The sequence below is a fragment of the Spea bombifrons genome, chromosome 5 (assembly GCF_027358695.1).
Source record: "Spea bombifrons isolate aSpeBom1 chromosome 5, aSpeBom1.2.pri, whole genome shotgun sequence".
In the NCBI taxonomy this organism is placed as follows: Eukaryota; Metazoa; Chordata; class Amphibia; order Anura; family Pelobatidae; genus Spea; species Spea bombifrons.
The window spans coordinates 63246062-63390240 of NC_071091.1; the positions used below are offsets into that span (position 1 = coordinate 63246062).

Here is a 144179-nt window from a genome sequence, read left to right on the forward strand (position 1 = left end):
ATCACACGAGCGAAAAATAAACATATTAAAAATCTTGTTCATTTTTTACAAGAGACCGCCATGAATGAGACAGAAAGCTCTATGATTTTCCCATCTGAATGAGGGCATCCACCGTCAATTCCAGCAGCAGCACATGTCTATGCTAGCGGCCACCTGGTAACGTAAGTGTGGCCAATGCCTGGATATTGCGCTCTACGCTTTTATGCTCATGTAGCGTGAAGTCAGACATCTAACTGCTGGATGCACATTGCTGCCGGAGAGGCAGATCTGGTGAGTAGGGGGAGCTGTAGGTCACCGGCCCACTGGGTGTCTGCCCGTTTTGCCAGATGACCAGTTCTGGCCTGGTGAAGGAGGTTATTTCCAAGGGGCTGAAAGACATTATTTGTTTTCTTCTTAGATGCTGAGTTCCAGACAAGAGCTGGGCCAAAAAATTCACATAGCTGCAGGTTTAGTATTACCAACCAGCAAACATCAGAGAACAACAAGAAAACAGATGCATCTCATTGTTACAGGTTCTATGGATCACTATGGATCACTTTATGGATCACTATACTCAAAAATACATACAACAAATATTTATTGAAAAACTTATATAATATTAATCTACTATTGCCTCATCAACACTTTGTATTTTTATTGTTTTATATGGTGTAAAAATGCCTTGCATTCTTTATCTAATAACAAATAAATTGATGAGCAGGCTATGGCAGGTTATTAATAGCTGATTTTATATAACCTATATTACATAGATTATGCTTTAAACAACTTATAAAGATCTGTGGTGTTTTTTTTTATTGACATAAAAATAATAATTATACATTTTAGAAATACTATAAAATAGGCATCTATCCCACCAGGCAAAAGTGATTTTTAAACAACTTTTCAATAAAGATATTAATTATTTTTGTTTTAGAATTTGCTTGATTATCAAGTGTTTTTGTACCTTTAGCACATCTTTTACAATATATTTCACTGTTACATAAACATAGCAATGATCCACTTGACGCAAATGCCTTTACAAGTAAGGTTCATTATGCATTTCAAACCACTGAAATAAAGTAAAACCTAAGCCGGAACCTTTGACATTGAAATTAATACAGTGGATATGCTCTGGTGGGTTTCCCCATTTGGTAAATCTTCCGACGTGTGCAATTTTAGAGATCTATTTAATTAGTAATTTTACAACCTTACCTACTCCCATTAAATTAATTAATAATTAAGTTCAAATATAGGCTTCTTTAATGCCATAATTATATTTCAGTTTTATGGTCACCAGAGTTAAGCTCATTAGCGTAGGTGCTCATAAAATAGTACTTTTTCATTTAGGGGATCATTCAGCATTCCAAAGGCAAAAGGCAGACACTTCCTGCTTCATGATTTTTATAACATTAGCAAAGATTTTGGGGGGGAATTTTAGTATTGCGTGTGATGTTAATCTTGTGTTGAGTTTTGTTTTCCACAGCAAATATTACAATTCAAAATGGACAAAGAAGAACACAGACTCAACTCGATGTATTATCAATGTATTGTGTACAATTTGAAGGAGACTGTTGCTCATAGTATAAACAGCAGTAAACATATCAATTCCCCAAAAACATTCCATAAATGATTACCTAAAGGCACCTAGTATGAAAATAATTCAAATAGTACATACATCAATGCAAATCATTATTAGCATAAGAAATATTGACATAAATCAGACATGTCAGGTTAGTAAACCTACATCATATCTGTCAATGTAATTTTTTCCAAGCAAAACAACAGAAATATAAATCCGAAACAATGTATCTATTCTTATTATTTCCTGAAACCTAATTATATGCGTACAGTTGATGTTTTAAGCATATAGTAAAATCTATTCTCTGGGCCCAAGGTGGTCTGAAAATATCTTAAACATTATTATTTTTTGGTTATGGATTTAAGCTAACTTGAACCTACTTGTGGGGGACCTTGCAGTCCCATATGAGACCAGCTCGGAGTTCCTTTTTCCCAATTTACAATATCAATTAAGTTTGTAAAAAAAATAGGAGCACTGGGTCTCTTACTGTAACCTTGCACATGCAATGCACAGCACATGAATGAACAAGAGGAGGAGACCTCGCTATGTCCCATTTATTTCGGAAAGACCTGTGAGTAACATCGTTTTCCCTTACCAGAATAGTAATTAGCAGTATGGAACAGTCTGTAAAAACAGTTTCCTTTGACATGAGTTCTGCTATACTCATTACACAGAATATCCATTGGAATAAATAAAAGGAAGAAAAAGGAAAAGAGGGATTTAAAAAAGTAATCTGATTTTAAAAAAAGGCAAAACATTGTTGATACTCTGATCAATCGGCCTAAAACAGAATTAAGTATAAAATAAATCATAAAAATAAAGAAACCCCTGTGTTAGCCTCGCAAATCTGTACACCCCTATGCTGACGACTTGACAACTGATGAGCTGTTTGAGTGCATTCTCAATAATTGATTTGTCATTTAATTGAATAGCATGACTGGCATAGCTCATTATTCTGCTCATTAGTTAACTATTGAAGAAAGTAAGACAAGTCAATAAAATGGAAGGCCGTAAATTCCTTTACTAATTAGCACCATTTCCTTAGAGAAACAGATATTAGGCGATTGGTTACTGGAACATCTTTTTCTTACATTATAATACTTAGTTTAAACCTTTGGTGTCTTACAATTTGTATTTAACGTAATAACCAAATAGCAGGCAGTAAAACAAAGTGCGAACATGAAACCTACTGGAAAGACTGACATTTAGTGAAGTATATATGAATTATCAGGAAAAGCATAGAAACATAATAGGCATTACCTTATATAACATATGAGTTTCTTTCTATGCCTAGAAAATTATTTTTGTACATTTTAAGTAGATCTTTTATACCTTTTTAAGTATATGTGATGGAAAACCACCTGTTGATAACCACTATTACGTATTAATACTATTTTGTTGATTACAAGGTTTAGACGGTTAACTTCAGTATTTTTTTTAAAAAAATAAAGACAATTAAAAGACCATTTTAAGATGATCTGTGGTCTACCAAATTTCACAAGTAGAGACTTCAAAATACTATTTTCTATAGCTTTGAAATATCTATAACTAATGAAGTTAATTATTATTCTACAGAAGACATACCTTACATAGAGGATACAAACTGAAAGACAAGTCTCACATTGTTTGTAGCAAGGATGGTTTAAATAAAATGCTCCTTTACCCCATGATAGTTATCATACATTGCTTGTTTCGGGAATTACTTGTGTGATAAAAATATAAAATGATTATAAATGTTATATAAACTGTCTAATCTAAAAATAGTTGCCGTATTAATAAACTGAAGGACAGTATAGGTTCTTCTTGTCCATGCAATTTTATGTTTCAATAGAAAAAAAATTAATTTACTGATTATGAGTATCGACAGCCTCAAATTCTGTCTTCTTCAAAAAACATACCCACTATGAAAGTGAAAGTACGAATTATAGGTGAAAGATGTTTCGCTTCAACAATAACAATAAATATTATTGTATATTGTACTTAACCGTGGGACTTGTCAATCTGAATAAATATACATTCACAGACATTAGATTACCATCTAGAGTAAAATCATCATTCTGTGTAGGAAAGAACAAACGGTGTGGTAATTAACCCCAAAATAATTCAAATGCTATGTAAGTGCTTTTATCATAAATAAATACTGATATGTATTAAAAAGACAAATATCTGGTCCTCAAAATGAACTTTTATTGACAGGCAACTATTAATTAAAAAAGGATAATTTGAAGGCAATATCTTTGAGGGTTTTTTGTACTTATGTATGAGCCTGTCTATATGTTTTACCTAGTCACCTAATTTTTGTGTCCACAAAAAGTGTATTACAATAAATGGTCAAGTACATGTTTTAGTTATTTATTAATTGCTGAATATGCAATTTATGTGTCCATAAATCAATGGTGTAGAATTTGACATAGACACATAAAGAACACATATTGTTCAGTATTTTAGTGCAAATCATTTAAATGCTACATAAATCATTTTAAAATATTTTTTTCACAAAAAAACTGATACAGAATAAACATTATAAAGTTCTACAAATTATACACTTACAATCATTTTATTTGTACTGTATGTTTTTTTAAAAACTTATTATAAATATATTTTATATAATTCCTTAATGAGTCATAATAGTTTTGTAAGCTTGCGAGCAGGGCCTAATGTAAAGTTTTGTCTTAGTCTGTCAATTTTAGTTTTAACCTATGCTTAGAACCTAAAGTTAGAAATATGGCTTTTTTTTATTCCTGTGAATGCCAGCCAGTAAGTTCTTGGAGTTAATATATGCAACAGAAAGGCAGGCAGAAACACTTGCATTTAAATTGTTGGCAAGGATAACAGGCTGTCAGCTTTAGGAGAACAAAGTATTAGTGTCATGCTTCTAATGGGTGTGACTCCATGGACCTTCCTTAATTCATGTAAGCCTTTTTACCTCTCAACAAAGAGTATGCAATGTCCTTTTAGGGAAACAGATTTACAGCTCCGTGGTAAGAGGAAACAATGAGGAGGCCAGTTGACCAGAAAGATGTTTTCACACTGCTCCTGACAGACAACCCCAAGAGACTCCGTCCTTGTATATTTGTAAGCTTTGCATCCATTGCCTTTGTTGCTAACTTCATTATTTTGGTGCAAGCTCTTAAGCACCTCCTCGGAAAGCCTTAGGGAGGATGTGACAGAAGGCCTGCTTTATTTACCTTAGTGGCCTCCCCATGTCATCTGGTTAATCATGTGGCTAATCGACAACATTGACGATCCCCCTCCCACACTGTGCTTAACAATGACGGCTCATTCATATTTAATACAATGAAGCGTTTAAGTCATTCCATGCTCTCCCTGAGATGATTGGTTCTCTTTGTTTTGGTACTCTAGAGATTTTTATTCGAAACAGGCATATGTTCAGGCTCCTGCGACAAAACAGGCTGCTTCAGCTGGACAATAGACTGGATCTTTATTACTAGTAGGAAAGTCAATGAATCGATTTGTGTGGTGTGAAATGTGGCCTGAAAAACCCCTTCCTCACAAAAATGATCACATTAACCGTTTGCTAGTCTTATGAATAGCATTTGAAAAACATTTCCCTGACAATTCTTTGTTTAACTGATCAAAGCTAAAATATTAACAAGACACTCATAATTACTTCTTAGGGCTACATAAATGAAATATATACTGATTTATCATAACAAAGTACAAAACAAACTATAAAAAAACACAAGTTTATTCTACGAAAAAAGCATATTTTTCCCCAAAAAAAATCACCACATTTTTATTACAAGGTCTTTCTAGTAAAGCTCTGAGTTTTTCAGTTATTTTCCCAAACCCTGAATTCTGTGAAGTTTAGACTATAGATTAAAACATTGTATTGTAATGATTATAGCATATTAATGTAAAGGTAAAATAAAATATTAGCACAATGTGTAGGCTGCTATTTATAATAAAAGTACAAAGAATATTTGCACGTTTTCAATTTTAATTAGATTTTCAAAAAAATATTTTACAAATAATGCTCCATGCCAAAGAACATTTGTAGAGGTAGAGTTGCATGAGCTCTCTATGGTAAATCTAGTTTTATTTGTATTTATTTTATTGGTCTTTGGTTCTGTATAGTCCAGGATGTCTGTATTGTTGCAAAAATGTTAATAAAAAAAGAAAAAACACTGTAACAGAAGAGTGTTTTATGCTATAGCTTATAAAGCATCTGCTGCAACGTGGAAAAGGTGGAAAAGTAGCTATATAAATGTAGTTTGTCATACAACCAGCGTATTTGTATAAACGACATTCTCTTAGCTTACGTTTAGGAGTTGATGGTAGTTGTATTAACTTATGTCACATACATTAACGTTAATGCATGCCCCATCTTATGTTCACATCTTAACGATCCTTTTTTCCATACCTACAGCAACAACCAGCCTGAAGGTTGCTCTATTTCTAACTTGGCATTAGGGAGCAGCTAGTGATAATATATTCTGCCCAAGAGAAAAAGTCTTATAAGAAATAATACTCAAAACCATGGGTGGCATCAGTAGTGGAAACAAGGAGAGGGATCTTATGATTTCGATTTTTTTAGTGCTCTGGTAGTCTAGAGGGTGAAAACAGATATTTGTTTCTTTGATGATTTTAATGTTTCTTACCTTCTTCCCTTATATTGAAATATGGATAAATAACAAAAATGGTTTATTTGTAGGGACTTCATAAAAAGTGGAAGAGCTTTTCACTTTGAATAAGCCATAACGTGCTGGATGTCACAAATATGATAAACACAAATGGGTCAAGAACATATAAGGTTAACCATCATTATTTAATTTAGAGTAATTTAAAGTGGGACAAGATGGTGAGAAGTAAAAAGAAAAGAAGCGCTATAATTGCTCTATATAATCTGAGAGGTGTGTCTTTCTTACCATTCATTTCTTTATCATTTTCATTTTGGGGAGTCTATTATTGATATATGTTTCTTTATGATATCTTTTACCGATGAACATTATTGATTTACAAAAAAAAAGAAGAACAATATCTAGGGTGGTCTTTCTCAATGGTACCATCACACAAAATAAACTAGAAACATATTAATTACTTAAATTACTGTGTCCTGCTCTGATACTGCAATTCCATCCCACTGACTTCCTAATTAATCTACTTCCTACTCTTACAAAGACTATGAAGTATGCCACTACAAGACCAATCAATCTACACCGACGTTCCTCATTTAGAGATCCAACTGGCTTTCCATCACTCTTAAAATGATTTCTCACCACCTCTTCTAAATCTGATCCAGTCTGGATCTACAGGTCAGTCATAATCAGAAAAGCCACCAGATATGTGTGTTTTACATTTATTATGAGGATGGGTAATGCTCTATCTATCTATCTATCTATCTATCTATCTATCTATCTATCTATCTATCTATCTATCTATCTATCTATCTATCTATCTATCTAACTATCCATCCATCCCTCTCTTTGTAAAGCTAGAGAGAAAATGTTGCAATTGCATATTTGCCAGAATGGGATATTGGGTATTGGATTTATATACCTTAATTATATTCTCTACTTTGCAGCCTATGTTCTTTTGTCTTTCGTTAAAGCTGATTGGAAATACAGTATTTGACACACAGTATCCCGCCTGATCCCCGCTTCATTAACACGTTTGCAGCACGTTATCTTTGTCATTATTCTGTTGCCACTTCAAGGATTAAAGGGTCATTTTATCACTTGATGAGTTGATACCATTGTGATGGAGTTGCGAATTGATCACTAACATGACAACTGGTGACAAGTCTGCTTCATTAGTCTGCTACTTGGCTTTTAATTACAACTTATTAGCCTGCCTGTTAGAAGTGGGAAACGATAGAATTAACAGATTTTGCTCCTGTCATCTCCCAATCTTTCTTAGCCACGAGAAAGTGTTATTTATTTTAAATACAGCACTATTAAAGAAATATAATTTTTTTATTGTATTCTGTGTTTAAGTTAGCATTGCAAGAAAAAAGAAATAATAATCATTATGAATAGTTGTCATTTAATCTCTAATATATCACTGACAGGCCCAAGCTGGCCATCTGGTATATGGGCAAGATCGGGTGCTGCAGTGCGCAGCCAGTGGCTGGATATGCCCAGCCGCATGATACATGAGCATAAAAAGGTATTTCCAGCCTCACAAATTCAGCATTAGGGTTCTTCCTATTCATCTCCAGAGTAGCCTTAACCTACACATAATTTGATGAATTTTAGGATATAGGTTAGAAAGATTGGTTCTGTCCGTTTCATATGCTGGGTGTCTCACAGCAGGAGTTATCCGGGGCAGCAGGAGTGTGAGTTTTAAATTCCTTCATTCCCTCCCTCCCTCCCTACGCAGATATGAGGGAAGATGAGGGTAGAGAAGTCGATTCTGCTTCGCTTGGGAGCCGGGTGCTCGATGGGTCCGGCGAGCATTCAGCTCCCGTGACCAAGCTTCAAAAGGCTGCTCACCGCGCTTCCAGGATCTTTGTCCGTGGGTCCTCTTGAGTCGGCACCGGCCGTGATCGCAGTATGCAACGCGTGCTATGTGCTACGTCATCACACGTCTCACAGCCCATATATCCCATTAAATCTTGGGAATGATTAGTTTACCACGAAACTTGTATGAATGTTAATTAGATCCCTTTATGAAATTAAATATTGTATATGGAAACAGTAAATCATTTAATTTATTTTCTGACTTATCATGATACAAACCTATATACGACCATTGAGATCTATGAATGTATGAATTTTTCTTCTTGATATTGGAAAACTGTTTTTTTTCTTTCTTTAATATTATTAATTTTATATTTAAAAGATCAATAAAAAAAATATATATTTTTTAAAAAAAGGTTAGAAAGGTTGGCCAGTTACTCTGAAATACACAACATAGAAACTGAACCAGATATATGATGCAAAATAAAATAAAGCAATTTAAACATGGAACAGGAACAGGCCCAGACTGGCAATCTAGCAAACTGGATAAATGCCCTTTATGCCAGTGGCAACTTGTGCCATACACTCACCTTTACTGCTGCTCAGGTCCTTCGGTGTGACACTGCTGGGTAGATACACATAGCTACACACTGTGATGCATGCGCATTCAGCCAGTGGTCGCACAAATGTAATTTAGGGGCTACTGGCTGTAAAATGCCAAAGCCCTTTTCCCCAGCTTGAATAAAAACACACTCTGAAATCAATAATGAAATGTATTTTACAGCTAATAATAATAATAATGCTCTTCGTGTTAGGTCGTTAGTGGTATAATTCTTACTTTTGCACATTCTAAAAACTGGAAGCATTAATGCGTATTATACACCTGAAAAATAAAGGCAAATATACTAAAGTACAAATTCAGGTCAAGCGTATTCATGTGTATTGTACATGTTATACAGGAACCATAGTTGTTATTATTTCACCAATATTTTAAAGCTTTACGACTGAGTTTTTAGACAAGTAGGGTAGCTCAATCTACTCAATGTCGAGTTCTAGATTGAGCAGCAGTAGTCAAGTCAGCAGTAGTAGGAGACACCAATTATCTGGATGCTAGTTATTAACACAATCATTGTGTGTTTGTTACACTGCTTGGCCCTGTCTGCTTTTATCATAGGAACACCGTTTTATTATAAGTCAGTATTGTTGACAAGCTGTTAACTTGTGCCAGATCTCACATTATTTCCACTCAATGTTCATTCTACTGATTAGTAATTAAGCATTGACTAAAACCAGACATAACGGAATTGCTGCTACTTTTCATGTTACTTCATGAAAGTTAATCCAAGATAATCTATTTCATAGTTTATTTATAAAAGTGGCCCTAAAAACACTTTTTGGTAACTTTGGGTGCCAATTCTCCTACACATTGAAAAAAATAACTTGAAACATTATTATTATTATTATTATTATTAGTAGTAGTAGTAATAGTTGTTGTATTTATATGTGTATTAATAATTCATGTATATTATTATTGTTATATTATTATTGTGTTTCATATTATGTAAATGATCAATCACGTACAGTATATGAGGATTGAAATATATCAAGTAAACAACATTTTATAATAAATATTTTATGAAGTAAGATACTGTTCGTCTACTTGACTAAAACCAAGGTTTGAAAAATTAAAAGCAAAATTATATTTTTCTTTATATTCTCACTGACAAAGTTTGAAAAATATTGTATATAAAATAATTTTCCTCAATATCAATATTTTTCCTGTACCTGATGTCCTAATGTTTAACAAAAACATATTAGAGATGAACCAAGTTTGTGAAATGAAAATGACACTTAATGTCTGTAGTCATTAATATCTCAGTTGATTTTATTGTTTCCTATGTATTTGAGTATGTAATCCCTGTAATCTATTATAGATCATATAATCTCTTCTGTTCCCCTTTAAACTGGAAAAACATAAAAACCAAAGTTAATCAGTCAAACAATGTCATCAATTAAACAGGCCCTGTTGGTATTTGCATTTGATTCTATAAATGCATACATTACACAGTAAAGTGTTATAAGGTTTCATTTTTCTAGCTATCTATAATGTATGCTACGTAAGTGTGGACATTTTCCAACCACCTACTCAGATATTGTAAATAGTTCTATGTATTTACATTTTTATTCTGAGTATTTATATGTATTTAGGACTAGAGAGTAACATGTGTCTTTACTATGCATGTATTGGAGTAAGTGGATGAAACTATGAATGATGATGTAAAAAAAAATCATCCAAAAAAAGAAATAAGAGCTCAATGCATGACACGCATTTACGTATTTGCTCGATTATAAGACAAGCTTTTTTTCAGAGCAAATGCTCAGAAAAATACCTCTCGTCTTATAATCGGGGTCGATCTTATAATCAGACCTCAAATAGGTCTGACTATGAGACTAAGATCCAGATCCCCCGCAGCGCTGCAGGGGACCTGGATCCTCCTGACCCCCCCCAATTTACAGGTGCTTCTGAGTCCCCGGTGTAGCCGGGGCAGTGTGTAGACGTCTACGCGATTCGCATAGACACTTTCCGCTGCAGCCGGAAGGAGGTGCGGTTAGCAGCAGGGGTTGTCTGTGTCCATCGCACAGACCTTCCCCGGCTGTCAGTGAGGAGAGTTCCGGTGCGGGGAATTCTCACTGACAGCCGGGGAAGGTCTGCGCGATGGACGCAAACAAACCCCCCTGCTAACCGCACCTCCTTCCAGCTGCAGTGGTTTGCGTAGACATCTACACGCTGCCCGGACAACACACCGGGAGTCAAAAGCACCGGTAAGTTTTGGGGGGGTGTTAAATGGGGGGCATAAAGCATTTCTGTAGGCTCCAGAAATGCCTTTTAACCCTCTATACGCCACCCGGACAACACACCGGGGAATCAGAAGCACCGGTAAGTTTGAGGAGGGTGGAGTGTTAAATGGGGGGCATAAGGCATTTCTGTAGGCAGAGTGCTCTATGAAATGCCTTTTAACCCCCTTAATGCCACTCTGCCTCCAGAAATGCCTTTTAACCCTCTATACACCACTCTGCCCCATAAAATGCCTTTTAACCCCCTAAATGCAAGAGGGCCAAAAGGCATATCATGGGGCACAGTGGCATTTAGAGGGTTAAAAAGCATATCATGGGTTATGGTGGCATATAGGGGGTATGAGGCATTTCTGGGGGCAGAGTGGCAAGCCTAGGGGCAGATGTGCATAACTGGGGGGCAGGTTGGAAAATAAAAGGTTTTTCTCAATCATAGCTTTTATTTAAAAAAATAGTTTACATAGTTTACATGAATTAACATTTACTGGTAAAACTTTTTTCCCATAGGGTCGTCTTATATTCAGGCTTTTTCTTTTTTTCCTAAATTAATATTCAGATTTTGGAGTGTTGTCTTATAATCAGGGTCTTCTTATAATCGAGCAAATATGGTATATATATGTATATAAAGGAATTTTACTGCATGCTAATTAGTGCAGGTGTTATTTAGTTATTGAAGTCAGATAATGTTCTAGTCAATGAAAGTAAGAGCTACAACCAATCACATGTATGCTATCAGAATACATTATTTTGCTAGCATACATATAATTGGCTGGTGCTTCAGTGATTTAAGTTGTAGTGCCAGGGGTGAAGTTAAATGAGGCAGAAGACTTTTCTAACTCCAATAACTAAAGAATACCTACATAAAAATAAAATTTTATTATAGTGCTCCTTTAAGAGGCAATACTTATAATTTCTACATATCCTAGCTGTCTTGTTTGCCTTTTAGTTATGCTTAATACCCATGGTTTATTTTGTATGACAATACTTATATTAGCTATACACTGACCTACAATTGATGAAGGCCGTCATTCACCCAACCATAATATGCTGTCTATCCGCTGAAATAGAATGTTGGAGTGGAGTTCCCTTGTTATATTTTGTGTCTACCATCTTAAGAACTGAAATTCAGAATCATGATAAATCTAAACATATATTGTTTCTATGGTAACACATTGAATAACATATTATGAAACGAAAGAAATAGTATAAAGTAGGGTTTTTGTTTTATTCCATCACTCCCTAAGGGATTTTCTTGAAAATATGAGGTTACTTTTATCAGTGGTGGCTGTTTGAAAGGCCTCTTTTGTTTCTGCATAAAAGCCCAGAGGTATGTAACGTAACAGGAGTGTCTATCTTTCATGTGTCAGTCATTTATTCTTTCTTCTGTGCATTAATGACCTGTGTAACTATATCATACGTATAAGTCATAGCACAATATTTGTTGACAATGTATATGTTAAAGTATATCAGATTATGGTAAAATGAAAACAACGACTATTGTCACAGTGTGAACTAGTTATGCATTAGATGTGGGAGTTATTAATAAAGATAATATAAGTGATACTTTCTGTGTAAACATTTTGAAAGGTTGACAAGGCAAAGACTGTAGTACTACTCTCCTGTTTTTACATTGCTGATTGTGGTTGGTTGGTTCAGGCAGCATTATTAAGGGTAGGTGATTAGATAATTCCATGTTTAATGAAAAGTAATCAAATATCTCAAGGACTGTACCTAGAACATTCCTAGGACTTGTCTCCTAGAACACATGCTATCCTAATCCTTACAGGACAGTGGAAGGAATTGAGTGGGGTGAATGGAGACACGGCTAGCTGTAAAAAAGAAATGAGGCACGAGTGGGAGAGCAATGTCTACCCCAGAGTACCAGTAATCAGTTGGGAGTCTAGAGTCTCTAGGTCAAAGTAACAAATTCCCATGTTTGCCCATGACTTGTCATTGTCATTGCACCTCTGTTCTGATAATGTTTATATTTACCTGTAACATAAAAAAAAATCCCACAGCCATGTTTGTAGAGATGGTATGATGTGGTTGTGATTGAAATGAATCATATTAATGTTTGCTTTTTCAGCCTTGACTTTTTAGAGATGATAAACTAAAGCAGTTCCATGGGTGACACAACCATATAACCACTTTTAAGAATCAGCAAAGCTTAATATATAGTAGAATATTGGAAAATAAGCAAATGTTATCAGAAATTACTTTTCTACTTTTATTTGTTGCGAAAAGCCATGTGTTTCTTGATTTGTTTCTTGCATTTCTTAACCAACCACTACCCAGTACGAATTCTTTATTACTGCCTAGAAAATGTACAGTGGATAAGTGGAACTGTTTTCTAGTGTAATTTGTGGAGGTTAATACACACTAACACAAGCTAGAGACCAAGGAAGGCAGGTAGGATGAAATCGGAGTCTAGATAGGCAATATGGTGCTAATGGGGAAAAAAAAGTGATTTAGTTGCTAACATACAGCTATATGCTAACTTTTTGTAGACATTTGATGCAGGGAGTTATATCATTAATGAAGGTTACATTTTATTCAGTAAAACAATAAAGTCAACAATTAGTCATTGTGTGCAATTAGGCAAATGTAAAATATTTCACATAAATATCACAAATTTATAAAAATAATACAAATCATATTCCACTAAATGGGAGACATGAAGGTATTGTCAACCCACCAAAAAAGTGAACTCTGGGGTTCTATAGATTACTGAGCTTGTGGGTAAAATGGCTCGTCTAGGGCCAGCGCTGCATGAAGTAAGGGAAAACTAAAAAATAATGTGCTGTACATTTCTTTAAAATTCATTTAGAACATCTTCTATGTAAAAAATGAAAATAAATAACTAAATGTGTGCGATTAACATTGCAAAACTTTTTTTGCAAACTTGAGTTTGAAAATTGTTTTTTTTTTAAAAGAATAGAAATACCCTGATTATGAGCATGACTTCTTCAAAAATCTTTATATTCAAAAACATACTGCAACTACATTTGCCCAAAGGTTTGTCTATCGTGACATGTAAAAATGCTTTGTACTTTGGGTTTCAACCAATTTTGTTCTAAATTAGCATGGAAAAGCCTTTTATGTACATGCAAAAGTCATGAATGTGAAACATATCGCCAGAAGGCTTTATGTTCCTTGCCTTTTACAAGAAAACATGGCTGCCCAAAGAAAACAAGATCTGAATCCACCTTAATAAGATTCACAATCGTGTCCTAATGCAATTTGTCGAAATGCATCTAGCAGGAACACGATTATTTATGATTTCCAGTGACATGAGACGATATCTACTGTGGAATGAAAATCTTAAGAGAGCTTTAGGTACTATATTCTACGAGTTCATAAAATATAATTGATGTACTATAAGCAAATTATATTATATTTGCTAAGAATAAAATGCGCTGGTCTTTACCAGATGGTATGAAAATGATACTTTGCCTTGTATATATCATGCAGTTCACCACATGATTGAATGTTCTGATTCACGAGCTTAATAACACAGCAGTACTGTCTGTTTAGCTGAATCACAATAATTTACTCCTTAATGTAAAAGGATGATAGTTGCCAAAAAAGGCCCTGGCTCAATGTTTAAATTAAGATGTATTTGCCAAAATAACTGCTGATTCTTATCGCATTACCATTTTCTCGAAGAAGGGACATTGATCTACTCTACAAGAGGCTGTGTTATCAAAGCAGAAATGCAGATTTCTTGTTAGAAGTCTTTAGAAATACAGTAGTAGTGCAAAGACAGTTTTGTCAAATTGTGCTTTAGAATGGTTATGACATATCTTCTCTGTTTGATTGGTGTTTGCACTACTATGCTGTGACCCTGGATGGAATGGAGCGGTTGTGTGCATCAAAACATATATAACCTTGAACAACCCGCCAGCTAACATGCCTTTGGCCAAGAGTCCTAGTCCAGCAGTTGCTGCAATACACCTGATACTGGGACAATGAGACAAACAACACAAAATAATGACAATAAAACATATTCTAGAAACAAAAAAGGAAGGTAATGGACAGGAAAGCAAAAAAGACTTAAGACACCCCCTCTCACCTCCTTTTACCCTACAAAAAGTACTTTCCCTGACAAAAATGAGAGACATCCCTCAAGTGCTAGACAGAGGGGAAACCACAACAACAGAAATTGTTGCAGTTTCAATACATTGACAGGACTGAACATATTTAAGATGCCTTCTAGATTGTAAGCTTGTTTGAGCAGGGCCCTCCTCGTGTGTTGTTTCTGTAAGTTTCATTATTATGCTATATTCGATTTGTTAAATCCTGTCTACCCATTGTACAGCGCTACAGAATATGATGGGGATATATAAAACAATAAGAATAACTCTCTATAGCAAAAAACAAACCGTCTAGAGCGCTTACTAGATATGTTTTGAACAGCCAGCAATCATAAACCAGGAAGTACAATGTGCAAGCTATTACTTTTTCCCTATTCTCCAGAAAACTGAGTGTGAGATTTCAGTGAGGATCCTGTATTTGATAATAGAACAATGGCTATTTGTGTACTAAAACGTATCCCTGTTATGTTTATTAACATTTATAAGTTTTAAAAGGAATATAATACAGCCTTTAATGAAAATCTATATAAATTTATGAAATGAAAATACTAAAACATATCAAATTAATCAATGCAACATGTAATGGAGATAAAAGCAAAACCCAGTATAGTATATTGTGATACCTTATTAATTATTGTTTGTAGAAAAGCCAAAGCATAATCACGTTCCTTTGTATATTTCTTTTTTTCTTATTTACTAAGGATATGCTTTTTTTCTTTTTTTTTTTTTTTTTACTTTTTTTTTCTTATTTAATAAGGATATGTTTTTTTTTTACTTTTCTTTTTTTTTTTTTACTTTTTTTTTTCTTATTTAATAAGGATATGCACAAACAACTGTAGCAACCAAGTGTAAAGACGTGACTAGTTGAGCTAATTTATATGCTGTGGGATACTTCCATTTAAATGCAGTTTTAGAATGAGCAAATGAAAATCACTTGGCAATAAGAGACTCAGTGAACAGAAAGAGCTGCCAAGAAACCAAGATTCAATGCAGATTTTATGAGTTGAGAGAGCATTATAACAATTACGCAATTGGCCTGATTTCTGTCAAACTCCTACAGAATTTGGCAAGAATGCCAAGCGTTCCTCCGTGCATAAACAACACCTAGAATTATTTAGAATGACTCATTGGTGTTTCAGTTCTTTGTCCCAGGATTATCTGTGGAGCATCCTGTTCATCAGTTCAAGGGGAAAAAAAATTGCTCTTCTGCTTTCCTTTGGGTATGGCAAATATTGCATGTCTTGTATTGCAAAATAGCAAGCGTCAAGTAACTAATAAAGAAACTGGAACAATTATTTTTTATCTCCAAGGCTGTATTGGAGCAACCTGACTTGGGTGATAGATCTGACCATGATATGCTTTAGAAACTGAATCACAGTTTACCGAATGTGAGAATTTACTCAATTTGCATACAGATTATACATATCACATTATGGAGCATACAACCAAACTGTGTCAAACGTTGATGGTACGGCATGATTTTTGACATGTGATAATGCGTGGGATGCAAGTTAATGTGAAATTGACTGTTCCTAGAAATGTGGTTATTGCTGTTCAATAAATATGCTCCCCTGAGCTATGTTGGCTGTAATTGTAGGAGCCTATAAGACAGGAGAAAGGATTGTCAGTGTGTCGTGGTAATGGGGTGTACTACAATTTGCATAGAACATGTTTATCTTTTTGGGATCTGTCGGGAGGAAATGAAAATATTTGCTCTGCATTATGGAACAAATTGTCTAATCTTGATTTATGCTATCTTATATAATTTGATGAGCATTGGATTTTTAATAAAGGGTGCATGTGACCACATTTATTTTCATTTGAGTAGAGTTGTGCACTTCGATTAGCAGGTATAGATACTTTTGTATAGAAAAAAACCAGAAAGATAAATAGACTAAAGACTGATACCTCCATGTCTTTCTTTCTTTCTTTCTTTCTTTCTTTCTTTGTTTTTCTATTATTTATCTCATTAGAAAATAATATTTAAAATTATTAATATAACATATCATATTGTGTTCCCATGTTTCTATAGTACCCTGTATATGCAGTGAGGGTGTTTAAATAGGCAACATAGATTATAGTTTATTTTCTTTATTGCAGAAGCAATAATAACCAGTTTATGCTACATGATTACATGACAAGGGTGATTTATCAGGCATGGAGCTATTATTTGACATATTGATGAATCAACCAAATAAAGTAAAATGACATATATTAATATTGTCACTCTTGAGATTTAATATAATTCACCAATACACGAATGCTTATTGTTAGTGCTAAATCCAACGTTCCTAAGAACTACATATTCACATTTCTGATGGTTTGCTGTATAGCATTTTGTATGATTTATGACATCTTTCAGTGTTAGCCTATGGATAAGTAGATACTGTATGTATATAACTAGGAACTCTATGGCTTTTGCCTAGAGAGTCCGGGTGAAGCACCGCTTCTTCGGGTCACCGAGTCACTCTGGAGAATCTCCAGGTCACGGGGAGTAGCGTGGAGGCATGCCTTACTCCCATCTACTTACCTCCTACCACTTTTTCTTTTTTTTTCTTTTGGGGCTGGCCCCAAACGCATCATCAGCTGAACACCCACTGAAATCAGCAGGGCTGTCCACTAACGTCAGCAGGACCACCCACTTACTACCCACCCGCTTCCCCAAGTCTAGATTTTCCCAGGGATGGATATGTGCCAAGAGTTACATAGTAACATAGTAGCATAGTAATTTAGGTTTAAAAAGACCTAAGTCCATAAAGTTGAACCCTTCTATATCTTTCCGGCTTTTGATCCAATAGAAGGCAAAAAGCCCAATTAAACTATTTTTCAGATTTTGCCACTTAGGAGGAAAAATTCCTTTGTGACTCTAAAAGGCAATCAGATTTCTTCTTGGATCAAGAAGCTGTAACATTTAAATGTGTATTCTATCATTTATAGCCCTCTATTTTCTGCTTTTATAAAAAAATATCCAGACCCTTTTTGAAGGCATTCATTGTATTTGATAACACCACCCTTTGCCAGTGAATTCTATATCTTTTTTGCCCTCACTATATGGAATCCTTTCCTTTGTTGTGTATGAAATCTTCAATCTTTCAGTCTCAGAGATTTTAATGCTTTAAGTTGAAGTACAATCTATAGCCATAATGTTCTGTAACATAAAGTGCATCTCTAACAATGGTTGATCTGTTTAAGAACAAATTTGTACCTAAAATTTGGGACAAAGAAGCAAATTGGGATTTGCATAACTAACGGCTAAAAAACTAGGAGTTTAAAACATGTTGAAAATAGCAAACATATATCCAAATGTGAGTTGCCAGAATAAATAAAAATGATTATATTTGTCACATAAAATCTCAAAAGAGGTAGTAGACGCATTAGTGAGTGTACAGCCTGTATAGCAGTGTAAATTTGCTGTCCCCTTAAAATAACTCAACACACAGCCATTAATGTCTAAACATTGGCAACAAAAGTGAAAATGTCCAAATTGGGCCCAAAGTGTCAATATTTTGTGTGGCCACCATTATTTTCCAGCACTGCCTTAACCCTCTTGGGCATGGAGTTCACCAGAGCTTCACAGGTTGCCACTGCAGTCCTCTTCCACTCCTCTATGACGACATCACAGAGCTGGTGGACGTTAGAGACCTTGCAGTCTCCCACCTTCCGTTTGAGGATGCCCCACAGATGCTCAATAGGGTTTAGGTCTGGAGACATGCTTGGCTAGTCCATCACCTTTACCCTCAGCTTCATTAGCAAGGCAGTGGTCGTCTTGGAGGTGTGTTTGGGGTCGTTATCATGTTGGAATACTGCCCTGTGGCACAGTCTCCAAAGGGAGGGGATCATGCTCTGCTTTAGTATGTCACAGTACATGTTGACATTCATGGTTCCGTCAATGAACTGTAGCTCCACAGTGCCGGCAGCACTCATGCAGGCCCAGACCATGAGACTTCCACCACCATGCTTGACTGTAGGCAAGACACGCTTGTCTTTGTACTCCTCACCTGGTTGCCACCACACATGCTTTACACCATCTGACCCAAATAAGTTTATCTTGGTCTCATCGGTTCATAGGACATGGTTCCAGTAATCCATGTCTTTAGTCTGCTTATCTTCAGCAAACTGTTTGTCGGCTTTCTTGTGCATCATCTTTAGAAGAGGCCTCCTTCTGGGATGACAGCCATGCAGACCAATTTGATGCAGTGTGCGGCGCATGGTCTGAGCACTGACAGGCTGACCCCCCACCCCTTCAACCTCTGCAGCAATGCTGGCAGCACTCATACGTCTATTTCCCAAAGACAACTTCTGGATATGACGCTGAACACGTGTACTCAACTTCTTTGGTCGACCATAGCGAAGCCTGTTCTGAGTGGAACCTGTCCTGTGAAACCGCTGGATGGTCTTGCCCGCCGTGCTGCAGCTCAGTTTCAGGGTCTTCTTATAGCCAAGCCCATCTTTATGTACAGCAACAATTCTTTTTTTCAGATCCTCAGAGAGTTCTTTGCCATGAGGTGCCATGTTAAACTTCCAGTGACCAGTATGAGAGAGTGTAAGAGCGATAACACCACATTTAACACACCAGCTCCCCATTCACACCTGACACCTTGTAACACTAACGAGTCACATGACACCAGGGAGGGGAAATGGCTCATTGGGCCCAATTTGGAAATTTTCACTTATGGGTATACTCACTTTTGTTGCCAAGGTGTTAGACATTAATAGCTGTGTGTTGAGTTATTTTGAGGGGACAACAAATTTACACTGTTATACAGGCCGTACACTCACTACTTTACATTGTAGCAGAGTGTCATTTCTTCAGTGTTGTCACATGAAAAGATAAAATATTTACAAAAATGTGTGGAGTGTACTCACTTTTGTGAGATATGGAATATATACATAAAACAAGAACAGTAATCCAAATTCTGCTCTCACTAGAATACTGTACACTTTTAAAGCTGTCAGAAAAACAAAAATGCACTTGGCTGATAATGTATAGCACATTCCAAAACAAGGAAGTATAAATAATGCTTATGTGGTACACTAACACAGTTACAAAATCCATTTCGGTTGACCTAATTTTTTTTTTGTTAAAATGAGATATTTTTGCGCAAATTGTTTTTCTTTTTTGTGTTGTACCATTAACTAGAGTCAGTGGACCAGTTATATTAAATCTTATACAAAGCTGTTAGACCTTAGAAAATTCACCACTTTGTGTTGCTTTACACACATTTTCTCAATTATCATGGGCAGAAGATCCTTTGAACTGTGTACTGTAGCAAAACTGATCATTCAAGTAATTGGTAAAATGAAAGAAGAACAAATTTAAAGGGTTTTTTCTTATGTGGAATTTATCTGCTGTTATTCAAATTGCTACAGAGCTTTGTTATATGCACACAAAATATAGCAAAGAAGCACACCCTAAAAGGCATACACATTCAGATTCCGGGGTGCTCCTGAAATGACTAGCATGTACACAAAAACAGAGCAAGAGTTCAGCACACCCTGGAAATACTGTTAATATTGGGGATATCATAACACTATACAGCCAATTTTGGCAAGCCCTGTACAATCTTTCATGGCTATATTGCTTACCAAGGAGCTGAATCAGTGGGACTGCACTGCATTTTAACCCAGTGAGACTCTCGTGCAATTTCTCTGGACACCATTAATAATGCATCTGTGTGTCAGGTAGGCTGCTCAACCGTAAGATTTGATCAGAACCTGCAAAAATGCACAAAAAAAATACAGAAAGGGAAACACACCCTTAAAAAGCATTCGCTTTAAAATGACCAGCAGAGAAGTCTTTAAATTGCTTGAGAGTCTTAGTGGGTTAACTTAGTGGGTTAACTAAGAGTCCCACATATTCAGCTCCTTGGTAAGCAATATAGCCATGATAGGACTCGCCAGAATTGTGGTTTTTGATAGTGGTGGGCTAAGAAATATATGGCCATGTAATGTGACTGATTCCCCAACATTTCTGCCTCAGATAGGTGCTTTTAAATGGTATTTGCTTTGTGTGCGGTGATGCTTTGTTGCTTTGTAATAAATGCCTGTTATTCTTTAATATATAATGTAAGACTTTCTATGCTATGCATATATAATAAAGCAGTGATTGTTCATGTTGTAGAAATTTTACTATTTTTTATGTTGTATATAAGATTTTGAAATCGATATTCAAATAAAAACAATACTATTCAAGCAATTAGAAAATTAAAAAAAATAGTAATATTTTTCTTAATCCCTGTTTTATTGATTCAGAGAACAAAAAAACTGTGATTGCTTAATGGCATAAAACAGACCTGTAAATGTAGTTTAATAGATTATGCAACATTTGTTATACAATAGGTGGGGCCTGAAGTCACAGCAATTTTCATTAAACCACAGCCCTTCATTTTGAAATGTGTTGCATTATACAGATAATATAATTACTTCATAGGACACAAATGTGAAATTCCATTGTGCCAATAACTAATTATTGTACAGATTTCCAAACTCCCAGTTCATCTGAAGAACATAATAATTTCACAGGAAACAACTAGGATCGTTGTACAGGCACATCATTGGTTCATTTCAGGATTTCGGAACACAAATGTGGTCTATAAAAACAAAGACCCCTAGGTTGGTGGATGGCGCAAATCAGTCACTGAGCACCAGAATGAGAATGGATCCATCCACACAGCATTAGGACTGAACCATTTCTTCTAATGTCTCTCTTGGCTAACCACACATATCACTGCAAAAAGAAAGAGCTAGTCTTATTTAACCCCTTACTAACAATTGATGTGTCATCATAGAAAAACATGCAGTAAACAACAATAAATCTGCCTGGCATGTCATGGGGTTAAATGAGCTAAGAAATGATCAACAATCCCTTTCTTCATTCAGCGCCATATTGGAAGGCAGCTCGAACCAGCAAGAGTAAAAAGCTTCCAATAGGGTCTGTCCAGGCCCTCCTGAGACCTCTGAGCTCTCCATCCCCATCACAGATACTACAATCAGCAATGCGGTGCAACGGAGCCCTGTAAATTTATAAAGAAAAGAAAAAGAAAAATCTTCAATAAATAAATAATGTTATACAATGTAAAAATAAGACTCCAGCGATGTCACATGACACCATAAGGGGAACCATACAGTTCCAAGAAAATGTCAAAAAATAATAGTTAAAAAAACGTCAAAATATGTGCCCAAACACCTTGTACTTTTAAAAGGGTAGAATGTCAGGGAGCATATACATAAAAAAGGAATATACTACTTGTACTTATTGTCCTGTAATTTGCAAAACTTGGGTATTTCAGAACTGGGGACTAATTTTAAAATCCATTTAGCAATTTTTTTTTATTTTTTTAATTTTTTTCATTTCAGAATTCGGGACAAATTTTAAAATCCATTTAGCAATTTTTTTCATTAGCTCTTTGTAGATGAGTAAAAGATTATTCAGAAAAAGAGTCAGAAAAAGTATTTTTGTCAGTTTTCCACCATAGTTTAATTTTTTTTTTTATAATGCATTATCACATGATCAAAAATAAAATCGAAAAAAGCCCTTCTTGTCCTGAAAATAAACAGTATATAACTTGTGTGCGAACACTAAATGAGAGAAGAAAATTGCAGCTAAACACGAGCACCACTGAAATGTTAAAACAGCCATTGTCATGAAGGGTACACTTTTTTTTAATGCTAATGTTTCTCAACTATTTTACCAATTATGCACTTTAGTATTGTTGTTAATTTAATACATAAAAACATACCAGGCTTTCCTACTTCTGGTAAATAAAAACTCTGGTCATATCTACACTAAATTCAGCTTAATTGAACCTTTATAAATACATAAAGTAATTATGTAAAGTAAGACTACATGGCAGTTCTAATTAATTATTAGTGAATCTGAATAACATATGGAAACACTTTTAACCCTCTCATTCCTGCCCTTAATTAAATACATATAGTTAAACTTAAGCATACAATTCACCATATTTTACTGTGATTTCCTTTACTCTGTTTGTATATTATTCTTGCATATTGATTTCCCCTCTTTGACCCTTGGATGTTAAACTTTTTCTAGAGTTTATTTGTTCCCAGCTTCCCACACTCACTGTGGAACTGTGTACCGGGGACTTTTTACAGATTAATGACAGCTAATAATATCTGATATATCTGGACATTGCAACATAATGAGATGTAGTCCCACTGGATTTCTGAAGTGTCACCACTAACAAATTTGCCAGAGCTGCATATAATTAGCATGTAAAGGGGGTGTCCGTGTACTAAATCTATAAAGAAAGACGGATAGTCCCGGAGAAAAACCAGAAGGGAAAAAAAGCATACATTTCTTGACACGTCTTGCAAAATATATGTTTCCTGGCGTGAATATTTTGTAGGTAACAAACTGTGGACAGGTTACCTTTATGGTAACATTATTACTGCATGGCTGATAGGCAAAATTTCATTATACTACTGCTAATGTTACAATATTTTCTGGAAAATGTCACCCTATGTAAATGAGCTAAAGGTTTCATTGTTATTCATAGTTTTTTCTTTAAAGATGCACTGTACCTTTTTTCATGTGGCACCTTTAATGTAACTTCATTCAAAATCAGCCTGATACTAATGTTAGCTTTGATTTATAGACCGACCAATTGTCCTGGAATGTAAAAAAGCAAAAAAAAAGAAATGTATATGACCCATTGATTTAAAGGGTGTAGACATTACTTGGCACTTAAATTCTTTAAATGATAATTCCTATATACTGATTTTGGATAATTTAAGGATATTAGTGAATTTTATTAGTGATTTTATTATAGACTTAACATCTGATGTAAGGTAATACATTTATTTAACAAAATAAATCTTTGAGATAACCATGACATAATGGATATGCAAATTGTCTTTTCCTGATTGTGAAGCCTAATGGTATGATATGTTGAATGTATTTTCTTCCAGGGAGTAGAACTTCTTTCATTTCTTTGTCATCCTAAAGAAGTATTTGTTTTCAATGATTAGTAGTACAGATGTAGAACTAATCCAGTTGTTTATGATAAATATGGTCCATTATGCTTATAATCGTAATTGTCATTTAAAATGTACCGCCATATATTTTAATCTATATATGGGTCGAATAAAGAATTTTCCAACAGTAGCTGTCCATTTATTATAACAGCTTGCCAAATCAATAAAGAGATGGACAGAATTTTGTAGTTCTAAAATTCAGTTAAAAGAAGGAACTATTTCATTTAGTTGGATATATTTTCATTATGTTATTATTCCAGGAAATATTCATCTCTCAAATCAAATGCAAGTGGCATCAAGTGAAATAACAATATATGAGTAAAATCTTCAAACATTTAATACTGCACATACATTTTTTTGATGTGATATGAAAGTACATATCCTCACTTTTAGTTTTATGACTTTAACACTCTGCCGAAAGTTATGAAACGTGCTCATTTATTAAAACTATACAATAACGTTTTTTTTTCCCAAATAAGGGACAATTTTATCTTATGGGACCTGGGGTGCATGGCAAAGCTAGCATTTCTAATTTTATGTCTTCGATATCAATTACAAAGGCTGCCAGAATGTTTCCCTTAAATATGTTTGTGGGCATTCGCTAAAATATGAGTTGGTTTGTGTGTATAAAACTGTAAACCCAACATCCATAGGTTCACAGGTTAAGATTTTTAAATCAAATTAACAAAATTCAGTAAAGAGAACACACCACCGTCAGAGCCCTATTTAAATTTAGCATCTAACTCAAACCCTGACAAGTCCCATTAAAACATACTATTACTGTACATCGACTTGCGCTACTGAAGGAAAACTTGAAGGAACCTGGGCAGCGAAAGTTCCTCACATGCTGCAATTGTGATTATTAGTGTAAAGTGCCCATTGTAATCAATAAGAAATGAAATTGTAACTATCAGGCGCAGACAGCAGGGAGGCTTTATAAATGCTGAACAGTACCCTTTAGTCATTTAAAATACTTATGCCGATATTTTTCCATAATATTGATAAATCTAAAAAAACAAAAAAAAGGCAAAGTTGGATATAAAAATAAAGTCACATTTAAACTGCCACCAGCATGTATTTGGTATGTGGCTAGACTTTATCTCTCATCCAGCCTTGATATTAATAAAGTATAAACTATACCCTAAAATAAATGCCTATAGTCCTGTATCAAAATAGTCTTGCTTCAATCCACAAGTAAAAGAAAAAGATCCCGCAACAAATGCCATACTGAGTATTGTGAAGTAGTATACACAGCTCCATCTCACATACATCTAAAAAAACTTTGTACACTCACGCCGCTTTGTTCTCCAAATTGGTTATCATTGTGATATGTTAAAAGTGTTAAGATGGCTAACGCGGGTTCCATGTTGTACCGTTCTCTTTTCTTGTCACTGGAAAGCATCCCTCCCACCCAAACAGTATCCTCATCCCAGCTATCCAAACTTCTAGTCCACTTCTAGAAACTAACTCCTAGTTCCATTTTACAAGAAGAAGGCACACCAAGCCGCCTTTTTCTACAAATGCCACCGTTTTTCTAAATTCCCTTGTATTTAATTGCTTTATAAGGTTAACATTGTAATTGTAAATGGTCTCACACGCGTGTTAATAAGCAAGGGAAATATTAGTGTATTCTTCATAGTAAAATATCTTTTAATAAATAAGTTAAGATTCTTAGAAACTTCTGGAATTCCCCCTGAATTTAGTTCCATTCATCATAAAAAATGTTAAGAAAAGTTACCACACAGCACCTGTGCCTCTTAAAAAAAATCACCAATCATAGTAAAATCTGAACAAAGTAATGATGACTCTCATTGAACAATTAAGGATGTTTTCAGATGCATAAAGGCATTTTATAGTTTACTACTTAATAAACATATGCAATTGTGTTAAAGTACTAAAATAAGCAATCTGTATATGTATAATGAACCTTGGAAGTGACCATCTTATCTTCTGTGATAGTATTCCTGCCCATTAAGTTCTCTTTCGTCTATCAAGTCTATCAGGTGTGCCCCTATTGAAGGGGATAACTTCAGGAAATTAGATATTTTTACATGGATAGATCTCAGCTTCCTCAAGGTAAACTTTGAAACAATATGTCCAGACCAAGTGTGTTGACCAAAACACATAAAGAGGCAGGTCCATTTGGGCGGCAGTCCCCCTGCCACAGAGAGCCTCATAGTGTTCTGCTGGTCAGTGGGCTAGTTATAGGGGAGATGTCTGATGTGACTCCCAATTTTTTTTTTTATCAGAGTCTTGTTACTTCTAGACATTTTGGGACCAGGGAAATTTTTTTTTTAAAGATAATGTTATGTTATATAGTACTTGTTATGTCCTGTCTATCCATTGTACAGCGCTAAGGAATATGATGGTGCTATATAAAACTATAAATAATAATAATAATAAATAAATGGCATACATAACATAAAAAAAAAATCTTAGGAATAATTACAATATAGGATGAACGGCTTAAAAATACACCATGAAGAGAAAAGCAAACATATTCATATTTTCATTCTATTTTCTTCTAGTTTGCATTAATAAGCATATTCAAGAAAATATATTAAATAATATAACAAATTAAGTTATAAATGTAGAGATGTGCTCCAAGTCACTTTGAAAATCTGCATGCGAATGCATAATAATCACATAGCTACGATATTACAATATTAAAAAATACCTAAAATGAAATTATCGTGTGGAAATAATCATAATGTTATTGGAAACTCAATTATAGTGGCAACCCTTGTCAGGAAATTAGCAGGGTTTGGCAATGGCAAGTCAGACCTAAATTCATCAAATATATATTATCACAATATTACATGTTCACTTCGATTCCATGTAAAGACAAACATCCTCACTCGCTGGTATCTGCTCAATGCATTTGTATTATTCATGAACAACTCTGTGATCTATTATACATACAAAACTGATTGTACACAGTCTGCCGCAGGCTACTATGCAGAGACACAGAATTAATTTTATTATATACACATGCATGATAATTGTGTAGGATTCTGTGAAATATCAAACCTTGTTTCTATGCGGCATTCTTTTACTTTACAAAATGGGTCCCTCAGATCAACAGGCACGTTCTGACATCAAGAGCAGTCTTTATTTTTATTGAGAAAGATGCTAAGTGCGTTTTGGTGACATATTTAAAATTGTTTTGTCAGCTAGTAAAAGTAAAAAAGATGAAAAAGGGTTATTACAAACTTTCATCTTTTCTCCCATTCCATCGTGCGAGCAGTATCAATTGTCTTAAATGTGCCAAGCAATATTAAGGAACAGATTTTTTTTTCTGTTTAGCAAGATTCTTTTGGTAAGCATTATGAAATGTATGAATTTATAGAAAAAAATAAATGGTAAAAAAATAAATGCTAACAGCATTCCTCCAAAGAAGGGATTTATAATAAAGGGATTAAAGGGACAGTCTACTGCCCCAAACTGCTTCATTTGATGTAAATGCATATTTATATACTTGGTATATGAATGCCCCCTGTGGTCTCTGCAATTGTCATCAATGCTGGCTGCATGCAAGCACTCGAGTGTATGAATTAGATGAAGGTGAGCACCTTGTGGATGCTCAGTTCTGAGCCGAAGATGGATTTCCCCAGATGCCTCTATGGCAAGGAAGATGAGGTAGTGGCGGGCAAATATGCAAAATGGATTCTGAGGAATCTTTCTATGAATTTGGATGCCAAATTAAAGTGCATGTGAATGATGGAGTGTATAATTAAGATCCTAAATGCATTTCAAAAGTAGATAACAGCAACAACTTGGACACCACTGGAATACCAGGAACATGTCTCAAGGTTTACTAAACATCAAAATAACATTAATCACCAGATATCAAAACAAAGTGGTGTTATGGGTACCACAAAGCAGAAAGAGCTCCAAACTTGGCCACTAGCAGTCTCAAGCAATTATTACAAATCAGGAACAGACAACAATGTAAAGGATAGGGCTGCTTTGGGTCATTTAGAATTTATTGAAGGCCCTATACCAATACATTTACAAATGAACTATTTACTTGTCCCTATTTAATTATTTGGTTGAACCTTTAATGTGACACCCTTGTTCTTTTTATCGCCTTTCATTATTTTCTTTTCCCCATCTCTGACTTCTAATTCGCTCTCCCATTCTTGCCTTTACTCAAAAGGCAAACAAATATACGATATAATAATGTCTTTAAATGCCTCCAATAAAAGACTCTCCAAAATGTTCTTCCACCAAAATGTTGGTGTCATTTTCAGTTTTGTAGGAGGTGTTGTACATAATGGTATGGTTACTGAAGCTTGCCATCTAAGATAGCAACTGATACACAATAATGACTTGGCAGGTTCTCAGAAAACTTAAAAGTATATCAAGTGAGGTGGAATCTGTTAATTGGTAGGATGTATACTGTAAAACATTGAGATTTTAATGTAATGATGATGCTAAAATATCACAACTCTGGTATATTATGGGAATTCTAAAATCCATCTCAGGATTGATAAACCAAATGTCCTCTTTATGTCCTTTGATTGTCATTCATGTTTGTCCATAGGGACATGCATGAGGATTTCTGGTATTCAGAGGGAAAGTACAGATTCAACTGACTATAGCTCAAGGAACAAGCCAAGTGCCTGGCTCGCTCACATTTGTGTAGAATTTTAACTATTTATTGTGCTTGTCCATCGTTAAACCTAAAGCTGTAAGTACATTTGTATGTACAAACATCCACTACAAAAATAGAACACCCACTAAAATAGCAAAAAAAAATGACTATTTTATAGGTTTATTGTACATTTAAAGGGTTAATTGTATTTTTAATGCAATACCAATTTGCGTGTAAGGTGGCATTCGGTTTGTATATCAAACACCTGCCAAGGATACATTTTACTGAAATGAAATATTATTGTTTTATATTTTTAAACTGTTTACGTTTGATGCTCAAATTCAAGTTTTGGATTCACTTCTTACAGATGAAAAACATTTCCAAATGTCTAAAACTGTAAAATGCCTTTATTTTGAAAGAGAGTCTTTTTTTTTTTTACTAAAGGAACAATTGTACTGCTTTATATATCTGGGAATACTGGCAATTATTTTTGCATTATCCAATAATCTGTGGGTCACATAAGGCCACTTCATGTAAATCATCATATTTTTTTTAAAACATGAAATTAAAACAGAGGGAAGTGAAAGACAAAAGGGGGCTGCACCTTTCTTCCACTTAAGAAAACTTACATACTATAGAAGGTGACTAATTCTAAGGAGTTATTCGAGAAATATCCCAGAGGATTAGATTGAAATTCTTTATATAGGAGGGAGAATAATAATGCATCTGTAGCTATAGATACAATTGTGTAAGTGGTAAATCATATTAATCTTCCTGATCTGGATGTGTATACATTCTGGGTATGTGTTACTGTATGGATGTAGCAAATAAATGGGGGTGCACAAACTTATAGAAGTGTAAAAAAAGGCTTTTTATCAGAAATCAGAGGTGGTCAGACCACTTAAAGGCGTCCAGCAGAAACGTTGGTCTACAGGGAACTCTTTTGTCACTTTGTGTTTTTTGGCTCTTTTTTGCTTTTTTTGGACTTCCTTTGGACTGCTTGAATGTTTGCACAAGTATAAATCTTTTGTGCTAATATGATACATGATTTCTTGTGCACCTCTATTTACCGTATTTGCTCGATTATAAGACAAGGTTTTTTTCAGAGCAAATGGTCTTATAATCGGGGTCGTCTTATAATCAGACCTCAAATAGGTCTGACTATGAGACGACTAAGATCCAGATCCCCCGCAGCTGCAGGGGACCTGGATCCTCCTGTAACCCCCCCCCCCGCGTCCCACTTACCGGTACTTCTGAGTCCCCGGTGTGTAGCTAGGGCAGCGTGTAGCTGTCTACGCGATTCGCGTAGACAACTTCCGCGGCATCAGGAAGGAGGCGTGGCTAGCAGCGGGGGTTGTCTGCGTCCATCGCACAGACCTTCCCCGGCTGTCAGAGGTGCGGGACTCTGATCACTGCAGAACTCTGATCACTGACAGTCGGGGAAGGTCTGCGCGATGGACGCAGACAACCCCCACTGTTCGCCACGCCTCCTGGCTGCAGCGTAAGTGCGTGGGATCTACACGCTGCCCTGGCTACATGACAGGGAAGTCAGAAGCACCGGTAAGTTTGGGGGGGGGCGGGGGAGTGTTAAATGGGGGGCATAAAGCATTTCTGGAGGCAGAGTGCTCTGTGAAATGCCTTTTAACCCCCTTAATGCCACTCTGCCTCCAGAAATGCCTTTTTAACCCCCTATACGCCACTCTGCCTCCTGAATGCCTTAAACCTCCCTAAATGCCACTCTTCCCCATAATATGCCTTTTAACCCTCTAAATGCCAGAGTGGCATATAGGGGTATAAGGCATTTCTGGAGGCAGAGTGGCACATAGGGGGTCAAAAGGCATATCATGGGGCACAGTGGCATATAGGGTTAAAAGGCATATCATGGGGCACAGTGGCATTTAAAGGGTTAAAAGGCATATCATGGGGCACAGTGGCATATAGGGGGTATAAGGCATTTCTGGGGCAGATGTGCATAACTGGAAGGCGGGTTGGAAAATAGAAGGAAATAAAACCAAAATATTTTTCTCAATCATAGCTTTTATTAAAAAAAAAATAGTTTAGATGAATTAACATTTACTGGTAAAACTTTTTTTCCTGTAGGGTCGTCTTATATTCAGGCTTTTTCTTTTTTTTTCCTAAATTAATATTCAGATTTGGGGGGTCGTCTTATAATCAGGGTCATCTTATAATCGAGCAAATACGGTATATTAATTTTTGCTTATTAAGCTGTTTATTGGAGTCAGCTTGAGAGTGTTGTTTTTTGTTTTGGTTTTTGCTTTGGCTGAATACCTCTCTATACTTGGGATTTATCAAATAACCCATCGCTAAAACACCAGCCTCCAACTACACATTAATAATAGGATCTTTACATCTTGGAAACTTAAATAAGCAATGAGACACAAAGGGCACCTAAGTATTAAAACAATGTTACACTATTTTTTGACACCCAGTCTGGAAGCATTAGAGGAGAAATCATAAAGCTAATGTTTTGGAGAAAAATCCTGGTCTTCAGATAAAGAAGAGACCCAACGGCTTTTGTCTACATGTTTTTCTATGTTCACCCAATAAAAGGTATCAGGTTCAACTAAAGACTCTATTTTCCACACAACATTCTTATTCTCAGAGCGATAAAAAAATGGCAAGTAACTTACCACTTAAACAGAGCAGAAGAAACATTTGAATTTTAGGGATTATCTCTATAATTTGTAAAGGTTTTTGAAGGGTCTTTTATTGGGGAAAAATGTGTGCATTATGCAGCTTTAAGCTGTCAGGATGCTAATGTCAAGAGACACTACACTAAACACTATGCTGAAACAACAACTTATCTGACCTCACTGATAATCACTGTTCACAAACAGAATACGTACTCAGGCTTGAGTCATGACAAGGAAACCTGTCTTCAGTTGAAAATGATGTCTTTTTACATAGTTTAAGTAAACAAATCTTTTCACAGAAGCAAATCATAACATCACAGAACGTAATTGAACTCCACCCAGTAACTGGCATTTAATATGTGTTTGTCTCTAGAGAAGAGGGATCTGGATTTTGAAAAGCTACAATCCTGGGATTTCCTTACAACATTATTAAGCTTCCAGTATGTCAATAGAGGATTTGAGCCTTTTATTAGTTTAGAGCTCATTCTTTACTTCTTTATTCTTTTACACGTACAACTCATACCTAATATTTTCAATACATAGGTCATATTTTATGGGGGGGACTAAGCTTTATATTTATGACTATATATTAGTATTGTATCAGATAAGGTATGGGATCCTAATAGCAGTAGCAGTTGCATGTCATATAGAAGCACTCGCTGACTAGTGGCATGCCCAGGGAGACATATTTGGAGGTGTCAGTTGTGGTTTCTATAGGGTATGATACAGAAAGTGGGAAACTGGGTTATGTACTGAAAACTAACAGAGAAAAGCACTGGGAGACAATAAAAGCATTGTGTGTCAAGTCAGGTGGTCAGTTGTGTTAAGGTCCCTGCTCACATTTACAAAACAACTTGCAGAATTACTACAATGCAAGTTGTTTGTAAGAGCATACAAGGGCATGTTAGTTACTGCAAAAGGATATGCGAGGGCATAGAGCCTACAACCAAAAAAATGATAAACTAAGCTAACAAACACCTGCTTATTCCTTGATAATAAAAGATGACACCATTATCAGATTAAGGCTTGTCTCAAAGAACTCACTTCTGTACCAAAAATACACAAGGGCAGCAGGGGCCTTTGTTACGCCTTTAATTTTTACCCCTTAAATGTGGCACAACTCCACTGTTACTGCCACTAGTTCACCTGTGTTCTGTTTATTAGTTAAGGCAATGCCAGACCTGTTTATCCTCCAGGGTGCCCAATAGAAGGAGTCGAGCACACTTTTTGATGCCATGGTTCAGGTAACTACAACTACAAAGATTTGGCACAGATACTAAGGATTATCATACTTTAGCAATATTACTTAAATAGTAATTAATAAAAATAAAAAAATACACATATTGTTAGACTATACTCTAACAATGAAATTGACCATACACATAAACATTAACAAATCTTTCTTTTACTCTCTGTAACACCACAGCCAACCCCATCAGCTTCAATTTCATATAAATAAATGCCATGGATATGAATGTATAAGTTATCCATACACATATATATATATATACATATATATATATATATATATATATATATATATATATATATATATATATATATATGTATATAAGAGAAATAAGAGAAAGTTCGTATAGGAAAAAGGGGAGGAGTTATGATATATTTGCTACATATACAGGAAAACATGCATCATATGCAAAATGTGAATTAAAATAAACTTTCTAGCAGATCTGGCAAAGCAGTTCAAATGTGGTTGAATACCTTTTGAATACTACAGGGGCCTGGTTTCAAAAGGTGGCTAGCACAGGTGGCAAGCCTTTTGGATGTAACAGAAAGGATACAAGATATATATATATATATATATATATATATATATATATATATATATATATATATATATATATATATATAGCAAAATTAAGATAACAATTAGTCTTCACTCATGAATGGGCAAAAAATAACAACATTCTGTGTGCCCCAAGCTTTTGTTACTTTTCACAGTTTAAAAAATGGAAGCTTAGATTAATCCTGATCATCATACAGCACAATAATCAGAAAATATAAATAATTAAACAATAATATACACTTGCGTGATAATTCTTCATACTTAACATAACTGTTTCTGAGCAAGTGTAAATTCATTTTGCAAGCTTTAATCTTCTATTGTAATTAAATTGTTATGCAATTTATAGAATACATTTGATGATACCATGGAGACTTAATTAAAATCCTAATTTGGTGCATGTAAACAAAAAAGTCTATTACCATAAGCAGCATTTGCTTAAAATGGCTTTTATTTTAATTGTGATTGTCGTTTCTCTAATTATCTAATTGTAGTTCATGTTACCTACATAATGAGGACCATAGCGCACAATAATGACGTATAATATCACATCGTCCATAATATCTCCTGATTTGACTGCATGTAGAATGTGCATACTTAACACAGGCTATACAACTCATTCAGCAATGATCTGTCATAAATATTGGCGATTCTAGCAAAGCCACTTTGTACATGTTTGGCCATTTCCCCCTTCCCAGATGACCCCCTCTCCAGATAACCCTACCTCCACACTACCATGATTTTCTCTTCTACTCATAGTTTTTGGTAACAAAGATGGCGCAGACAAGCCATTCGGGCAGAAAGATGGTGAGGACAAGCCATTTGGGCAAAAAGAAGGCGCAGAAGTTGTTGGGGCGAAAAGATAGTGCAGACAAGCTGGTTGGGAGCAAGGATGGCACGGAGCTGTTTGAATGCACAGGCATGCCATTTGAGGCACAAAGATGGCTCAGACAAAAAACGTCATTGAAGTGTCTCCCACGATGCCGCTAACATTGAAGGTTAGAGTGACCACATTTTATTTGGGCCATTCAAGGACACAGTATGAAGCGGATCAGATTACACACAGACGTATCTTATATATCTTAAGTACACACTGATTCACCTGTACACACACGGTCACATACACATAAAACATATTTTAGAAATATACATCATTAGGAAGCCTTGGGAATCACGCCAATTTCAGATTTAATATCATGTTTATATTATATTATACATACAGTCATTACCAGACATGAGTAGTCTCAGACAATTAACCCCCTTCATTACCAGCCATGAGCAGTCTCAGAAAATGAACTCCCTCCATCACTAGACATGAGCAGTCTCAGATAATTAACCCTTCCATTACCAAATATGAGCAGTCTCAGAAAATTAACCCCCTCCATTACAAGACGTGAACAGTCTCAGACAATTAACCCCTCCTTTTCCAGACACGAGCAGTCTCAGAAAAGTAGCCCCCTGCATTACCAGACATATAACCTCCTCGATTATCAGACATTGCACACACAGTCACACAAATAGATAAACACAGGAAGACAGTAAGCAAGAGCAGGTCTTCACTTAATTCTGCTTCTAGAGCTGCACCACTCTCCCACAACCATATGCACCACAGCCAACACTTCAATACAGAAATGACCAACTCATGATGAGATCAAAGCCATTACCGCTGCCGCTAGTACCAAGGCTCACATCCATGCAAAGCTAATTCCTCTTATATGCCCCATGGTCTATAGCTTGCCTCCAAGCACTTGCATTATCTGGACTAGTCTGAAGGATGTTTTATGCACGTTTATGGCCCATACATGTTTCTTAGCTTTCTATAGTATCTTAAGACATAATATACTGCACATATGTGGATACCAAATTCCGTTTTATGTAGTAGGAACATTTCTTCTATAAGTATATTCTAACTTCTTCCCGGTAAAATGAAAAATACCTGTGAGAATAACTCGTCACTCGTGTTCGAAGAGTAAATCAAAATTTAAACTGTTAGTGCACCAGGAGGATGCAAAATCACAACTAATCATTCTGATATTATTTGGGTTTTGGAACATCAGCTGGCAGGTTATTGTCAGACAAATATTACATAACGGTCGTTAAATGTGCAAAGGCATAATGCAAATTTCATGCAAAAATAAAAATGCCCCATTCAAATAAATGAATAGCATTACAAAATGATCTTTAACAAAAAAAAAAAGTAATGATAGCAATTAAGTATTGAAAATGCTAATTTTATAGTCAAGGACAATTACCTCATTTAAAGTGTACTGGAATCATGCCAGAAAGAGGTAATTTAGTCTTTCTAGATCACACTTCATGATGGATCTAGTACTTTCATTATAAAGCACTGTTAGGTGAGAAAGAAAAGGAAAGAAATAAGATACATATTGACCTTTCCTACAGTTCTAGTAGAACATCTTTAAAAATTATTACTACTGTAATATTTTAATTGAAACAATTTCTCAAATCAATGTCTGTCATCAGTCACCAGTTATATGGAAACAGAATCACAGACTCTATTAAATATGCTATCAGAAAGCAGGTCCAGCCCACTAGATCTATATAAAATGTAATTTGTGAATCTGCCTTGTCTCTATTATGGAAGAGCACACTAAAATTCAGGGCAGTGCTGTTATGTGCTAGCTGCCGGCTGTGTAATGGGATATTGATTAGTTTGGATCTAATGCCGACGGGGGTAGATTCTCTTGTGGAGTATAGAGGTCATAATATTTGATTACACAATAACTTTTAAAATACATGATATGTCCTGGTTAAAAATGTAGTCGCTTGTTCCTTTAGCTTGGTCTTTGCCAAGCGTCTTGGTAATCCAGCATTTTTGAAAGTGATTGAAAAGAAGGATTTTTAAACAAAAGTGACACATAAGCTGATTTCCGAGATGAAAACATATTCCAAATAGTCTTTATTTTGTGACTGTGTTAAAAAAGACCAGTTTTTCATGCATGAAGTCTTCTGAAGTCAGTTGATAACACAGATTCATATAGCTATGCGTATTTGAGATTATGAACTTGTTTGTGGATGGCCTTTATCAACATTTGAAGCTAGGACTCCAACAATATATGTTGCCAGAGGTTACTGGAATAAAACTAAGTACTAATATCAGATCAGACGGGGAAGCCCCTTAAAAGCTTTTTTTTTTTTCAGAATGTGCCAATTAGGAGGAACATACTGGCAATTTTTCACATTTAGTAATTGCATTACAGATAGCTGGACATTTAGTCTGAAGAATAAAAAAAGCTTGCATGTTGCATCGTCCAGTTAGTTGATGTGAGTTACAAAACAACTGCAGATCTACTTAATCATCTAAAAATATTAGTATTTATTTTCCATCCAACTTTATAGAGGATAGAAAGTACAAGGCTTTTTTAAGTAGTGATTTCATTGCAGGACATTCTCATATCCTTGTAATGTTCTAAGAACTATAAAGCAATCCTTTTTAATATCCATGCTCCATACACCAAAACCAACAGAATTCAATGCGTTACTAGATTGTAATCTCCATTATGTTTTATACTACTTGTTATGTCCTGTCTACCCATTGTACAGTGCTATGGAATATGACGGCACTATACAAACCAATAAATAATAGTAATACATTTCAATATATTAACAGAAGTATAAATATATGTCCCTTCGTGCACTTAAGGTAGTGACTGATTGAAGTCGACTCCCAATGTAGATACAGAGACATATATTTTCTCTCATCACGAGTTGTCATATTCTCTGTGTATCCAAAACATTAACTCATGTGTGATGGTTTTGGGTTTAAAACCGTTAGCACTTTATACACAGATGCACAGTTGCATGATTATTTATTTATAAATTAATTATTTATTAATTAGAGAAGTTGGGGATCACTGCTCTTAAAGATCCACTGTAACTGCATGTTCGAGTCTGATTATATGTACACACATGCATATGCACTTGCATTTGATAAAGTGCTTTTTTTTTTTCTTTCTTCTTTAAATAAAGCCATCTAGTTAGATTTACTTTAGGCATACGTGAAAGTATTACAATAGCAGATGTACTGCAACTGAGATTAGCAAGCAAACAGCTAGGGAATACCCAAGGGCATTACAAAATAGGGCCGGTGTTGTGAAAGCCATTACACAGTCTAAGATGTGAATGTTTCAATTACGACATTACATGTTTCTTTAATGCCAAACATGCTAGGTTATTTTCATAAAAAGATCTCTTTTCATAACTTTACAGAGACATGTTAACATTTCCCACACATATAGTTAGAATGATGTATGGCGCAGAGCGCTGCACACTTAGTATGGTTTGGGGTCTGGAATAATTATTTAGGTGCCATAGTTGAAAAGAATCAAAGTTTTAAGTGTTAGCTGAAAAGTAATGGTTCTACCAGAAATCCTTAAACAGTCACTAGGGACTGTTTGCAAACTTATAACCAATATTTTAAAACATTCTTTTCAACAGGACAGTTTTGGCACCTAGCAATAGCCTGTTCCATAGGCTCTAAAACAAATAACGTTATTTTTATGGTTATCCTTAGATCCCCTCGTAAGACTTTTACTATAGCTTTAACATCTCTAACAATCTTGGAATATTAATGCATATAGTCAAATATTCATATCAATTTTAAATTGTGCAATAAATTATCAAGGATTTTTTTCCTTTGGCAAAATGTATTTAACTGAAATAGACATCAATTTACACCGGGGAACAAAGATTGTTAAAATATTCAGACTGAAGAAACAATCACAGTGATGGTTCTGAAAGGTTGTTTGCATCAGTTTTATTTTTTTGTGCAGAAGGTGAATCATAGCATGTCCTTTATCTAGATTTTAAACAACCACAGGCCCAACGGGAAGGCAAGATTTTACTTGTTGTTCTAAGTATAAGTAGGGGAGAGGAACAATCACAGGCAAACGACCCAGTAATATAATAGGCAGAAATATAGCTCGCACCCAATGCACAAAAGTCCTGTCGAACAACATAAGGGATCCAGTCACAGTGTAAACACTGATAAAAGCCCTTTTTTTCATTGTAGACAAAATAACAGAAGAAAAGAAGTTACCCAAAAACTTCAAAAAAGGCAGTTGTTCCATTCATTCCACTCAAGTTTTAGCTCTCTTATGCCATTAATATATGAGTCAGATCTTGCCCCAAGGGCAGTCTTTAACTGAAATGTGAGGCAAATGTCCCTTGCATGATGGAACCAACAACCACAGACTTTTGTATGGTATTTTACCCCTTTGGGGCTTCTTGGGGCCCACCTCAAGTGAAAAGGTGAGTCCTGACAAGAATCTCCTTGCGCACTTGTACCTAGAGGGACACCAACTGCACCCAACTGACGAGGCCCAGATTGTTTAAAGAGTGTAACAAGGACAAGCCTGTGATTGAGGGAACCACCTAGATAGGGAAACAGTGTAGAGTATACAGCCATGAAATAGTGAGGTCCTGCAGGGTCCTGGTTTCAGAAGGTGGAGAGCACACAGCTTGTGATGTTTCATAAAGGATACAAGAGAACATATGCACCCATGCTTACATCCACTTACACATACATGCTCACAGGCATGTACACATATACATCCATGCTCACACATCCAAACATTCACATCCATGCTCGCACATTTACCCATACACATTCATGCTCACAAATGTACTTATACACATTCCTGCTGACACACAAACACATATACATACATGCTCACACACAAATATGTACTATACACTCTCCCTCCCTTACTCTCTCCCTCCATCCCTCGCTCACCCCCTTCTCTCACTTAGCTGGACTGACTCACTCCAAGTCAAACTGGCCTTGGCTTTCGTGAACAATTTTTGACCAGCCTGGGGGGCAATTGTGGCACCCTCCTGATGAGTGGCACCCGGGGTGTACTGACCCCCACTTTACAATTGTAAGAACCATGGTAAAGATGTAGGACAGGCTATGATTTGATAAAAAGAGATTGCCAATGATTTTAAGAGCTAAGGGACAAGAATCATTTTAACTGTGTAAAACATATTGAATGCAATGAAAAAGGAACACAGTATTTTTTTTAAGAAAAACACTAATAAAAGAAAAAATATAAATAAAATGAAACATATATCCAAAGGATTTTTTAAAAAAAAACGTATATAATTTTTATAAGGAGCTTTTTAATGAGAAAAACACAGATGCCAATTTTTTGAATGACTCATTAAAAGAACAAGAAGAGTTTTAAACACAAGAGAGATTTTAGATACCATTAAAACTTTAAAATCGGGCAAAGTACCTGGCCAAGATGTACCTGGCCAAAAGATGACTTGATTTATCTGGTTACAGATATGTTTTATTTCAAGGTTTTACCAGGTTCCAGAAAAAAGTATAGTCGCACTAATTCACAAGAAAGGGAATACAAGTGATCCGAATAATTTGAGACTCATTACACTTTTAAATTATGACTGCAAAATGTTGGCTAAAATATATTCAAACTGTTCAAAATAATAATTATATAGTGTCGAAAAGCTGATTCACCCTAACCAAGTGTGTACCATCCATGAGCGTAGTATACACGATAACTTGGTCAGAGAAATTTTCAGCCACACAAAACAAAAAGACTGGATATTTTATTATTGATTTTGAGAAAGCTTTTCACATACGTTTCTTTTTAAATTCTTTAAAAAAAGATGGATATACCTCATAACTTTTTATCGTCTCTTAAAGCATTTTATGGCAGATGCCCAAGTGAAATTTTAATAAATGGTTGTAGGACAGAACCAGTCATTTTAAAATCTAGAGTAAAACAGGGGTGCCCTTTATCCCCATTACCCTTTATATGTGTCCTGGAGCCTCTAATGAGTGCAATTAGAAGGCATAAGATGGTACATGGAGTACCCCTTCTAGAAGGGGCGGTATAGAGGCCAAAGCAGTGGAGTATATGGATGATGTTGCCATTTTGTGTAGAGACAAAGTTTTACTTCAAAGCATAGTTAAACCGATATGATATTTTTGCTTTGCATCTGTATTTAAGACTGATTTAAATAAGAGCACAACACACATGATATAGAAAAAGGACATCTGCCAATCCCAGTCTCTGAATCTGTGAAAAAGCTGGGAAATACATGCCCAAAAGATCAAATCACAAGTGAAAAATACACTGCCTTTGTAATAGTAGGGAAGGTGTTCGTTTTTAAAATGGTGATTATGCCCCTTCTGCTATAATTAACCCGTTAATGACAAATCCCGTACATGTACGGGCTCAAAATGCATTGTTTTCAATGGGTTTAGGGACCACCCATTGTCCTTAAGGGGGATCATATGCATCCATGTAATGTATAAAATGGTGATTTTGCCCCTTTGCTCTATTTAGGATCATACGCATCCATGTAAGGCTTTTAAATATCAGCAATGACTTCTACCAAACACAACTTGCCCAAGAGAAAATTGACTGTGATGTACATTTTTTGGAATTGCCAATATACACAAGAACTTTAGAATAAAGTTGGTATCATTATTTTATATAGTGAAATGCACTGTACCTCAAAAGAGAATCTTTTAATTACACAGAAGGTGATAAAAGAGGAGATCATGAAACATTATCCTTAAGAAAGAGTTTTTAACTGTGAATGGCACCATTTCTTTGGCCTTATGTAACCTGTATATGACAGGAAAAAAAGCGTAAAATGTTATGAGGGATTAATATGTGGAATATAATTCTATGAGCTACTGTTCTAATTTGTTTTATTCTGTACCTATATGGCATTTTATCTCTTTTTTTCTATTAAAACGTGTGCATTAATAGATACAGTAAAGAGAGTTAGAACTGAAACGTAAGACTGAAGTTGTTGGTTCCCTTGTACAGGGGAAATTTGCCTCACATTTCTGTTCTGGACCGGCCCTTGTGATATGCTGATGGAGATTTCCCTCTGTAATGACACAAGAGAGACAATACTTGAGATGCTCCCAAGCGGGAACACACCATAGGACAGGCTATGTAGCGGTTGTCCATTCTTGGTGAGGATCTCAAATTTGTTTTGTATTGCCTTTTTTGTATGGGCCTAATGCTTTGTTGGCCTACAGAATATGTGTACATGTGCCTATGTCAATTCCTGACACTTGTCTGGATACTTCTGTAGAGCTCATTTTGCTCCAAATCTCTCTGCAGACATTCAACACAGCTTCTGACGGCCTTCAAGGAAATAATGGTGCTAGAACTTTCTCTTGAATGGATATACTGTTGACATCATATCATGAATATTCTTGCACAGGTATTTGTTAGCTATTTGATTGCATCAATGACCTTATTGACCTTAAAATTAACTTAGAATATTAACTTTCTCTCATCCGGTCGTTCTTTGAAGAACTTCATAGAAGCAATTCAACCTCATCACACTTTAATTTGTTTTTAGGAATAACTAGTTACACTCACCTGTATATTTTCTTTAGTCAGCCATCCATAATTCATTATTTTTACACTAGGTTCCTATACGCAACGTTGTCCCATATTTCCTCATCATCCTAATTAAGCGTGTAAGGTTTAAAAGCAATGTAGTAAAGCTCTACTGAAGCATCCCGTAGATTTAATGAGTTATTAACTTCCATTATAAATTTGTTCAGGGGATTGTCAGGTTTGTTGCTCTTATTCACTTCTCCACATCTTAAAAATATGGACACTTTTGAGTTATGACTTTCCTACAGGAACTAACAGCTGTATGCACAAATCGTGCATATAAATCAGTTACAGAGGCCTATATTCTGTAAATGCACCTATTAATTAAGCAATGTCAGATGCTATGAACCATGAAGTTCATTACATTTTTAGTATTCAAGTCGCAAAATTTTTGAAGTAATTGTGATTTTTTTTTTTTACCTTTTACTTAACAAAATTAACCAGGGATTTTTTTTTTTGCCAACATTTATAGTCTATGTCTAATTCAACGTTCAAATGTTTAGGCATAAAGCACTAACGGCAGAAAGTAGAAAATACTGAAATGTAATTACTGGTAAGTTATAATGCACTTGAGAACTCATTATACCAGTCTTGGGAGTTTTAGGATTTCCAGTGAAACACGCTCCAAAAACATCGCATTTTATGGGCCAAGAGCTGAAGAGACATAAATGATGTTAAATTTGTCCTGGATGAATGGAATTTTTGATGATCTCGGTACTGTGATTTATGACTGTAACATTTTCCAGTCATTACATGATTGCATTTCAGTATTGTGACATGATTTGCATATGTGAATATGCCAGCAAATTAACTACTGAAGACTGTTGTGTTTGCTTGGTTGAAGAACCACACTTTTTCTGTAGGTAAAAATAAACATTAATAAATCCAGCTTTCTTTAAAAAAAACCTGTAATTATTGTGGTCACATGCAGACTTTGATCGCCATTTCTGTTTAACTCATGGAAATCTCACATCTGCTGACCTCATAGACATGTAACATTACTTCATTTAACTTGGATGTTGCTTAAACAGCTTTGATATACCATGTGTGTAAATGTAAATTGAATCCAGTGTTGCTGTATGTCATTTCTCGCAACAGTTAAATAGAAGTCTAATAATGATGATCACTCTGTATGGTCACATGATAAGAATTATATATCATGCATTATTATCTCATAATAGTGAAAACCACAGTTAATGTGAGTGTATGTTTATATATATATATATATATATATATATATATATATATATATATATACACACACACAAAATATAGACATATATCAGCTTGACATTATGTAATCATTATATGACAACATGATGAGTATGCTGTATTATAATAAACGACAATATTTAAGACACGATAAACGTAATGCTCAAGTAACACTATGACATAAAAATGAACTAGTTCAAGACAAACTGATTCTAAATCAATATTATTGGTAACTCAAAATGTCTTCTGTAAATCCCATAGCCATTTGGTGTATATTTATGGCCAACATGTAACCTGGAAGTGCAAAAAGGTTCAGATAGATAGATTCATAGATTGATAAATGGATAGCTGGATAGACAGATACATAGACAGACTTATTTTATTAATGTATCTATTGACTTAAGCACCAAGATAAATTCTTATAGGTGTATAAAATATCAATGTAATTCATTTACTGATGCATGTTACAGAAAACAGTTAATGTGAACAGAAGATAAGCAAAAACACCTGACAATAGATTAATTATATTGCATATATTGCAAAATATATATCTACTTGGGTTAAATAAATATATCTTTAGCAAATAAATCCCCCCACAGCAAAAACTCTCTTCATACATTTTATGTCAGGTAAAGAATTTTTGGAAAAAAGGTCAATGGGTCCTCAGGAATTCTATAAATTTGAAGACAGGATAGTAGTTATGGCGGAACTATGGTCTCTCTTATTCTTTCCGCCTTTTGTGCAGTTTGGGTATAGTCCGCATGGGGACCTTGTGGGTCAGCAAGGAGATGAAGAAAACTAGTACATATAGGCGATACATTAGGTGCAGAGGAAAGAGTCCCCAGAGAAGTAGGGACCATTTGCAACTGTGCCTTCTTCCATATTTGTAGTTTTGCTGTCGATTATAGCACATACACAAACGTAATATTTATGGTTTTATACACTCTCAACAAATTCTCACTGACTCATTAATCATGTAATGTTCTTTTGTGGTCTATAGCACTACTTAAGATTAAACTACACCTAGGTATGTTAGAGCAAAATACTAAATTATTTGCATCTTTTGTACTAAATAAAACCAACACCTATGCCCCATAGTTTAGGACTTCGGGGAAGGATTATTGGATTCTTCAGTTGAAGTTGACACCTTTTATTGGGCCAACATTGGAAAAGATGTAGGGAGCAAGCGCTGTTACAGTGCACACTGCAAAACACACAAAGGAGAAACACAACATATTACCTACATGTGCAGAAATTCAATCTGTAATGCATTCACGCATAGTTTTATTGATGAGTTTCCCGAGTACCATCTTTCGTCACTATAGAACTGCTCGTTTCCCCCCCATGATCATTATTGAAGCTTTTGTGAAGCTAATTAGCAATCACGAATGAAAAAACTTTTGAAATAAAACCAGAAAAAGCTATTTAATGTGTATAAATTGCACTTCCAAAGACACGATTAAGAAACATGCACCTAATAAGACATTAAACTTTAAATATGTCCCAGAAGATCAATTTGGAAACTGTTATGAGGGAAGGTAGATTTAGAATGAAGCCCTATATTAAATGAGCCTGATGAGAAGTTCTCTATATAAATTGTATCGTAGTATATGCAGAAGACAGAGAATCCCATTTTACGTTTATTTATATGAATAAACACAATGCACAATACATGAGATTAACCAGAACTACGGATTATGAAACGTCATCTCATGGTCGATCCATAAAACTTTTACAACCCCTGTCTTACTTGCACAGAGATTGCATCCCCAAAGCTCAGTGCCAAAGACACATGTTAATAAGCTCACAACTTTTAATTAAGCAATATGTATAAGTAGGTTCCCATTAAGCTGTGATTTGTGGGCTAGTTCATTACAGTGGGTTTCAGCCACAAGACACATATCCAATACAAATCAAACAGCCTGCATATTATCCAGCTTAATGTGAGCTTCTGCGTTATATATTATCCCTGGTTCACATTAGTGACATCGAACTCTTTTTTTTTTTTTTTTTCATTTCCAGTTGTGATGAAGTGAAAGAAACTCTTACAATGAATTTATTTAATACCCTGCTTAGGAAATGTATCGCTGAGGCATTACATTATTAAAAACATGAGTTTTTACATTAAATTAACTCCAAAACCTATGCAAACTTTAATAATATTTCAAAGAATGATAAAAATCTACTTTTATGCACTTTTTTTTACATAAGAAGGTAGTCCAGTTCACGTGTAATATTGCTTACTGCAAACATTAGCATTTTATGTCAATTTGTGGTTTTATTTAATTTGTAGTCATACTTGATCTTTAGGGCTGCAGTTGTAGTAAGAGTCCCAAAGCCTCTGGAACTTAAGTCCTTTGATTAATTGTTATCTAGCATCAGTTTTATGGGAAACCTGGGACTTTTGAGACACAAATCTCTTCTCTCTTACTGGTCAGTAATAGTAGTCGTTGAAGATGACTGTCTATGATATTATATCTTGAAAGCTTAAGGCACTGAATGGATGCACAACATGCCCCCCCCCTGCCAAAGGAAGTGGCATCAAGGATTGCTATGAATTCTCTCTACTCAACGCATCTTTCCTAACGTCTTCTGAATAAATCCAGAGAAGTTTTAAAAAGTACAAAAGACAAGAATAAGTAAAAACACTACTATCCAAAACGTATCTGATTTATAGTTAACATGTTATAAAAGATGTCCATTTGGTACCACAAACACGTGTTATGTTACTATGGCTGCCCGTATGGAGCAATGCCTCACCCTTTTTAAATACTTTTTAAAAAGTGCATTGTTCACTGTAATCTTGATCTCTTGAGGAGGCCAGGTCTCAAACCTTAATAAAACTCTATTAAAAGCATTTTATTTCTTCATTTCTCCTGGCTTTAACACTAACAATTCCTGAAGCGAGCTCTACCTGGAGCGCTACGATGGTGTTCATTGCAATGGTGGGACTATCTGGTGCTTATATATGCCTTATTTTCATTATATTACATAAATTATATTTACATACTGGACAATTATGTCCCTCTAATCTCACTTAAACAGTGCTGTATACATATTTTTTCCTTTTCATATTTTTCAGTATCACAGGACAGAGTCTTTTTATACATAACATTAACATCTGTTAAATAGATGGGTTTTAAAAGTATCCATCAGTGTATTTAAATACAAATCAAACAGAAGATATATATTGAAAGTAACTGCATAAGAAGGGAAATTGGTCTAAAACCCCAGGGAAAAAGATCACATTAAAGCGATAATTAAAATGTTCACTGTTAACACGTGCGTAAACAACAACAAAAAAAGTGATTTTGATCATTCTGTTAAATATGCGCTGCATTGTTAAATGGTATAGGCCTCCACTAGAAGCAAATTACTTAGCACTTCAGCAAACACAGCATGGAATCATTCCAATAGATACTGTATTGCTGAGATGCTCTGACTTCAGATTTATTAAATAAATCAAGAGATAATGCTTTGAAGAGCCATGAAAAAGAGCAAGCAGCACCACTATAAGAATTGCTATTCATTTAACTAACGCATTACATAAAGATCCTTGGAGAAGTGTTGGAATATAAACTCAATGGTATGTAACAGATTATATCCTGGTACATTTACTCTTGTGTGTGTATGATGAGTAACCAAATCTGTTTAAAGCACAATCACTGGATTATCATGACACATGACATACCAATTAATTTGATTAATATGTTTCTTATTTATAAGTTGAAGTACAATCCAATTTCCCAATGCTTTCCATGGGAAGGAACACGGGCAACGGGCAGCTGCAAGTGGTAGAAAGAAGGGCCAAAATGGGCAGGGGTAGATATAGCTAATAACCAGTATCCCACACATGGAGAATAAAGATGTTCCTCAAAGGTTAAACAACAACCTGCCATTCCAAGGGGCTCAGGGACATATTTGAAATATTTATGCTATGGTGGAATGTCAAATTTTTAATATATGCTAAGTACTATATTCCAGCATTGACATATCTAAAGGCAACCTATAACTAGGTGTGGTTGAAAGTTTCATCCATATATGAAAAGTAACGAATAGTAGCAAACATTTCCACTTTGCGTCATATAGAAACTGCCCTCCACTTATGGCAGAAAGGAGCAATTGCGATGGGCTTCCATGGTATCTACCATAGGGTCAGATTTATTCCCCCAGCTCTAGTCATGACTTTACTCAAGTGCTATTATTCACTATAAGTGTACTTTAATATTACAAACCTGTGAATATGTTATTCTTTTAATATTTTACTTTAATGCTTTTGCAACAGAAATGTTCTCATCAGATTGCCTGTTATTAAATGCATTCTAGATGTTCAGGAACATCTTGTCAGGAAATGTGCACATGAGAGATTTCAGTCTGTTTTTGCTCTATTTTCTGCAGGTGTTGCTAGTAAACCGAAGGTTTCCATTCAAGCATTTTGAAAGGTGATTTATTTCTACATAGATTTCATCTGAGCGTAGCACAGTGCTTCGTACATCTTGATCCTTGTTGTTCTATTCTTAATGGTCCATATAAAATTCAAGCTAAAAATAAAATATAACAATCATTAAGAATAGGAGTTTTAGAGCAGTCTTTGCAGTGCTTAGTAATCATTTAAAGATTAACTTTCTATTGTATGTAATCTATGTTTTTAATCTGATTTAACATTTCTTTTTGCTGAAAGTACATATTCTAAAGTTCTTGTATATAAACTCCCCCCTACTTTTTGGTCCCCATACCTTCTACGGAAGTTGCAAAGAAGGAGTAGCTCCAACCTTTCATAACCATATTGTATTTGTGACCATAAGCTATTTTGTAGCATGCCCAAACCAACTTTAACCTATGTGCAACCAACTATGCATTTTTTTTCTTATTTGTTTGTTTATTCAGGTGCAGTCTTACTGGCCAGCAACATAATCCAAATATGTTCCTACTTATATCATCTCTGTTTCCTGCTCTCCATTGCACGATTATACAAATACATAGAAACATAACATTTGATGGTAGATAAAAATAAGTCAGCTCATCTGGCTGGCCATTTTTCCTAATGTAGAGAGTCATCGCTCAATTGGTCAGGAACACCTTTTGTTTGCTAGATATCCTCACATGAGAAAAGGTTGCTCCTTTCTCACTACAAAAGAGTCTTAAGATGATCTTAAACCCTAGTTTTATTTAAACTGGTTTTCACTGCACGCAAAGACTTCTTATTTTTCTTCCAGCCCTTGCTGCCTATACTAAAAGCATAAGCATACGTAGGAATGCCTTTATCATATGTTGAATAGTACTTTTTTGAAGTCAATGTGAACTTCCGTCAGCTCACATTTAAATCAATGGGATAAGTGACTTACATGAAGGCTAGCTGAATATTGATAGTTTACATACATGCAATTTGCTGCCCCTATCTCCATTGATTTTAATAGCCACTCAGCTCCCGCTGATTTGTGGTAGCGCTGCATAGCATGTGCAGAGCGTGTATTTAATTATGCTTCCGGCTTACACTTTTTCAGCAAATTTCAATGGAGTCCATGTGAATCTGTAAATATGGTATTATTTTAATATTTAATGCTTTAGCAACATATACATTTTTCAGTTATTAAATGCATGCTCATGGGGTCTATGAGCCCGCACTGGGGCACGTAGACATCATGACCCACATTTATCCCTCCCTTCCTCCCTCCTTCATACAGTGAGTGATGTTGAGCACGTACACAACATTAGCTGGGTAGTTGACCACACCTGGATGTTGCTCACAATTTATATGCCAGGAGAAAAAAATACAACATGGTTGCTGAAGGGAGTCAAGGGACAACTGTTAATGAGCCCCTAAAGTAGGCCAGGGCCCATGTAAAATCCCCTGTTTGCCCTATGTAAAATAAAGGCTGCATCAATAACAATGCAAAACCTTTTGGCTTAAAAATAATGTTTTTATACAGTAGTTTAAAAATGAAACAAAATTTTTTTACCTCAGCAGCTAGTGGTACTTTTCTTTCTTTCTCTTAGATCTGCTGTGGTGGAATTTCCATCCAGAGATTCAAGTTCATTGTGATGTTCCTTAACTGTGCTCGATACTTCGTTAGGTAACTGATTTATGCCACTACAATCACCAAATATCTAAAAAAAAATCAGATTAAAATGCAGATACTTAATGGCTTCCATAATAACATAACCAGTTATGTATAATTTACAACTAAACTTTCAAGAAAACTTTAGCAGTCATGTTATTAGTTACTTGTGCATAACATGCATGTTCTCGACTTTTTATAACAAATTAAAAGAGTGAATATTACACGTGATATTTTTACGGTATCTTTAGCATCAGCTTTTTGAAAATGAATGAAATAAAAAATACTCCTTAAAAAGTGATAAATAAATATACTATAGGCAGATGTGCACACACGCTAAATTAAGCGGTATTACAACATATGTTGTAATATAATTGTGTCCAAGGTAATAACAAATTTAAAACAGAACAGTTTCCTTTTTTAAATGCATTTTTCCTTTTTTTATTTTACTACTTAATTATCATTTAATTATCATGCCATTTTTTACAATGCGTCTTAATAATTTCATACTGGTTCTCAACATATGTTGGAAATTAGCTTCACTCAATAACTCAATCTTCTTTTTCAACCTAATTTATCATTCATATTTTAAAATAAAAAAACAAAACAATACAATATGCTCTATGCAGCACTGAACAGAAAGAAGCCAAATGTGTGGGATCATAATGAGTAACAGAAACACATGAAGAGATAATGGCTTAGCCAGGGCCGGACTGGCCCACCGGGATACCGGGAAATTTCCCGGTGGGCCGGCAGGTCCGTGGGCTGGGACCAGGGGCGGGCTGGGACCTGAGCGGCCGCTGGGTGCTGATGCGGCCGGCCGGCGCTACTATAATACTTTTTTCTTAATTTAATATGGGAAGCTGGTCCGGCTTGCCATATTAAATTTTAAAAATGTATTACAGTATCGCCGGCCGGCCGCATCGGCACCCAGCAGCCGTGTGCGATGGCCGCTTAGTGATGGGAGCAGCGTGAGGGGTGAAAGCTCCGCCCCCTCGCACTGACCTTTCACCCCTCACGCTGCTCCCATCACTATGCGGCCATCAGATTGCTGGGAATGTAATCTGAACGGCCAATGCGTGCTGATGCCGCCGGCCGCCTCTGCTTTAATACTTTTTTTTTACTTTATATGGCAAGTTAAAGTAGCTCCAGCCGGCGGCATCAGCACGCACCGGCCGTTTAGATTACATTCCCAGCAGTCTGATGGCTGCATAGTGATGGGAGCAGCGTGAGGGGTGGAAGCTCCGCCCCTCGCACTCAGACTGCTGCAGCACCGGATGTCAGGTCAGTGACATCCTGTCATTAGAGAGAAGAGATCAGAGGTTGGAAGTCAAGAGAAGTAGAAGGTGAGTAAAGTAATGTATTTTTTTGTACAAAATGTATAATATTTTTTTGAATGTGTTAAAAACAAAAAAAATCGGCATGTGTGTGTATGTAAGTGTGTCCCCCTATATGCCACTCTGCCTCCAGAAATGCCTTTTACCCCCCTATATGCCACTCTGTCCCATGACATGCCTTTTAACCCCCTATATGCCAGAGTGGCATATATGGGTATAAGGCATTTCTGGATGCAGAGTGACATATAGGGGATTAAAAGGCATATGATGGCACAGCGTGGCATATAGGGGAACATAAGGCTTTTTTGGAGGCAGAGTGCCCCATGATATGCCTTTTAACCCCCTTTATGCCACTCTGCCTCCAGAAATGCCTTATACCCATATATGCCACTCTGTCCCATGATATGCCTTCTAACCCCCTATATGCCACTCTGCCATATAGGGGGTTAAAAGGCATATCATGGGACAGAGTGGCATATAGGGGTATAAGGCATTTCTGGATGCAGAGTGACATATAGGAGGTCAAAAGGCATATCTGGAGGTATAGTGGCAAAGAGGGGGTTAAAGGCACATCACGGGGCAGAGGGGCATATAGGAGGGTTGAGGCATATCAGGGAGGCAGAGTGGCATATGGGGGTTAAAAGGCATATCATGGGACAGAGTGGCATATAGGGGGGCATAAGGCTTTTCTGGAGGCAGAGTGTCCCATGATATGCCTTTTAACCCCCTTTATGCCACTCTGCCTCTAGAAATGCCTTATACCCCCCTATATGCCACTCTGTCCCATGATATGCCTTTTAACCCCCTATATGGCAGAGTGGCATATAGGAGGTTAGAAGGCATATCATGAGACAGAGTGGCATATAGGGGTATAAGGCATTTCTGGATGCAGAGTGACATAGAGGAGGTCAAAAGGCATATCTGGAGGTATAGTGGCAAAAGGGGGGTTAAAAGGCATATCACGGGGCAGAGTGGCATATAGGAGGGTATAAAGCATATCGGGGAGGCAGAGTGGCATATAGGAGGGCATAAGGCTTTTCTGGAGGCAGAGTGCCCCATGATATGCCTTTTAACCCCCTTTATGCCACTCTGCCTCCAGGAATGCCTTATACCCCCTATATGCCGCTCTGTCCCATGATATGCCTTTTGACCCCTATATGGCAGAGTGGCATACAGGGGGTTAAAAGGCATATCATGGGACAGTGGCATATAGGGGGTATAAGGCATTTCTGGAGGCAGAGTGGCATATAGGGGGTTAGAAGGCATATCAGGGGGGCAGAGTGGCAAGCCTGGGGGCAGATGTGCATAACTCGGGGGTAGGTTGGCAAATAAAAGGAAAAAAAAAAACATGTCTCAATCATAGCTTTTATTAAATATGAAAAAAATAGTCTACATGAATTAATAAAGAAACAAAAGTTTCTTACCAGAATATCGTGAAGAATAATGTGATCACTTTTGTTCCACTGAACTTTTTCATCTAAAATGTTCGCAGTAGTAAATGTTTTGATCCCATTATGTGTAATGTATTTCATTTATTAGGGCCTTTTAACACTTTTGCTCTCTGGCATTTTAATACAAATAATGAGATAAAAAGAATGGCGAATAGTGTGAGTCGGGTGTGTATAAGGGGTGCGTGTGGTTAAAGAGCGCGACCGTGAGATAAACTATATGGGGCTGGTCTCCAAATTTTTCCAGGGCTGCTTTTCAGTCCCAGTCCGGCCCTGGGCTTAGCCTTCTAAAATACTGGGATTGCACCATTTGTAAGCCTACTATTATAGGCATTAATGGCAAATCAAGTATTTATGGTAATAAGATTGTGTAGTAATTTGACTGTGAATTCAGACCACTGTTTGAGAGTTACAGCTCTTTTTTTTTGTAAGTAGATATCACTTTTGACCAATTGTTTTGGGTTTAATAAACACAACGTGTGCCAGCAGCCTGAAAGAAAGCTGCACAAGGTTAGGTAGGATGTAATTGAAAAATAGCATAAAAAAGGTAAGCAAGGGGAGGTATATGTATGTCAGAATGAGAAAGCATGTGTGAGTGTAAGTGTGTGTAAGTGTGTGTGAAAGGGAGTATGTATTAACACGAGGATGTATGAGAGGGAGTGTGTGGGAGGGAGCGTGTGTTAGCAAGAGTGTGTAAAAGTTGATTGGAGGGAATGTATATTAGAATGAGTGTAAGTGTGTGTCAGCGATAGAGGGGGTAAGTATGTGTGCACATGTTAGCGTGTGTGTATGTGTTAGAATGACTATATATTTGTTGTAGTGTGGATGTGTAAGTGTGATAGTGTGTGTGTGAATATCTGTCAGTGCAATTGTTAGTTTCTGGGTTGCGGGGGCAAGGGCCGATGGGGCCACTTGTCAATGTCTCCTCCTTGAGACAGAAGATCCTAGCCCTCCACTGACCACACCCACGCTATATAATGAACCTCTACCAGTACTTCTTCACAAAATGTGCCTTGTTTAGACATAATTGCTGTGCTTGCCATTAACCCTAGCACTTTTGGGGTTTTTAAAAGAGAAATTCAATGTAAGCTCATAAAGAACTAATTAAGGCATTTAAACTCATAAAGGATCAAAAGTCCCTAATGGAAGTATTACATAAAAGTATATTTAAATATTAATCCCCACGCGTCTTAATCTATGCTTATATGAACACTAACTGTAAATATAATTTTGCCTGACAATATCTCCATATCTCAATATCTTACATTAAATAACCTCCATTGCTGATGAGTATATTATCACAAAATACATAGCATCTTAAAGATTCAATATTCAACTATATAACAGCATCTGAGGGAAAGATTTTCACCCAAACATAACAGCCTAATTTGTTTACTACCAGCACTTTATATTCCTTTGAAAATGACATCAAATAGCAATAAAATCAGTGTTAAGTATTCTACTGGGGAATATAAATGCCTTTTAGCTATACTGTACACATCTCTAACATGATTTCAGAATATTTACCCTCAATTTATGTTAAATATGTAGAGATTCTATTCTAAAAAAAAAAAAACAGGTTGGGTCCCCTAAACTGTAAACTGCCATTAGTGTCAACTTTCCCTACCATTTTAGCACATACTGCCGTATAATTGTATAATACAGCATAATACTGTATATATTACTTTAAACTGTCACTCTGAATATTATTACATGTTAATTTTCCCCCAAACAAATGTGTACCTCTAAAGTAAGCTGTTTGCCTCTCTCTTATCTGTAGGAAAATACATAACACACAAATATATATATATATATATATATATATATATATATATATATATAACAATTTATTTATAAATACCTTTTTATTAACTTTTTTTATTAATTTTTTTTTTAAAAATTAACTTTTATTTACCTTATAAAATCAAATATTCTTTTTAACTACTTATATATTTTCCTTGACATTTCTTGTAGAAAATAAAACTTCAATTTAAACATAGACGATAAAGAGATTGGCTATTGATTGACTTATTGAATATTATTGGAAATCATAAATCATTTGCTGTTTATTTTTTACTGTTCTAACATTAGATTGCTAACTATAACATTTGATGTAATAAACATTTTATAATATATTGACTCCACTGTACCAAGCAAATCTGAATACATTAAATAAAATGTATTAAAATATTTCAACCATAGTATACCCAACAATATTACATATATTGAGAGAACAAGAAAACAACTCTACACTTTCCTTTGGAAATAGAAAACTTCCTAACAATAGAAGAAAATGGTTCAAGATTTGAAATAATGTACTTGTACAGTATAAGTGAATATTATAATATTATGGCCTTTACAAGCCTGAAAGACTTGCTTTATTGAAACGTCAGATGTCACGGAGAATGATGTAACCTTTGTTGAAGAAGACGAAGATTTCACTTTTTTTGCTAACATTAGTTTAGGAACATTCAAAGGCATTAAATTCACTATTTAGAAAAGCCGAATTCACAGCCAATTCCATTACGAGAGAAAACAACCCGAAGCACAACCTTAAAGAATACAGAGAAACTAATTTGTTTTTATTAAGGAAGGATAGATGGGCTGGACAGTTAAAAATCAGTGACCTGGGGCTAGAATTTAAATTCTAATTATGTGACCTATTGTGTCACCTGTTATCATAGCAAATGCAACTATCTATTAATGTGGATAGCAACACTTTAGAACCCAACACACATTAGCAAGGGAAACACAACAGTTGACATGCTACATTTTGTTAGATGCCCTTTAATCAGCTTTTATAAATGTAATCTTTACTACAATGTTTCTCCAAAGCTGTCTGAAATAAAATTTCAGTCGCAAGAAGTCTTCAGTGATTCATACATTTTCTCTGGGCTTCTCTAATGATTTGGAAGGATGAAAACAGACACTACACAAATGGATTAAGAATGGCACATTCTTTTAACAGTCGCAACTGAATTATTTCCCATCCATAATACCTTCATGGGGGGAACTAGGACAAATATTAACCCCTTCGCGACCTTTGCCGGTTCAGGACCGTCATGACAAGAAGGTCACTAAATGACCTTTGACGGTCCTGAACCGTCAAAAAGTTAAATAAGCTTAGAAAGTGATCAAGGATCACTTTCTTCGCTTAAACGGCCTTGCTGCAATGCCTCGATGTCGAGGCATTCAGCAAGGCCGAGATCGGCATCGGGGGCCATGTCTGGCCCCTCCCCGGGGCGTCAACAGCCGCCATACATTGTATGGCGGCGGACGCCCGTTTTAAAAGCGTTTAGGAGGCGATCAACGATCGCCTCCTAAACTTAAATGGTGTCGCTGGAATGCCTCGATCAGGAGGCATCCAGCGACACCAAACACTTACCTTTAGGTGGGCTGTGACCGCTCCGGAGAGCGGTCACAGCCGCAGCTGCCGGTGATCTTCACCATCAAGTAAGATGGCCGCCGCTCTGTAAAAAAAACAAACAAGAAAAACTTTGCTAGATGGTCTCCAGACCCTCTAGAGAACTGGCTCCACTTGCTGGTTGAATACAGGTACTGCATTCAACCATGCAAGTCAATGGAGCCCAGCTTTCTAATCACTATGTGATTAGTAAAATATTCAAAAAAAAAAAATAATAAAAAAAAAATGGAAAAAAAAAACAAAAAAAATGTGCTAACATTTAAAAATAATTATGCAGTGATGTCACTAGATGAACCATCCAGTACCAGCAAAATGTGTAAAAAAAATATAAAAAAAGTATTAAAAAAATAAAAAAATAAAAAAATAAAGTTTATTATTTTGAGCAAGTGCTAAAATTTCTCCAAAATCTCAAAGAGTTAAAATAAAAGCACTTCAAATACCCAAGGGGTGTCTAATATATAAAAAAAATGGCTGATGGGGTAAATTGGAGTGGCCTAGCTCACAGATAGGGCATAGGTACAGACTGACCAAAATGGAGAAAAAAAGCGCACTTCCCAAATGTGGCATTTTAAATCTGAAACAACCCGACAAACCCATGCATGTCGGGTATCACTGCACTCAGGAGATGTTCCTGCACACATATTGGGGGGTTGTTTGACAGTGACATATACCAGAACCTGTATATCTATAACTAAAGTACAATTTGTGTGAAAAAAATTACTATTACAAAGTTTGACAAAGTGTAGTTCTATAATTGGTGCATGGAAAGGGTTAAAATAACAGCATTCGGAATACCCTGGGGTGTCTAGTTTTCAAAAATATATGGTTTGAATGGGTTAAATTGAGTTAACCGGCTTCAAAGATATTCCAAAGAGGAGATGGAGGCAGAATGACCAAATGACCACCTGAATTACGCATGCCCCAAAAGTAGCCTTTTACCAGCCAAACAATCTGACAAACCCATGCATGTGGGGTATCGCTGTACTCAGGAGATGTTCCTGAACACACATTGGGGTGTTGTTTGATAGTGACATATACCAGAACCTGTATATCTATAACTAAAGTACAATTTGTGTGGAAAAAAAAATAAAAAAAATTACTATTACAAAGTTTGACAAAGTGTAGTTGTATAATTGGTGCATGGAAAGGGTTAAAATAACAGCATTTGGAATACCCTGGGGTGTCTAGTTTTCAAAAATATATGGTTTGAATGGGTTAAATTGAGGTAACCGGCTTCAAAGATGTTCCAAAGAGGAGATGTAGGCAGACTGACCAGATTTGTTAAAAAAGATTTGGAAATCATAAAACGCTGCTTGTACTTATTGCCCTATAACGTACAAAAAACAGCAAAAAAACATAAAAACATTGGGTATCTCTAAACTCAGGACAAGTAGTAGAATCTATTTAGCTAGTTTTTTTACTTGCTTTTTTAGGTGAGTAAAAGATTTTTCAAATAAAAGTCATAAAATGTCTTTTTTTTCAATTTTTCACCATGTTTTTTTTATTTTTTTTATAGTAAATAAGATGATACGATCAAAATAATGGTATCTGAAGAAAGCCCATCTTGTCCTGAAAAAAACAATATATAACTTATGTGGGTACACTAAATGGGTGAGGAGAAAATTACACCTGAACACAAGCACCACAAAAGTGTCAAAACAGCCTCGGTCCCACAGGGTAGAAAACGAAAAATGAGCCCGGTCCTTAAGGGGTTAAATTAAATGCCAAATTTTACACAATTGCTTAATCCTGCACCCATTATCCAATAAGCATTTCTATGTGATCTTGGAAGGCTTACTGTCAAAGCAAAGTATGTGAGTGTGCTGTTCTATGCTTACTTCTATTCATACCAACAACAACAAAACTGTGTTACAAGGGCCTCCTACCATATGATTTGTTCACTAGCATTCAGTCACCCTAGGGGTTGAACTCCTAGGTTTGTATGACTTTTTGACTTTAATGATTAAACTGAGACTCTGGGACTCACAACAGAAGTGAGATGAGAGTCAGAAATAGATGATGAAAAAAACACAGGAGAAATCAGGACAAACAATGAATAGAGAAAATGATAAACCCAGGTGCTAATAGAAAAAGAGTACTGGACAGTAACAAGGATAAATTAGGTCATGGTACAAGGTAAAAAGTATGCAATAACAAAAATTTACTATTTTGAAAATGGCTCGGTGAAGCCCAGGGTTAATTAAATGATTAGAACCATATGGGTTATAAGCAAGAGAAGGACAAAAACAAATACCTCCAAGGTATGTGATGACATTCTTGTTTCCTGTTACTAAAACGCACAATGTATTTGCAGGTCCACATAAATTGAATAACCCATGGAAAATTAGCGTTGCAGGTGTATCAACTGAAAAATCACATGCAAACTTGCCCCAGCACCCAGATTTCACCCACAAAACTTGCCCCGGAACCTAGATTGCACTCACAGGACTTGCTCTATAACCCAAAATGCACCCAGAGGATTTGACCAAGCACCCAGATTACACACAGACAAGGTATTTGCCCCGATGCATTCACAGGATTGACCCAGCACCTGGATTGCACCCACAGTGGTCTCCTCTCAGAGCCTCAGGTCCCCTCTTAGTCTAAGTCACTTGCACTCTTTATTCATTCTAAACTCTTTACGCCAAAAATAGGATGGACAAATAATGGACAGGCTGTCAGAATAAACACATATACTCAATGTGTTGAATGATGAATGATGATTATCTAAGATTTGACAAGTTCATTGTATGAAGAGTTTTCAGACCCACTGATCAGCAGTAGGCAACCAAAGCCTTAATGACCAGCATAACAAACTTACAGCTAAACAAATCTGTAGTCAGCCCCAGGAGTTCCACTAACTAGTACAAGGGGTAAGGAGCTCACAAGGTGAAACTAAGTGAGTTATCAGCAGGAGACAGGTAAAGGCAGGAGCAGGGAACAGAAGTCTTACTTCGTTGAAGCACAAGCAGTAACTCTCGTAAGGGTAGTGGCCATTTCTTGGAAAGGCTCTCTACTTGTTCTTGCCTACCCCCGGGTATGTTCCATTTTGACATTTTAAGTAACGACCCAGTTGCCCAAATAGACAGGTGCACCTCTGCTCAAGGTTGCAGGTCAAAACCCCTAGTTAATGACAGCTTCAGTCTTGAATACCATCGTAAAAAGAAAGGGGTTTTTTTTACACAAACAGCATACAACAGCATACAGCATACAATAAACAGATAAGGTACATATATGTACATATATGTGTCATGTTAAAATGGACAGAAATAAAATACTACGGACATTTAAGGTTCAGTTACCTATGTCTTTTACATACCTCAACAATGGCACCATCTGGTAGTCTGAGAAACTGTCTGTACAACTCCTGGAAACCACTCAGATGAATGGTATAGATCAGCACATGTGTAGTAATGTCATTTGTGTCATCTTCAAAAGTCATAGAATGGAGATGGCCTGGTTGCTGGTTGTAAGAGCCTGATGTTTTTCTAGATGCTTCCTTTTTCCTGTTGTAGTCATAAACTGTTACCTAGATGTATAAAACCATTAATATAATAGTATTAACATATACTGCGGTTATTCATGTTATTTGCCTCACTGACCATTAATATACACACAGCTATACTTAAAAGTCACATATGAGCATGTTTGTGGTCATACACACAGTTTGCATTTTTTTCATGTAAGCTTTTGATTTTGCTGAACTCCTTACAGGGGGTACAGCTATAACTGGGTCGTGAATGCCAGGGAATCATTTGCTCTACACCTCTGCCATTCTTGCTTTTGATGGTCTTGGGCTTTATTAGGGAATAAAAGTTCTGTGACAAGGTGATTCCAAGGGGATTCCACAGAAAGCTCTTCTTTACTAAGGACTCATGGATTACTGTGATTCTACAGCTGGGAAGAAAAGTAAGACTACTCATATAAATTCTATTTTTTATTATTGTGAATATATATATATATATATATATATATATATAAAACAAGTAATGCTACTTTAATTTATTATAGTCCAGGAATCTACTTATTTTCTTATAAAATATTATGTCCTTGAATTTCCCCCTAAGTCTGCAAGCCCCAGCCTCTGAACTTAACCTATCCTTTTGGCACTTTTTCTCTCGCTGAAATATACTTTGTTGAGTGTCTTCCTATAATTGAAACATTCTATCATATCTGACACTATACATAAAATAGAAGCCACATTTCATGTTTTTAAACCGTACCAAAAGTCATGCTTCATTGAACAGTAGAATGAAAATCATTACAAGCCACCCTAAGTGACATACAACAGACTTCACCAGCAAGTAAGTTTAAAGACGCACATACTTTTGTAACAACTAAAATAATTAATACAACTCCATTATGAAGCCCTGAATCCAGATACCTGTGATAAGGGAAACAATATATAATACACATGTAACTTAAAAATAAATACCATATATTATACTTGGCAGCCTGTAAGTCCATTGAGAATCGCAAAGGTTTTTATGCCGTTGCCCTTGTAAAAATACATACAATATATTGTTTTATATCATTAACCATGTTTTGTCAGGGCTATAAGAGTCTATAAGAGACTTAGTGCATATACATGCCCTGACATGAAGTTCTTAAGATGCCTGACCCTGAATAGCTCTGACACAGCTTGCCTCCTTTCCAAACTAATGGAAGAATTATGCTGCAAGCTTTTTAAGGGGCTCTCTCTCCCTCTCTCCCTCTCTCTCTCTCTCTCTCTCTCTCTCTGTCTCCCTGTCTATATATATATATATATATATATATATATATATATATTCATGAACCACTAATACTAAATCAGGCTAATTACACCATCACTGTAAAAATAAATGGGATTGCAATATGATTTTAACACTTGTAGAGCTACTCCCTTAGTCATGGGTGTCCATAGGATTTTTTTTGAAGGAAGGGCAAAATATTCTCCCCACCTCTCCTCTCTCCCACCTCAATACCGCCTTACCTCCTCCCCATTGCCTACCTTTGTTGGCTCAGGAAATGGGGTTTCCTGGTGGGAGGCAAATGTTAGTTACCCACTAAGAGAAAACATTATATGACTATGGTATTAGTACATTCGTTTGCAATAGCTGGGGTGGTAAATGTCGGCCACCACAATCCCAGTCCATAACTACAATCCCTATGAAGTTCCGGCAGCAATATTGCAGCTAAATATTATTGTAGATGTGGTCAACAAAAATGAGTGTTGCTACCGAAGACTTATTATAGCCCCCATACCAATCTACAGCTACAGCTTTTATTGCTGTTTCAACATCATGGGAGTTGCAGTCAACAAAAGTTATATTGTTGTATTGTGTATTCTGGGGTATTACAAAAAAGAGAGTAGTTTGGAAAGGAGAGCGAGGAGATGTGATAGAAACATTTAAATACTTAAAGGCAACAAAGTACAAGAAGGATGTTTAGAACAAGAGGTCATAATCTAAATGTGGAGGGTCAGAGGCCTAGTGGTTATGTAAGAACGTTTTACTTTACCGAGAGGGTACTAGATAAATGCCTACTTGCAGAAGTGGTAGAGACTAATACAGTGAGGGAATTCAAATATTCATGGGGTAGGCATAAAGCTATCCTGAATTTAAGACGAGACGAAGGACTGATTAAGGTCTGAGTCTTTACACCAGGAAAAATGGTAGGCCGAGTTAACTGTTATGAGATTCTATGTCTCTAAATATATGTTAATAACTGTTATGTGAGCTCTGGATATTAACTGATTTCCGTTTTGTCACTTTTTTGGGCTACTGTTGCACAAGCACTTATACCCCAACGCATTTACCAGCCACACCAAAATGTGATAGGATAATTCAAACTTTCAATTTAATCTTTTACAGTTCACGCAAATATAAGATTAAAATGTATGCTTTACGAATATTATGCCTTTAATAATTTCCTTTACAGAATGCAAATGAGAGAACTAATATATTACATGTGTCCTCCTCAGTTAATGTGTGCTAAAGATCAAAAGGGTTTCCAGGAATATAGATTAAACTAATCCCTTTTACCATCACTTTTTATAATCATGTAATAAAACTGTACAACACTTTTAGAGTGTTTACCATGCAGCAGATTAACTGTGATCATAAGGCCAGTAACAGTGCTGACTTTTTGCATAAATACAATTTCCCAAATTAATATGCAAATGCAATACTAGTGTACATAATCTCCTTATTCCTACACGTTGAAAGAAAACTGAATATCAAACATCAATGCCCTTTTTAAATGTAATATTACATTTTATTCTATCACACTAAATCATGCTTCCAAAGGCTCAAAAAAATAAAGTTTGTGTGTTCTTGGTTCATATGATTATCGTATCATCTTACACAGCATTTGTCTTAATTAATTTATATGCATACCTTAAATTTAAATGTACCGTATTGGCTCGAATATAGGCCGCACTTTTTTCCCCCACTTTAAGTCTTTAAAGGGGACCTGCGTCCTACTCCCCGATACGCTCAGACAACCTCCCCTGCCAGCACTTCCCACGGGGGGGGGGGTGCCGGCACGGGAGGTTGTCTAAGCGCATCGTGCGGACCGTCCGCACGATGCGTTTTACCTCTGCCCACCCCCGACTTACCGGAGCAGACTCCCGGGTGTCTTGCGGGGCCGGCGGGAGACATCTACGCAATACGCGTATGCAACTTCCGGTACCGGCACCGATAGTTGCATACGCGTATTGCGTAGATGTCCCCCGCCGGCCCCGCAAGACATCCGGGAGTCTGCTCCGGTAAGTCGAGGAGGGGGGGGCAGAGGAGGACAGTGGCAGCATATCTCGGGGGGGGGGGGGGACAGTAGGACAGTGGTAGCATATCGGGGGGGAGGAGGACAGTGGTAGCATATTGGGGGGGGGGAGGACAGTGGTAGCATATCTCGGGGAGGGAGGACAGTGGCAGCATATCTCGGGGGGGGAGGAGGACAGTGGTAGCATATCTCGGGGAGGGAGGACAGTGGCAGCATATCTCGGGGGGGGAGGAGGACAGTGGTAGCATATCTCGGGGGGGAGGACAGTGGTAGCATATCTCGGGGGGGGACAGAGTGGCAGCATGTTTTTTTTGGTGCTTTTTTAAAGAAAAAAACTTTTTCTTTAAAAAAGCACCAAACTTTTAGGCTGCGGCCTATATACGGGGGCGGCCTATATCCGAGCCAATACGGTATATATTATATAACCAGAAACCTACCACCTTTCCGTAAAAACTAGAGATATTATTTTTTATTTAATTTCTTCTTTTAATGTGTTAGTGTGGTAGACATGGCAAGCTATCACTGTGTGTGACAAGTAGGGTTTACAGATGTATCATTTAGATTTTTTTTTCTTTCTAGATAAATTAAAGGTGGTAGTATTGGAATGAATGTAAGCCAACAAGAAGATACCTGCTACAGAATCAGTTAGACCCATGTCCCATCCCAGTATGTGTCTCCGCACACTGCCCGGTAAGAATGGAAATGGCGATGAGGCCGTTTTAACCATAGGATCATTTTGAATACGCATACGGATTTTAGGGGCTAATCATAGCTTACATATTTAGTCCGGAACAGCAATATGCTGCAATGGAGTTAGTGAATTCTGATGTTGAAAATGATCTCCTTTTTCACGTTATGCTATGCATAATATGAATGATGTATTTCTCTTAATAAACTATAGAAAATAATAGAGCGGTTGTTCTAAGTAGAATGAAATCACTCTTATTGCACTTGAGTAGATTTACCGATAGATTTACCGATCTGTTAGATTATATCTCATTTAGTCAAAAGCCAATCTTTTACATAGGGGGGAAACTACCTGGCACCCTCAAAACCCTTTGAGGCCTATAGATAGCCCAATATACCCATAAAGGAAGCATCTTAAATATTTTTGAAACTTTAATTGAGGATGAGAGATGGAAGGCAGTTAAGCATTAAAGGGAGTCATGCCTGAAAAATAATTGCACACCTTAAATTTTATAGTGTGTGCCATAATGGACAAAAACATATGAAAAATGAAAAAAAAAACTCATATTCATGTAAAACATAATTTAATCTTCTGATAGATATAAAAAAGTAATATGCTTAACATGACGGTCAGGATTAATTTTCAGCAGGGGGAAAATAATTAGAATCACACTTTCTTGTTGAAGGGAGTGAAAATGTAAACAATACTTCCCTCCAGGCAAGTGCTTTATCAAGTCGACAGATGCATTTGAATTTCCATGGGCGGGGGGCAAAATAGGTTACGTGTCATTTTAATAGAAAGGCCTAACCATCAAGATAGACTGCCGACTTTATCAGTAGTGCTGTTTGCAACTAATCCACCAATTACCGATCCACATCAAAACACAGAATCTCAACAAGTCATTTTGTTTCCCTGTGCTTTTTATACTCGGAGAACATAAAGTAAAGACAATGAATGGTAACTTCACTCAAAAGGCAGCTTTTGAAGCAATATGTTGAAATTTTCAATCCCTTATTGTATGAAGGCATTGATCATATGGTGTATTAACCCCTTTGGTGCTTTCGGGTATGGCTGCTATAGCTAACACTACACAGCAATAACCACTTTGTACATATTTCTGTATAGGTCATCAAGCATACTGTCCACATTGGTGTTATTAGCTCTAATTAAAATATGGTTTTCCATCAAAAAGGATATTTATATATACTAGTTATACACACATACATCTTCATGATTAAATGCAGTCTTTAAATGGACATTCCAGTGTCCCAGGCACCCTTATGGACAAAGAATGCATATTAAGTTTTTTTATATGCATACACCAAAACTGTAGGAAAAAAATACGTTGCTTACCTTTATGAGAACCTACAGCTACATGGCTACAGTGTAACACCTCTTCTAAAAACCAAGGTGTCACACCACCGATTGGCTGCTTGAAGAAGCCAATAAGTGGCAGGAAAATGATGGCTAGGGTGTCCTTTTCATTTAGTACAGCAATAAAAAAATGAATAAAGACAGTATTTCAAACATATTGACTTAAGTTCCTTACTCACCTTTCTACTGCACTGTAATAAATAAATACATTAAAAAAAGAATCGCATAACAGATCTATCCCAGAGGCTCACTACCATATCTAGAGTCAAAGGGGTCATGCATCAAAATGCAGGAAATGTCACTGATGTTAAAATGATACAATTTGCCTCATTATTGCTGGCTGCTACAAACCACATTTGCTACGTATTAAAAATAACAGCACAACTCTTGTAATAATAATGACTTACATGCTGCAAAGGTGATTGGGCAAATGTTAAAAGTTTGGAAATGATATATTGGGGTCTCTTCAGTAGGTTAAGCAGTTACACACTGTGTTTAGATTAATCATTTGTGTAGGTAATATTTCATCTAATGAAGGGTTATTCTTGAACTAGTTTTATCTTTTAGATTTCTATACATAATTACAGGACGTTACAATATATATAGTTAATTTAGTAAATATGATAACTTTATTGGCTAAATGAAGTGTAATAGATTGCAAGTTTTTAAGACTATCTAGATCTCTTCTTTAGGAATATTATATTTCAGGGGGGGGGGTTCAGCTTCAGTAGTTAGCAGTATATTGTGGTATTTTCAATGTTGATAGTTGTACCATGTTAGCAGTAGAAAAACAAAAGTAAAGATGTTTTTTTTATTGGCTAACTGAAATACAATGGATTGCAAGCTATTAAGACTAAGTGTCTTCTTAAGCACAATTTAAAGATACTATATAGAGTACAGATAAAATCACACATTTCTAAAACATTAAAACTACTGGGATTTTACATTTACCATATCTACTATCATCATGTTGCATCGTATGCCAATAAATGAATTTGCATTATTGTAGAAACGGTTATTACATTACAATGTAGGGATGCCAAACAACTGTACAGCATTGTAGCCTATGTATATTGTTCTATAGATAGAAACAAAAGTAAAACTGTGTTCACCTTGAGCTACACATTTTCTTTCAGTCCAGTGGTACAATGTATGGGCAGTTATAATAACAGTTGGATTAACAATGGGGCAAAGTAAATACTTCCAAAGTGTCCTACTTTAGGAGGTGCGGTGTCTCTTTGTGTATATGTATTAATATTAGAAGGGCCCCATATAACAGAACTCCACGATAACATTGATCTGCTCCTGGTTATGGTTATAAAGCCTACTATCTAAAACACCGCTAGATCCAATCCCCAGTCTCTCTCTCTCCCATCCAGGGCCAGCCCTACAATGGAGCCGACTGGGGCAATTGCCCCAGGCGGCACTTTAGAAGGGGCGGCACTTTGCCGCCCCAAGTGTTTTTTTTGGTTGTTTGTTTTGAAGCGGAGGAGAGAGAGAGAGGGCCGCCGAGTAGTTTTCGCTTACCCGCTCGGCGCCCCTCTCTCTCTCGTCTGCGGCGAGTCTCCCTGTTCAGTCTCGGTGCCGGCTTGTAATGATGAGCGCCGGAAGTGGCGTCAATTTCCGGCGCTCAGCATTACAAACCGGCACCGTGGCAGAGCAGGGAGACTCGCCGGCAGGACTCTTTAAAGGTAAGTACCGCCGGGGGTGGGGAATAATGGCGTCAGCGAAGTTTAAAATGCCGCCCCCCCCCCGCGTCGGCGGCGGGGGGGGGCGGCATTTTAAACTTCGCCCCAGGCGGCGTTAAGTCTTCGGCCGGCCCTGCTCCCATCCTATCATTAACTCCCCTGGTTCCTTCAATAACCCCCTCCCACCCTCCTGTCTGCAGGTTAAATAAACTCCCTCCCACCCTTTTGTCTGATCCAGTTCCCATGATTGACTTAACTGATTAATAGATTAATTGTAAAAATAATTGGCCAACTAATCGATTATGAAAATAATCGTTAGTTGTAGACCTAGTATATTTGGGTAATATAGCATGTGTCGGGAAGAGGTAGGGGTTATCATGGCACCCCTTTTGTTAAACTAAGGTACCAAGGGACCAAGGTTTCTTTTTTAAATTATTTATTTTTAATATTTATGTATTGCAGGGAAAAATTGGTGAGTACATGCAAATTCTTATTTAACTCGCCTGAAACTCACAACATTTAAAGCTGCAAGCACTCACATGCCCTCACAAACAACTTGTATTTTAATATGCAAAGGGTTTTGTGAGTGTTAGCACGCAACCCTCAAATCTGGTCAGTTGATTAAACCTTAACTTCATTTTTTATTGAATAGCCCCCTATTTTTCTAGGTCCAGACAAATGCCCATAAACCTTTTAGAGGCAAAAAGTAAGTAACATCACTTTTCCTTTTGAAGCACATCTGAATAAAAAAAAAAAAATTAAATAAATATATTTAAATACTATGGAGGTTACATAGATACCAGAATGTTATGATTCTACTAATTGGCTGCTATGATAACAAGACCTCTAGTCAAACTTTACACCAGAATCACTTTTTATACAAAGTCTTCAACATTTTTGGAATAACATAGCATTTTGAAAACCCTACTATTATGTGAAACCAATATTTGTCTTTAAGAAGGAGTAAACACATATATTTAATATGTTTACTGCCAGCAGTAAACACATATGAATAAAATATGTAAAGCATAATAGTATGATATCGATATAGCTTGACTCTACTATTTAATACATTTTAATGTAAGATACTGTGCTTCCTAAGAACACATATCAGCTAGTTCCAAAATGCTTAGATCAGCATCAAAGACATTTTTTTTTGCAGTGACTAGGTGTTAGTGAATTTTCCATCTGATTAATTTATGTCTTCCTCTTTTTGTAGCTTTTTCTGCAGAACAGGTAGTGATATAGTTAGAATGAGTCAATGACCATGGGTGTCAACATAAATTAGTGGTCCCATTAAGAATGACAGCAACCCCCTCATTTCTGTCCTTCTTTGGATCAATTGAATAAAGGGGAATGAGAACCAGGAGTTAGTGACTGGCACTATACGGTGTCTACTGATCTCCCGGAGGGAATTTTGTCCCAGTTGTATTTTAATGGGAGGCCACGGAAAACTCATGCAATAACTCTGCCTCATTACTTCCCTTGAACCCTCCCAGAGGCCAGCTGTCATTAGCTGGAGGACAGAAAAATACAACATTAATGTGACATCCCATGTCGAACGCAGAAGCTTTATTATGCTGCTTATAATGGGGTTATGCCGGGAGAAAAGGCAGCACAAGTAAAAAATCTAAACATTAGCATAATTACTATATTATAGCAATTCTAAGCAGGACATATTGAATTAGATGATCTTCCTGTTTACATGACTATAAAACATGGTATGTAGGAAAGCACTGGGAGATGCATAGTTGTCTTCCATTATATATCTTTGTACTGCTTAAGTGTTTGGATTGAATTTACCAGTGTCATTTCAAACCTGCTCCACACCATTATGCAAACACAATTACTAGAATCACATGTGGAAGAGTAATTCATGATTCAGTAAGATTGGTAGTGACTGCTGATCTGGTATATTTCAGCATGATGACTGAGTGACAGGGGAAGGTGAAAATACTTTAATTGGGTAAGCCTGTATAATATCTGGCCTCCGGATAAAAGACTTCCGCTTCCTGCACTCACAGAGTCCCAGCAATAAAACTGTGAACGTATAGCCAAAGTGAATTGTTACTATCATGTTTTACAGCAGTTTCCTCGCAGTCCTGGAGGTATAAAGTTCTGAAAATGAAATCCGAGGTTACAGAAACATCATAGTATAAATTTCAACATAAAATCCACACTCCAAGAATGCATTAGCATGAATGACTAACCTTCTATAAAAAAAAAGGCAGACCAGTGAATTTTCAAGTTCGATAGAAAGTATTAAGTCAGACATGAGCTTTCATAGCGTAAGCACGTAAAGAGAGAGGAGGTTATAGCGAAGAAATCATTTCAGAAAGCCATTTGTAATAATATATATATAGATCGTGTGCCGGAAAAGCAAGTATTACCGCAACATGACTGCCAATTTGTGCTCCTTCAATAAATCAACAGTGATGGTCTAGGAAATACATTTTTGTCGCCTGCAAACGTTACACCTGCGTGACCTATTTTATGCGATTTTGATTTGCCAAAAGTGTCTTAAGTTTTTCCAGTCATGTTTGATAACAAGCTTCCTAAATCTAAACCATTTTGGGTTCAAAGCTGCACGACTTAAAAGTAAGGGAAGTATTACAGCCCATGTAATCTAAAAGCCTTCCTGTCATGCATTTATTCGTCTCGTTGTGCGCACATATGGAAAAACTTACAGGGAAAATTCTGTAAACTCTAAAATAAAAAAATAAATAAATGGCATGTGTCAACCAAAACCAGAAAAACCAGAACATGAAATCTGAAGTGAATTGTGAGATATGAACTTGTCGTTTTGTAAAGCGATAATGATTGTCTTCATTTGGAAGAGATTAAAAGTTGGTTAAAAAGTTACAGTGTTCGAGGTTTGTTATACTGAAGCAGGCAAACCACAGCAAATATAATTCAGTGGTATACTATTGCTATTATTCTCAGTTGTGCACTAATGTTAATTTCAATGGAAAATGATATAACATTTGCTTCTTATAACTTATTATGTCTGTAGAAGGTGTAAAAAGCCGGATTTTAAATGTGGGTCTTTTTAATTTGTAATACATATTTACAATACCATGCAATACATAGTTTTGAAACTGGGCTAGAAACCACAAGGCCCTGGTACAAAAAGTGCCAAGGGCCCTCCAAAGTCGACATCTGGTCTGTGCCATTATTGCCCCTTGCCCCCACCCTTGCAACACACACTCTGGCACACATATGTAAACACACTTACACAAATTACACAAACGTACTCATACTCTCTCAAACACACGTACACATTAATTCTAACATACACTCCATCTCACCCCACTTACACATACAAGCTCACACACAGCCACCTACACACACATGCTCATACAATTACACATCCAGGGCCGGCCCTATAATGGGGCAGACTGGGGCAATTGCCCCAGGCGGCACTTTAGAAGGGGCGGCACTTTGCTGCCCCAAACGCTTTTTTTTTTGAAGCGGAGGAGAGAGAGGGGCACCGAGTGGTTTTCGCTTACCCGCTCGGCGCCCCTCTCTCTCTCTCCTCTGCGGCGAGTCTCCCTGTTCGGTCCCGGTGCTGGCTTGTAATGCAGAGCGCCGGAAGTGATGTCAATTTCCGGCGCTCAGCATTACAAGCCGGCACCGTGGCACCGTGGCAGGGAGACTCGCCGCAGGACTGTTTAAAGGTAAGTACCGGGGGGGGTCGTAGATTATGGCGTCGGCGAAGTTTAAAATGCCGCCCCCCCCCGGCGTTGGCGGGGGGGGGGGGCGGCGTTTTAAACTTCGCCCCAGGCGGCGTTAAGTCTTCGGCCGGCCCTGTACACATCCATCCAGGATGGATGTAAATTGTGTGTGTGAGGATGGATGTGTAATTGTATGAGCATGTATGTGTAGGTGGCTGTGTGTGAGCTTGTATGTGTAAGTGGGGTGAGATGGAGTGTATGTTAGAATAATGCACACACAATTACACATCCATGCTCTCTCACACACAATTACAAATACATACTCACATCCACACACAATTACACATCCATGCTCACACACACACCATTACATATCTATGCTCATACACACAATTACACATCCATGCTCTCACACACACAATTACACATCCATGCTCACACACACACCATTACATATCTATGCTCATACACATAATTACACATCCATGCTCACACACACACCATTACATATCTATGCTCATACACACAATTACACATCCATGCTCTCACACACACAATTACACATCCATGCTCACACACACACCATTACATATCTATGCTCATACACATAATTACACATCCATGCTCACACACACACCATTACATATCTATGCTCATACACACAATTACACATCCATGCTCACACATACACAAAGTTACGCATCCATGCTCACACATACACATAGTTACGCATCCATGCTCACACACACAATTACACATCCATGCTCACAAACATAATTACACGTCCATGCTCACACATTCACATAGTTACACATCCATGCTAATACACAATTACAAATCCAGGCTCACAAATACAAATACATACTCACATCCACACACAAATACACATCCATGCATAGGCACACACAATTACTTATCCATGCTCACACACACATCATTACACACCCATGCTCATACACACAATTACACATCCATGCTCACACATAGTTACACATCCATGCACACACACACAATTACACATCCATGCTCACGCACACAATTACATGTCCATGCTCATACATACACATAGTTACACATCCAAGCTAACACACAATTACACATCCCGGCTCACACACACAATTACATATCTATGCACACACACACACACAATTACACATCCTTGCTCACACACATACAATTACACACACACACACACACACACATATATATATATATATATATATATATATATATATATATAAAACCCACTAAAACTCACCTCCTGCCAACCCCCACTTACCTCTCACCTCTCCACAAGCACCCTGCCCGGCTTGGTTTCACCACGGGGTCATGTGACCCCAATATATTCCTATCTCCCTGTACCAGTTCAAAGTAGTTTACAAAGGGTCTTTCTGAACAATTTTGAAATTAATTTAGAAATTAATTTTGTCTTGATCACCACCAGCATAACCACTTTAGAATCTGTGTAAAAATCTCTGTCTCAATTCACTGAATTGCAAGTACGTGTGCATCTGCAAAAAATCAGCTTGCATACACTTACCTGCAGTAATTGAATGGACCTCACAGACATCAATGTGTGGGGCCCATTCTAATCTATGGATAATGCAATGCAGTTTCCAAACACTGGCCCTCAGGAATATATATATATATATATATATATATATATATATATATACATACTTCTGTAAAACCAGCAGTAATTTTTCAATCTAATATAATTTGGGAAAGATGGGTTAATCTGTTTTGCATTATTCTCTTGGCGTCTTTTTTTTTTATTTTTTTTTACAAAAACTTTTAATTTGTTTATGACCATGTTTCTTTGGGACAATAATGAAGACTGATGCCTTCACTGACCATTGTTGGATGAGTCCTGAAAGGTTAAGTTATTGATTCCCCCCCCCCCTTTTCACCCTCTCATTGTCAAGGAGGTGGAGAGTTTTTTTTACTGTCCACCCTTGTAGTACCCAAGGGGTGCTTGGATGGACCTCACCCCCTTATTCCACTGGTGAGTTGAAAGGTGAGTAAAGGTTTGACCTGTGCCAATTCAGTTTGTTATGTAACTATTTGTAATGAGTATACTTGTATTGGATTTGCCATTTTAATACCACTGGCATAACTACAGGAGTGCGACCTCTTCTTCCTGTCTCCTCGTACCAGTTCAAAGTTGTTTAGAAGGACCCCTCTGACTTGGACTGCACAGATCCGATTTTGAACTGGCACGGGGAGACAGGAACGTATCGGGTCATGTATCGTCACGTGACCCTGCAGTGAAACCGAGGCTGACCGCACGGTGTGCGTGCATGTGAGCATGGACGTGTACTTGTGTCTACGTGTGAGCATGGATGTGTACTTGTGTCTACATGTGAGCATGGATGTGTACTTGTGTCTGTGTGTGAGCATGGACGTGTACTTGTGTCTATGTGTGAGCATGGATGTGTACTTATGTCTACATGTGAGCATGGATGTTTACTTGTGGATGTATAAATTGTGTAATTTGTGTGTTTACATATGCTGTATGCTGGAAGGGGGCAAGGGGTAAAAAAGGCACAGGCCAGTTGTGTGGTGGCAATGATGGCACAGACTAGCTGTTGAAGCTGGGGGCCACAGGGCATTTTTTGCACCAGGGCCCCGTGGTTTATAGTTATGCCCTGATTAATACAATACATGATTGACATTTTCCTTCATGTTGGATAGTTTTCTCCTGCTCTCACATATGCTGGTAAGGATTGCAGAAATGTTTATAGTCACACTGTTGCAATTTTTAGATTTTTTCAATACTTCATAATTGTGTGTTTTATTTTAATTATAGGTGTCACGCTGCTTTATATAGTAGATTTAAAATAAGCAACCTTTGTAATGTTCAAAGGGAATCTGCAGCACGCGGACAAAATCTGTTTTAACAAAATAAGTGTCAGTGAACAAATTAATTAGAGATTCAAAAGAAGCAAAACCCCTTGCTTTTCATTAGTGGACAAATCTGTAACATTTCACTGATGACAGATTTACAAGAATGAACTGTTACAGACTAGACTACCCTAGGTTTTCAAATGTTTGCCTGTGGATACAAATTATCTAGATGGGAAAAGAAAAGCTATTTTACTGAACAAACTCTAATGCAGCATTTGAAGACTTCTGCAGTGAAAACATCTTGAGGGCAATCAAGTGCCATTACTATTTAACACATGTCAGTGTACCTCCTGATGAACCACTGATAAAATTACTTTGCTCTGTGTATTTCACTATACAAAGGCTGCCCATGCTTATCTACTCTAACACTTAAGAAATAACTAGCTTCCCTGACAGTTTAACTGTAAAACTTTTTAAATGTTGTTAATTAAATCAGTGTATTTTGATAAATAATGAGTGTTTCATGAATAAATGATGCACTTTCAGATTGTGTTCCAGTGTATAATCCATATGAAACATATCTATGACTGTATTAGGGAATGTTGACCATTGTTACTGTTTATAATTGTGGGCAACTTTGGTCCAAGTGAAGAAGCTACAAGGGGCCACTGGATGTGTGTCTAGATGCATTGTTGTGTGTGTATGACAATATTGTTTAAGCACCTGTTGAAGATATCATGGGATCAAGCCCTGCATCTCATCTTAGCTTGGTAATGGCATTGGCTAAATCTTGCCCTCAAAATTCAGGAAATAGAGATTTGTTAGCACTGTCTGCTCTTCTTATTGCTCAAGCTCCTGAGAAGTCTCCAGGTTACATTCCTCTTTCTCCATGGCAGGGGAGCGGTGCTCAGACCTCCCAACCCCACACACAATAACCTAATATCCAATTATAAAAGTAACATATAAATATAATAACATATAAATGTTTTTGCAGTTACATGTCTGCTTTCAATTTAATTTTTTTGAAGATATTTGAGTATAATTGGTTCATCTTGAGAATATTAGAATATTATACACTTGAGAATATTAGAATATTTAATATGTGGTCAAGATGAACCAATATGTATATATATCACTCCTGCTGGGAATCTCCTACGCCCTTCCTTTGCTTAACATGCCCTATTTGTGCTGTATCTCACACACCCTACGTCCAAGCATTTCTCTCCAAGTTTTGACATTTTGTAAGGCCAACATGCCCTTAAACCTTGGATCACATGGGGTGGGCAGCATGTACTCTGGTATAAATCCTCTGTCACATCTCTAAATGTGGACTATTTAGGTGCTTAAAACAGGTCTGCTACATTTCCAGAAATAATGTGACTCTACATACAAATATTTTGAATATTACTAATTTAACTAAATCTATTATTGTGCACTATAAATGTATACTGATTATACCACTGAATATAGTCTTTAATTGTGGATGCCCTACCTTCCTTCTCTCTCCATTGATTCCTCTCCACTGTTCAGCCTTCTGTACGATCTGGCTCATCTCTTGATTTGAAATTTCCAGATCACATGGAACATAAAATAGCTCTTCATTGCAGCTAATGCGTTGGAACACATCTAATATCCAGCTTTCTTTATGAAGTCTGAAAATAACATGTACATTTGCATATGTCAATTCAAAAAAAACAAAAACTAAAATAACATTCAACAAGTTGAAAATGAATAGTTTCTGATTTTGTTTCAAGGGTTATTCTAATTTTGTAATTTTGTGAATGAAGCTATTAATTATTTTTTAACACTTTATATGCCCAATATGTATCGAAAGCATTGATTAACTTATGATATTTAATTTGATTTTAGATGCATGGCAAGGTATGTTTCTGGTCAAATGCATCTTTTTTTCAGTAGTGCACATTCGGGCATACTTACCTCTGTCCAGTGCTGGCTCATGCAAGGTTTCCAAGGTTTCTGAGACCAATGCATGCATTTGCTCCTATTGATTGTAATATGAGCTCTTCCCTGTCAGTAATTGACAGCTTCAAGCAGCAAATAAAAGCACCAAATGCAGGCATTACACTGCAACCCTGGAGCTGCATCATTTTCTCCAGGTAATTTTGTTTGCAGGTGAATTAGAAATAATAATGTACATACAATATGTATGTGTCAGGGGCCCGGGTACCAGGTTAGGTGGTAGTCCATGTGCAGGGGCAGAATCAGTCTTGTGACTGTGCTCAAAACAGACAGATGTTGCTGTCTTTTGTGCCATCTGTAAACACTAGCTTTGGGGCAGCAAGGGGTCTGTAGACAGGGCTTGCACCACCTATTGTCAGGATTCCACCCTGCTAGCCCGGATCATGTATGATTAATTTTGCCGTTATGTCGGGGTGCTACCACTAGTGGCCACCCTCTCCCTCTCTCTGCAATGCTCAGGATCAGATTACCAGGTCAGCTGGGTCTGATCACCTGAGTGAAGCCCTGCCTTTATTAACCTGCCCTGCCCTGTAGTCAGGGCCTTTGCATTGAGGTGCATGGACCGCTCTGCTTTGGCCCTGTACCGTGTGCTACCTGCCAGTGCCTGAGCTACCTGCCTGTACCTAAGCTTCCTGCCATCAGCTCACCCAGTGGGCCTCCGGACCTGTCAGCCCTCCCAGTTGGGCTTCCTGCCGTCAGCTCACCCAGTGGGCCTCCGGACCTGTCAGCCCTCCCAGTTGGGCTTCCTGCCGTCAGCTCACCCAGTGGGCCTCCGGACCTGTCAGCCCTCCCAGTTGGGCTTCCTGCCGTCAGCTCACCCAGTGGGCCTCCGGACCTGTCAGCCCTCCCAGTTGGGCTTCCTGCCGTCAGCTCACCCAGTGGGCCTCCGGACCAGTCAGCCCACCCAGTGGGCCTCCGTACCAGTCAGCCCACCCAGTGGGCCTCCGTACCAGTCAGCCCACCCAGTGGGCCTCCGTGCCAGTCAGCCCACCCAGTGGGCCTCCGTGCCAGTCAGCCCACCCAGTGGGCCTCCGTACCAGTCAGCCCACCCAGTGGGCCTGCGTACCCGTCAGCCCTGCCAGTGGGCTTCCTGCCGTCAGCCCACCCAGTGGGCCTCCGTACCAGTCAGCCCTGCCAGTGGGCATCCTGCATAGAGACTACTGCCTTTACTTGCTGGTCATATCACCTGTTACAATGCAGTACCTTTCTTCGTATTCTGTTGTGCTGTGTGTTATTTCACCTGTCCGTACCACATCACTTCCGTCATGCATCGTGGGGTGCAAACAGAACCCCTCGTATCCCCTGCTACTGGGCTCCTACCCGACCTGCTTACCAGGGTCCTGACAGAATGCAAAGGCCAATACAAGGAGTCCGCGGGGATACCTGCAGTACTGGAATTGCTGGCGGAATGTCTTCTCCAGATATGTATATCTGTACGGACTGTTTTAAAACCCGACCATGGTGATACCAAGACCAAGACAGAGACCAAAAGCAAGAAGGCTCCTAAGAAGAGCTACAAGCGTGAGCCACTCACCAAGGAGGAAAAACAAAGAAGGCAAGTAGATAACCTATGCTATTATTGTGGAGAGACTGGTCATAGGATTTCATATTGTCCATTGAAACCAGCCAAACCATCTGCACCCAATTCAGACAAACCCCGTGCCCAGGAACCTGCCTGTAGAGAGAAGGCAGCAAAGCTGGAGCACACCCTGTCGCTTCCCCAGAATGGCGATCCAAGAGTTAACCAACTCCCGGAACCTGAACTACCTACGTCGTCTGAAGTCATGTCAGATGACCTCCAGACCATGTCTGACGACCCTGACTGGCCTGACATGGACGATGCTTCTTCTGAGGCTGCTATAGCGGATGAACCTGAGAACGAGAACACCATGGCTGTTGGTGCGGTTGGGACCACAACTCCCATCACTCACAGGAGTAAGAACGGGAGACTCCAAACCGCAAGACACTCCCTTGGGGCTCCTGGTTATGTCCTAGCAACCAATGGGACAATTGTGCACAGAAAGGAGCTGAAATATTATGAGCAACATCTTCGTGATCAAACAGCTGGTAGGCGTTCCTCCATTCCTGCCTCCACACAGTCCAGTCCCGGTATTAGTCAACAGCACTCAGAGGGATACAGTGTACAGGGGGTATTCCTATCCCCTGGCGAATGCTTGCCTGGTCCGACTTCTGTACTTACCACGACGTTCGCATCTGTGCCACCAGTGGCTAAGGTCCGGAACACCCAGGCCAGCACACCTGAGGCGCTGCCACCAGACCGTGTAGTGGCTTCCAATGGAACTGTCATACGCCGTGAAGATCAGCATGTGTTTGAGGAAGCGCTACGTGCCAGAACTAGGTTGTCCCGCCACAGACGGTGACACTACTGCCATACGCAGTCCTACGAGCACCCAGAGGTTGCTCCTTGCGGTGGGCATATGTCAGGATTCCACCCTGCTAGCCCGGATCATGTATGATTAATTTTGCCGTTATGTCGGGGTGCTACCACTAGTGGCCACCCTCTCCCTCTCTCTGCAATGCTCAGGATCAGATTACCAGGTCAGCTGGGTCTGATCACCTGAGTGAAGCCCTGCCTTTATTAACCTGCCCTGCCCTGTAGTCAGGGCCTTTGCATTGAGGTGCATGGACCGCTCTGCTTTGGCCCTGTACCGTGTGCTACCTGCCAGTGCCTGAGCTACCTGCCTGTACCTAAGCTTCCTGCCATCAGCTCACCCAGTGGGCCTCCGGACCTGTCAGCCCTCCCAGTTGGGCTTCCTGCCGTCAGCTCACCCAGTGGGCCTCCGGACCTGTCAGCCCTCCCAGTTGGGCTTCCTGCCGTCAGCTCACCCAGTGGGCCTCCGGACCTGTCAGCCCTCCCAGTTGGGCTTCCTGCCGTCAGCTCACCCAGTGGGCCTCCGGACCTGTCAGCCCTCCCAGTTGGGCTTCCTGCCGTCAGCTCACCCAGTGGGCCTCCGGACCAGTCAGCCCACCCAGTGGGCCTCCGTACCAGTCAGCCCACCCAGTGGGCCTCCGTACCAGTCAGCCCACCCAGTGGGCCTCCGTACCAGTCAGCCCACCCAGTGGGCCTCCGTGCCAGTCAGCCCACCCAGTGGGCCTCCGTACCAGTCAGCCCACCCAGTGGGCCTGCGTACCCGTCAGCCCTGCCAGTGGGCTTCCTGCCGTCAGCCCACCCAGTGGGCCTCCGTACCAGTCAGCCCTGCCAGTGGGCATCCTGCATAGAGACTACTGCCTTTACTTGCTGGTCATATCACCTGTTACAATACAGTACCTTTCTTCGTATTCTGTTGTGCTGTGTGTTATTTCACCTGTCCGTACCACATCACTTCCGTCATGCATCGTGGGGTGCAAACAGAACCCCTCGTATCCCCTGCTACTGGGCTCCTACCCGACCTGCTTACCAGGGTCCTGACACCTATAGGCAAAGGAGGCGCCCGCCTAGGGCGCCTACTTGGAGGGGGCGCCGGCAGCCGTGCAGGCTTCAGTCACTATGGGGAGGAGTGGGAGCGAGTCAGCCAGTTAGGAGGACCTTATGGGAGCGCTGTTATCAATATTATCAATATTATTATCCATCCGTATTATCATAAATACATCGATCTTTCAGTGGTGTGCACTTTTCTATCCATTTTTTAGGTAAAGACTTATATATACACCTAAACCCCTGTGCTGCCTTCTCCACGCAACATACTCTTACCTGAGAAGATAGAGGTATAGTACAGAAAATGAAATGATGAATATCATTATGTAGACCAACATAGTGATGAATATCCCAGGCGTTCCTGATTGTTCGGTTCGGTAAAAAATCCAGTAAAGCTTAGCTGCATCACCAATAGGTTTTTCTGCACTATAAGAAAGTCTCTAAAAAAAGAGGGCAAAATAAAACATCCACTTACTATACTGTACACACATAATCATACTTGTATTTAAGACCCAAACACATACTTAAAAATACAAATGAGATTAGTATTATGTTAAAATATTTTATTATAAAATCTTATTTTGTAAATTGTAAATAACTTACACTTATAGCACCTGTCTCCAAGTAATGAATAAAATAAGATTGTAAGCTTATGTTTCAAAAGTGTTTGTGGGAGATATTATGAATTCAGTTTATATTTCTTGCCGCTCAAAATCTCTTCTAGACAGATTAATACCAACTAGGGAATCCTTTTATTTCCAATTTGGTTTGATGGACATTTAGATGTTGCTAGCTAAAATGCAGTAAGAGGCTTTATGGGTAAGGCAGGCTGAAATAATATATAATAATAAATAATATAATAATGCACGTTTTTGCTTGGGTGAGATACTACATGCAATTTTTACACTGCACTGTAAAAAACAAGGTGTGCTTATTTCTTCGATTTCTCATTGTCCGGGCTACACAAGTAGTGACTTACCCCCAGAAATGCATCCATTAGGAGTACTGCCAAGGGATCTAACATTGTCCAGAGCCCACATGCTATAATAGATTTTGACATAATAGTTGGGAATGAATTAAATAGCATTTGACAGCTCCATCTTAGAAGAATCATTATGAGCATTGATACATTCAGAGAAATTGGTCCAATCACCACCACACCTAGTTCCTCTTTGATGTGCAGTAATGAACTCTGGTAGTTTAGTTCAACAGTATGAGGATAAAACGTAAATCTAGGAATCAAAAAAAAGATATTTTAAATCATTTTAAATAACACATCACACACATATGAGCTTGTTGGACCTTTCAAAACCTTGGCCATTAATATAGAGTTGTTACCCCCCCGCCCCCACACACACAAAAGAAATAAAAACTATGACAGCCTCCACTTTTCTGGGTAAGGCTTTCCATGAGATATTTGGAGTGTGTCTGTGGGAATTTGTTCAGTCAAAAGAGCATTTGTGAAGTCAGACCTTGATGTTGGATGAGAAGGCCTGGCTTGCAAAAGGTTTTGTGGACCTTTTTTGTGCACAAGGTAACAGTCTTGCTGGAACGGGAAAATGCCTTTCCCAAACTAGTGCCACAAAGTTGGAAGCATACAATTGTCTTTGCATACTGTTGCCTAGCCTTGCATACTAGCATACTTGCATTGTAGCCTGACTTTGCATTCTGTAGCCTAGCCCAAACCTTGAAAAGTAGCCCAAGACCATTATCCCTCCTAGGTAGGTAGCGCTTTCCTGGCATCTGCCAAACCCAGATTTGTCCATCAGACTTTAAGACAATGAAATGTGATTCATTAGTCCAGAGAACATGTTCCCACTGATCCAGATTCCAGTGGCAGTGTGTTTTAGCACGCCTGGCATTTTGCATAGTGATCGTTGGCTTGTGTGCAACTGCTCAACCATAGAAACCCATCTCATGAACTCCTGACATGCAGTGCTTGTGCTGACGTTGCTTCAAGAGGCAATTTGGGACTCTGTAGTAAGTGATGCTACAGAGGACAGGCATTTTTTTTATGCGTTGTGCACTTCAGCACTCTGAAGCCCTGCACTGTGAGTGTGGGTGGTCTACCACTTCTTGGCAGAACTGTTGTTACTCCTAGACACTTCCACTTCACAATAACAGCACTTACAGTGGTCTGGACAGATCTAGCAGGGCAGAAATTTCACAAACTGACTAGTGGTATCCTATGTTTACGCCATATTAAAGTGACTAAGCTCTTCTACTGCCGTTGTTTGTCTATGGAGATGGCTGCCTGTGTGCTTGAGTTATACACCTGTTAGCAATGGGTATGGCTAAACTTCTAAACTTAATAGTATGAGGGATGTCCAAATACAGTAGGATTAAAGTTGTGTTTTTGTATATTAAAACAAATACTTTGAAAATCAAAACAGAAATAACAATTTTATTTTTTCATGATTTATTTTAGATTTTCTGTTTGTTTTCAGAGAATTTTTTTTTATTTAATTTGTTTGTATGATATTGATAATTACTGTAATAAAGTGCAGGGCGAACACATTTTTAGCTTATCAGTGTATCTCAGCAATGTTAAATAAAAAATGAAATATTGTAAATTAAAATTAGATGTAAAATGATCTTTTTTTAATATTTTGAATAAAAATCTCTTAACCACATTTGGTTTTGTTGTTAAATGAAACATATATAAATATCATTGATAGAATTACCATTTTCATTCTGAATTTCTTCACATTATGTAATGGATTCTGTGGCATTTTTATGTTAGAGAAAATATGCTGTCAAACAAAAAAAAAATCAAATATTGTGAATTTTGTCATGTAGTTCTTAAGCCTTTAAACGTGTAAAAAGCCATTTTTGCCCTAAGGCTGTACCACTGACAAATGAGACCTTTTGAATGATTCTTCCAGCACGGAATACATTGTTGGTTTATATATATATATACAAACTTGAAATTTCTTCTAACTTTCTGTATTGAAAACATTTTCTTTTTTCACTAAATTAGCCTTGTGATTTACAGCAGCATTATAATCATATAACAGAGGTAGACGTTTCCTATCCTATTTCTAGCATATTTTGTTGTTAATTGTTTTGTTCTACTTTAAAGTTACTGTGCTCCGGCACGGTACAAATAAGTGAGCTTTCAACAGATTGTAAAGAAGGTAAATGTAATTAAACAAACAACACTTACTTTACGACAGGAATGGAAATAGCTTGGAGGAAAAGCCACTGGCTACAATAATGCAGATAAAGCCGCAGAAACCACATCAAAGTCATCATTAGTATAATAGACCAAAAGTCACGTGATCGCCACTGTCCTATTTCCATCTCGGAAAATACTGCCCATATTGCAAGTTTGGTGTGTTTTACAATCCTTTGATACATGTGCATTCCGTTTAATGTCTTGCTGCTTAAATTAAAAGAAAAAAAAGGAAGAAAAATAATAACCAAAAAATATATCAAATCTGGTTTACTTTTGTATTACCTGGACTAGCCGTGTATAAAGTGAACAAACTTCATTTTTAGTTTAAATGTTTGCCTTTTAGATGTTTTACCTCTTAACAAAACATTTTGTTATTCTTCATTAGTAGGTGTAGTGTAGTGTAGCTCCAGTGGCCACTGTCCCAGGCATAGCCAACACCACCACCAAGAGAAAAAAGTGCCTGCCAACCTTCCTATCCCATTCTGAGACATTTGCTTCCTTTGTTACATTGTCTCTATTGTTTTCTATGTGACAATGTACCATGTTCGCAGAGAGAAAGCTATGTAACAATAAGTAGAGAATGAAAAGTGACATACCTTCTATCATATCTGCATTTTTCTACGTAGACTATTATTAGTCCATGCCTTACATAGGCTATTTTTCTAAATTGCACCCACACTTATGCCCCACAACAAGGAGCACTACACTCCTCCGAGATTTTTTCACCCCCTGTCATGCAGAATGTGGGGGAAGGGGGGGCACCAGACCCCCACCCAGTTAGTAGGATATTCTCTTGTTGGTACTTATTTTAGTGAATAAACAACCTTATCATTTATTCCAGAAACATGGCTTTTATCTTTATTATCCTTAAGGAGAAAGAAAATATTTACTTTCTCACAGGTAGAAGCAGTACAAAAGAAGCAAAGATCATTTTTATATATTGTTGAAAATGTGATCTTTCACATGAACCTTAATAAAATAGTTATACTCATAAATTGTTCCAATACCTTTAGTTGGTGCTCTCTCTTTAGCATCCCAAACAAACTGCCCCTGCTGCTCTACTACTGTCACCTTTCTTTACATTAACTAGTAACCTCTCTGAGTCTCTCCTCCTTTCTTTTCCTGCCATTTACCACATAATTGCTAGAAAATGCCAACTAAGTTCTTTAATGCACTGTACATTTAGAATTACGAAACTGTACTTAAATATAATTGCACTGCAGGCAATTAATCTTCTAAAATGTCACATATTATGAAAGCAGCAACGTGTATTTGTTATAACATTTAAGTAGACAAAAAAGCAGCAATATGTCTCGTCGACTTTATTCCAATGAGTGTGAATTTTACAACAAAAACAGGACTACATATTTTTTGACATTATAAGGGCAAGATAAATCATGTAAATATACAACAAACATAATCTGAACTCATTCATTATGGAAAATCTTCTCTCTTTGTATAATTGGTGAACTTTGCATTTTATTTGTCTTATCAACATGAGCTTTAAAACTCTAAATTTTTTAGAGATGTGCTGGCATTTCTGTATTAGCCATGAGCATGTTGAGCTAAGGAACCATGACTGTTATTCAGCTATGTCTGAACGTCTTTAGATGAAATCTTCTTCTACAACAGTTTTCCAGAGGCTAGAGGTGTTGATTTTAGAGAATTTTTCTTGTGAATTAAAAAAAAGGTAATTTATGGATGGTGGAAAGTAGAACTAGATAAAAAGCGAGAGTTTCCTCCTTTTTGCTGTGACTTTTGTGCAAACTTTGGTGTCTCGAAGGGGTGCAGGAACATATGTTATCTTGAACTAACGGTCAGACCCTTCTGCCTCTTTGTACAAAGTGTGACTAAAAATACACCCAAATGAGTTTGTATTTTTTGTTCAGGTTCTACACCAATTATGTATATGGGTTCCTGGGGTAGAGCAATTTGAGAGCAGAACGATTACAGCTGCGATCTAGAGCTTTCAAGAAGCCTTGGAGGTGCTGCAACACGCTGTCTAGGGATGTCAACGTGGAGCGGAGTCAGCATGGTGAAAAGCAGGAGACGCTAACCAGAGGCCGTGTGCCTTCTGATGTGCTCCTATGTCTTATCTCATGCACCTACTTTGAGAAGTTTAGTTTCTTCTTGGACTGGGTGGTAAGACATGTTGTAAATTGATGGTAAATCACCTCAACAGCTGCTTGTTCCTGGGGTATGAAGATACGGGACAGAGCTTGCAACTGTTGCACATCGGCTGGTGGTAGAAGGAATGAGGTCCCTAGTATCCGCCTTAGTTTTTTGGGGTTTGGAGAATGATTAGAAGGATGGGGTTTGCTGCTTACCCATGGACAAGTTGGAGACCCTAAGGGCAGGAGTAGCCAAGGTTTGTTCACTAGGAAGGTTACTCTGAGGCAGCTCCAGTCGCTTTTGGGATGATTTAATTTTACCTGCAGGATAATCCTGGTGGGGTGGGTCTTTTCTAACTCTCTGTCAAGGGTCCACAGCAGTGGTGCGGGCTGCGCATCACTGGGTTCAGGTGGCGAGGGCAATGTTACCAGGTTTAAACCAGGTTTAATGAGAATGTGTTTTTTGAGATGGCTGCTCCTCCTTGTACATGGATGTAGGTTCGGGGCCTACATTGGGACCAATGGTGCATGGCCAGGTGGCCTGAGGGGAAGCATTCTAGCCTTCTCTTCAAGAATCTGGCTTCCCCCCTTTGTGGTGGCTCTTATGTTGTGTGGATGGCGGATGCAGAATGGCAAGGTGGTCTTCTTTACTGTTAAACATGTCTGTGTTACTTTAATGTGATTGCTGATTCTCTCTCTCGTTATCAGCAGGAGGCGCCCTTGATGTGAAATATCGGGAAGGCATGCTTGTGAGATGGGTGAAGTATTCTCTAGCTCCAGGTAAGAGGACAGTGTATGACAGGGTTTGGCAGGAATGGGATCCGTTGGTGAGCAGGGTGGGCACTGTGGTAGGTAAAGGGGACCATTTGAATGTATTGTTGTGGTTTGTGATGGTTTTGACTTTAAGTGGGGTACTCTCAATCGTGGGTGGCGAGGCTAGGTTTTCTTTTTAAATTGCAGAGCTAGGGGGTCAGACTAAACGTTTTCAAGTGATGCAGGGTATCAAGAAGACAAAGAAATCTCCAGTGAAAGGTTTGGTCAGGGGTTTATTTATCAGCGATTGAGTGCATCTCTCTGATCTTGGTTTGGACTTTTTTAATGTGGCTGTTGCTTAGGGTATTGAAAATGCCGTGTTTTATCTTGATGGGGAACCCATCCAATTTAATGTCAAGGGGTGGGCTCTTGGCAGAAGCTTGCCAGGTATCTGGGAGTTAATGCTGTGGTGAGAGCATTAGGTAAACTCAGTGGGAGGCTTCTAGCGGTGGAGCTTGGAACCTCGGGTTTGGGCATGGAGGTGTGTCCTCCCAGAGTTGGTGTGCTATGGTACCTGCATAGCTTGGCAAGCTTGAGTGTTTTTCAGTGAATGTTATTTGTTTATGTTATTTATTGGTGTTTAGTTTTTTGCAATGGTATACACTAGTACCAGCTCAACTGAATCCTGCTTAGCCTCCTCGTGTCTCCTTCTCATGCACAAATTGAATAATTCAATCTTTGAATTAAGCCTCAAGCATAGCATAATGTATCAATACATTGCTCTGGTGGGGATGGTGGATGTTGTGCAGAAGATCTGTGCAAATGATACTCAATGGTCTTCCTTCCACCTTAGTCAGACACAAGGACCAGTGGGTTCTTTAGAATGGCTATGAACTGAGAAGCTGCACCTCCTGCCCTGCCTTACAAGCAGCCCTGAAAACTGTAGGCTTTAAAGGCTAGTGACTAAAACCATACATACCAATAAGATATGACATACTTTTATAACCCATTCTTTGTTCATTCTTACTGACCAAGTGAGTAATAGGTGGTGATTTCTAGGCTTGTGATGTCATCATGCAGGTTTTTGCTTTTATCCTCAGTCACAGGATGTTTTAGAGATCTTGAACCATGATTATTTTTTGTGAGATGAAAAGAATAAATATTGATTTTCCACATCTTGTGACTTTAAAGGAAATAGAAGGGCTACTGTCACATGTTTCTCCAAAATTGCTTTTTAGAAGTTACATAATATTTTTTCCACCAACTAATCATTCTCAGTTCAGCTTGTTATCGGGATCTTCTTGAACTGTGTGACATTTAAGGCTTTTTTTAATTACCATATAAATTGAGAAAAAGGGTAGCTAATGCATGGCGTCCCAGCAGATGTCGGGCAGCAACAATCCATAGGCAGTAACTGCAAGCTATAAGAGTTGCAGTCTAGTGCCTGTGTCACTGTGCATGTTAACCCTATAGAGAGCTAGAGGTCTAAACAAATTTTAGAAACACATGATAGAAAGATTAAAATACATAAAGGGATTTAACAATGTACGGGAGAGGAACGACAAATGTTAGAACAAGAGGTCATAATCTAAAACTAGAGGGTGAGATGCCTAGATATAAGGAGGCCAGATCAAGGAGCTTTGAGCCCTGGAGTAACTATACAGGAAGTACCCCTTCTCTGGATTTCCCGCCTTTTGAAAGCTCTTCTTCCCACTTTTTCTCTGTTTTCTGCCTATTGCTGCCTTTTTTCCTTCTGTTCTATACTATTCCGTTTGCCCTGTCTCTTTTTTTGCACCTGACTTGCTGACTTATTTTCCTCACCTTTTTATATCTTCTTTCCCTTTGTTTTTATTTTATCTTATTTGTCTGCCTTTAACATTTTCCATCCTTTTTCTAACTTCTATTCTGCCCCCACACACATACATATTGACATAAGTACATACACATACATACAATCACTGGCCACTTTATTAGGTACACTTTGCTAGTACTGGGTTGGACCACCTTTTGCCTTCAGAACTGCCTTTATTTTTCGTGGCATACTTTCTACAAGGTGCTGGAAACATTCCTCAGAAATTTTGGTCCATATGGAGATGGTGGCATCACACAGTTGCTGCAGATTTGTCAGCTGCACATCCATGATGCCAATCTCCCGTTCCACCACATCCCAAAGGTGCTCTGTTGGATTGAGATCTGGTGACTGTGGAGGCCATTGGAAACCAGTTTGAAATGATGTGAGCTTTGTGACAAGGGGCATTAACCTGCTGGAAGTAACCATCAGAAGATGGGTACACTGTGGTCATAAAGGGATAGACATGGTCAGCAACAATACTCAGGTAGGCTGTCACGTTTAAACGATGCTCAATTGGTTCTAAGGGGCCAAAAGTGTGCCAAGAAAATGTCCCCCACACCATTACACCACCACCAGCCTGAACTGTTGATACAAGGCAGGATGGATGCATGCTTTTATGTTGTTTGCACCAAAATCTGACCCTGCAATCTGAATGTCGCAGCTGGAATCGGAACTCATCAGAGCATGCAACGTTCTTCCAGTCTTTCATTGTCCAATTTTGGTGAGCCTGTGCGAATTGTAGCCTCAGTTTCCAGTTCTTAGCTTACAGGATTGGCACCTGGTGTGGTCTTCTGCTGCTGTAGCCCATCTGCTTCAAGGTTTGATGTGTTGTGCGTTCAGAGATGGTATCCTGCATATCTTGGTTGTAACGAGTGGTTATTTGAGTTACTGTTGCCTTTCTGTCATCTCAAACCAGTCCTCTGGCCTCTGACATCAACAAGGCATATTTTCTCTTTTTTGGACCATTCTCTGTAAACCCTAGAGATGGTTGTGTGTGAAAATCCCAGTAGATGTGCAGTTTCGGAAATACCAGCCCGTCTGGCAACAACAACCATGCCACATTCAAAGTCACTTAAATCTCCTTTCTTCCCCATTCTGATGCTCAGTTTGAACTCCAGCAACATGCTCTGATGTACAATTGCTCTGTGTGCTCTGCCATCTAGCCCTATTTCTAGGTTTGTGTGCTAAAGAATTAGCAAAAGTTAGAATCAAGTGTAAAATGACACTATCAGATCTGCAACATGACTATGTATTATGACTGTTAATTACTTTTATATATAAACACAATTTATGACTATACAAAAGTCATACAAAAGTATCTTGCATTCACACATCAGACATTTGTTTCGAAGATGCAAGAGTGGTGTTACCTTACATGAACTGCATCTATTCTATATCCAATTATCCATAGCGTAGCATATTAGTAAATTCATGTGACTTACTGCCAGGTAATTTAACAAAACCAGCATAATAAAGAAGACAAATTCTAGGTTTGCTTCTAACATGAAACGTTAGTGTTTACATCTGGTTATTTGCTAAAATCTAACATTTTTTTTTGAATGGTAACAAAAATGGCTAAATTACACATTTACACATTTTTACAGATTGTAATTGCATATAAAATATTTCCAACTGATTGGCAAGTTAAGGAGCTAATATGAGCCAACCACAAATAAGGTTTGGAGATTTCAACACTTTACTATTGGTAAACACCTACGTAATTACTGCGGTTTGCTGCAAGAATAAACAATTCAGTTAGCGATGTTCTATAAGTGAATGTGCTCCACCCCTTTATAAGCTTGGATGTTGTCCTCACATACCTTCAAACATCATGTTATTACTTGTTCCCTGTTCTTTCTTGGTTCTAACCTTGAGAATCCTGTTTACTTGTATTAGTTATATTATTCATAGTCTGGAGTACTAGCAGAGAGATCTGGATTATTGTTGGAATAGATCTTCCTTCACTGGCTGGAATAAAAATGATAAGTACTGGTATATGATGTCACAGTTTCGCAGCCTCAGCCACAGGAAATAAGAACCTAGTTAGGAGAAGTGTGTTATTTGTAGGACATAGATACAGGCCTGTCTTTAACTCAAGTGGAGTGTGAGTAAACCTCTGTGAGTAGACACCATAAATATAATGTATGCGTTGGGGAGGCCCTGTTATGCCCGTGAGACATATACTATGACACAGGAAGAACTAGCTGCTAATATTCCAGAGGAAAACACCCATAGAAGAGACCACCTGGGAAAGTCAAATTTATTCTCCTCAGTATAACCTGTTTCCTCCTGCAGCTTCCCTTCTTCTACTCACAGTCGAACACAAATGGGGTTAGCCAAGGCATTAAAAGGTAAGTTGTTCCCAGGACCCCTGAGGATGAATGGACCCTAGACATCTGCCCTTGTTACCTTGGCAAAGACAGTCCTACATAGTTAAAGTAATAGATTAGATAGATATAACTTTCTTTACTCTACATTATACTTAATTATAGAAGAGGGTACAGCTAAATTGAAAGTAGGGTTCTCATGACCATCTCATACAGATGCCCTAAGATTGGCAACCCAAAACCCATCTTGATACAGTTTAGCAAACAGGACATCTTCTGTAACATTCTGTAATACTACTTGGGTTATTATTAAGCAAGCAAATACACTGACCGGTTTCATTTTACTGACATGCTCATGTCAAAATGTTTTGGGTGAAGCAGAACAAGAGAAGATGATATATATTACATTATAACGATATAAGATTAATCAGCTTCGTACATGGCCAGGTCTCTTCCCAATAACTGATAAGGGATCAATAGGTTACTGGAGGAAGCTAAGCAGTTTCATTAAGTTTATTTTTTATAGAATCACCTATAAGTATTGAGTCCCTACCCTGTGTTGGGTTGTATCACTGCATCTCCAAAAGGTTGGTGGCTGGAGAGACTACATAATTTGTGGTCTCCTTGACTTTTTTTACTGCACGATTTCCTTTTTTCATAAAAACAAGTCAGATGCTCGAGACCGAGAAGCAACTAACCTAGATTTAATGATTAAGTCCTAAAGTAGTGCAGACCACATGGGCAAAACTATTTGGTTTTGATTGATTAGTCATGACCTCCTGTTATCAACAAAACAACAGCCTAATTTCTCTAATGCCTTATGTGTGTGCAAGAACACAGAAAATAAGTTCCAACTGACAGACCTCATTTCCTTGAAGGATTCTTTGCGAGGTATACATTTAGTTCACATCTGTGAAATACACACATTTAACTGTGGAACTTTTTTTTTTTTCTTTTTGAACTTCTAGGGCAATTTGCATATGTTATGTACCTAATTACACACAGGGGATTAGTTCTGACCACCAGGTCTTGGAAAGTCATTGCTCGCATTAATTCAGTTTTTACTGAGGCTGATCAGATTTCATTTCATGATGATGAATTTTTAGATTTTTTTTCTTAATGTCTGCTTGTTGACAGCTATTTTCGTGAATACTCTTCCTCTGCCTTCACACGAGATACAGCTGTGTATTGTTGTTACTTGCCTCCCATGTTTTAAATTATAACTCAAAATATTGTTACCTGAGACAATCAATTATACCGAGTGATGATGAATTATCTGTCTAAGACTCCGGGAACTTATGTTTTATGACGTCCCTGTACTTGTGTTTTGCAATGCCCTGGGAAACATAGCTATTCCATGTTACATAATGAAGAACCCATCATAAGGATAGCACAAGGACCCACAAGAACCTGATCCTAATATTTAACAAATAAAATATCACATTTTTTATTCTGAAAATATTGATTGAATAAATTAAGCATGTAAACAATCTATAACGATGTCTTTTATTGTTTGGTGGTTTATCTGCTTATCAATAACAGACTTGATGATTGAAGGGCTGTTCATAAACTGGAACATATTGGGGATCGGTATGTCCATCAGAACCTGGTCCTGTGATTTAAAGAGCGCTATAGTCATCATTCCTTAGAAAGCATATAAAAATGTGAAACTGGCCTTACAATTCCATACGTCTAACTAAATCAAACTGAATTGGTACTAGTACTTATTTTATGCATTTGATGAACCCCTCTAATGTCCTTGGGAGCTGCTAAAGGAACACTAATTCTTCAATGTTAATTTATAAATCTTAGCACTGATGTCTTAGTCACCTCTGGTTCAACCCAGCGTGTTTCCTAAATACACAATATGCTCTTTGGAGACACAATGACAAATAAAAGCATGAAGATTCTTGTTTATCAGGCTCATTTAATTTTCATTTGTTATGTTATTAAAAAGATATGTAGCTGTAGAATGATTGCTATACCTGGATGTTAAGGTTTTAATCAGTAGGAGAATGCAATACAGTTGCATAGAACCAATTTATCACATTTAATTTTAGACCCAGAGAAAGTCACACCTTTTAAAATTAGAACACATTAGAAAATGAGCAAACAATATGCAACTTTGACACCTGTCTGGCAATCAAAATGTAATCTAATATAATTGTTTAGCACTTTTAAACAAAAAAAATAGACAAGATGAAAGAAAATGAAATAAGCAGCATTAAGGAATCTTTCTGTTGGAGGCCATAAAAAACTATATGCACTGTTTTCATAATTTTACTGTGTAAATGTACACCAATACTGCAATAATATTACAGGAACCGAAAAGGAATAAATATGGGGAAAAAAAAGAATTGCATGGAGTCTAGGAAGAATTTTAGATGCAATTTCGTATAAGCATACCCATGTCTAAATCACCAATATATCCAATGTACCGTGTAAACTAATTATTATCTTAACACTCCACACAATAATTGTTTATGGTTTTATACCATTTTCTGTATGGGAATATCTGGGAGCTTTGTAAATGAACTGACCTTTACACTCTCCAAATAATAGTCTATTAAAAAAAATTTATTCAGGCTCATGGAGACAACTGAAACAGTTCTAGTAAAAGTTATCCAGTTACTTCTCAGTAGTTAAATGCATTCTGGATAAAGTCACCTGTATTCAAGAAGGGATTTCAACCTCGATTTAGGATGTTCAGATATCATTAATTCCGAGTAGAATAAGGAGTAAGTTCCATGCTGTGTGACTGGGAAATTTCTCAATCACCATGGAACATTGACACGCATCCGGGCAATTCATTACAAGAATGTCATTAGCAGTAGCTGTTTGGCAACATACTTATCATTACAGAATTACGGCAAAAGGGAAAAGACTGATGGGTACACAGTAATGTTTTTCAGGTGAAATTTGTCACGCATTCCATGAGTAACTTTTTAAGAGCCTAAAGACAGTTGAATGTTCCATTCTCAGAGGCCTGTGAAGCCATTACAGCGACACAAAAAGCATAGCTTACACTCGGTCGGTGTCCCGTAGGGTGCACCTGCTGTATGCGGAAAAACAGTCTATCCTCACCAGAATACTGCATTATGAAGGTTTATTATTTTAATGATCCGACATTAAAACGCGTAGATTATTTGCCTCCTTTCATTATGATCTTTAACAATAGACTATTTGCAAAATTGAACCAAACCACAGTGGTGTGCAATTTGTTTTTCCTTCCGCAGTGTAATTCATTGACTTCCCTTTGTGTAAAATCAATCTGTTCTGTTTATATGGCATAAACAACAAGCAGTTTCACAGGAATGAGGGAAACCATATGTGAAGGTGTTTAAAAAGGCACAACAGGGAATACATAGAGGAAAGAAGCATCTGTACCTTCACTATTTCCAATGTCAAATCACAGGTGTGTTGTAAAAAAAAAAGTTTATAGTTTTTATTGAAGAATAACATAACAGTTGTGCACTTTACTGGTATTAACCCTTGTAGACCCACCATGCCGTGAAAGCCGTATTTAAATTAAAGGGAACTAAAGTCACGGTACACCCTGGGCACAATATATTTATATATTTAAAGGTGAGAGGTTCCACACCAATTTAGCTATTTTAAAATATTAAAATAGGCACACAATGACATTTTTTTTACTGTGATAAGCCAAGCCAGTTAAAATGTTACATTATAACTGACCAGTGCTTTGGAAGTAGCAAGATAGCAACATGCATGCAAGTGAGCCAATGCAATCTTGGAGAATTAAAGAGCCTTAGAATTATTTGTGCCGTTTGCTGTGAAGGAATTGCGTTAGGAAATGAGGCAATCATCCAGAACTCTTCATTTCTTCACTTGCTTAATTAGAAAATGAGTTCAGTCTAAGAAAGAAAAGATTAGTGTTGTGTGAGGAAATTGCTAAACTTATTTGAATGGTTTTAGGATGAATATATGTATATTTAGATTTGGTTCCTTGGCGAATGACAATATATCGTCAACATGATACATTATTAACAGTCCAACTAAAACCATGGATTGTGTACTACCTAAACTGCATGTTTTTGCACCAGGTGTTTTTTATTGTTATTTTTATGCAACAACACAAGAAATCAATGCAAACCCAATATATGCTGCAAATGCTATCTATGTTATTAAATATAATTTGCAGTATACAGTATATATTTTCTGAGTATGCACTGATCCCTTGCTTTGTTGTATGTACATATTGGTCATTTGAACAAATCCTCAAAATCTATATGAATCTGCTTGTTGGGGTATGTAATATTTGTTGCACAAAGCCACATAAATGTTTATTTTATAAGTAATTTTGTGTTTCACATGAGTACTCAACCATCCATGATCTGCTGCTACCTACATGAATAACATGTGAGGCAGGATGCGTTGTAATCACATATACGCCACATATTGCTACAAAAGCAGAAACATTAGCCTGTGTTTTTTTTTAATATGTGCAAGGGGATCTGAGCTCCAAGCCAGCACTGGAGCAGACTCGAGGTAAGTATATGACATGTGGGGTGATGTGTTCATGCACGGAAAAAATGCTGGGGGTGGGAGAAGGGGCAAATGCACATGGGGGGATTCTGCAGAATCGTCCCATGCATTTGCAAAAGGGACATGTACAGGTCACTGGAGAGCTCTTTATTTTGGCCTTGCACATATTTATCCAATGTTATAATATTCCACCTAAGAGGCCCTTTTTCTGGCCTATATAGATGCAACATTTTTAGTTTTTCTTTAAAAATACCCTAATTTATGGTGTAGTTCCCTTTTGCACCTTTTCTAGAAATGGTACCAAGAATTGCACCGCATATTCAAAGTGAGGTCTTACCATTGACTTGTAAAGAGGCAAGATTATATCTTATATCTTCAATATCCCGTTTTATGCATACAAATATATTATTGGTCTTTGCAGCTGATGACTGGCATAAGCGCACTGTCTTACTTGAATTTACAAATTTAACATAAAAGTAACTTACCATACAGCAAACCGGTGCTTTTCTAGTTCCTCCAGGTATGACGTACTTGCTGAACACTGTTCCATTGGTTTCACAATATCTGTTTCTGATTTTTGTGTTGAATGACAACGCTTTTCAAATGTGGCATTCTTACCTTTCTGTACAAAGAAACATAGAATTTGACAAACCATTGAAGAACCATTTGGCCCATCTAGTCTAGTCCTCAAGCCTTAATTAGTCCTTTGTCTCATCTTAATTTCAGGATAGTTATAAGTCCATTCAATGCATAATCAAATTAATGATGATTTTATATCTTGGATAATGTGAGATAAAGCTTAAATATTTTTTAATAATACATTGATACATGGAGGCATCATTACACAAATCTATTGTGATGTTTACAGAACATCAGTGAGATATTAAAAAAAAAAAAAAGCTTATCTCAAAAAACAACATATCTGTGTTTGTAGGCAAACAACTACATTGAACTAAGTTTGTTAGGAACATTCCAATAAAGTATTCAGAAAAAAACCCAATAAAATTACTGTACAATTAAAATGACCTTCTATCGTTGAAATACATATGTAGTAGTTCACATTAAAAGCGTGTCTGTCTTCATAACTAAGAACTTCATAACTTCATAAACTTCACAATCCTCATCATTTTGTAGCCTTACTTTGCACCTTTTCTAGGTCCATAATGTCCTTTTTGAAGGACTGGTGCCTAAAATTGTACTGCATTTTCAAGGTGAGGTCTTACCATTGACTTATACAGAGGCAAGATAATATCCTCCCCTCCTGAATCAATACCCCGTTTTAGACATGCCTATATCTTATTGGCCTTTGCAGCTGATGACTGGCATTGCGCACTGTTGCCAAGTCTATTGTCTATAATACAATCATTCCTAAATCATTCACCTTCTTCACCAGGGAGTTACCATTTAAAGTATATGTTGGATGGTTATTATTTTTCTTGTAAAGCATAACTTAACATTTGTCTGTATTAAAAAATGTATCTAGATACCCATGTATCGTAGGCAAACAACTACATTAAGCTAAGTTTCAAACATATATGTAGTAGTTCACATTAAAAAATGAAAAATTAAAATATTTTCATTCTGTGTAATTTTTTTAAAAAATCACATAAATATTGAATTGTAATTATTTTTTTCTATTTAACAAGTTAATGGATTAAATGCCACTGCACATAGTGATAAAGCATGAATGATGAAACGATAGAATGAAATTACCTGTATTTAAATTTAGCATTTGAACGTATTATTTATGGCATTCATAGAGGAAATTAGCATTATTTACTGCAGTATGTATATAAATGAATACAAATTGGTGGTCCTACTCATGTTTCAGAGGTCTTAAATAACTACATGTGTGGCAGTCCTGTCTTTGGTCTGAAGTTTGACAGAATGTGTTAATATGAATGAAAAGAAAAAAAAATGCTGAGCATTCAAAATGTCCTCAAAGCTGTGCTTCTAAAGTATTGTATTGATCTGAATATGACCCTTAGCTTTTCAAAATATATTGGTCATGAACCTCATGACTACTTACTGGAACAAAGACTCGACTACAGCTCCTGAGTGCTGGGTAACAGGACAGGTACTAGCTGTAGGCCATATTGTCATAACACCAATTATAGTTTCGTCCGCCAGTTCTCAGCACTTATTGCCATCGTGGATAAGGATGGGCGGTAACGACAGTTCGGACTTTGCAGTTTTTTTAATCTATGCTGCAAAGTGCTGTCCTTTTTTTGTGGTGCATTTTCTCTGGACTTTTGTCATTTCTGCCAATTTGCGCATATTTAACCATGTTAACACAGAAGCAACCCTTTATATCAAGTTTGAAAAAAAAAAGCAGAAAAACTGTGGAAATAGCATTAACGATTTTTTATGTATTTGAGAAATTCATGCAATAATTAGATGTTTTTGCTGAAATTCCCACAGGAGGTGGTTTTCACATATTTAGCCAAATTGCACCCAGCCTTAATTACTATTAATATTATCATATCTATTTTTATTATTTTTTAATCACATATACATATTCTACAGTTTGCAGAGTGCAACTATGCTGTATAAATAATTCATAAGACGTAAATTGGACCATACTAAATGGAGTTTTTTTCCCCCCATGCTTGCATAGTCACTAAAAAACAAGTTTTTTGGAAGTGAATGCGAATGCCTCCTACTGGGGAGTTGATGAAAACTTACACGTCATTGACTGAAACTTACACAATTTAGTGGAGCACAATATCAATAGAAAATTAAAAAATAAATAAAAGGCAAAATCAAGAAATATAAGTGGGGGTCCCCAGAGCCACCTATTAACCAGTGGATGGGATACAATTGAATAATGAGTTGGGATCTCCATTGACTTGAATAGACCCCATTTAAGTTAATGGACCCCATTCAAGACAACGGAGGGTGTAATGCAAGCATTACCTCCTGTCCCCTTGGTTAATAGGTGGCCCTGGGGAACCCTTTTTCACCATCATAAGGTTTAGGATTCTGCAATTTGTTTGCTGTTTTCAACCAGCAATAATTTAGTTCATAAAAGTTTAGAGTTATTTTTTGTGCAAATACAAGTTAATTGGTGTGATTGTCCAATTCACACGAGTTTGCTCCTACAAACTGACATTTTAGCCAATCTGCATGCTCTCACACTTAAGTGAGTATCCTAATGTGTTGACTAGTCTAAATTATCCCTGATAGCATTGATTCAGATGAAAGAAATACCCAAAACTTTTAACACAACCATTTTGCCCAGAAGGAAACAGTAACTTCATGACTGCAACCCCCCTGGACCAGCAATTACAGAGCTTTACCACACTTGCTGTGAAGAATATTCTTCTCTGTATGAGTTGGAACCATGGCTCCTGTAATCCTTAGAAGTGTACTTTAATTATTTGCTCTGTCCATGGGGTGAAGATTTCTCCATCAAGGGTCTCATGCGGAAGTCTAATGTATTTTTGCATCGTGATGATGTAACCCCACAGACCACTCTTTCAACTGAAATCTCCAATTTCCTTAATTTGTATAATTAGTTTTGTGCGTCTTACCACCAACAACATAAATTACCTCCTCTGTAAATATGACTTTGCAATACATTCAGCTTTTTATGCACCCAACCCCAAGAACATGTAAGTTTTCATTAACTTCCACATATAGTTGGAAGCATTCGCATGCACTTGCTAACACATCATTGAATATGAAAGTAGTTTTACAAGCGTTAGCATGGGGGAAACAACACCAGTTTAGTCTGGTAAGGTAACTGGCCAATTTTCTTCTTAGTGCATAAAAATCACCCACAGCTAATAGCATTGCAGCTTAATTATGCAACTCATTTAATGTGTATTGTGTGCTGTGCTTTTTGGTATGTATTTACATCTATCTAAATGCGATGACCAGGAACACCAGAGAATGATTACTGTGGCCAACTGTGGCATTAATATAAAAAGGCTACATTTAGGTGGATCATATAGGTGGTTATAAAGTCCTCCTTTTTTAAAAAACCTTTACACTTGTTATCAGTATAGGTTGTAGCTGTATGAGAAGCCAACAAACAGCAGCAACAAAGAAAAATCTGAGATGAAAATAATTAGCCAATTATCACTTCAAAGCCTGTCAAAAAAAGCATGGACTTTGATTAATTTAGCTGAAGTGTTCTGCAGTTATAAAAAAGGCGTGTTCAGAGCAATAAAAGGTTTCCCAGTATTGCTGATCTCACAATATATCAGTTGCTTTGACTTGTCATGCACATCAAAACTGCCTTTGAAGAATGAAAAACCGACTACCAGGAAATGCATGTTACAAATTCCTGTTGTAAGAAAGGAATTGTTTTGCACCGTGTGAAGCATGCTGAATGTTATTTTTACCTTTTGGTGTGTATCAAAGTCTTCTTTCAATAGAAGAGCTTGTTTATCCACGTATGGTACAACTTTATTCCGAGGTATACCTGTCAATTCAAAAATGGAAAATAGATACTTTGAAAATACAAATGGTCACCTTATGTTAAGTTAAAATCATTTTTTAAAAATGCACTTTTGTTATTTGTCCGAACATAGTGTTTCATTGCATGCATGATCTTTTGTACCAGTTCTTTTCCTTTTGTATTCATACAATGAGATTACAAAAGAATTTTAAAAGGAAGTAATTATGGGACATAAATTAATTTATTGAAAATAGCCACAGTTTATAGTAACTGCTTTTTTTAAAATCCATGTATTTATTTTAGTGATATTCGAGTTAAAAGTAAGGGACATTTTTACATGAGGGAGTCCCATAGCCAGAAGAGGAAAAACTACCATTATCTAATTGATTTATTATCCTTGAGTTGTCTTCCTGTTAACCCCACCCTCACAAATGCTGAATGACTCAGTCAAAAACAGTGTGACTTATTCATTGGGAGCTGCTTTAAAGTTTTTATAGGGATTTTTTCCCACTCTATCAAAAATGTCATTTTTATTTGGAATATCATCACCATAAACACAATTTGAATCATATCAGCGCTCTGGAATATGATGGCACTATATAAAACAATAAATAATAGTAATCAATAATATATCTATCAAGTGATAAGTTCATGTTAATGCAGATTTGAACATCCTTTCATTCTTTGACTTCAATAGGTCAAATTGAAGTAAAATGTACATATGAGATCATAGAATACAAGGAAAGAACAGAAGGGCGTTTCTCTAGGGTTTCTCTGTAAAATTGTTTCAGATTTAATTAATTTTAACTAGTTTGCTATCCAAAGCATGCTCCTATTCACCTATTTAGTGGAAGAACAAGTTTGTGTCTTGTTTTACTTAGATTATGCCTTACATCAAGTCCATAATGTCCCTTTATCAACATGTCACTTTTACTCTTAATATATGTGCATGTATGTGTTTATGAATAAATTAGATATTTTGACCTAAAACTAAATATTTTAATATAATTTATAATGAAAAGACAACGTGACATTATTTTCAGATATTGGTTAGACCAGGTGCTCGTAACTCCAGTCGGGAATTAATTCTGCCCTTGCATAAAAACACATAGTTTAATTAATTTTTATTTGGGATACCTGTGCTGAAGCTGGGATATCCAAAAATAGTTTATGGCCTTCAAGAATTAGAGGTGTGCACCCTTGGGCTACATGCAGCCTTTATTCACTTTCACGCTATGTTTACTGTTCTGCCATCATTCCAATTTAATGACAATGTAGTAAAGATCATTAATGGAAGACCAACGAAGGTCTTCATTTTACACAGCGAGAACATTAAAAGCCATTAGCTATGTGTTTGACTACTATGATTGTTAACTCTATAGGCTAGTGATTTTGTTTCCTAATGTAAGCATACCTATTGTACCTTAATCATGATAACAAATGTATTTTCATAGTTCGACTGTATTATGCAGTAAACTGTAAATTAATAAGCAAATCTGCTAACACTAGATACGTAACAATATTCATACATATCAAAACAGAACTGTTATGCTTCATGTGTTCTGTTATATGTCTATCTGCCCAAGTTGCCACCTCTGCACCCACCCATCTTAATGCTGAGCACTAGGATATGATATATACCGTATTTGCTCGATTATAAGACGACCCTGATTATAAGACGACCCCCCAAAATCTAAATATTAATTTAGGAAAAAAAAACAAAAAGCCTGAATATAAGACTACCCTATAGGAAAAAAGTTTTACTAGTAAATATTAATTCATGTAAACAATTTTTCATATTTAATAAAAGCTATGATTGAGAAAAATATATATTTTTTTATTTCCTTTTATTTGCCAACCTGCCCCCCTAGTTATGCACATCTGCCCCCAAGGTTGCCACTCTGCCCCCAGAAATGCCTTAATCCCCCTTTATTTGCCACTCTGCCCCATGATATGCCTTTTAACCCCTTATATGCCAGAGTGGCATATAGGGGGTTAAAAGGCATTTCTGGAGGTATAATATATATATATATATATATATATATATATATATATATATATATATATATATATCTATATATATCTGCTAACCGCAATCAAACTCCTATCAAGCCAAGGCAGCCAGTACATGCTGGAACCTGGGGATGATAGGAGTTTGAGTACAGCCTCCCTATGCCATGCTACCACCCACCCCTTACACATCCATGCTATCACACACACACTCATTCACAAACATTTAAATACTCATTCATTCCATTAATCACACATACACACACACTCAAACCCCCCACCCCCTTACCTGAACTGCAGATCTCTCACTCGCAGACTTCTGCAGGGGCCCGGCTGTGCGAGCAACTTCTCTGGCCCCGCTCCCAGAGGAAGGAGGGGGAGGCAGAATTATGTGACACTCTGCTAGCTTCCTGCTGCTAATAGAAGAGACGCTGCTTGGGACCAAAGCACTGGTAAGCAGCCTGGAGCCAGCAGACATTTTTTTGAGGTCTAATTAGAAGACGACCTCGATTATAAGACGAGGGGTATTTTTCAGAGCATTTGCTCTGAAAAAAACCTTGTCTTATAATCGAGCAAATACGGTATATATATTTGACACATGCTGAGTTGTTATTAACGATTATCTGTGAAACTGTGTTCTTCATTAGAAAAAAAATGACTGTGAACTTAAATAAATTAAAGTAGTCTTCTTACATTTTCCTTTTAGATCATGATATTTCTAGCTTTATCACAAACATGGTGTCAGCCTATGATTAAGCGCCAGAGGGTGTGAAAAACGTAAGGCATTGTTTCTTTTCACTGGACGAGAGCACCTGTAAATGCGGAAAACAAAAGCACTTTTTTTGCATAAGTATCTAGTTGCACAGTGTTTCATTTATTGTTGATGTGGAGTCATATCCTGGTTCTATATCTGCTATTGACCGGTGGGGGCACCGGTGGCTACAGCCTGTAATCTAAAGCGCAGGAGGGGGCTTGCATTGTGGAATCTGAAGCAAGGTGGGAGCTGCTTTGTTTCTATATTACAAACATAACTTCAAACTAAGTCCTTTAGTTTCATATAAGCTTATGTGTTAGCATGCGTTTGAAATATGGACACAATTTGAGCCAACTGTGCTCATATACAGAAAACCCAAGGACAGTTGGCAGTACCAACCATGAGAAACCCAGGATAGAACAGTCAATCATACAAAACATTTTACATACAAATGAATGATAAAAATTGAAGCATCCTCAACATGGACAATCAGGAAGCAGTTGCCAGATCACCTGTGGTTCATGGCAAATTCTACCCTTCATACCCTGTATTTTTTTGCTGTCATTGTTTTTCTCTTTGTTCTTCTTATTTTCATATAGTGACAGCAGGAATTTTTGGCTTGTGCTTCTTAAAGTCTGGTGTTACATGCTGGCTGTTATTTACTGCAAGATAATAAAGCCGTAGCTGACACCCTTACCTACAATATGGATGCTTGCATTATAATATGGGTAGGGTGAAAGGCTAAAGGAATCAAAAGGTTCTTCCTGGCTGAGGGCCTAATCAATCAAGTAATCTTTATTTAAGTACATGCTTCGGAGTTTAGCCAGGTACAGACAGTCCAGCATCTTCATGCCAAAAGTGAGGAGCTCTCGACTGGGTAAGGCAAAAGTTCCAGGTCCTGCGTAATCTGGAATAATACTGGTTTATAAACAGATAGCGGTACACACAACTGGGGAATACTACAGTTTAAAAATAATGTTTGTACATGCCCTACTAATGGAGGAAATGTCAGTGTGAATGTGTATATGTAAGTATATGTGTGTGAGAGGGAGTGTGTGTAAGCATGAATGTGTATGTGTAAGAGCTGGTGTGTGAACATGACTGTGTATGTGTTAAGTATGTTTTAGAGGTAGTGTGTTAGTATGAATGTTTGAGTGTGTACCTTGAAATTTGAAGGATCTGGAGAGATTCCATATGGAGGAATTGATCACCTGCCATGTATTCTCCAAGCGCATCAGATATTGTAGGAGAAGACGCAGAGCTGTTATTTTGGCAAAGGGAGGTAGCACCAAGTACTGACTAAGAGGGTGCCAATGTTTGATATCCTTGAGAGAAGAGTATTGTGTATTTTTGTGTATTTTTTTTAAGAAAAGGTTAAACAATCAAGCCAATTTTTCACAGACTTCTTAAATTTACCAAGGGTGCCTATATTTGTAAAGGACATTGTAATTAGATGATTACGCTAAAACGGGGACATATAACACTATGAGAAATTGCACATTTCTACAAGTAACAAAAGTAAGGAAACATTTGAAGTTAACATTTACATCTCTATAATATGTAAAAACATCCAATTAAGTAGACAAAACAATACAACTAGGGTGTCCACCTTTTAGAGGGATCATGTTGTTCCTACATATCTTAATATCTACCCTTTTCTGTGCTTTCATTCAGCTTTGCATAGGTCACAGTTTCCCTTTCAAAAGTCCAGCACTCCATAATTTCTTACACCTGATGGCACGTGGGAACGAGGGTAGACAGGGAACTCGTGTCAGTTTCACATGACATTGCTGAAAATCAGCACTACTGGAATTTGTAGAGATCTTGAACACAACCTACAATGATTCTAAGTTCTAAGTGACTTTTCCTATAATTTAAATCATTAGTTATCAAAACGGTGTTGCCCCAAAGCCCTGCTTACAGCCACAACCCCAACAATAGAGAAACAGTTGGAATGACAGCTTTCTGTTCCATTATAGAACCAACTGAACTGCATTATTTCCTAGCATTCCCTTATAAAATAAACTCATTATTCTAGCATAGTGCAGACCTGAACATCAGTCACTTATCACATTGTTATGGTCATCCCACACCCCATTGTACTGTTTGGGTTTACAGCATGTGCTTTAAATAGCTTTTCCATGATATACGGATAGTGCTAAACACTGACACGCAATCATACATGTGTTGAGGGAGAAGGAAATGATAAAATATAACTATTAAGTATCACAGGTACACATATAATGCCATAGAATCTAACCGCAATGCAGAACACTTACACGGTATGAGATGAACTCACATTGTGTTAGGATATAAAAGATCCTATCTTAAGTATTGTGAAACCTTTCTCAAACGTTAAACAAAACAAAAAATCTGCAGAAAAAGGATCCAAAGATAACTTTTAGATTGAATCTGACAGCAAGTGCTCAATAATTCAAAGTGAATGGGATGTACAGTAAAAAACTGATGTGAGAGTGCCGTGTCTAATAACCAGAGCTTACATTGCATTTACTTATATAACACCAGCAGATTCCTTAGCGCTGTTACAATCAGTCTGGTATGTTAAGCATCATGGGAAAATGAGTACAACTGGAGTTTCAAATGTAATTTTTTATATGATTATGGACTCAGACTGTACCTGCTTTGGCATACCTATCTCATGATTCTCAGACATCCATTTAATTGACTAAACATCATGTAATAACAAATGTAATGACAGCACTTTGAGTGCCAAATGTTACCACAACTGCTGGAAAACTACCAAGTGTCCTATTTTGGTTCCAAGCCTTTATGTCACTTCTACCTACCCTCTTTTTGTAATACACAATACATTAAGTTTTCTTTACTGCAACTCCCATGATGTTGCATCAGCAATAGTAGGAATAGTCGCTGGTACACTAAGTCTTCAGTACAAACACTAACCATTGTTGACTGCATCTACAATAATATTCAGCAGCCATATTGCTGCCTGAAAGTTATGGGAATTGTAGTTATAGACTGGGGTTGTGGTGGCCGACACTACACACTAACCGCAGCTTCCATGATATCCAGTCAGCCATTACTGGATGAACACCATAGGAATTGTAGGCTGGGGTAGTTGTGGGTAATCTTTACTCACCCCAAATATTGTAACCTAGTGTTCTCATGTTGTACAGGTACATGCTGGTTTGTTAGCTACTACCATACCTGGGACCTTCACGGCTCCGGCTAGCCGGAGCCTTCCCTTGTGGGACGCGGTCAGGACAGTCCCGCTGATGTCGGTGGGCGGTCCCCCTGATGTTGGGGGCGTTCCCGCTAACGTCAGGAGGGAACACCCCCATGTAAAGGGAAAAATGGGCGGGGAGCGGGGCGTGTCAAGACCCAGCCCCTGCGACCCGGAGGATTCGGGTCTTGACCCGGAGAACCGTAGGAGCAGCGCTCATCCGGCCAGGTATGGCTACTACCACCAAGGTCATATAATTTTTACTATTATGGGGTAGCTAACATTTGCATCCCAGCCAGGAAACCCGTCTTCTGAGCCAACAAAGGTAGGCAATGGAGGTAAGGAGGTATTGAGGTGGAAGAGAGGAAAGGTGGGTAGGATATATTGCCCCTACCCTGGAAAAAATTCTGGGGACACCCATGCATTGCTTTGCATTATTTTCCTTCATTGATGGCTATATGATAAGGTCTTAATAGTTGTAGGACATGCACTTGATTCATTAAGGGTTTATGAAAGTTGTTTGTTGACAATAAGGAATGTGTTGGTGCTATGGAAATATATATATATATATTATAACAGAAAAACACCAATTGTACTGTATACATTAATGCTATTTAAAGTTAGAGTTTATTTATTACACCCATCTTGATTATAGGTTACATAGAAAATGATGCACATGCACAACATACATTTAACCATCTCTTACTTTAAGTATTTTTTCAAGTTATTATGTGAAATATAACTTAATAGCTAAAGGTTGCTTGTCAAGGATTTAGGATTCCAGGTTTTAATCACATATTGTATGCTATGTACATGTAGTCGAAATGTTGTAGTAATGTGTTGTTATGGCTGCACAGTAATGCAAATTGTTTAACAAGAATCCAGACTACACAATCAGAACTGTGAAATCTTGCTTTCCTGATAAACAACGCAAGTCTTTTATGCAATCTGCTAATTTATGTTTTTTCTCGTGTACATTTTTACTTCCAGTTATTACATTTGCCAGATTTATGTAGGATTTTTAAATAGTATAACTGATTAAACATGCCCTGGAACCCTTGGTAGGTATGTCAGAAAATATAAACTGTATATTAACATTTTTAATAATGCATGAGAAACAGTGGAAAAGGGGCTGTCAAAACATCTTACTGTCAGAATAAACATATTTGGAAGCCCATTTTTTGCAAGTAGGATAGGATTTCATTTGTAATGTGATAGCGAGTGGAATTTACTTGATGTCTGCTAATACAAGAGGGTATTTTGGAGGCACTCTCTATGGTTTTCATTTAGCGATGACCAGGGCCATCTTCAATATTGATTGACCTTGGGCATGCATTTGCTTGGGGTCTAACAGTACTGTATGTGTGGCTGGAGGGCACTATATATTTGGCTAGGGGAGCTCAATGCAGGGGTTACCTGTACTTGCAGCACTTGCACTGCAGGTTAGGAGGAGACTGCCAGAGTCAGTGCAGTCTTCCCTCCTTCTGAAAAGAGACAAGGAGTAGGCAGAGAGGATAGAAAAAGGGGAGAGGGACTTGAAAAAACACAAAAAGAGGAAGAGAAGTTATTAAAAGAAATGCAAAAGAAACTCTCCTTTTCCCTTTGATCTATCTTTTTCTGTCTCTTTGATTTCTGTATGAGAACAAGGCAGAAAAAAGTTAGATGGCAAGAGAGAGAGATAGAAGGGGGTGCCCCCTTTTCACTGTGTTAAAGATTGCCTTGGGAATTACAGAGCATAGTAGTGGGTTTAGCTGTTGCTTTGCATACTTGTGTATGAGTGTCAACATAGTGCAACAGTGCTGTCTCTACTATAGAGTTTGTGGAGGTCTGTAACCACAGTACAATAACAAATCTGGGTATTTTTTACACAGGTGGGCAGTCATATGTGTTAATACAGACCATGACCTCCATGTGTTTTGTCAAGAACACCAGTGTTCTGTTTCAGAATGGTCAAAAGCAGAGGGAGAGAAGGGCCTGCTTACACTTTATATAGCACCATCGTATTCCACAACATTCTACAATGTGGAACCCAGGGCACCCTCTAACACCCTCTTTGTGTGAAGCAGGTGGGGGTAGTTAAAGGAAATAACGCCAGTTTACCTGACCCAGCGGTTAAACACAAGGTTCCTCACAGCCAGAGGGAAAGCTGCAGTTGAGTTATGGAGGTGAGTGAGGGTAGGAGGCAGAGGGAAAGAGTGGGAGTGTGCATGTATGACTGTATGCACATTACAGTGTGTAAGTGTATGTATATGTGTCAGCTTGAATGTGTGTGTGCATGGACAAAGTTGGCACTTGCTGTTTGGTGGGGACAAATATGGCACTGTTAAGCAGTTTGGGCACAAAGATGTCAGAGACAAGCTGTTTAGGTACTCAGTATCCATGCTTAATATACAGAGAGGAAGAGGTGGAGCCTAAAGAGGAGAGAATGGGACCAAAAGAGAAAGGGGGTTTAAAATGGAAGAGGTGTGGCCTTGGCAGGGAGATGTGGGGCAATTAAGATTAGGAGGGGTGTGAGTTTTGCTATGTCAAGGGGAGCACAAAATAGAAGCTTTATCATGAGAACCAATACTTTGTTATTTTTTACCATTAGACCGAAACTGTTAGAAGAGGTATATATATATATATATATATATATATATATATATATATATATATATATATATAGTACTACAATACAAAAGAATACACCAATAATAAATACAAGTCGTTCTTTTCAAATAGGAAAGGGTGATACAAATGGAGAGTTTTATTACTTCTTCATGTACACAGAATGAAATATAAAGGTCATTCTGGGTAAAGGATCTGTCAAAATTAAATGAATACCATATATATTTTTGAAAACAAAAACCACAAAAAAAACAGTTCAGGGCTACTATGTTATATCTGGGCCAGCTCAATAATTGTACATATCAGGATAAAAAAAAATGCAAATTTACCATATGTTCTAACAGTATTTTATTATTCATATACTGTATTTATCAAGCTCTGTAAGTAATTATCCATAATTCTGCATGATGGGCTGGCACAACATACCAATTACTGGTGAGTAGGAATACCAAAAATCGTTGTTTCAGTTATTGCATAATTACATTTACACAGAGAAGTATGCATCCATAACTAAGATTCAACCCTTGCTTAAAGGGAAGGGAGTGTTCCAGAAATTGTAGGTAAGTAACACAGAAATCTAGGACATAATATCCACAACAGTGCAACTCTAGAAAGAATTAGGAGGGAAGAAGAAAAGCATAGGCAGAAGTAGGGAAACAGCTATGGCATGGCATCAGGTGATCCAAAGCCAAGACAGACCTCTGAAATCACCTCAGGGTGCAAGAGAGCTCTCATCTGAATCCAGTTAATACCCCCATCATTATCATTGCACAATGCTAACTAAGCTTTAGTCATAGGCTGTAAACAAGGAGGACATAATATGGAAAATACATGGTAACAAAATGACCATTAACACCGTCCTACTCAAAATGTTTACATAGTTAACATTTCTCTTTTGTCTAAAACAAATTTTCACTATATGACTAAAAGTATGTGAACAACCCTCCTAATTATAACCTTGAGGTGTTTCAGCCACCCTCTTTGCTAACAGGTGTATGCAATCAAGCATGTAGGCTGAAATCTCCATAGCAAACATTAGTTGAATAGGTCGTACTGAAGAGTTGAGTGACTTTAAACGTGACATCATAGGAAGCCACCTTAACCACAAGTCAGTTTGTGAAATTCCTGCCCTGCTAGATCTGTGCTATTATATATATATATATAGTGCTATTATTGTGAAGTGGAAGCTTCTCAGAGAACAGCTCAGCCATGAAGCGGTAGACCACCCACACTTGCAAAGTGAGGCCAAGTGCTAAAGCACATATAGCGTAAAACTGCCTGTTCTCTGTAGCATCACACACTACAGAGTTCCAGACTTCCTATTGAACCAAATTCATCACAAGCATTGTGCGTTGGGAGCTTCATGAAATTAGTTTCCATTGTGGATCTGCACACAAGAGGAAGATCACTGTGCACAATGTCAAGCCTTGGCTAGAGTTGCAGTTGAAATGTGTTCTCTGGAGTGATGAATCCCATATCTGGATGTCTGATGGACAAATCTAAGTTTGGCAGATTCCAAGAGAACTCTACCTACCAAAATGCATAGACTTGTGCACATGGACCAAAAATAACAATGAATTTCTTTTCCTCCCCTTTCGGTTCAGAAACTATTCGGGGGGGGGGGGTACAATTTGAAAACAAAATACGTTGTCACTGACTCACGCTGTCTCACACTCTCTCATCCCCTGTTGCACTCTCATTCACTCACTCTCATGCTCTCTGTCTCTCTCTCTCTCAATGCCTCCCTACTGTTGTGGCCGACCGCTTCCATGTCCCTGTCTTCTTTTCCACAACTCCACTTCTTCTCTTGCCTCTTCTTGTTCTTCTGTCATTGTCCACTTTCCACTGCTCTCCCTCATGCACACCCCCGATTGGAGGACTGGGGGAGAGGCTGTCCCCGTGGTACATGTTGTGGCTCCGCCCTTTCGCAGAAGTGCTTTTGAAGGTCAGGTGTCCACATACTTTTGGTCATACAGTGTATATATATATACATTTCAAATGTTGGGAAATCAGCAATGCACCAAGTATTCTCTCTATGTGCTCATGTACTGAAGATGGTTGCAGGTACACTACACACAAAGTTTATAAAGTCAAATGATTTCTAGGGCTGGGAATAAGAACATAGATGGTTAGAATTGGGTGAAAAATGAATTGCTACAAATAGTATTTGATATTATAAAAATACATTTTAGCCATGTCTGCTGTTCCCATCGATGTCCCACAACAGAAACATAAAATTATGCTAAATTAAGTGTGTGGTCAGCCATCTATTTCCATTAAGATAACAAGTTTAGTCTGTCTCTTGTGGTTGACATGGAACTACTATGCTTCACTGTCAGATAGTCAAAACATTTTCTTTTCAGAAAAAATTATCTTTGGAATGAGTTTCTCATTCATCTTGAGAATGCATATCCACGTTGCAGCTGGAAAGGCACAATCGATGGTCACTCATAATGTAGCCTGCTGCCCTAAAGGAGAACCTGTCTACAATGGCAGAACACACTAGAGCTGGCCAAAATTGATGTTAGACTTCCTTATTTGTACAAGTGGATCTTGATGGTGGCACACACAGGCACTCTGGATGGCACCAAGGATTACTAAATTGAGCTATGTCTCCCCCTCTCTGCCCTGTGTCTGTCTGTTCTGACTGTGAACATCCATCCTTCTTTGCTGTATTCCCAGAAAGAATTGAGAAGTTATGTGTGTGTCATGCTCTTTATGTAAAAATGTGATTTCCCACACTGTCTGCACTTTTTTTCAGGTAATGGCCAAAGTTGTCACCCACCTATACCAATATATAACTTCTAACAAGAAATACACATTACAAAAGTTATGGCGAGGTAAAGGTGATGTAAAACCCTTCCACTTAAAACTAAGGGGTATCAGAGACAACATTAAACACTAATGTACATCCACCAGACAAGCCAAGAAGGCTGTTTTTTTTCCTCAGAAATCTTATGGTGCTGCCACAGCCATAAGGGATTCTTGGTAGGCAAATAAGGTTAAGGGATCCATTATCCAGCATTAAGTGAAGATAGAGGGAAAGGTGGCCATTTTTACATTATTTGCACATGCCTACCCAGTATCCCTTATGCTATAACAGCTAACACAATTTAAAACTAAAAATCACCGGTATTGATAGCATCACAAGGGACAATGATGTCTTCATGTCTAGAGCACTTACATACTTAAACAACCAACAACTGAATATTTTATATGATATGTACAACATTCAAACAGTTATAATAACATTTATCATGTAGTCAAATCCACAATGTAAGCAGCATACAACTCAAGGACTCTGAAGGCTAATTTCATCTGAAACATTGGGAGATATCCAGGGTATCCATCATCTTATTTTATTTACTTTAGTCTCTTTCAGGACCTCTATGGTGTGCTGTTCGTTTTTGATTAGAAACCTTTTTTGTGCAGGATGAACCATGCTGTCTATTTTATCATTGAATTATTTGGCGAATGTTGTTAATTATTTGTATAACATACATATAATTGATTCAATGATATCATCTTTGCATAGTATAGTTCCTTGTTTGGTGCCTATTTAATAAGAGCCTTGGATATATGTGATGGATTTATTAGTAGTTCTATAGCTAGTAAGTACTTTCATTGCTTTTTATTTTGTGGTATCAAATTTCACCTTAATAACAAAATCTATAGCAACAAATCTATGGATTTTTGCATTCTGCATAAAAAAGATGGCAGGTTAAAATAAAACCAGAAAAGAATTATTGTTTTTCAATTATTTTAAATGTATAGTTTTATGATAAAACCTGAGCCTCAGATCAGAACACATTTTTTTCTGCAAAAAGTTTGTGTAATACAAAAAAACCCCAAAGAACCTAAATTTAGTTTCAATGTTGAATCTCATTTTTTATGGAAGAGAATTAACACTGGTGTTTTTATTCAGTAATTTAAATGTTAAGCTGCCAGATGTGTGTCTCATGCTTCAAGAGTTGAAGCTTTGCATTATTTAGCATATTAAGATTCACAGAATTTAAAAAAAGGGTTCCATTATTGCCTGAAGGTTCTAATTAAGTAAACCTCAGCCTGATCCATGTAAAGCTTATGATATGAACAAATTCTTTCTTTTTTCTTCTTTTTTTTTCAGCAGTCAGACAGAGATATAATAAAGTGATACAATAAATATGAAAAATCCATAGATAATAATTTTTCATGTGCTTCAGGAATTAAACCTATCTGTTATTCTTAGAATATTTAATAGAGTCTAGCAATCAGAAATGCATTTTAGGAAGTACAACTTTTTTATTTTTAATTGTAGCAGTTTCTCACAAATGATTAATTATAGAAGTTCTCTTGAACAAAAAGAAAGCCATACAACGCAAGATGCAGACTTTCTGCTAAGTTTCATTTCTTTATTTTAAAGCTGTGCAAAAGAAATGTTTGGTTTCTCAATTAAAATCTTGCTGGATAAAAAAAAAACTGTTAGCAAGAACGAGTGCATGAAATAAAAATTGTATAGATGTGGTATTCATAAATCATACCTTGAAATACTGTGATGTTTGCCTTTTTGGAAATGTCAGAGGTGTCAAAAGTGTCCAAGCACAGAGCTTAATACAAACGAGAAGGGTCCTTTAGGTTCAAGACATAGCAATTTAACATCAACTTAATAGTGTATCCAGTCACCAAGTAAAAATAAAGTAAGTGAGGCAGAAAAATGCAGTGTAAATGAATGCCGGTATGTGAATTTAAAACATTTTTGGTTGTTGTTAATGGAATTTAGTGGTTATTTGATCAATATCCATCATCTGAAAATATATACAGTGTTAATGCACGGGATACAAATGAAATTATTAAAAATATCTCCATCGCCAAACCATTTTATTGAATGAGCACAGCATACAATCAATCTTCTATGTTCAATTAATGTGAATTTTATTTTTTTCCTTTGCAAATCCGAAGATTTTCTTAGTATATTTATGGTTATTATTTTACAGAAACAGTACAGCCGAATCTTCACAGTACCTTCCATAATGTACATGTAAGAAACATAATGTACAAGGACTAAACATTTCCTCTGATCATATAACATATTGTATAAAGCTTGCTGACATCAGCATGAATGCCAGTATAACTTGTATAATAGTATGAATGTGTCGTATGTAAATAAAAACATAGGCATTCAGGAAAGAGTGACACACACTATGAAAGAGAAGAAAGATTAAGTGGCAGGGGGCTGCCCTGGGGTATCCATCTCAATATCTGCCCCCTTCTTGGGTGTCCCCTTCTGGATATACTTGCTTACTAATTTAGGAGAGAAGCTCAAAATGGGACCACACCTGCTCAGTGCCCTAGGCTGCTACCTCGGTCACTTATATACTGAGGACAGCCCCTGAACAGGGTGAGACTCATTGGCATAGGCAGCGACATTGAGACAGGGTTAGAGGAGCAGATGAAAGCCAGGAGGCTTGATAACTAGCCCGGCAAATTCCCAAGTTGTAATTAACCCTTTACGCTCATGACACCAGCAACAGGGAATGCACCCTGATGTACCATCAGCATGGCCTCGTAAATTCTTGACAGGGCGTATGACTTAACCAAAGCATGTAGGAAGTATTTGAGGATGCATTTTAAGTATCGCTTATGGCATCTACGCTTTTATAGCATAAATCTATGGTTTAGTACTGGAGAATATTTACACAATCTTCCAGGGCATTCTCAACAAGCCCTTAATATAGCTAGTGATTATTTTCACAAATTCTTTTCTCTCACTCTTTTCCTAATTTTATTTTTCTTATTTTTTTTGTGCAACTTGTTGACAAACCAGCATACTATTTGACCACTTTAGCTTAAAATGAAAATCTGAATGTACAGATTGTTTTTTATATTTAATTCTCAAATGCAGACATTAGTAAACATCTGGATGTCCACTATGCTTCCTAGTTGTTTACATAGCTACTGAGCTACTAGATCTGTGATCTAGAAGAAGGCAAAACAACTGCAATTATACTTTTATCCAATTTTGTCACAAAGAGGTTAAAGACTAATTCTTGACAACAAAGATTTTCCTTGGATTAACATCACCTTACTAAAGTTAAATAGCTACAAGATTTTTAACATATTAACCAAATTCAACAAAACTACTTAGCATGGCAGTGCATCTACCTCTAAAATACCTTTCTAAATGTTGTTAATATGTACAGTGTTATATGTATTTTACAATTCTATGAATGCAAATATCCTTAGATGTTTGTATTGTCCTAGAATATACAATACATGTATATGTTAATTGTACCCCCAGTTGGTTGTCTAAAAGTAATCAAGCAAAGTTTGTATTTATAGCCAAGATCCAATCTTTATTTTACTTTTTCTGTTTACCTTTTTCACAGTATCTCTTTTTATGCTTGAGGTTTCTGTAGATCTACAATATTAAAAATGTATGTTTGGAACGGGGAACTGGCAGACTAGGGGAGGGGGGACCGTGGCTAGAAATAAAAAGCTTTTTTTTCTTATATCCAAATGGACATTTTGTTTCAGAATATGTTTCACCTGTTTTATACGGCTGACATCTATCCAGGAATTAACTAGCAAACTATATATACATTTATATACTATTTCTGACCAATAATAACTCTATGAAAGCAATGGCCAGCATTCTCCTTAAACATTTGGCAACACTAACCTTGAACATCATAAATCTGATAACTTATGGTATGTCTTAACAGTAGCATATTTTTAAACCTCTTATGGAAAATCAACATATGTAAAATTCAAATGAAGTATTTGTGATTACAACATAAAAATATATTAAATGTGCCCTTCTATTTACCTTTTTTATGCATCTTCTGCTTCAAGTTTCTCACAGTTCTTTGTTCTGCGATTTCTTCTACCTAAATAAAAATATACGACAGCTATTGAAATATGCATTATGACAGCACTTTAATGTATAGACATATTGAAGAAAACCCAAACCTGAACATATTGCATCAAGCTTTTCTGGTTCATTTTTGTTTGTGTTTCCTTTGAAATATCCATCTCTCCTTTCATTATATTAAGCTGTGATTCCATATTCTCCACAGTGCTGGGAATTAGTTCCTTCTGAATGTTTAGATGTCTATAAGAGGCCAAGGGTTGCCCTGTTAAGGAAATGACAAGCTGTGAAATGGAAGAGATCAATTCTTTCCACATGTTCCAGTACTTTAAAAGCAGTAAAAACTTGTCAGGCAAAATCATTTAGATAACACTATGTCTTGGTACTTTACCTATGTCCAGACTAATTTAAAATAAAAATAAAACTAAGGAAAAGATTTCAAAATGGAACCATTAGAATTATTCGGTTAAACTAAAAGTGTACAGAGTTGCCTTATGGTCAACAGTATAAGTATAAATTCATGAGGTAATGAAGTCTTGTTTACACAATCAAAATTGCGCTAGCATTTCAGTACACAAATATCCCAAATACAATAATTATATTAAGAAACTAAAAACGAGTCCGGACTGCCATCTGACACACCGGACAAATGCTGGCAGCACCCGCCTGCTATGTGAGAAGTAAAACGTAACATGCGGCCTGTCATATCCAGCTATCTGCTGAACTTATGCCACATGGCGGTCCCGGCCTACAAGTGCCAGGGCCACCTCATTATCCCCGGTTAGGCCTTGTGAAAAAATATGTGGGTCCAAGGAGTTCCAAAATTTCCAGATTTGCTTTCTGTTAATAAAAAAAGATATGAAGACAAAAAATACTATAAAAGATAACATTTTAGTGACCAGACCTTTCAGTGATATTAGAAGATTGTGGTTTTCTACCAGTATGAAGGCTTGCTGATCTCACTTTAGATGGCAGCATGCTGGATCTTTAAAGGGCATCTCAGGTTACCAAGATGGTAGTCAGTGTTAAAGGGACATTTTACTGCCCCTGACAGTCCCGTTGCTTATAAAATGTTATGTAAAAGGGCCAGGTCCAATACTATTATACATAAATAACAATATACCTCTGTCGTAGCTAATTGTATTTGTTTCTATTCTATTGTGATATGTTATATTTTTAATATTAGAAGTTTGTGGAAAAGCTGTCCATTTTTAACCTTTAGTGAAGTAAAAAAAAGCACATTTATAAAGCAAGCATTTTTAATGTATTCACAAGATTCAAAACTGTATATATAATTTTGAAAGCAACAGAAGCATTTTTTCATTGAACTGCTCAAGCAATGATTTCAACTGTGATCTCAACTCCCCCAGGGTTCCTGTCTCTAATTGTAAATAGCCGGAAAGTCATCAAGCAAGCATTTAATAAACTTTTAATTTGAAATGGATTACCACATGTTGTGTTTGTTTACCCATTATTAAATCTCTCAGCTACATATCATTGGTAAAATCAGCATAGCTTTTGCTTATATATTACAAAACAAACACATGGGGATATTAAAATGCTGTCAAAATATATTTGGAACTAATACAGGAACCATTTTACAAAATATATACATGTTATTTTTGAAATTGTTCTAATAAGGAATAGCATATGTTTTTTATAGTAATTGACCTTGCATAGTTTATCTAAAATAGTTTGCCCTGCAATGTTAACACACAAGTGTCTCCAAACGGCATGCTCACTTCGAGCTGTACTCTTGATATTCAGTTGCCATCCAGTATTAGGAACCCAGCCGTAAATCACCTTGGGTTTTTTGTTGGTTTTGTTGGGGCATTTATATCCTAATTATGGAATCTTACATGTTGGTAACTCATCTTTAATATAAACTAAGTGTTTTGTTGAAGTATATTCCTACGGCGACCCTCAGATTTGCAGGTATGTAGCTTTAATCAGTGTTGCCATCACTTTCAAGGATTTTCTTATGCTAATGACAAATACACCTATGATTAAATCAGGTATGCCTGCAAGATATGTTGGTTGAGGCGTGAAGATTGACTCTGGATTAATATAACACATTTTTATGTCTAATTAAGAAGCTATGGCGATACCATAGACTCTCAAATAAATTACTGTTATTTAAATCCCAAAATGAGATTTTTATTTTAATGAGTGGCTCCCTAAATATATTTTAATGGCCACTATATCCAACACTGTTAAACTGATAGTTGAAAAACTCGTATTTCTCCAGTCTAGTCCACCATGTACACTATATTTATAAAAGCAATAACGTGGCATAAAATATCCATAACTTAAGTGGGAGGTTATATATATTAACCCCTTCAATCCTCTATAGACGTACCGGGACGTCCAAAAAACGCCCACAAAAAAACCCCTATGGACGTCCCGGTGCGTCCAGCCCTGCCGCTGCACGGGAGACCAGGCTGTCGTTTGACAGCCTGGACTCCCCACTGACAGCAGAAGCCGGCTTTGCCGGCTTTCTGCTGTCCGATCGCCCGTAACAGCTTCCGGCATGACAGCCGGTAAGCTGTTACCGGTAAACTGCCCGATCGCGCGATCGCGCAGTTGCAAACGCGCGATCGGGCATTCCCTTCCGGGTTATGTCACTGCTGACGTAACCCGGAAGGTCATCGGAGGACAGGATATCCCCTGCGGGGATATCCTGCCCTCCGATGAGGCACAGAGACGCTGCGATCTCTATGCAGGTCTGTGAGGACCTGCATAGAGATCACAGTGTGATCGGTGCAGGGGGATCGCGGGGAGGGGAGTGAGAGACCATCTCTCTCACTCCCCCTCCCGTCCTGTAAGAGAAAAGATAAAAAAGATAATAAAAAAATTATTAAAAAACCTAACTTCCCATTGCCATAGCATAACATCTAGCCAGTATAACCCTCCTGCCCCCGTTCACAACCCCCAAAACCGTTAAGCCATAGGCATAAAAATTATACAAAATTGTACACCTAATAGTATGCTCCCTGGAGCTGGCAAATTCTGGAAAATCTATATAAATTAGGTATTTCTGAAATCAGGACACCTGAATTAATAAACTTGGAGGGGATTTTCCATCACTTTACCTAATTTTGTGAGGATTCAGAGGGAAAATGTAAAAAAAAATTAGTTTATTTTTCTAATCTTCGCTAGTTTTTACTAAATTTCTCATTCAAAATTTTCAGCTAATCATCCAACTATGGTATCAAACGAAAGCTCTATCTCTCCTTGAAAAAACAATATATAGTTTACATGGGTACACTATTCACAGGAAAAGAGAATCATCGCTAAACCGACATACCCCAAAAATGGCAAAATTTCTCTGGGCTTTGAGGTACCAAAAACCCCTGGGATTGAAGGGGTTAAAGGTATGGAATACAGGATTATATTGACCAATAGGATCATCCTGGTCACTGGACTGTTCATTTCATTGCTATGGTTCAAGATTTACATCAGAATCTCATTTTATATGTAAACCCTTTAAAAATCATTACATTTTACTTTAAGAGAAAGTGGCATCCATAGGCAAAGTATTTGCTGGTGAGCCTCAAATTGACGACTCTGGTTCTGAGGTATACTTAAGGCTAGAGCCCCAGGAGCTACCTGCTGCTTCCTCCCTCAGACCACGCATACTGGGAGCACGGCACTTAGGCACCCCTATAACCAATGTGCCCGGGGGGGATCACGTAACACCTGTGGCCCCACCGTAGTAGTGCAGCAGCTCATATAGAGAGTGCAAGCTGCACTGGAGAAAGGGCTCTATATGAGTTACGAAGGGGAAGAGAGGGAAGGGGAAGCAATGAAAGTGAATGTGTGTGTATGTAAGTACGTTTATGGTGTTTGAATGGGGATTAGTGTATGTAAGTGTATGATGTTAGAGTGAGGGTGTGGTTGTTAAAGTGACTGGATGTTAGTAGTGGTATATTACTCAAGTAAGCAGAGGTACATAGGGCTTAAGGAATATTTATTTTGCAGTTATTTTAGCTAGCTTAAATTCATATATATATATATATATATATATATATATATATATATATATATATATATATATATATATATAAATATATATATATATATATAAATGAATCACAGAAAAGGTAAACCTTTTGGTACATCACTAACACTATTTGATTTTAGTCCCAGATCTTTTTGGAACTTAGCATCACCTCTGTGGTACTGTCTGACAGTTTTGTTGCTATAAAAAAAAAACTATTATTTATATCAGGAATATATTACAGAACAAAAATTCTGAGATCCCTTTAAACACGATAAACTATCAGAGAAATGCAAAATAAATATATATCTCTTCTCTTACAGTCTATTTCTAGGGCCTAAAGCATAGGCAGATCAAGTAATTTGTTCAAGGTTAAAAGAGAGTTGACAATAGGATTCAAACCAGGTGTACCCAGTAAGAACATTCACCTCTTCACCTACTTAATCTTTGTGATAGGTCATAACATTCTTTAACCAGACGCTGTACATTTGGCATCTAAGTATTTACAGATTTCTCATTGACAATACCATTAATAATTGACTTAAACAAAAGTGAACATACTTACAGCAAATGCATTCCCAATAGCAGCATCAGTTCACGACAAACAATTTCTAGACTTTAACCTATGTGTGTTTTTCACATGATACATCTCATGATGAAAGGCAATTTATGATCTTGTTGCCACAAATGTGGGTTATAAAATAGAGCTAAACAATAAACAGTGAACACAGATACCTATTTTGTTTTTGAATATCAAAATAAAATTCGTAATTCAGAAAACATATTTCATGATCCATAGGAGAGCCGTATTCTCAACAAAATAGTTTGTCCATTTCTTTTCACCTAATGTCCATTAGACATCCCAGAATAACACAATTTCCACACCGAGTTTGTTCTGTTCTTAGTTCTTACCAGAGGTTCTAGCTAAATAACGTATTGCCCAAAAAGGGATAAAACCCCATTTTATTAATGGGGTTCTAGTGCACAACATGTTTAGAAGAAATGCATTAAAAGATATAACAGAAATAATGTTAAAAATATTTCAACCTATTGTTACTCTTTTTCACCTTCATGGAATTTCTGCAAAAAGCGTAAAAGATTAACATAGTAATTTAGGTTTATCATCCTTGCTGTTGATCCAGAAGAGAGGGAAGGTGAAGCAATGAAAGAAAAAACAATCGTGTCATTATTTGCAAAAGTGCATCAAGAAAGGGAAACATTATTTTTTTACTTCAAAACGGCAATCTGATTTGTTCACATGAAAACAACCTATAACTGATCATGTCTTTATTGCCAATTATATCCCTGTATATTCGTCTTTGTATGTGTGTAGTGAAAGTCGCATCTTTATTGTTCTTACTGTAGAGAACACTTTTTGCTGCTTTAAGTAAAAATTAATTTCTTCAAGTCTGGATTACCTCTTTTTCTATGCAGAGTCCTATTAATGAACAGGTCATCAAAGAGCAGCTGGAATTGTCTCCATAGGTATTTGTATAATGATATCACATCCCCCCTAAGATGCATTTTTTCTAATATAAACAAATTCAAGTCCTCTAGCCTTTCTTCATAATGTAGATGTCACTAGAGGGTGCGGACAACACTGGGTGACACCATCATTGGGGGTGACACGCAAAGCTGGACTGCCCACCGGTAGAAGAACAGGACCTGTTGGGGAGATAATTGATCTCCTTCTAACTGGCCCAAAACAAAGGGAGTGTGAGGTCTGTTCAGACCCCCGTCTTACTGCTCCCACGAGATGTTGCCGACGATTGATGCTGAGCACCGGGATATGACATTATATCCCAGCCCACAGCACTGAAGGCACACACCGTGACGGAGTACTGGAACAAAGGTCTGTAGGAAAAGACCCACACTCCCACCAAAGGCCTTAGGAAAGTCAGTTAATTAGCATGGTTCTTTTCGGGTGACAGAATTAGCATTCAATGTGACAGTCTACTACACTTTCTAAATAATTCTAAAGAATTAAATCTTTTTTACTTCTACTTTATTTTTTACTATTATACTAATGAGTGATTTATGCCCTTAAACCAATGAGATTGTCTTAGAAGGTTAAAATAAAAATAGCTGAGGTCCCTAGCATTCTGATGTAACTCACTCAACCAATAACTTTTACATCCTGTACTCACCTACCTTCTTTTCACTCTTCCTATGGCTGTCCAAAGCTATTGGCTTCCACCAAAGAGGAAGATGAACTTACATATAATACCCATAAAACAACTTTGCCCATTTTTTTAGATGGCTTCTTATTGGCATAAATATGTAATATAGTGTTATTGATTGTTTTGTTTAAAATGTAAAGAAACATTAAACCTGCTTATTTTATTGTTTTAAAATACAAAATACATTTGCATTTATATAATATTTACACAGTTATTTCCCCCCAAAATACATAACTTTGCATTTGTCAACATTAAATCTCACCAGCTGCTTGGTTGCCCAGTCCTCCAGTTTGACCAAATCTCCTTGCAGGGAAGTAACGTCTAGTTCAGACTTTCCTACCTTTCCTAATTTTGTGTCAGGTTAACACAGATATGTGGCTTTCAATACCCACTGCAAGATCATTTATAAAGGCAGTGGACCTAGGACAGAATCTTGAGGAACTCCATTACAACTTTTGTCCAGTTGGAGTTGGCATTTTCTATTAACAACAATTCACTGAACTCTATATTTAAGTCAATGTTCAAAAGAATATTACCTATTGTCCTTCATAAAACGTTTGACTCTTACTAATAATGTTATTGGATAAAATGTATTCCTGAATATAATGCCTTAAAAAGCTTAAAAATGACTTCCCCACCCCAGATATCAGGCTCCCACGCCTGTAATAAGCAGAGTGAGAATTTGAATATTGGTACCACTTCTGCATCATGTGTAGTAGTGTAGTCAGTTTTTTCAGCATTGAGGGCCCTGTACCATTAGGCATGATTCTATGCGTAGATGGCATACAACATGTTTCATATTCATTTTTAATGGAACAAACCCCTTTTTTCATGTTTTCTGAAATGGTTTCTGAACATATAGAAATGTAGAGAACGTATGCATGAGATACCTTGTTCATAAAATATGCTGGAAGTTGTGACTTGGTGATGATGCAAATGTTTTGACTCGTCCCTTTGTAATACAGACTTTTTTGCATCTTCAAATTCTGAGTTTTTTTCATCATGACTGGCATAACGGAGAAATTCTTGTGGTAGCTGAACAAATACTTCATAGTCCTGCTCGTTTTCAAATGTTGGTAGCTTTATAACCTATAACCACAATATAGCAATTATAAATAACATACAGAAGAGCTGTCAGGTTTTTCAACATTGAGGGCCCTATACCTTTAGGCATGAAGGACTACACCCACCAAGGGCTGCCAGTTGGATTTACAACATAATTTGAAGTTCACCTAGTGCATACTGGGCAAAATATTGGAAACTTGAACTAAGTTTGGTATTTTAAGAGGTTAAGAATATGCAGATGAAGGATGATGTGCAACACAAATCACTTCTTATCGTTGCTCTAATGAGATCCACTACATAAAACGTAGTAGAAAATACAAATTCTTGCATTCAGTGGACATATTAAAAATGTGCATGCCACAACATAAAAACAAAATCATGGCTCCTTCCCGAATTTGTCAAGTACCAATGGCCACTTTGTGTATTTATCTGTAGAACTTGATGCTAGCGGATCACTCCAGCTGACTACTTTAATGAAGCAAAACAAGTCTTTAATGGCCTTCAGGTCTTAAAGAATGGTTTGTATATAATAGTGTCTAAACAACCTAAGTTGTCACTGCCTTGGATACATTTTTGGACAATGCCGTAAAGGGACATAAATCCAATCCTAATATCTGATCTTTTTTAACTTCCTGTAACTCCAGACTAAAATTACCCCCCTGATACTCATGGACATGATGAAGCTCACCTTCTTAACACACACAATGAAACCATTCTGCAGATGGGTGGTGGGTGTATGAAAACCAACAGCCAATAATCATTATGCTCAAAGGTTATGCTATAATCATAATTCATGAAAACACATTCTTTGACATAATTGAAAAACTTTTTTTTATTCTTTTATTCTATCAAGTCATACAAGGGTTCAACAAATAGTGTAAATTATTTATTGAGATACAGAACTCATTTTGGATTGGTATTTGTTAAAATAGAATTTCGTTGCCATTCATTAAGCATTGTACAGCACTCTAGAAACATTATTAAAGTTACACAACTGCAACATTTCTTTATTATATAAACTCTCATACCTGGAAATACAAGTTGCATAGCCAGTGATCAAGATCTGTCATAATCAGATCTTCGATTTTAGAGAATCGATCAATCTTTGAATCGTAATGTCCTCTTAAAAAAGGACATTTAAATTTGCCTTCCAGTAGGTTAAAGTTGTTGTCGCAAAGTGGAAAAACACCCCATGCAACTCCACGATCAATGTAAGTATCTTTTCCATGAAGTAGGTAGAGTTCTATAAGTAGAGTCATTCCGGACTTTATTTTTTTTTCAGTGGGCAGCAGCTATGAAAAAAGTAAACAGGAAAGCATTATTCAGTAATTAATGCAAGCTGAGAGCTCAATCCAGAACTATCCAGCTGGAAAATTATTAAAGAGGAGAGCCACACACATCAAAGTAAATTCAAAAAGCGTTTCCGTTATAAGTTCCAATATTAGTTGTGACAATCACTCAATTTTTATCATGCTTTATATCTCAGACTTTTAAAATAGATTCATGTGTTCTTCCACTTATTAATAGTTTAAGGACTTAAATTTGTTTCTGCTTGCAAGATTCTGTGTTTCAACAAGGCAGCAGGAATCAATTAACAAAGGTATATGGCCACCGTATAATACTGCTGGAAGCATGGGAAAAATATGACTTTTCTTTATTATATTGTATCTTTTGAAGTAATGTTGGATTTTTATGTCGTAATTTCCAAATGTTTTGTGTATCAACCAATCGTGTAACAATCGGGTAAAATAAGTGACCATTGTAAATATCTTTCCTGGCTATCTATGGCAGCATTGCATCTTGGTGAAAACTTTCCTCCAGATTGAAGATCCGGTTCCTGGTCTACCTTCCGCTCATCAGTTCTTCTCGTTCCGAGATAAATATCTTTATTATTAAGGTGACACACACTGTATGAGGTATTTTTGAGAAAATATAATTTAATGCTTTGTATTGATTGGATACAACAGAAGCATCTGATAAATAGCACCACAGCCCTGTAGCAGTTGCTATTAAACTAATAACAGTATCAGGTTTCATTTAAACCATATTTAACGTTTATAGGAAGAACCCATCGAAAAGCTTAAGCGCATTAAACACACATTAGTTACAATGTTTAACCAATGTTTGATGCCGGTCAATAAGAATGTTTAATTCTTATTAATTTTATTTTCTAATGTTTTTATTTTGTAATGTTTAAGAGAAAATATTTCTTAATTGCAATTGACACAATTGAAATTTAAACTTCCTGGCCTATTTACCTTCACAACTAGAACTGGGTTCAATAGCTGAAATGAAAAATGTTATAGATATGTTTCTATCTTTTTACACAAATCCCCCCAAAAAGGCTTGGGAAGAGGTAGCGTGTTAGGCCAATGTTATACTGTAGTGATTGTCAATTAATAGTTTCATGCCTCATTGTTTATATATATATATATATATATATATACTCTGTATGTTAGACTTGTGGATTCGTATTCGGGCGAATATGAAAACGAACACGAAGCGGCAAAACATATACGAAGGCGAAGACACACAACACGAAGAATCTTCGTATTGGTCTTTGTTTACTAATCTCCCTGGTCGCCAGGGAACAGGCAAATATATTTGTTGAATACAAAGATTTTTTCCCCCTACGAAGACAAACACAAACACAAAGAGTTGGCCGGCGCCCAAGTCTACTGTATATACAGTGTAAAAGTTCACAGGTGTGAAAAAATTATATTTATTTTTAGCATTTAACAAAATGTAAAGTGTGTGGGCAGAAGAATAATCAAATTAATATTTGGTAAGACCCCCCTTTGCCTTTAAAACAACATCATTTCTTTTAGGTACACTTGCAAACAACTTTAAAGGCATTTGGCAGGTAGGTTGTTCCAGACATCTTGGAGAACTAACCGCAGTTCTTTTTCAGTTGCTTCTTTTTCTTTATATATAATCCTATACAGACTCAATAATGTTGAAATCAGGGCGCTATGGGGGCTATACCATCACTTGCAGGACTTGCTCTTCTTGTTTGACCTGAAGATAGTTCTTAATGATTTTTACTGTATGGGGTTGTTGTCATGCTACAGAATACATTTGAGTGAATTACCTGTTGGCATTGTATAATGGATAACTATCTTCCTATATTTCCCAGCATTTAGGAGACCATTAATCGCTAACTCCATTTGCAGAGACACAGCTCCAAACTTGCAAGGAACTTTCACCATACTTCACTGTTGCCTGCAAACACTCAGTCCTGTACTTCTATTCAGCCCTTTTAATTTTTTTTAAAAATTGACGGCACTTTTTTCACACCTGCCGAAGGATTTGCAGAGATCTAGCACCAAGATGTTAGCAGCAGGCCCTTTAAGTCCTGTAACTTGTGAGGTGGGGCCTCCATGGATCAGAGTTGTTTGTCCAGCACATCCCACAAATGCTCAATTGGATTGAGATCTGGGAATTTTGGAGGCGAAGTCAACACCTTTGTGTTTTTGCTTTGTGGCAGTGCGCTTTAACCTGCGGAAAGAGACCAATACCATCAGAAATGACTGTGTCCATGAACAGGTGTTCATGGTCTGAAACAATGTGGTACGTGTCAAAGTAATATCCTCATGAATGGCAGGTTTCCCAGTAGAACATTACCCAAAGCACCACACTGCCCTTCGCTGGCTTGCCTTCTTCCCATAGTGCATCCTGGTGCCATGTGTCCTCCAGGTAAGTGACGCACACAAATCTGGCCATCCACGTGATGTAAAAGAAAATTTGATTCATCAGACCAGGCCACCTTCCATTGCTTGCTATGCAGCTCCATACGCAACAGATTGCGAGGCAGTCCCATACGTAACAGCCTGGATTGCACTGTGTGTTCTGAGACCTTTCTATCAGAACCAGCACTTACTTGTTTCAACAGTTTAAGCTACAGTAGCTCATCTGTTGGATTTGACCACACGGGGTGGGCTTCACCCACACGTGCATCAATGAGCCTTGGCTGCTTATGACCCTGTCACCAGTCCTTCCTTGGGCAAACTTTTGATTATCAGTGTGTCAGTGGTCATTAATTTATTAGCTTTCCCGTGAGCTTTTTAACTCCTGTCTCCCCCCTCAACTTACCGGTGCTTCGGACTCCCAGTGTGTTGTCCGGGGCAGCGTGTAGACGGAAGGAGGTGCGGTTAGCAGCTGGGATTGTCTGCGTCCATCGCGCGGACCTTCCCCGGCTGTCAGAGATCAGAGTTCACCGCACTGGCAGCTGGAATCGAGACTCATCAGACCAAGCAACATTCTTCCAGTCTTCCATTGTCCAATTTTGGCAAATTCGCCTGTGTGAATTGTAGCCTCAGTTTGCTGTTCTTAGCTGACAAGGGCGGCACCCGGTGTGGTCTTCTGCTGCTGTAGAACATCCGCTTCAAGGTTCAACATGTTGTGTGTTCAGAGATGGTATTCTGCATATCTTGGTTGTAACGAGTGGTTATTTGAGTTACTGTTGCCTTTCTGTCATCTCAAACCAGTCTGCCCATTCTCCTCTGACCTCCAACATCAAGGCATCTTCATCCACACAACTGTCGCTCACTGGATATTTTCTCTTTTTCGGACCATTGTCTGTAAACTCTAGAGATGGTTGTGCATGAAAAATCCCAGTAGAGCAGCAGTTTCTGAACTACTCAGACCAGCATTTCTGGCACCAACAACCATGCCACGTTCAAAGTAACTTAAATCCCCTTTCTTCTCCATTCTGATGCTCGGTTTGAACTTCAGCAAGTTGTCTTGACCACGTCTATATGCCTAAATGCATTGAGCTGCTGCCATGTGATTGGCTGATTAGCTATTTGTGTTAACAAACAATTAAACTTAATAAAGTGGCCAGTGAGTGTATATACACAGATGTACAATATATGAATCACAACATTTACTAGAAGGGTAATTCCATTCACATATTTTTATCGCATAATTCCTAAAATACATACCATATAGGAGTCACAGGCCACTTTCAATCTGTGTGCCACTTTCCATCTATGTGACAGTTTACTAAGTGCCAATTTAAGAGATGTACGAAGGGATTCATTAACTGCATACTCAAGTACTCATCCCATACTCATCTATGTTCTCTCATCTACAAGTATTCCACTGTTTTGCTTTTACCATATTTGTGAACTGCATCATTGCTGGCTGCCCTGCTTAAGCAGCCATCCCTATTTCAGAACTGACTTTGGAGGCACAGACCTATTGGAGACACAAGCCACTTTCCATCTGTGTGCCAGTTTATCAAGTGCCAATTTAAGGAGTTAACAAAGGGAGTTCAACAAGGAAAAACAAAGAGGAACTTGAAAGCTCTCTTCAATCAATACTGAACAGTTATTAACTGCTGCCTACTGGATACTATGTTTGCTCCACTATCATTCTACTCCCATCTATTACCATCATTCTCTATGTACCATGTCCAATGTCATCTTGTTGCTATTCTCAATTTCTTCTGTTGTCAAAATAACTTTTATCTCCCTCCAGCCACCAGCACCTCCACACTATATCTGTATTGCTCTCTCATTACTTTCTTCTGCCCTTCTCTTATCTCATGCACTTTTCACCACCTCTCTCTTGCCCGCCCCCTTCACTGCCAGCAATTTATCCGCCCCCACAAGTTCCCGTAAACTCTCACTTCTACATTTAGCAGCTGGGGACATCTTCCCAAATCCTGGGCCTCCTTTCTTCTTTCCTTTCCATTCCACCACCACTCAGCACTCCAGAAATCTTTCATTTTACCCACATACCCTACCACCCTTCATGCACTCCTTTTACCTTTGCTCTCTGGAATGCACATTCTTAGTGTAAAAAACATACACAACCACTTCACCTAACAATTAATCTCTCAAAAACTGAACTCCTCATATTCCTTTTCTCCAATGCTAACATTCCCTCATCAGTTTCCCTCAATGTGGATGATGTAATCATCTCTCCATCCCCCAAGCTTGTTGCCTGGGCAGCATCCTTGACTTTGACATATCGTTCACTTCCCGCATTCAGTCTGTCTCAAAAAACTGAAGCCTTCATCTTAAAAACATTTTCCGCATCTGTGCCTTGCTAACACAAGATGCCACTAAGGCTCTTGCCATACCTTCATTATCTCCCGCCTTGATTATTGTAACTCTGTCTAAGCTGGTCTCCCTCATACCTGTCTCGCCCTTTACTATCTACCATGAATTCTGCTGCTAGACTTGTCTTCTTCTCCTATAGCTTTATGAACACCTCTTCCTTCTGTCAGTCTCTTCACTGACTGCTCTTCATTGTGCGCTCCAGGATTAGTTTCAAAATCTTACGTCTTACGTTCACGGTTCCCCTACTTACATCTCCTCACTGATTTCTAAATACACTCCTGCCCCTGCACTCATCCAATGACCCCCGTCTGTCCTCTCTTCTGGTTTCTAGTTCTCATGCATGCCTACTAGATTTCTCAAGGGCTGACCCTATCCTCTTGAATGGCCTCCCTCAACCTCGACCCTGTGTGAAATCCCCCATCGTTTCGGTAGCCCCTGCTATTTTTCTCAAGGGATGGATATATTTAATGTAATTCATAGGGGCCATTTATATCTCATTTACCTTCAAACGTGTAATATTTCCTCTACCGCCTGCCATACACCGAAAGTATGACCTCATGACATCACTTCTTTTAGGCCGCATATACCAAATAGTTCACTTTCAGAACGACCTGTTGGTGTAGTACAAGTGCGTACCCAGGAAAACAAATTCTAAAAATGTAATTTGAAAATCTCTTGAAATGCCCTAGAAGACTAGGATACATAAGAGAAACCACTAGGGCACTTTTAGAATACAATCACAATACATGTGCACAAAAGTGCTATTTGCTTCTGTAATCTCAAATATCCAGTAGTATGACCTTTTCATGACTCTGGGCATACTGTATGTCAACTCTACCCTCAGAAAAAAATAACTTTTTTTGGATATATAAACTTCAAACCCTATATCCTAAGGGGCTTAATGAGGAAGGGGATCTAACATCTATATTTTAAGCTTCATCTTTCTAGCTGATTAACTGTTTTTACGCTAGTGTGAAAAATTGCATTAACGATGGTAAAAATTTGCTATCTCTGTTTATGTTGTTGTTGTTTTCAGATGTCGATAAACTATGATTTATGCGTGCACTGAGAGAAATTAATTAGAGTGACATGCTACGAAATATGTAGAGCATGGGATGAAATACATATAAGATGTCCAGATCTTGAAATAGTGAAAACCAATGCATAGGGGAAATATATATATAGCAATCCTTTAGAATGGATTTGTACTAATATGAAAATGACTTCATTTTTAATGGATTTGTATATATATAAAAATAAAGATTGCCTTGGATTTTGCTTGTTATTATAAATTACATTGAACTGAGGATAAAAAGGTGGGAACATGGACTTAAATTTTGCACGTGTGTATTATTAATTATTTATTCATAATTCTCTTATTGTGTAATATAAAAGATATGTATTTAAAGTAATATAATTTAACCATGTTGATGATATACTATTTGATCAAAAATATATGGACACCCCCCATAATTATTTTATTCAGTGGCATAGGTAGGTGGGGTGCGGTCCACACCGAGCGCCAATCATTGGCATTGCGGAGATCATGGTTCGCCCTGTAACCAGCAAAATGTAGCACAAGGTCTCTTGATATATGTGTGTGTATGAATGAGTATATGTATGAATGTGTATGTGTGTGGGCATGGTTTATATGTATAAGTGTGCATTACCATGGATGTGTATGTGTAAATGTGTGTGAGCATGGGTGTGTCAATGTCTGAACATGAATGTGTATGTGTGAGCATATATGGGTAAGTGTGTGTGAATATGGATGTGTAAGTGTGTGTGAGCATGAAGGAGTAAGCTTTTATTAGTGAGTATGTTTGTGTGCTGCATGTGTGTTGACGTGACTTTTTTAAGTCTTTGCAAATGTGCAAATTACCAGGGGAATATAGGATCTGCCCCGGGTGTCAAACACTCTAGGTACACCAGATACACCCCTGATTGAGTTTAGCCAGTATCAAGCACATAGGCACGCCATCTGCATAGATAAACATTGGCAGTAGAATGGGTTGTACTGGACTCATTGACTTTAATTTGGCATTGTCATATAAGGGGCATTGTGGCCCCTTTTGCCACAAGTCAGTTTGTGAAATTTCTGCCCTACTAGATGTGTGCTGGTCCACTGTAAGTAATACTATTGTGAAGTGAAAGTGTCTAGTAGTAACAGCTCAGCCATGAACTAGTGGACCACACCAGGCCATCGGGCACACCGGACTGACTGGGCCTATGCGGCCGCATTAACGCATGGCATAAGGGGCACCCGCCCCTTAAGCCCGAAGCAACTGCGACCGGGTCCGCCACTCTAGGGGGCTGAGCAACCCCAACCAGGGCCGGCCTTAGGGGTGCGTGGCCGCACAGGGCTTAAGTTAAAACATGGGTTTTTTTTTTTTAATTTACTTTATTTAACATCCTTCATGTTAAATAAAGTTTGTTTAACTTTATTTAACATGGAGGATGTTAAATAAAGTAAAAAAAAAAAAACAAAAAAAAAAACCAACGATGTTTTAATTTAAGCCCTGTGCGGCCGCGCACCCCTAAGGCCGGCCCTGGTGGGGGCTGCCCGGCCTCCTAGAGTGGCGGACCCGGTCGCAGTTGCTGCTTACTCCGGCAACAAGGTAAGTAGGGTAAGGGAGGGGGGTGCAGTGAGAAGGGGCAGAGGGGGGAGAGGGGTTAGATAGAAAGGGGTAGAGGGGATAGATAGTGAGAGGGGGTACATATTGAGAAATGGGGAAGGGGGTACATCGTGATAAGGGGGAACATAGTTAGAAGGGGCAGACAAGAAGGGGAGAGGGGGTAGTGTGAATGCGTACAAGAATGAATGAATAAATGTGTGGATGAATTGTGTGAATGCGTATGAGAATTAATGAATTCATGTTTAGATGAATTGCTTGAATGATTTGTGAGACTGCATTAATGAATATGTGTTAATGATTTGTGTGAATGAGTGTGACACAAAAGTGTTTGTGTCTATCATGAATGTTTAAGTGATTTGGGGAAATGCAAAGATGGTACATGAAGGGTGGGCTTTAACAATAAATAAATAAATAAAAATGGGCTGCTCAGTCTTAAATGCCCGGGCCTATTTTATGTCCCAGTCCGGGCCTGGACCACACACTCACAGAGTGGAGCTACCAAGTGCTTAAGTGTGTAGTGTGTAAAAATTCTTCTGTAGCATTAGTCACAACAGAGTTCCGAACTGCCTATGTAAAAAACATTAGCACAAGCACAGTGTGTTTCCATAACAAAGTAGCTGCGCACATGCCAAAGATCACTCTTTGACAAAGATCATGCTCAATGACAAGTGTTAGTTGGAGTAATGTAAGGCATATCACCGCTGGACTTTGGAGAAGTGAAAAACATTTTCTCTCTATTGATATTTTAAGTAGTATCTGATATTAATATTATTCATTAATTGTCACAGTATTAAGCCCTTTGGGACCATGGTCTTTTCATAACCTAAGGACCAGAGTTTCTTTGTCATTTTTACCATATATTTGTTAAACCATGATTCCCCTTTTGCATGTTTAATGAACCGGAACAAATTACACATCATTTGGTTCAGGAGAAGTAGGACCTTCTTTTAAAATCATAAAAATTCATAAAACATAATAATTAGTGATAATAGATACACAAAAACTATACTCAAATAGAAAAGTTTTTTTTAAATATTTCTTAACATTTTTTCTGTATTGTAGGTGCCACAGCTGGACAATGACCCAATTTATGAACATCTCCTGATTATAGTCATACCCTACATACTGTACATATTGTTTTATGCTCAAGACCACATCAAACCTTTACGTATTATCCTATATTGTAAATTTCTTAATACTATTGGCTTAAGGGTTTTAGGGGTAGTGATTTTTTTTTGAAAAAATGTTTTACTTGTAGTTGTATTATTATTTATTTATTTTGTATTTTTTGTTTGTTTGTTTTTTCACTGGATCTCTCATACATGTTTAACCCCTTCAGCCCCAGGGGTTTTTGGTACCTCAAAGCAATTTTGCCATTTTTGCGGTTCAGCCATTATTCTCCTTTCCTGCCAATAATGTACCCATGTAAGCTATATATTGTTTCTTCAAGGAGAGATAGAGCTTTCAAAGGTGGCTGCAGAAATTATTTCCTGCACTTTTTTTCGCCACCACTTATGTGTTGCTTAGATTTTTTTGCACAGGGTATGTGTTACAGTAGAGAAACCTGGCCAAAATTGTTTAGCTGCATCTCCTGATTATGGAGATACACCACATTTTTTTTCTTTCTAGAGGGCCATATCTATCCCTTACATATAGTACCCTATAGGGTAGTATGTTTTATGCTTATGGCTTAACGGGTTTGGGGGTTGTGAAAGAGGGCAGGAGGGTTATACTTTTTAAATGTTGTGTTAGGGCAATAGTATGTAAGGGTTTTTTTCTTTTTTTATTATCTTTATTTTTATTTTTTTGTATTTTTTTATGCACTGTTATCAGTGCAGTATGGTTAGAGGTCTGATTAGGGACCTCTTGAACATGTTATTAATGTCTGTGATGTCACTTTACTGTGTTTTCTTTTTTTGCTGATTTGTCTTTTAGCATGGGAGAAGAGTGAGAAACATGGATTCTCACTCTCCTCCCTGCGATCCCCACAGACTTGCATAGAGATCACAGTGTCTGTGATCTGTGCCTCACCATAGCGATCGGATATCCCAGCACGGTCTAGACAGACCCTGCAGGGGATATCCTGTCCTCCGACGACCTTCCAGGTGATGTCAGCAATGATGTGACCCAGAAGGAAATGCCCGATAGTGTTATCGGGAATTTAAAAATCTAACAGTTTTCCGGCATTCGTGCCGGAAGCTGTTACATGAGATCGGGCAGCAGAAAGCCAGCGATGCTGGCTTCTGCTGACAGGTGGTGTCCAGGATGTGTCCTTGCCGCTGCAAGAAAGGCAGGACATACCGGTGCGTCCATATGTGTTTCTTTAGATTAGTTTTATGGATGTACCGGTACGTCTATAGTGGACTGAAGGGGTTAATGCCAGTGACATGGTCACATCACTGGGCTCCCAATAAATTTAATACATTTGATTTATATTTCATTTTTCCCTTTAAAAAAAAAAAAAAAAAAATCCTCGTATCTGTCTGTACTGATCACACTATGTGTGTCAGCCAGCAGGCAGAGCAGTCAGAGATCCCTGCAGGGAATCTTCCTAGAGAGAAAGAAAGAGGAGTCTAGACATGGTCCTCCTTGCTCACAGCACCTTGGGGACAATTACACCTCACTGCCCAGGCCTAAGAAAGGTGAAAATGTGCATCTGGGATTGATGGTTCCCTCATGCAGAGGGACTTTGCAGAGGTTAAAGGTGCTGTTCTGTCCATTCTGTTCAATTGAAAGACAGCATTGGAAAGAAGATTCCTAATTTTGTCCAATGCCTAAAGATTTCCCTTAAATAATTATTTAACCATGTAAAATTTTACCTAATTCAGGTTTTTACCAGGAATAATTGGATATGAAGTGACACAAGCGCAGACACTGATAGGATGTTTACAAAGTGTAAAGCTGAATCTAGATGTGGACATCTCGCTCACAGTACCTAAAAGGGATACCAACTACACCCCACTGACAAGACCACAAGAAACCGAGACATTCATCTGGGGTTGTCTGTTTCAGTGTGCAGTGGAAATTTTACTCACATTTTGGTTTTGGACTGCATTGTTTGTGGGAGTCGTTTGAATTACATTGTAATGGCACAGGTGAGATAATATTTGAGACTCTCCCAAGTGATGATTCCCTGTAGAAAAGGCTATTTAAGTATTGTCCATTCTCAACTGAGCTAGTCTCCTCCTGGATCGTTTTAAGAAAGACTGTGATATATTTTTAATTAAGCTTTTTTTGTTTAAAATATTAGTATGCAAAAGGTGAGGAGGCACTTGTTAAATGAGCTTACAATAGGTAACCATTTTAGTTTTTCTAAAAAAAATGTTCACTTTGAGAACAACAAAGAGGCTCAGGAGACCACTAGGATTCCCTGGAATGCCATTTCAGAACACTGCATGTGTTTCTGTTATAGAGAGTTATTTGTTCTTACTGAACTGAACTGTGTTCACTAGAAAAGTTTCTTAAAATTTCCCTCCACAAACACCACGTATTTGGCTTTTATTAAAATATTTTCAATTCACGGGCAGATGCTGACATAAAGAAAATAACCTCTTAGGAAGTAGCGGTCTCATCATCTTTTCAAAATGAATACCTCAGGTCATGTTAATCAGTTTCTGATATATGTAGTTTCCAGAAACCACTTCTGGGAATGAAATTGTTGGCATGACTAATAGTGACAAGCATATGAATCCCATTCTCCATACATTTTAGAATTGGCCCATTCTATGAGACTTTACCTTCTGAAGTATTAAAGAGACCTTAGATGAAAAATAAAACCCAGCATTCTTTTTTCATTCCTTCAAGCATAAAAATTGAAGAACATTAATTTTGAAAGAACATTGTATTTTAAAATCAGAGCTGAAATTGCTCGGCGCTAGATGACTAGATGATAAGTGGTCTTAAAACTTCAAGAATGGGCACTAAATTTTTCACCGAATTTGCGTATCATTTTAATATAATAAAAGTGTGGTGCCCTTTTTATAATGAATACTAGATCATGGTTGTGATTTACATACCAGGCATGGATTAAATGTCTTGTTGAACAGTTGCTACTTTATTCTTACTAGTTTTCCGTTCAAGTGAGCGAAACAGCGTGTGCCCCGACTTTCACATTAAGAATATGTTGCATTTCGATAGATAGGTATGCATTGTTTTAATAATATATCAATACATTTCAATCAATGAGTGTTAAAAACACCCTAATCAGAATAAAAAAGCACTTGATTGCCGTGCCAGGAGTAGAACACTAACTGAGTCCTAGGTGAATTTAAGACCTTGTTAAGGCTTTTTTAGCTAAACTCAAGTATGGTACACTTAAGGGGAGTAAGGGTGAAACACTTGATCGTCTCACCAGAGGGCTAGTAGTATATTAAAGCCTGAGTTGTTATCAGCCCCTTAAATGATGTGAAAAATAAATAAATACAATTTAAAAAAGAACATTTTAAAAACACTACCCGTCCCCCTACCACTAAGTCCCCAAGGTAGTGAGGGGATAAAGCCCATCCAGGAGGGTGAGCCCTGGATATCACTATCTGTTCCCTTGGCTGTGGTTTTATGTTTTCTCCTTTTAGCAGAGATCAAATGCAAGTTGCATTCTACTTCTCAGGATGGCACTTGATCCTCTGACCAGAAGACTTGGGTGTCCTGACAAATCCAAACAACTTGCCTAGTAAATAGAATAAAAATATCTATATTTGTAGATAACAGAAACAATGTTTTTTTTTTATCTTAAAATTTGGGCATAATTTCTGCATTTTTAAAGTACAGATTAAAGTATTGCCCACAACTGGCTATAGCAGAATGAAAGAAACCTTAGTGAATAATTATATGTCTGCTGTTTACAAATATTTAAAAAAAAAAAAAATTTTTAGATGATTAGATTGGGATGTAGGAAAAACGTGATGGGTTTCTTATGCTTTCCTGTATTGCTTTCCTTTTAATATTTTAAACCTTTTAACGTTTCTCCTTTTTAGACTATGCTGATCTAAAACGATATTCTCCAATACAAGCCCTTGGGCTGAAATCCTGATGGAAGTCCAAGGTTTTCTAATTAGTCTTCAATCAAATAATTAACACTATGCTTTACTGAGCAACATGTTATATATTATCCCATAGTAGTACCAAATGTAGAGATGCCTGTTCTTTGCAATATTTCAAAAGTTACGTATCCACTAAAACAAATAACAGTGAACTTTATAAACAATTATGTCATGAAGGTATAAGTTTTAAAAATCATATAATTTCTCCAACTTACTGTATGCACACAGTGATTTATGGTGATTTCTACATCATAAAATTGGCCATTATGATATACCGGAAGAGTAGTTTCAGCCCATAAATGGTTCTGAACTTTGGACCAGTGAAGAGCATGTCCTCCAAGATGACTGAGTAGAGAGGCTTTCAAAACATAGTGACCTTTGGGAATCTTGTCTTTTACTCCGCGTAAACATTTAAAGAGAATCTGGAATGGCTGAGGCTGCGAAAACCATCCAAACTAAAAGGAAATAGTTTAAGAAAAAAATATTTAATACTCTACAAATAGAATGGAACAATCTGGAAATTGGCTATAATTCACCATAATACAAATGTGTTTATTTACATAGCAATTTTAGAATATAGTTGTATAATACTGCATTACCACAAATTATAAAGACATCAACCACAGGAGGTGCATAGCATAATGTATAAAGAGGCACAGGAGGTGTAAGCGTTATAATATTATAACATTTCATTAATTACTATCTAAATAGATAGACAGGCTGCACACTTGGATCTCTTTTCCTTTCAAGGGGCTTTTTAAGAAAAAAAAAAAAAAAGGTGGACCCCACAGTGAATTTGCAACTTGCATACAACTCTCAAGGTTCTACATATCAATCCCAACCCAAGTACAAAAACACTTTTCTATAACATATATAAGGTTGTGTGAAAAAAAAGTACACCTTTTTTAATTCTATGGTTTACATAATAACAATCATCTGTTCCTTACCAGGTTTAAATATTAGGTAAATACAACCTGAGATGAACAACAACACATGCCATCGTACACTGTGTCATCATTTATTTGACAAAAATAAAGCTGAAAAGGAGAAGCCATGTGTGTAAACTAAGTACAACGTATAATTCAATAACTTGTAGAAGCAGCTTTAGCAGCAAAAACTTGAATTGTGAACTGTGAACTTGTCAACTGTATGACTTTATCCCTCTCATATCATTGTGGAGGAATTCTTGCCCACTCTTCTTTACAGTGTTGCTTCAGCTCAATGAGGTCTGCGGGCATTTGTTGTATGCACAGCTCTCAAGGTATCGCCACAGCATTTCAATTGAGTTGACATATATATATATATATATACTGTATATATACTTTTTTATATATAGAATAAATGATGATCTTATGACCACTATTTTATTTTGTTGGCAAATAAATGAAAAACATGGGGTTTATATTCCTAAGGATTATGTTCATTCTTTACATATTGTGATGCTATGACAATTGTGCCCAACATACTAATACGAAATGCTGATTGCAAACTTATGGAAGTACTTTAAATGAAATTACAAAAACACAATCCTATGTTAGATTTATTATAAAACAGAAACCATTATCCTACATAAAAAGCATTCTTGGAACCAAATGAAATTATTAAAAAAATGGTAAATATGCTTTCATCAGAAGTCATAGTTATAATGACAAAATAAATTTAGTTCAGTTTAAATGTAAACCTATAAAAACAATAAAGATTTTATTCCATATTTTGTTCTTGAAACTTAAAAAAAATAACATCAGGTGAATAAATAAAATCATCTGTTTGAAACCTCAAGGCAGGATTATTGATGCAAGCAGACTTGTTTATTAAGAGCATTTTAAATTAAAGCCTTTATGAATTTTATATTGAAATATATTTCCCTAGCTCAGCATGCCAAATGTGACATTTTAGATTTTAGATTCTTCAGCAATACCAATTTGAAAAATGTCATACAAACAAAGATTTTGTAATATTCCAGTAAACTTGCTGTCTGTGCCCAGTTAGTTATCCGTTTTCTAGTTCTCCTGGATGCTTCAAGTGAGCAAGCCATAAAAAATCTTTATCTCTCCGAAACACAGCAATTTAGAAGATAATCGAATAGTGACTGGGGGGCAGAAACGCCAGTCTGAAGAATTATACCACAATCTCTCATACATTTACAACCTTCCTCAAAGCAAGTGTCAGATGAGTTGAAAAAAGACCGGATTCATCACATACCAACTCAGTGTCATTTGCATTGAGTCACAGCTGCCTCTTGTCCAGCTAAAATAAATTCTTTGGCCAGCCTCGATATGCTGTTTTGAAGAACTGTAGCCATGCCCAAACCATTCATAGTTGATAGCTTTAGACAACCTACTTAAATATTACTCTAATACCTTCTAGAACGTATAAAACACAAATATATTTGAAAACTGTACCTTCACAAAGCAGACATAAACACTGTAAGAAATCAATATAATTGATCGGGTTGTTTAGAATCACCGGCAGAATGTTCATGTAAGGGCTCACCTTCCAGCAAAGACCTGCTGCTCCATTTGATTCATTATTCACTTCAGTTAAGTTGCCAAGCTTGGCTAGAATTTCTTCTTTGTGGGCATTTGCTGCATTCAACAACTGGCTTTCTGTTCTGCATCAATTACGGGAAGCAAATATAATCATACAGTGCACAAATTAAATGCATTTGCCTTTGGATCTACAATGCAATTTGGTTTTCTTTCAATAAAAAGCAGTCAACGAGAAACAAAATTTCAACTGGAAGCCTGACAGCAATCCTCTGAATGAATCACTTCAGAAAAATTAGAAACATTTCCTGCATTTAGTCATATTAGTCATATTAATGGCACACATGACTATATCATATATATCATATAAGATCATATTTTAATACATTTTGTGTAATATCTGAATTTTGTCAGTCGATTCTATAGATCTAGCAAATCAATTTGGTGACTTTTGTCAAGTGCAAAATTTCTACCAGTATTTTTGCCTGAAAAAGTAGCCATATAAGCACTATTATCAAGGAGGTTGATTCAACCTTCATTTTTAATTGCAGTGACACAACTCGTCATGCTGCATTTGCATCAGCAAGATTCTGCTTTTAAATTGAGTCTTTCAGGTTTTAGTAAATTGAACTTATAGGCCATGTTTCGAGAATGAGCCCAGTTCGATTCTGTCATTTACCAGGTTACTGATTGCTCTTCATGGCATTATACATGGATAAAGAATTACTCAGACCATAATGTTAGGATCCAATAGCAAAGTCAATTGAGTATGCTGAGCTACTAAGTTTTAAAACTATCATAGATCGAGTTAAATATGGCATGCAATGCAAATAAATAAGTAGTGTCCTTTTGGTGGACGATTACAAAGCTAGTTTGATTGCTAAAGTTCTAAAAGAAATATTCAATTACAAATAAAAACACTTTGATCTGAACGTTACCATGAAGTTCCCCATGGTCGGGAAGCTGACTCACAAGAGAAACATTTTGAAAAAAGGTTTAGGGACAGCGAAAGTCATGCTGTAAACACAAAACGGGCCAAGGCTGGCACAGGCTATAAACAGATGGATGGCTAGGTCTCAACAAGGTTATGTCTACTGGGTATACTGTCATCTGCAGAACTAGAAAATATAGCTTCCAAAACCCACTTTTAGGCCAATCATATGCAAATAAAAAAGTTACATCCCGCTTTTAACTACAGCAATGCCAGAGGACATTTCAAACAATGTTTGCTTCCTATTTTTTTTGTTTTTAATCCACAAATATATCTTGTCTTCTTACCGTATCTACAACCCTAAACAGATCGAAATTCCTACTCATCTAAAGTTTTATATTCCTTCTAAAATCTTGTTGTGTGATATTTTGTTACAATACGGTCCAGCAACCTGAATTATATCTTTACACACATAACCCAAGTGATATATTATCAGAATGATAGGGTTTCTCCAGTCCTGTGCCATGGAGTCTAGAGTGTTCCAATAAACTGCTCACCTTGACAATACACAAAATACACACACTTTCTAAAGAATCCTTGAGGGAATGCTATCAGGGCCTGGCAGGTTATTAGCCTTATGCATCGAGTCGTCTCATGACCTTGCCTAGCGAGAAGAAAGTTATGTTTTGGGCTCCCATGTGGAATTTCATCCAATGTTACTTCATCAGTGTGAAGAGCTGAAAACAAATTGCTCAGTATGTTAGTTTTATCACCACTACTCCCCCATCTGACCATTAAAAGGTCCCGTATTCCAATTAGTCAACTTTTGCATTAGTATTTCTATAGAACTATATTCTGAAATATCATACAGTACATTGTTCGCACCCTTCTTGCCAGTAATGTTTTTATTCAAAGGCTAAACAAAAATACATCTCGTCCATTAAATATTCTTTGGCCATAAATTAAATGTGTCTTTTCATACCATCAGGAAAAAGAGTGACTTACTTTTTAAAGCTGTTATTAGATTGAGCGTGTAATAATGTTCTTTCACATTGGAAAAATTCTTCTTGACATTTTGAATCCTATATATAGAAAGAAATAAAATGTAAAAAGGAAGAAGCAATACAATACATATTGGCAAATATATTACAGGACAAAAATGCCACTAAAATATACTGGAAGTGTGTACTGTAAAATGCTAGTGTTTGTTGTCATATGCCTTACTGGTATATCAGACACACACACACACATATATATATATATATAAATATAGCCAAACATATATTTAATATATAAATCTTAGGTTAATATTTTGATCTTTTAATATTAACACATTTAGTGTAAAATGTCAAATGTCCTGTTAAGTGGTAATTGAATAAAACACATTTAATAAAATATGTTCCCACTAACTTAAACCAAATAGAAAAACCCAAATATGCTGTAGGTTGCATTGCTAATATTTATGTAGCCAGTGAGAAAAAGAAAATGTGTTTACGTCTGTAGTGAAATAATCAAAACTGCCAATAAAACGATGGATAACAATAAAAATGTATGTAAAAATACTCCAATATATCTCCAGTGTGCCTAGGCATCATGTAAAAAAAGCAAATGTCCTCTTCAAAGGTCCAGTGATCTGGAATAAATTGTGCTTTCTTGTTTTGAGGAATAAAAGTGGTCAGTGCGCCATGAAGTATGTGTAAAAGACTGGCGAGCATACGTTGGAAAGGAAGGTTAACAATGGCATTACTGAAATATTTCTATAACTCTGACCTGTTTCTGTGAATTGCTGCCACGAACAATTATGTCATCCTGTGCGTCCTTCTCGAACTGTTCAACGTAACCAGGGATATTCTCCTCTTTAAAGTGAAAGTTGCAAGTGCTACTATATATGCCAGGTTGGGATAAACCACTAGTTTCTCTGGTTTCTACTAAAAGTAATGTATAGGTAGAAAAAACAGAACAAACAGAAGTTTATTTGATGACTATTGGAAGTAGGTCCTAAAGAGGGAAATTAGAGATAGCTAGGCACAAAACAAAGGGGGCTGAAACTAATAGAGGATATATGTGAAGTTAACCTAACAAAAACGTATTAAATGAATAACTAGAGCTGGGTGTACACATCTGCCCACTGTAGAGGTAATGTGGAAAATAACCCACTGAAAATGTTGATATAAATAGAGTGTCACACATATGACCTCTCCACTCTTTCAGGGTGTGGAGCAGTAGATAATGACCATATAGCAAAGATAAGAAACAGGGCAGGGCAGACAAGAGAAGACAGGGCTCACATTAGTGTCACTCTCAAAATCTGACTCTCAGAACGTGTCTTTAGTATTCTGTTCCTCAATCTGATTATTTTGTCCCAAAATAATATACTAAGTACTTTCAATTTGAAAAAAAACCTTGTATCTCTTTTTAAACATCCATCATTAAGTGTATAATTCTGTTTTGTCATGTGCCTTGGTCACTATTACCACCACCACCACCTCTACTACCACCGCACATACACACAAACTTAGGCATTCACAAAAGCAAATTAAATTGTGGGTCTCAAAACAACATATATCATATCATGCAATGAGAGATGATCAACATATTCATGAGGTTAGGGATATATGTAAACATTTGTATATCCAGATTTGTACAAATTGTAACAGATTTATTACATTTGTCAATAATTACAAATGTCTAAAATTGAGGAGACCCAAAGTAAATGAAAACAAAGCAGAATTTTAGTTTGCATTTCTCTCTTATGTTGGAATATAGATCAACCATTCAAAATGTTATAAAAGAAAGATCTATCTGTCCTTGAAAAAAACCGATACATAATGTGTGTGGGTGCACAAAAATGAAAAAGGAGAATCATGGTTAAATAATGTAATCGGTGTAAACATGCAGAAAACACACTCAGTAGAGAAGGGGTTAAATTCCCTTACTGTATAAGCCTCTACCACTTCTGTTATTTTTAAAATTTCTTTTAGAATGGTAAGAAGAGAGTTAATTAATTAATTAACCTATGAGGTTTTCACTGTAACATAATGTAATACAATACCTTTCAAGTCCCTGATGTCACTTTCATCATCTAGAAGTTGTATCAGAGCGTTATGAATAATCTTTTCATTGAGTTTCATAGGCACTAAACACATAGAAAGAGGGCATATTATTAAAATGTCACAGATAAAAAGGCTTTTTTCTGCGTTAAAGCAGCACAAATTCCTGTGTTCATATGACAATGTGGAAAACTGTCTTATAAATACTACTAGATGCTTAGGGTTATCAGAATGAAAGAGTGAAAATAATTTAACAAAACTTCCTATGCTGATGGTGTGATCAGAGGATACAATAAAAAATGCCAGTGATATTAAACATGATTTTTCACAATTCTGTTCTATAATCATGAGTATGCAGAGATTTAAGGTAATATATTAAAACATGTATACTCATGGCTATTAGCATTTGTTTGAGGCTCAGGAATGTGTCCAGAGATTCAGCATCGCATAGCAAAAAAAGAGTTAAAACATGGAGCAGATTTCTCTAATCTATGTTGTGCTAATCATCTGTTCTACTCATAATATTGGCACATTAGGAACAAGAGATATCAAGTTTCATAGAGTAAGTGACTATTGTTCAAGCCATATATCAACTGTAACATCATCATTATGGCCACGTTGAAGTGTCTTGGGGACTGCTGATGAAGTTTTCTCCAGGTAAGGATTTGTGAGGATGTTGTTTTTATGTAAAGAATGGCGGTGGTGTATGGGACATTCTACTGTACGTTTAATAAAAACTATTTACTAAATTAACCCAAGAAGATATTTGGGCATTCTCAGGCACTTGATGGGTAACTTAACTCATACCACTAATGTGACATACTTAATTCTACATCTTCTTGTCTGTCGGCCTCCATCCCACATTCCTTTGGATTTATGGATTTCTTTATAGACAGTTTCAAGTGCTTTTGTGTTGAATTCCTTCACTCTGGAAAATAAAACAGCATGTATCATTCATCTTAAAAAAACACGTAAAAGGTATATTGAAAATGCTAATAAAATAAATGTTTAGTTTATTAAGGTATGTGAAGCACAAACTCATATTCTCGCTAACATCAATGTACAGGAATACTTTCAAGTTAAAAAGATACACTCATAAATATGTATAGTTTGTTACCATTTCACCTTCAATTGGGTCAAAGCGACATAACAAAGGAAACTATAAGCTATGTTTTCTTACCAAGTTTCAAAGCAAAAATAAAATGGTTTATCACAAATATGATGGGAAAGTGAGCTATTGAAAATTGAAAACCACTGGAAAATTCTTCATCCTTTAGAAAAAGATTTACTCTTTATCATTGCTATATACCGTATTACAATAGTGTAAAAACATTAACTCGTTGGACCATTAGACCATTACATATAACCGTATCCAAGCACAGACTGATATTAATTAGCAGCACAATCATCCCAATAAATATCAAATATAGTCTTCCCTCAACATCTTGGATCAAGCCAAAACATGTATATCTTTGACTGAGTTAAATCCAGATTCAAGGGTAATATTTTGGACCAGTAGAACAAGCTATACAATGTAAACATATACTAATATACTTATGTATATGCTTCAATCCAGAGTGTTTAATCCATAAGATAATCAAGCATCTTAGGCAGCATTGTTTTCAGAAGAGTTTAAAGCTTTCAGTTTTCAGTGTTAGTAATTGAAATATGTCTGTGCCAATAACAGGTGGAAACAGTAGCTGTGTGGACATCCCTTTTGCCTTTCGCTCTGCTAAATGTGCCCTGGTCCACTGTAAATGCTAGGATTAACAACAGCTAGACCACAAAGCAGTAGACCACGTACAATCACATAGGGCTGCCGAGTGCTGACGGACATAAAGTGTTTGTCCTCAGTAGCATCACTCACTACAGAGCTTCAAAATGCCTCTGGCAGCAACATCAGCACAAGCACTGTGCAACGGGAGCTTCATGAAATGGGTTTCCATGGCTAAGCAGCTGTACACGTGTTAGATGGAGTGGTGTAAAGTACACCACCACCGGACTCTGGAGCAGTGATGAATAACACTTCTGGAAGTCTGATGGACAAATATGTGTTTGATGGATGCCACAAAGCATACACTCCAGTGAGTCTGCTGACAACTGCTTAATTAACAGAACAACAACATTATTATCATACAACATCACTCAGGTGCAGTGTCTATTCATGTCCTGCTGTAGAGCTAGTGTGCAGTGAAAGGTTGCGCTCCTCCTCAGGTCTGCTCCCATGACAGCATATGCCAAGAGAATGCTAGTGTAATGTTTGGTGCAGTAGGGATACTGGTCTGGTTTTCAGGGTTTGTTCCCCTAAGCTCTAGTAAAGGGTAATGTTAATGCTACTGCATACAAAGACATTTAGGCAATAGTATGTTTTTAACTTTGTCGCACCAGTTGGGGGAAGGCCCCCTGTGCACAAAGCAATCCATATTAATGCCCAATTCCCATAGTTTTGGAATGGGATGTTCTCATATGGGTGTGATGGATAAGTGTGGTCATACTTTTGACCAGATAGAGTACCACCAAACTCCCTTAATCCACAATCTTTATTTAGAATACAGGCTATTTTGAACTTTGGTTTACTTTGTATACTATTAGCTTATCAATCAAGTGACAGATTTCAGCATCTCTTTTTGTATAAAATTTGTATACATTTTGAATTCAGGATAGAGAAGTTTGGCAAATCTCAAGCTGACAAAAGTAGCAAATAATTCTTACTCGAAAATGTATGACTGGATTAATCATCTACAAAGAATATTTACATGATTTAGATATTTAATAGTAGACTAGATGGGCCAATTATTTTTCTACCGTATCTAAAGTTCCATGTTATTATTAGTATCCCTTATCCTACTGTGAAACAAAATAAAAAACCTAACCCAGTTGATCCAGAATAAGGAAACAAACAATGAGACTTGTATGCAATATTATCTTAAAAAAACTACACACAACCTGATGTAAAGTTAAATTGTTACAACAGTAAATGCTTATGATATTTAAGAGTACTATTCGAGATGGTTAGATAGATAGATAGATAGATAGATAGATAGATGGATAGATAGATAGATAGATAGATAGATAGATAGATAGATAGATAGATAGATAGATAGATAGATAGATAGATAGAATGGGTTAAAACACAATAAAAGTACAGTTTTGTGTATATATAGTGTTTATATTTGGGGGAGGGGCAAACAATAATACAAGGAGCAGTTCTTTTTCTCAAAGAGTAAATGAAACCTTGATAAGAAGCTGGGTTTAATTTATATTTCTGGACTGGCACATTTTAGCTGTCAGTCTTGCTTCTATCAATGTAGTAAGTACAAGGACTGGAAATTTGCTTTACCTTGAGGTCTCAATAAAAGAAAAATAAATGAGTTTCTTTTTTTTTTCTACTTTATCTGTCAACAAGTACTAGGTTGGTATGAATCTTGGCAGTATGTAATCAAAGTCTTATGTACTGCAATAAAAGAGCTATTCTACTACATTCAATGTAATTGTTTTTCTCTAGCACAAGGCAATCTGATGCTATAGGTTTACTATCCCATATGTTGGTAGACAAAAAGAATAAGGTTCATAATATCACTTTAAATCCTTTAGTTGGCTATATAGATTTAAAGGAAAAGCCAATGCCCAGTGCAGCCCCACCAATAGAGAACGCATATTAAAGTGCTTTGTGTGTCCTTCAATATGCCTTATTTAGCTGAAAGTAAAAAAAAATACTTAGAAGAAGTTGCAGTTACAAATACATTGTGACTTTTGTGCCAGCTTTGGCTGCTTAAATTTAATTTAAATGCTTTCATTACAACCCCAACATGGAACTCTTGCACAAGCCAGTAGAAAATGTATTTGGCCTCCTGCACACCTCCTGCAAAGAACTGGGGCATGGGGAAAGTGCCCCAACACATGAATCACGTCATGCTTTTCCATGGTCAAAATGTTAATTGAAAGAGGACACAGTTAAAATATGATGGCTAAAGTATCCCTTTCTATCTATAAAAAGCTTTATTTTAACAATTTAACACAAATTTTCTTTTACCAGCCTATGTAAAACAATTAGAACTCATATACTTTAACATAATGATTAATTAAAATTCACAGATGTAAGGCAAGTAGATATAGGAAATATATAAGTTGTGTGGGCATGCTAAATGAGAAAGAGGGAAAACGGTTAAAGAAAGACAACAGAAAAAACAATTTTTTAACTGCTCATGTATAAAATAGAGTTGGTCCTTAAGAGGTTAATTTATAACAACTGAACTCACCTACAGCACACTTGGCATTTTCCAGTAAACAGTAAGGGTCAAGGTGAGTTTCACATAAGAAGCTGAATCTCACCTCATTAACTATGCACTGTATAGGGCCAATTTGATCCTTTTTTGTGAGTTAATATATGGTTAATATAATGAGGTTTTTCATATGGCTTAGGTGTTGATACTCTTACACCTAAGAGTATATTTAAAGGTGCTGCCACTTAAGAAAAAAATATTGATTTCACTTTCTATTATGTAAAGAGAATAAACCTAGTACAATTAGTCATTGTATTCTAGACTTATGCATGAGGATTTGTACGAATTACAAATTTACTGAATTTTGGTACATTTGGCAATTCGTACCAAACCCTGAAAATGAGGCCAGACCCCCACAAATCGGACAAAAATAAAGCAAAAAGTTCTGAATTTTCATCCAAAATTTATGGTCCCTTTCACTCACACTCTCATTCTGGTTCACTCTGTCTCACGCTCTCTAAATGTTTCCCTACCTTCTCTGCCGACCACTTCCACAGCTAAATCATCTATTTTCTCCCTTCTCTTCTGCCTTCTCCATTCTATCTTCAATCTGCTATCTTTTTTCAT

At 37.1% G+C, this 144179-nt stretch overlaps 1 protein-coding gene across 1 annotated transcript; it reads right to left on the reverse strand.

Annotated features, from left to right (window-relative positions):
• Positions 1–48566: 48566 nt before the first annotated feature.
• On the reverse strand, positions 48567–120378 carry LOC128497678 (uncharacterized). The gene is made up of 12 exons (XM_053467841.1): positions 120148–120378; positions 118945–119143; positions 111976–112139; positions 111833–111893; positions 96399–96478; positions 92535–92671; positions 80489–80707; positions 78302–78554; positions 77599–77762; positions 73399–73558; positions 58193–58402; positions 48567–48713 (listed from the first exon to the last, which is right to left on the reverse strand). Exons 1-12 carry the CDS (start codon positions 120376–120378, stop codon positions 48567–48569), a joined length of 2025 nt encoding a protein of 674 aa, XP_053323816.1.
• Between the last annotated feature and the right edge of the window lie 23801 nt (positions 120379–144179).

Coding starts and splice junctions, on each gene's coding strand:
- LOC128497678 (XM_053467841.1), bottom strand. CDS start 120,378: ATGACTCTACTTATAGAACTCTACCTACTTCATGGAAAAGATACTTAC. Junction 78,555..80,488: donor ATTTCCATTCCTGTCGTAAA/GTAAGTGTTGTT, acceptor TTTGATTCCTAG/ATTTACGTTTTATCCTCATA. Junction 48,714..58,192: donor CAGATGGTGCCATTGTTGAG/GTATGTAAAAGA, acceptor ATTTTTTTTTAG/ATATTTGGTGATTGTAGTGG.